The 115,077-nt window shown below is 36.4% G+C and overlaps 2 protein-coding genes and 2 long non-coding RNA genes across 4 annotated transcripts; 2 read left to right on the top strand and 2 right to left on the bottom strand.

The window, feature by feature from the left end:
* Window positions 1–24,525: 24,525 nt before the first annotated feature.
* Window positions 24,526–68,177, bottom strand: LOC309510179 (NACHT, LRR and PYD domains-containing protein 3-like). Its single transcript, XM_082191234.1, has 10 exons — window positions 68,099–68,177; window positions 67,804–67,917; window positions 64,900–65,013; window positions 62,387–62,494; window positions 60,508–62,298; window positions 58,516–58,689; window positions 41,705–41,875; window positions 32,449–32,619; window positions 27,607–27,777; window positions 24,526–24,600 (listed from the first exon to the last, which is right to left on the bottom strand). Coding segments are annotated over exons 1-10 (2,865 nt in total). The 5' UTR covers window positions 68,149–68,177; the 3' UTR covers window positions 24,526–24,599.
* A 1,350-nt stretch (window positions 68,178–69,527) lies between these two features.
* On the bottom strand, window positions 69,528–91,595 carry LOC309510196. Its single transcript, XR_014210254.1, has 2 exons — window positions 91,500–91,595; window positions 69,528–69,956 (listed from the first exon to the last, which is right to left on the bottom strand). It is a non-coding gene; the product is annotated as an uncharacterized lncRNA (long non-coding RNA).
* Window positions 85,970–87,373, top strand: LOC309510199. The gene is made up of 3 exons (XR_014210257.1): window positions 85,970–86,379; window positions 86,582–86,675; window positions 87,291–87,373. It is a non-coding gene; the product is annotated as an uncharacterized lncRNA (long non-coding RNA).
* A 9,470-nt stretch (window positions 91,596–101,065) lies between the features above and the next one.
* On the top strand, window positions 101,066–114,545 carry LOC309510204 (serine/threonine-protein kinase pim-2-like; the record flags this gene model as incomplete). The annotated part of the gene is made up of 7 exons (XM_082191241.1): window positions 101,066–101,111; window positions 112,490–112,678; window positions 113,011–113,105; window positions 113,260–113,310; window positions 113,553–113,931; window positions 114,035–114,214; window positions 114,409–114,545. 7 exons carry the CDS (start codon window positions 101,066–101,068, stop codon window positions 114,510–114,512), a joined length of 1,044 nt encoding a protein of 347 aa, XP_082047367.1. The 3' UTR covers window positions 114,513–114,545.
* Window positions 114,546–115,077: the final 532 nt, after the last annotated feature.

The following is a 115,077-nucleotide window of genomic DNA, read 5'->3' as shown; positions in this document are numbered from 1 at the left end:
AACCACAAAAATCTTTTGCTTTATAATTTTGAATTATTTCAAACATACAAAGAATGTATGTCCCTTTTCTGTTGCCCCCTGAGGTCTACGGTATCGCCGGCGATACCAGCTCGCTTTTTTTTTTGTCAATGTAAAAGAAACTCATAAATACTCTGTTGACTTTGATTTTCCATAGGAGTTTCATACATCAATCGATTCTGTTAAATGTGTATTATTTTTGTGTATACTCACAATAAAAACAAAGTGTTGTGCTTTTTGCCAAATAAAGAAAAATAAACACGAAGCGAGTTCTGCCTTCTCTCTGCCAGTGAAGTCCATTCTGAAACGCGTCCGAAAATGAACCATAACTGAGCGAATACTCAGTCAAACAGGCATACAGACACACAGGCATGAATTTTCTTCTTTTAAATGAAGTAATTTATATAAAAAACAAATATTCTAATCTTGTGAAATCTGTATTAAAAGAGAGCGATTCCAGTCGAGCTCATCTCATCTCATTACGTTATAATCGGCCCCGCCCACGGAGAGCGCGCGCTATTCAAACGCAAATGACTGAGACGATCCCATACAAACTGTGAACGCCCACATATCAGCTCGAGAAAACACATCAAGTTTATTCAGATAAGTGTAGTTGTCTACACTGTCTCGCAGCGCTGTGAGGAATAATAAGTAAGGAATAATTGACGACAGGCCGTTGAATTATTAGAAAAATAATGCACACCCGAGGTGGTAATGCGGTCACGACGCGAAGCGGAGTGGCCGTTACACCTCGGGTGTGCATTATTTTTCTAATAATTCAACGGCCTGAAGTCAATTATTCCGCTTATACTACAGTTACCACACCTCGAAACATTGTTCAGATTATGTATTTCAAGACGTTTGTAAAGTTTTTGTCATTAAAACGCTCTTATATGTAGGACTAATTTCTTACGCATCTAATCCCATGCCTCCGTTGCTAATTCCAAAACGTCATTTCAGAGTTAGTAACGGAGGTTTGAGCCGCTGATAGCAGACTAATGCTGGGTTAGGGTTAGGTAGAGTTAGTAACGGAGGTTTGAGCCGCTGATAGCAGACTAATGCTGGGGACACACGACTCGCTGACACATTCTCTGACTGTTTTCATCGACTGCAGCAGATTTTAAACACCGACTTTGAACACAGACTGAACGCGCTGAACACGCGTTTGGGCATGATCAGTCATAAGTATCAAATTACATTCATAACCGGCCTTAAAGTGTGTTCCCGGCTTTATGCAGTTATTAATGCAGTTATTAGAGAGAGATGTTGCAATAATGAGACAGAAAAGCATGTGCGTCAATATTAAGTCAAGTCAAGTCAAGTTTATTTGTATAGCGCTTTTCACAATACAGATTGCATCAAAGCAGCTTCACAGTATTAAATTAAAATAATACAACAAAGTTTGTTTCAAGAGGAATTTATTGATTGATAAAATTAAATTAAATATCCCCAAAATATCCCCAACTGAGCAAGCCAAAGGCAACAGTGGCAAGGAACCGAAAAACTCCATCAAGTGACCTAATGGTGTCCTAAAACTCCATCAGGTGCCTTAATGGAGAAAAAAAAAACCTTGGGAGAACCCAGGCTCAGTCGGGGGCCAGTTCTCCTCTGGCATTGGATAGAGGCCGGATTGTAGTTTGAACTGTAGGATTATATGAATGCCTGGCTGAAGAGATGCGACTTTAATCTAGTTTTAAACTGGGAGAGCGAGTCTGAGCAACGAACAGTATCAGGAAGACTATTCCAGAGTTTTGGAGCCAAATGTGAAAATGCTCTCCCTCCTTTGGTGGTTCTGGATATCCTAGGTATGACCAAAAGCCTTGAATTTAGTGATCTCAAAGAGCGCGATGGATTATAGGGCGATAGAAGATCCGTTAAATAGACTGGAGCTAAGCCGTTTAGGGCTTTATAAGTCAGTAGCAATACCTTGTAATTAATACGGAACTTTATAGGTAACCAATGCAGTGATGATAAAATCGGTGTTATATGATCATATTTTCTTGATCTCGTAAGAACTCTAGCGGCGGCATTTTGGACTAACTGTAGCTTGTTTATTGAGGATGCAGGACAACCAGCTAATAAAGCATTACAGTAATCCAGTCTCGAGGTCATGAATGCATGAACTAACTTTTCTGCATCAGAAACTGATAGCATATTACGTAGCTTAGCAATGTTTCTAAGGTGGAAAAAGGCTGTTTTTGTAACATAAGAAATATGATTTTCAAAAGACAGGTTGCAATCGAGTATAACACCCAGGTCTTTTACTGTAGAGGATAAAGTAACAGGACATCCTATGATGTTAAAGTTGTATTGTGCGAGGTTTTGTGGGCGGTTTTTTGAACCGATAAGTATTACCTCTGTCTTGTCTGGATTTAATAAAAGAAAATTACGCGTCATCCAATCTTTTATATCTTTAACACACTCTGTCAATTTGGAAAATGTAGCGTTTTCATCCGGCCGTGATGAAATATATATTTGAGTGTCATCAGCATAACAATGGAAACTAATTCCATGTTTCCTTATAATATTTCCAAGTGGCATCATATATATTGAAAATAACAGGGGGCCTAATACAGATCCCTGCGGCACTCCATAGTTTACTGGAGTTATGATCGATTTTTCTCCATTTAAATAGACAAAATGGTAGCGGTCAGATAGGTATGATTTGAACCAGCTTAGTGCTTGTCCTTGAACACCAGTATAATTTTGTAGTCGATCTAAGAGTATTGTGTGATCTATAGTATCGAACGCAGCACTAAGATCAAGTAAAACTAGTATTGAGATACAGCCTTGGTCAGAAGCTAAAAGTAAATCATTTGTGATTTTAACGAGCGCAGTTTCAGTGCTATGATGCGGTCTGAATCCAGACTGAAACTTTTCATAGATATCATTTTGTTGCAAGAAAGAGCCCAGTTGAGCGGACACCACTTTTTCTAATATTTTAGACATAAATGGAAGATTTGAAATGGGTCTATAATTTGCTAGATTATTATGATCTAATTGTGGTTTCTTAATGAGAGGTTTTATAACTGCCAGTTTAAATGTTCTTGGAACATGACCTAAAGATAAAGACGAGTTAATAATATTGAGGAGAGGCTCTTCCACTACAGATAACACTTCTTTCAGTAGTTTAGTTGGTATAGGATCTAATAAACATGTTGTTGTTTTAGATGAAGTGATAAGTTTATTTAACTCTTTTTGTTCTATAGTTGTAAAGCACTGTAATTGTTCTTTCGGGGTGATAATTGAAGCTGAATTGTAAGGCGCGATTGAAGATTGAACGTTTATAATTGTGGTTCTGATGCTTTCTATTTTCTCAGTGAAGTAGTTCATGAAATCATTACTACTGAACTGTAACGGGATATTTTGTTCGGGTGACGTCTGTTTATTTGTTAGTCTAGCCACGGTGTTAAATAGAAACCTTGGATTGTTTTGGTTGTTTTCTATTAGTTTGCGGAGGTGCTCAGCCCTGGCAGCTTTTAGGGCCTTTTTATTATTATTTATTCATTAATTCAATTCGTTTTAATTAATTCGTTAATTCTTTTTTTTTTCTATTATTGACAGATGACAGTAGACTAGCAAAATAAATGAAACCCAAAGCCCTTTTAACAAGTAGGCCTATCAATAATTATTTATTTGTTAAATTATCTGCAATAAAAATCCATGCTGCAGGACTATCCATTTATTTAGCCTATATTCGGGTTAATTTTCTATTGATTATAGATAGGACTTTATAGTTTATTTATTCAAATTAAACTGCATGTTTCTATTGATTGTGAAGCTAGACATTGAAAATTGCAGATCAAGCGCACGGGGCGAAATGCTTTTTCTTGTTATGAATTGTATCCTATTTTCCGTTATTACAGTTGACTACGCGAAGTGATATGGAACTGTAATGCGGTCGAGACCTGCCTGGAACTACTTTAGCCGTGCGTTTCCCTGAAAATAATGCACACCTTAGAACGTTCGTCAACCAATCAGATTCAAGCATTCAACGGCCCTGTAGTATAATAATGGAAAACTTACCTCAGAAGTGCTGGTATTTCGAGGAGCAACGGATGGAATAATGTAGTAAGTTTTTTTTTCATTCTCAAGTAAATCGCGTTTCTGTGTGAATGAATGAACGAAAGAGATGCGCTGTTTACCACAACTCGCAAAAAGACGGTTTAAATTTGAATTGCGTTTCTGTGTGTGAATAAATGATCTGCTTTTAGCAAACTATTTAGCTATACTGAGTAAAATCGATTGAAATATGTTGAAATAAAATGTATTTGTATAAGCAACGTATTAAACTGCAAATTAACATTTATATTCCTTATAATAAAAACGAAAGACCTATGTTACAGACATATGAAAGACAACATTTCGTTGATTAGTTTTGGATAGATTACACATTTTTACTGTAAAATATCTGCCACCTCAAATAAGCTTTTGTTTGCCAATTTTTGCTAATATGTTAAATATAGTATGTTTTGTCAATGTAGGCTATATTCGAAGTTTGAAATATGTATGATAAAATGTATACTTTAGTTTTTACAAAGAAAGATTACACTTCAATTGTTGTTGTAATTGTAACCTTTTTAATAAAAAAAAATATATTTACAAGGTAGATGTAAACAAATTTTAAAAGGTAAATATAAGCATTTTCTTTAAATAATTTTTATTGTGTTTTATTATTGACAAATTTGGGGAGAGGATACATATTCCAAAACTGAAAATACAGTATGAGAATTAACTGCACAATTAATAGACATGTTTTCCTTGGATATTATACAATTTGCAAGCAAAATTTGTGAAAAAAAAAAAATTGACATGCTTCCAACTGTGAACCAATTTGGTAGAATATATATAATATATATATATATATATATATATATATATATATATATATATATATATATATACTGTATATATATTGCTCTTGCATTCTTTCTTGTGGCTATAGGTGACACACCTGAATGAATGGCTCATTAAGTATGCGGGCCCCATTGTCTCCTGAGGTGTGAACCACTACATATGCATGATGCTGTTGAATGGTTGACGCCCCTTGCGCATATTGCCTTTACAAACAAAAAGTGTTTTACAAGATTTAAATCAATGTATTGTGTTATGTGAATGATAAGGGCAGGATGATTTTCACATCATTTTGAAGAAAAAATTCTAGGCATAGACATCAATTAGTCAAAAGTCTTATTGACACGTATTTAGTATGTGTTTTGTGGCCTTATTTCAGAAACTTTAGTTTTTAGTTTTTTCAATAACCATGCATAAACATTATTCTCTCAAAAATACAAACATGTACATGCATGTTGCTCACATATTATGGTAGCCCTGTTTGTGCTAAATAGAGTGTAATTATACCTTTGCCATTAATATGTTTATAAGCAACTGAAAAAAGCACAAATGTCAGGGCATGTCAGAACATCTCAAGGACCCCAAAAACCCCTCAGACCTCAGAGGGTTAATTGTGCATGTATTACATTTATTGCATTTTTTGCGTTTTATTTCCCAATTGCTTGACAAACATAAAACACAGCCCACCCTAACCTAATCATAGGCTGAAACACCCTTGATGATTTGTCATGCTTTCTTAATGAGATGACTGAGATAACAAATGATTTTATGTGGGGAGGGAAAGGAGTTAAAATAGCAAGGAAACATTAATTGCAAGTTATAAAGAAGGAGGATTAGGATTGATTGACTTAGAAGTTAAAAAGAAGGCCATAAGGGTAAAAACGATGAAAAAGTATTTATGTGATAAAGTGGAGTATGGATGGAAAGGTTATATGAAGGATGTGCTGGACAAATGTAGTGGATGTGGGGAAGAAGGGCTTTTTATGGGATTGAAAAAGCCGATGTATGACAAAATGCCGCTGTTTTATCAGGAAGTGCTAAGTGTGTGGGCAGAGGTCATATACAGAAATATACAGTATGAGTGTGAAAATATAAATCAAGTTTTAAAACAACCGATATTTTTATATCCAAATTTTAGAATGAAAGAGAGAGTGTTTTATGACAAATTGTATATGAAAGCAGGAGTGAGACAAGTTAAGGATATAGCATATGATGTAAGAGGGTTCTTACCTAATAGAGCCTTATATGATTTTGTTTCGGAGTGGGATGATGAAATCGAAATGTCAAAAGTGGACTCGATGTGTGAAAATATTAAGACAAGTCTGCCCAGAGCCTGGGGTAGAGAGTATTGAAAATGAAACTGTTAAACCTGGGGAATGGGGATTGCCAGATTTGTATTTTAGAGTTTGTGGTTGTGCAATAAAGACTCTGGATATATGCGGTACAAAGAAATCTCCTCTCACAATAGGCCAATGTCTGGGTATCTGAGAGAAAAACCTGGGCTGCGTTCCCCAAAGCATTGTGAGATAAGTTGATCGTAGAGGACATTGGTGGCAAATGGTCTTCACGATCAACTTCACAAAGCTTCTGGGAAACGCAGCCCTGGACTGGAGCTCAGAGCCACTGCAGAGAGAATTACACAGAGCTGGCCAGTGAAATGAGACAACAGATACTCACTGTCACACATGCCTGGTATTATTATGGTTACAGTTATAATGCATGGATTGATTTGCACAGAAACAGAGTTTGATCAGATCAGAGAAGCTCTTCCTGCACATATTCAAGGTAATGTTCCACAATGGTTTCAGTGTCCCAGGACAGCAGTGAGCTCAACACTGCACAGCTGTGTCTTTAAAACACTTTGGCCAGTGGACAAATGAGAGGCTACTTTTGACAGTTTGCATTTCCTCTATTACAGTGGTGAGATATTATACCTTCTATAATAAGAATAAATGAATAAACATCATGTTACACACAAAAACAAGCAAACTGTAAATTCAATAATCTTTTATGCTCTGTCTTCTGTTTGCTTTCTTGTGAACATGATGATCATCAGATTGACCCATCATTTCAGATGAATATGATCATTTTGTGCAGGCTAAATAGGTCTTCATCCAAAATGAACGTTATCTTATTACATTCAAATTATTATGTAAATACACTGTACAAAAAACAGTTTTTTTTTTTTTTACTGATCGGTGATGGGACCGAGAGTGAAACTTACAGTCCTAGTAAGAATCATGAGCAGTTAAACTCGCTGTTCTCCAGAAAAATCCTCCAGGTTTTGCACATTTTTAGGTTTTCCAGAATCTTCTGCATATTTGACACCTTTCCAACAATGACTGTATGATTTTGAGATCCATATTTTTACATTAAGGACAATTGAGTGACTCATACACAACTATTACAAAAGGTAAAAACATTTACTGATGCTCAAGGAGGAAACGATGCATTAAGAGCAGGGGGTGTAAACTTTAAACAGGATTATGATGATGTGTACATTTTGTTTAAAGATCATCTTTTTTTTTTCATTCAGTACTGCCCTTCAGAAGCGAATACTTCCCGGTTTCACAGAAGACAAAATAATTACAATTTATCCTGTTCATGCAATTTAAAAAGTTTACACACCCCAGCTTTTAATGCATTGTGTTGCATCAGTAAAAAAAAAAAATATATATATATATATAACAAATATTTTACTAAAATATTAAACTAAATGTTTACTAAAAACTAAAAAAACATTTTTTTCTTCAAGAAATACTGTGTAAAACTGATGTTATTAAAATAATATGCAGGGGAAAACCAAGTCCTATGTTTGGTGGACCCTTTGTGTTACAAACCTTATTAATATTCCAAAGTATTCTAAATTATTTAGATTAGGTTACAAAGCTTGTGTAATCTAACGAAATATGTTACAAATTACTGTATTTTGTAATCTTTAGTAAATAATCTACTTACAATATAGTGTCTCCAGTTTATAATGTGGATCATTCTTCAGATCAGAGAGAAGCTTCACGGCTGATTCTCCTAGTTTATTCTCAGACAGATTCAGATCTCTCAGGTGTGAGGGGTTTGATCTCAGAGCTGAAGCCAGAGCAGAACAACCTTCATCTGTGACTCCACAATCCCTCAACCTGTAGAGAACAATGACACACTCTTCACTCTCTCAGTTCAGATCAGTTTAGCAGTGAATCCATTATTAAAGAGAAAATACAAACTTAAAGCACAAATAAAATGTTTTGATGGATCATTGGACTGAGATCTAAAATGTCAAAGAGCTCAAAACGTGATTATTAAACATCTAGTCTTTAGATCTGTACTAATACAGTACGTATGGAGTAATGATTTGTTTTAATCGTGTAAAGAATATTTAAAAAAACAGTCCCTGCAGAAAGATGAACGTGATGAACTGCAAGAATAAATCCAGCATGTTCTTCATTTCTCAGTTCTGAATGTGTTGAGATCGAGTCGGTTTAAAATCAAGAGACTGAAGTGTTGATTGTGATGTGACAGTGTGTATTTCAGTGACTCAGTCCTGCAGAATCATGTTCCTGAAGAGCAGCTCATGTGTTCAATCTGTAAGAATTGATCAATTAGGAAATGCGGGACAGTCTGTTTGGGGAGCACCCAGACCCTGAGAGGACAAAGGACCTCTCTGGAAATTACCATTTGAACTCAGCATTTGTGAGGCAAAGTCACACCTCAGAACACATCTCTCCTCCTCTTCCTCACTCCCCCTCTCACATGCTGAGACCACATGTAAATCACCCAAGAAAATGTATAGTTTAATGTGAATGATTATCACAGAGTATTTTTCATGTTTGGTATCATTTAAAATGTCACAGTGCGACTGGTACAAATGTCTCGTTTCCAAATAAGTAAAACAAAAGGTAATAAGGTTTTTGAGAGTTTTTGGATAACTAGCACACTAGGAGGGGTTGGCCTCTAGACAAATGGTCTCCCTACACCCAAAGGTGTAACCTCTGAATGCAAATTTCCATTGTTAAAAGATATTTCCAAGTGAAAGAGGTCCTGGCTATTTAATGAAATGCAGCAGGGTATTCGAGGCCTTTTTCTGTACCTCAGATTCGCCCGTGAGGCTGAGAGAGAGAGAGAGATCTTCAGCCTCATGTATTTCTTATTGTTGGCAGGCATGAAAACAGGTCAGGGGTAAAAAAGGTGAGAAGGATGCGGCAGCAAAAAATCCAATCCAATCAACTTATATATATATATATATAGAGAGAGAGAGAGAGAGAGAGAGAGAGAGAGAGTGCTTTTTAATGTTAAATTCATCAATCTGGTGAAAATTATTTTAGTTACAGTGTCTGTCTACATTACTACTACATAATAATAGTTATAATATTAATCCCATGATAGTAATAGCCATATATTGTAAAACAAATGCACTGAAATATAAAGGAAACTTTCATAATTAGTTTTGTACTAATTTCTATACTTGAAAGAGTATATTTCTATACTTCACATTAAAGGTGTGATTGGGCTAGCCCAGTGTCAATCAAGAAAAGAACCAAATGGGCCGCTGATCTACGTGTTTCATGGGGTGTCAGAAAAAAAAAACTAACGCTGACTTTTTATTGACCAATGCATTACACACTAACCAAGCGCCGCCAATTAAAGCAGCACTCAGTTACTGTGTCCAAATTCAGGGTCTACATCCTTCGGAGTACTCATTTGAAGGATGTTACGTCACTGCGCCGCGACGAAGGCTGTCCAAATTCGTAGGATCCTTCAAATGCGGCCGACAAATACGTCCTCATTTTCCCCGAATTGGAAGGATGGGTGTGGTGGATCCTTTCCCGTCCTACCTATCCCATAATTCTTTTCGGCAGAGCGTAATGGCGGACGAAGCGAGCGGTAGCGGAGTGGGAGAGGGAGAGGAGTATGCTTTTCGATGTAAGTTTTTTAAAAACTGGGTTTAAAAAAAAATAAAATAATTTTCAGTGGTTGTCTAGTTAGGCATTTTGTTTTAGCGTTAAGCATTTTTTTTACATTTGTACGTTTATATGTAAAAAAAACAACATTACTTTCATAAACTAGCTTCTTCCTTACTGCCTGTGTGAATATCCCCTTACACACAGCTAATTTGTTAGTGATTGAAGCTGTTTTTAACGCTTCTAGGGACGAAAGAGCAGACAGAAGTGTTTATGTCACGGTTGCTAGGCGACAGGATATGAGCAACGGGTAAGGGAGGGAACTGAAAGAAGGGTAGGCTGTCCAAATTCACAAACACCGACTTCCGGGTTTTGCGGTCGTCGGAGGACCCCTCCTCCTTCAACCGGGTAGGAAGGATCCTAAGGAGGATGCAGACCCTGAATTTGGACACAGCCAGTAGCTTCGGGACTTCTTCGCTGTATTCTCGCTTTTTGCTCGCAGGTTTCTCGCTAGAGCTCCCCCCACAGCTTCGGAATAGATATTTGACAACACTGTTGTAAAAACTCGTTGGTGATTCTCAGACACCAGAGGCTATAGATTAACGACATCAAAGCAGATAGGACATTCTTTAAAACGTCTTCTTCATTCGGGTTCGGACAGCGTGAGGGAGCGCAATAATGACAGCATTTTAGCAGATTTCTTTTGGCCGTAAAGCAATTGTTTACATCGCGAGACCTGATATCACGCGAGACTTCCCCGCCGGCTCAAAGTTGCAAGTGCGGATTTTCCGCTCACGGGCACCAGGGGGGTGCGAAACGACCACCATTCAACCCGAAATAAGTAATATAACCATTCCAATGACTCCGAAGCTGTTCAGTTAAGGTAAAAAAAGTTACTTAGTTCACCTTTAATCAAAAAATACTTCGAGAAAAGGACAGTAACACGTTAAGACCTTCCGCGCTGGTCGGATGCCGGACTTTGGGCCGATTTAGCGTGAGCTTACAAATCACTTACAGTTCAATAAGCTCAATAACACAGCAGCAGAAAAAGGCTGAACATTTCAAATATAGGAGACTTTACATTGTGTTTCATGTGTGAGTCATATATGATCTTACCCCAGTGTCTCCAGTTTACAGTGAGGATCCTCCAGTACAGCAGAGAGCAGATGAACTGAATCTCCTAGTTTATTCACAGACAGATCCAGATCTCTCAGGTGTGAGGGGTTTGATCTCAGAGCTGAAGCCAGAGCAGAACAACCTTCATCTGTGACTCCACAATCCCACAACCTGTAGAGAACAATGACACACTCTTCACTCTCTCAGTTCAGATCAGATCCGCAAGGGTCCGCAGCCGTACTGCAGGGGGTCCGTCAATTAATGCTTGATCACAAATCATTTTTTGTTAAAAAATTGAAACATGGGTAAAAAACATCACAAAGTCAAATTTAAATATAAGCACTCTCAAACGAATGCAAGATCTTCCTCAAACAACCTTCATCTGTGACTCCACAATATTTCAACCTGTAGAGAACAATGACGCTGTGTAAACAGTGTGTAAAATGACCATTTTATTAAAGATTGCAGTGTGTGATGTGATTTGAATGTATTGACAAGCAATGCCACTATATCCTACACTGCTTTATAAAGGATGCCGGTTCTCCATGAACTTCAGGAGAAACTGAGGGACAAATACCATGCAGTGCTGTAACTATGGAGTGATAAAGAGATAACATTAATAACACCTGAAGTGTAACTTTATCAATTAAATGTACTATATTTTAGTTCAATAATATTAATTTAATATTTTGAAGATATTTTTGTTTCTAAATATTTGTCCAATAATGATCCATTAATGGCCATTTAAAATAATATTTTTTTCTAATATGTTTATTACTTATATTACAATTAGATTTCATGCTTAGCATTTAGCATGCTAATATATGCTATTGCTAATTAATAGTTTCGTAGCAATCTAATACAATCTTATAACTCAGTCATGTGACACAAATATAAGAAATTGAATGAATTAATCCAGTTAGGGAACCATATTAAAATCACTTTAAAACTTCTTCATCGGGTTACTTGGAAATGACTTGATTCCACGATGTTGACATTATGTGAACAAATTATCTTTGTTGAACTTAATTGGTTCATGTGGAGCTGATGTGCATGATTCAATCATTTAAATCCAACACACTTTTTCAGTGCATTGTTTTCTGTATTTTAAAACAAATTTTGGATTTACTGTAAATCCCTCTGGTCCTCTTCGTTTAGGGGTCACACTTGGCTCCTTCACAGTCAAAAGTGACCGAAGCCTTAAAAAGTAATTTTTTTTTTTTGCTTTTTTTTTTTTTCAGGAAAACCAATGTAATATATTTTTGTTCAATAATATTTTTTTATTATTATTTAGAATTTAGAAAGGTTTCTATGGTACTATGCAATAATTATAAATAAAAAAATGTATGAGCATTTTGTTCCATTAGAATTCATATTTTTATTTGTATTATTATTATTTTTCAATAAATGCAACATGTCACATTAGTGCAGGCCTTTAAAATCCATTTTTTGAAGTGAGAAAAGCGTCATCCAGTGGCGTTAAAAAGTAAAAACTTGTGTAATGTCGTGTAACCGCCTGTAGGCTGTACTGTTGCTCCCTATATAAATACATAGAGAGGCTTTTTGATTCCCATTGTTTTTTTTAGACATGATTTCTCCATTTTATTCGTTTTTTTTAAATTTATTTGGATATATATTTAGACATTCTAAAAGACTATTTTTGTCAAGTTTTAGATAATTTTGTTACATAAGTATCAGGTTTTGCATTATGATTACAATCAAACAATAATGTTTGGTTAGAAAAGGAACACAATGCAAGCATTTTTGTTAATCAGTATTTGATCATTAAAAAAATCTGACAAAATAAGGGATGGATAGTGATAATTCAAAACACTTTATACAGACATTTTGCAATTAATTGGTATTTTATTCAGTTTAATTCTATAAATGGTAATAAAACTTCAGAAGGGAACAGCAATTATGATCCAACAGCAAAAACAATAAAATAACAACAGCAAACAATCATTATCAAACTGTAGGTTAAAAAACAGGAATAAAAATGTAATTATAATAATAAATATTATTTTAACTATGTACATACAAACTGTAATTATTTTATGTATTGTTGCATATGCAGCAGATATCAGGAACACCTATTAGGCTAAAATAAGACCAAACAATTATTATTTGTTTGTTTGTTTGTTTGTTTGTTTGTTTGTTTGTTTGTGTGTGTGTGTGTGTGTGTGTGTGTGTGTGTGTGTGTGTGTGTGTGTGTGTGTGTGTGTGTGTGTGTGTGTGTGTGTGTGTGAGAGAGAGAGAGAGAGAGAGAGAGAGAGAGAGAGAGAGAGAGAGATCTTTTGTATTTTTTAATTTATTGATTTTATTTCGCATATTCTCAAAGTTTGCTGTTGCAGTCTTACCAGATCATTTCTCTCTCTGTGTGTGTGTGTGAGTGTGTGTGTGAGTGTGTGTGTGTGTGTGTGTGTGAGAGTGAGAGAGAGAGAGAGAGATCTTTTGTATTTTTTAATTTATTGATTTTATTTTGCATATTCTCAAAATTTGCTGTTGCAGTCTTACCAGATCATTTCTCTCTCTGTGTGTGTGTGTGAGTGTGTGTGTGTGTGAGTGTGTGTGCGTGTGTGTGAGCGAGAGAGAGTCTCTTTTGTATTTTCTTCATTTATTGATTTTATTACGCATATTCTCAAAATTTACTGTTGCAGTCTAACTAGTTCATTTCTCTCTGTATCTGTGTGTGTGTCTGTGTCTGTGTGTGTGTGTGTCTGTGTTTGTTAATTTACAGTATGCATATTCCATAACAACCCGGCCCTCTACAAGAGTTTTAAACATTCCAAGCAAATCAGCATCTTCTCCTTCATTCTTACATGTATGGGATTTTAAAATAGACAGCTTTGCCTGTCCCACAAGAAAATTACCAAGTGTACATTGTACCTTCCATTCTTTCTTATACTTCACACCAAAAATGAACATATTTTTTGTAAACATAAAACCAAGCTTAGTAAACATTTTATCCAACAATTCAAACAAAGGAATTAATCTTGAACAATCACAAAAAAAATGAAAAACAGTATCGAGAATATTGCAAAAAGGCATGCAGATAAAACCATCTCATTAAATTTTGATACAAAACTGTTAGTTGCCGCACAATGGAGTACTCTCCACTGGAGGTCCCCAGACCTCTTAGGAATGGGGGGCTTATACAAACACCTCCATGATGGAGTTATTTCCGAAGAAATTGATAGATGTTCTCTCCATTTAGTATCAACACATCTTTTCAATTGAGTATAAAACAAGGATTTCACACACATACAATATAATATCTTTTTGCCAACATTATGAAACAATACATCTTCAAATCTTTTCAATAAAGTATCATTTAAATCTTCATCCAAATCAAGACTTATATTAACTCGAAGATCTGGAAAAATCATAGGCCTTTCATCATTCTCAATAAAATTGTTTACATAGGTCAAGAAAGACTGAGGAAAAGATTTTTTAAGATCTCCAATTATCCCTTCAACACATCTTTCTGCAGGCACGTGCACACATAGACATCAAAGGGGGCTTGAGCACCTGCCCTTTTTATTCCTGGAGAGAAAGTGCCCTTTTTTCTGGGGTGCTTTTTTTTTATTATTTTTATTTTTTTATTTTTTATAATATATATTTCTGTTTGCGCACAGCTTCCCTGTCAAACAAATATATTTATTGAGGAATAGTATATCTAAATATCAGGTAAGGAGTTCTGAAGCGCTCCCTCTCCCCCGATTGTTAAACCCGATTGTATTGCTTCCGCTAAAGAAAATAGTACGCTCCGTCTCTACGGTTAGAATCTCTTATACTGTCTATGGTTAGAATCCTGTGAGTCCATAGCAACGCTCTGTTTTTCATGGCAACGGTCTGTTATACTCCGCACAGCGGTCTCTTATCAAGAAATAACACACCGCATTCTACATTGGAATTCAACCAAGACATGTAATAAAATAAGTTAATAAAATAAGCATATATCACCACCAGGTGATATGCTTTAGTTATTTTGTTTATCCTAAAATACCTGCATTGCCCTGTCAATTAGATGCAAATGTGCGCATTTTAACTAGTTGACGCCTAATTTGCATACAGAACGTCCTCAGTTAATGACTTACATCAAGAGTCTTTCCCCCTGAAATTTAGAAATCTAAATTGGTGAATTTAGAAGAAATCTACAGATGCAAACAGATGGAGGATAAACTCTAAAAAATTGCATCTGGTAGCCTACATTAATAAATAAAACTGAGTAGAAATAAGTTAACATTAAACATTACAATAACAATATTTATAAATTAACTTTTTATTTATGAGTAATTTTACTTTTTTTATTTCCTCTAAACCTTTATAAAATAGTATTCCATACAACCACAAATACATGACATTGGCTTTTATTGAATTTTTACTCAATTATTTTTGTAAGTTTAATTTTAAAGTGTTATGTATTCTGATAACCCCAAAATAATTAAAACGATGTAGTGCCTTGTGCAAAAATAAACAAATTATTAGTAAAACACGCCCCTCTGCTTGATGCAGTTATTTAGGTTATTCTAAATATGAAGAGTTCAGATGAAAAAGCCTCTAAGTGCCATCTGAAATTTCCTTCTATAATGATCATTTTTATCAAGCTTGTATGTTTATGTTCACTTATTTCACATAACTGGCAATGAAAATTACTTCTTAATTGTCATTTAAGTTAAATTACTGAACTTAAATATACGAGCTTGAAAAAAAATTCTCATTTTAGAAGAAAATTTCAGATGGCACTTAGAGGCTTTTGCATCTGAACTCTTCATATATACTTGAAACTAGTAGCATAGAAAATGTTTTCAAAACATGCACATTGTGGAATGGTTTCCTTTGCTGCTCTATAAACCTAGTGAATACTAAGGAGACCATGGTTTCTGTGTGAACTGATTATTTTGTAGACATCTTTTGAAAATGAAACAATTGCGTGAGTTTGAGGAAGATAAAATTAATTAACTTTTTTAATTAATTTTTTAAAAAGGAAGTCAGAGTTGTGTTAATATATAGGCCTATACTTTTTTGTTTATAAAAAGAAAAAAAATACGTATGAGAAGTGCCCTTTATTTCACTTGAGCCCCTGCCCCTCAAAATGTCTGTGCACGTCCCTGTCTTTCTGATCTAAGCCCAACTCTATTAGCTATAGATTTAGCCGTATACCATTGACCCTTTGAAAAATCAATTAAATATTTTACAGTAGCTATTCCTGTGTTTAAAAACTTGTCAATTACTGAACTCAGAATGGAAGAATTCCTTTTAAAGAGAGGATTAAAAAACAATGGTTCTAAAACACCATAATGTTTATCATCATCTCTCAATTTTTTAAACATTTGCCAGGCCTTTAATACAGTTACATAAAAGTTAGAAGAAGAAACACTTACTCTTGGATTTGGATTTTGGACAGATTTTTCAATTAGGAATAACTGCTTAGCTAATCCAACTCCCCCAATACTTTGTAAAACAGACAAACCTAATGCAATCCAGGGTATCTTATCTGAACAATATAATAGCCTTTGTAATGTTTGAAACCTCATTGTCTTAACTCTCGCCTCCAGATTTATAAGTCCTTGACCACCTTCTACAACTGGGAGATACAAAACTCCAGGAGGAAGCCAATGATAACCATCCCAAAAGAATTTAACAAAGACTTTTTGAATACCAGTCAATAACTCTTCAGGGGGATTCAACACTGTAAATCTGTGCCACAACATTGAGGCTGCCAGATTATTAACGATTAAACATCTCCCTCTGAAAGATAACCTCGGGAGAATCCATCTCCACTTCTGTAGTTTCCCCACAATTTTATCAACTAATCCTTCCCAATCATTTTTCATATAAGTATCAGATCCTAAATATACCCCAAGAACTTTAAAACCATCTTTGATCCATTCACATTGTTGTGGGATTTGAGGAGGATCTATATCCCTCCACTCGCCTAACAGAAGGGATGTACATTTATCCCAATTGATTCTAGCAGATGTAGCTTTTTGAAAAGTTTTCAAACTAGAAGTCAAAGCAGCCATATCATCAATGTTCCTTATGAAAACAGTTATATCATCAGCATAAGCTGTGAGTTTTACAGGTGGGATCTCTGGAAAACCAGGAATACAGAATCCATATAGTCGTTTCCTCAAATGTGACAACAAAGGCTCAATAGAAATTGAATATAGAAGTCCTGAAAGAGGGCATCCTTGTCGTATACCTCTTGTTACTGCAAAAGGTCTAGTTAGACAACCATTAATCTTAAGCATACTAGATGTTTCACTGTAAAGCAGTTTAATACAAGAGACAAATTGTGGTCCAAAGCCAAAGGCCTTCAGAGTCTTTAGTAAATAAAAGTGATCCACTCTGTCAAAAGCTTTTTCTTGATCTAAAGATAAGAGTCCAATATCAATTTGATGTTTTTTAGCAACTGCAATAATGTCTCTTAGCAAAAACAAGTTGTCGAAAATTGTCCGCTCAGGGATACAGTATGACTGATCTTCATGAATTATAGTTGCCATACATTTCTTCAACTTATTAGTTATAGCTTTTGACAGGATCTTAAAATCAGTACACAGCAACGACACAGGGCGCCAATTCTACAAAAGTCCAAGATCTCCTTTCTTAGGGATTAATGTCAACACTGCCCTCCGACAGCTTAGGGGTAAAACACCTTGATTAAAGGACTCCAAAAAAACATCATACAAATCATGTCCAATCACATTCCAAAAGCTTTTAAAAAACTCAGCAGAGAGATCATCCACACCAGAAGATTTGCCACTGTTCAGCCCTTGCACAGCACTTGAAAGCTCATCAAAAGTCAAGAATTCTTCCAATTCCATCTTTTCTTCTTTAGACAACTGTGGAAGATCTAGAAGAAGTTCTTCAACTGCTACTTCATCACAAAATTCGGACTGATAAAGTTTTTCATAAAAAGAAATAGCAGAAACTATCATTTCTCATTGATTGGTTATTTCTTTGCCATTAGGAAGTTTCAGTTTGTGAAAAAATTTCTGCTCTTTAGATTTTTTTCTCCAGTCCGAAAAAAAAAAGCAGTTGGAGCATCCATTTCATTGCACTTCACATATCTTGTTCTGACAAGTGTCTCCTTCTCCTGCTCTTCCAATAAATCCTTCAAAAGGCCTTTGTTCTCTTTAATGATATCACCTCCTCCCTGATTGCGGAGGCTTTGTTGAAGAATTTCTTGCTCTATCATCTTCATCTTCACTTTCAAGTTCTCAGTATTATTTGCTGTGTATTGTTGACAAAAAACCTTTATCTGGACTTTTCCCAGATCCCACCATTGACTAAGAGATGAATAACTACCTCTCTCTTCTCTCCAAGACTTCCACAAAAGACCAAAAGAGTGCACAAAGATGTGATCTTGAAGTAATGTATTATTAAAGTGCCACTGTGACTTATAGGATTTAGGTGACAAGACAGACATAGACATAGAGATATAATGATGATCTGATATAGATGTAGGGGATATACGATTACTAAAAAATCTTCCTTTATTGCATTCCTCAATATAAAAACGATCCAATCTGGCAGCAGAAACCTTATTTGAATAAATTTTCAGCCAAGTATATTGTTTAACTTGAGGATAAACATCCCTCCACAAATCTACAAGACTATGTCTATTAATTAAAGATTTAAGAACATCAGGTTTTTCCTGGCTGAAAATGAGGCGGAGGTAGCAAAATCCGATAGCTCGGTACCTCTAGGGGGTCCGGGGGCATGCCCCCCCGTAAGAAAATTTTGTACATTTCAAAGATAAATGCATTAATCTGGTGCATCTTTTTATGTATAATGACCACTAGAAGGTGAAAAAAAAAAAACTTTTTACAAGCATGTATTTATTTATTTTTAGGCATTTTAATAATCAGATAATTTGATTTTATTTACAGTTCATAGGGGGCCATGAAATTACAAAACAGTACTAGTAAATTACGTGACTGCTACTTGTGATAGCTTATTTTATAAAAACGGCAGAAGAATTTCGGCTATTGCCTAAGTCAGGCTGGCTCTATGGATATATTTTAAGTAACCTAACTAGTTTGAGAGCCGAAGCTTAAGAAAAACAGTATCGGTACCTGGCTGTGACAAGTGAAGGCACTTCGATGCTGCAGAGAAGGTGCTTCTTGACTTTCGTGCGTCTGTGGAGGTTGTGATAACTGACAGGTGATGTTGAAAAGGGGGAGGGGCAGGGGCTTGTGCGCTTTCGCAGAAATTGACCTTGCTCCGTTTGAGACAAGCACGTTTAGGTGCTTAAAGCCCTGCATTTCAGCCCGAGCCCGACGTGCCAATATTATTCGGGCCAATTCTCACGTCATAATTCACATGCGGCCGGGCCTCTGGCTTTTTTGGGGTTATCCTTCTTTTTATATTTTTAGACATTAATTTAAAAAATATGAGAAGCTGACGACGACGATAGAAAAACAAACATAGAAAGACATTTCATAACCTCATAACTTTCATAATCTTATAATTACACAGTGACATATGACTGACATGACAGTCTCATGCACGCACGCACGCACACACACACACACACACACACACACACACACATACGCACTAGTGCTGGGGTAAACGATTATTAATTAAACGATTAGTCGGGCGATTATTTTATCGATTAGTCGACTAATCTAACGACTAATTGGAATTATTTATCCTGTCTGTTATTCGCATATCTCTGTCGAGCCGTTACTCCGATGGATTTCAAACTCGACAGCTGTCTGGGCACGAGTAAGTGCAGTGCCAAGTTTGACGTTGTTTGGATGAGAAATGCAAAAGATATGTTAAATATATTGGTAAAAGAAGCACTTAGAAGGTTGTGGTTTAAAAATAAACATTCTGACATAAACACACTGTCAGCTACAATGTTTACTTCTGAATAATATAGTATAAATGTGATAAATCCTTTTTTTTTTCATGCAATTAATCCATTGAATCAATATAAAAGTTAATTTTCACATTGAAACTGTTGAAAATACACAACAAAGTAAGTTGATCCACATATGACAGCCTCTGAACTCGGTCAATACTAATCTGGACTAAACATAGGCTACATTCAATCAGCCATCGCTAGAAATACCTTCTGAACGACGGCGACCTTCTTTTTTGACGGCGATCAGCTGTAAAATGGCTTAGGTCCTGCTCGGTTTTCGTTGACTTTGAGTACAAGAATTGAAAGTTTTTTAAAAGATCCCCTGGGGTTAACGTGTCAGCATTCGACAGAAGTTTGACGCTGTCGTGTGAGAACAAGCATCAGTCGGCATTTCTCTTCCTCCCGCGTGCCTCATCTTCTTAATCTCCTCACGTAAATGATTAGATTTCTATGGCTTACGTTTCTTCCCTACGGCAGAATCCACCACAGGTTCATCAATGTATTATTTTTTTTGTTTGTTTGTTGATCAAAAAGTGCAAAGTAGATAAGGAAAACTAGGATGCCGGGTGTCAGAGCGCCACCGTTACTGTTTACAATGCGTGGAATGGTGCGCTGTGATTGGTTGAGCGGATTTGTGGCATTCTGCAGAGAAAGGAGACGTGTGTGTGTGGCGAGCTGTACCTCCGGGAATGGTGCAAAAAAATAAATAGATAATAAATAAAGAAGCGTCGACGCAAAAAATATGACGTCGACGTAATTTTGGTGTCGACGCGTCGACGTCATCGACGCACCGCTACAGCTCTAATACGCACGCACGCACACACACACACACGCACGCACGCACACACACGCACACACATACGCACGCACGCACAGAAGGTTTCCCATCAGCGCGACCCACGATTCACCTCATGTGCAAATAATGGAGAATATTAAGAGAAAAAATCACAGATGGCCAACTTAAAACGCAGCGGGAAGAGTGATAGAAGAGAGGAGGACTGGGTTAAAACCTTAGGCTACACTGTGGATGCTATTCTTTTTCTCCACGATGCTCTGTAAAAGACTGCTCTAACTTTTCGTTTCATTGGACTTTATTTTCGTTTAACTGTTGGAAACTACTGGAAAAAAGAATGGCCATGTTCTGTCGTGCATTTTTGAGGTAAGATAACCACCAAGTTTATTTAATTTAATTGGTTTAGATAGGCTATTCATAATTCTCTATGCATGAAAAACCCTGTTCATGATTCCTATCCAATTTATGATCTACCGTACAATTAAAATCACCCCCTATAACAACAATCTTATCATCTGAACACTTCAACAATTCTTCAGAAAGTTTCAGAAAAAAATCACAGCGCTCGCTTCCTATATTAGGAGCATAGATATTATAAAAAGAAAAACTATTATTGCCTATTATTAAATCAGCTCTAAGAAGGCGTCCTGGTATTATTTCTAAGAAAACTGGATTATCTTTAACACGCTTTGAGAATAAAAACGCAACACCAGCACTCACGTTCGTACCATGACTAAGACTAATACTGCCCTCCCATTCATTTATCCAATCTGTCTCATTACAGGCATCAGTATGAGTCTCTTGCAACAAAATTACATCTGCTTTTTTAAGTTGTAAATACTTAAATAAAGTCACTCTCTTTCGCACATCCCTACATCCATTTATATTTAAGGATCCGATATTAAAGGATACCATCAGGATGAAAAAAGATAAAATGAATAAATGCCAATATAGATGTAATTTCCAATACATAATAGGCTACCTCTTTAAGGACTTTTCTTTACTCTTTTTCTGACAGCACTTACAAACTTTTTTTAAACGATAACGCTTAGGCTGATCTAATTCCTCAAGTGTTGCTTTCTTCATAGCCATAGCAGAGGAATCAATAAAAAGCTTCAAATCAGGAAAATACGTTTCAATCTTTGGTTTTCTCTGTTTTTTTGTAGCATTCAAGAATTCATCCAGCTGTTCCAAACTATAATACCAGATCCTCTTTAATCGCCCAACAGTACTTTCCTGAGAATTGAATTCATCCAATTCATCAGTGATTAAGTCTGAACACTCACTATCCGGATCACTGTCAACATCCTGTGATATTGGTTCAGCATCATTTTGGGACATATCCCTATTTGATGCCTGCACCTCATCCAAGACATCCCTCACTTTAGACCCATCTTGTTCTCCAGATTGTTCTACCTCCTCCACAATCTCTACAGGGTCATTCATTCCACTCTGTCTAGCATCAGGAATGATCGCATCCGTTTCTGTAATCTCAATATTGCCACCCTGAAGCAACTGTTCTCTCATTTCAGTAGACGCGTCAATTTCCGCATTCAAATCAACTGCAGCGCTTTCTATAGTCGGTTTAACCAACTCGTTATTCTCCAAAACAATTGAATCTTGCACTGAACCATTCTTTGCGCTTTGAGCCTCTTTCACAACAGGACAACCTGTTTTAATATGGCCGTATTTTCCGCAAACAAAGCATTTCATAGTCTCAGTAGTGATAAATATTGTATAGTCCTTACCAAACACTGTCAATTTAACAGACACATCAAGCATTTCAAATTCAGCGCTTAATATCATCAGAGCCTGACGTCTGAAAGACATGACATGTTTCAACTCTGGATTTTTCAGTCCTAGAGGAATTATTCTAATCTGCCCAACCAATTTTCCATAACGAGCTAAGATAGACTCGAGCGCTTTATCAGAAATAAACGGAGGTACGTTTGACAACATCACTCTTTTAGAAAGACTAGACAAAGGTAAAATTGGAACAAATACATCCTGAACAGTTAAACCACACTCCACCAATTGACTAACCATTTCGATTTCCTTCAGAAAAACGACAATTGCTTTATTCATTCTTGAAGCGGACATTATGTTTTGTGCACCTATTTCTCGACCAATAGCGACCAAAACACTCTCAATAGACACAGACTCATCTGACGGCATGCACTTGCACGCGTGCCGAGCAGACAAACAGGAAAATCCATCGGAATTGGAGCCCATCTTTATCAGATAAACTGACAAAAATAGCCACTATAACACCTTCTCCTCTAACTTACAGCAATATTCAAAATAAATAAATAAACTCAGAAAGGAAAAGTTCAACTCACTCAGCAACTCCACACACTCCTTGCTCACGCGCTCCCCACAAACACGCCGCACATGCGCACAGAGAGAGAGAGAGAGAGAGAGAGAGAGAGAGAGAGAGAGAGAGAGAAAGAGAGAGAGAGAGAGAGAGAGAGAGAGAGGGGGGGGGGGGGGGGGGTCTTATTTGCGTCACTCCTTCATTACTGTGCACTTTTTTTCTGCACAGCGGCTGATTTGTAGTTTGTACCACCAAAAGTTTCTCTGAGTTTTCGTATTTCCCATTCATTTCCTGTCGGTCATTTTTGAAGGAACCAAGTGTGACACTTTTTTTTTTTTTTTTTTACGACCCTTTACCATATCCGAATCATGTCTATGATTATTTTGTGTGTGTTCACAAAGCTAATACAACAAACAAGTGTCATCCCATTCAGATGAAGCAAAACAATTAAATTAAAAACGTGTTCGGTCATTTTTAAACCGAAGAGGATCAGAGAATGTCAACATTGAAAAGTGGAAGATTAATCAATTTATTAAAGAAATGTTAATTATTAGAAACCTTTTTGTCCCTGATATTATTATTTTTTCTATTTCTTTTTCCTTTTTTATATTGTGCTCTGTTCTTTAGGACATTTATTATAGTTTTGTTTTGCCTTATTGTAATGATATTTACTGCAATACAAAACTTTACTTCCGCATTCCTCGATTCCTATGGAAGTCTGTGGGTGTTGTAACTCTGTCAGTTCAAAAACACTGTTGTTTTAATATAACATTTATACTTTGTGTATTTGTGTAATGTTTTGTCTTGTTTGTGATGTGGAGTAATTATATATATATATATACTATATAGTACTGTGCAAAAGTCTTAGGCATGTTAATCATTTTTCTGTTTCTTCATGTAATCACAGACGGACTCGATGATGGTGAGATCAGATCATACCGGCTGTTGTCAGATTCCTTGTGCATACACAAATCTCACTGGATTATTACAATTAATGGCAAAAAGAATGTTTGGAAATCTAAACTGATATTTCCTACTGACACATTACAGCAAAATATATAAATAACTGACTTAAAACCATCTTTTTGGAGGGGGGGGTATTAACATGCCTAAGACTTTTGCACAGTACAGTATATACTGGGGAGAACATTTATGTTTTAGGATTAGCATGTTTAATCAAGCATTGGCTCACCTGTGATGTTCACTGATTTAACTGAATATTTATTTATTGTGCATTTGGACTGAAGTAAGTATCACTTGTAATTTATTGTTTAACTGAGTGTCTATGAATCACACATAAAATACTGGTTTTGGTTTTCCTGGTCAAACTATAATTGTACAGAAAATGAGCTCTCAATAAAATGTATTCATTTGTCTCTCATTTGTGTTGTGTGGATGTGTAATTGTTTGGTTGGACTCCTTCTTCAGACCCGAAAACAAGCTAGAGTTTAACAAGCAAAGTTGGTGATCATTGAGTAAAAAAGTTAAAAACTATTAAATAACTAATACATAATATATTTACCAAGGACAAAATATGTGTTTATCAGAGAGTTCATCTTACCCCAGTTTCTCCAGTTTACAGTGAGGATCCTCCAGTACAGCAGAGAGCAGATGAACTGAATCTCCTAGTTTATTCTCAGACAGATCCAGATCTCTCAGGTGTGAGGGGTTTGATCTCAGAGCTGAAGCCAGAGCAGAACAACCTTCATCTGTGACTCCACAATCCCTCAATCTGTAGAGAACAATGACACACTCTTCACTCTCTCAGTTCAGATCAGATCAGTTTAACACAAGGGTCCGCAGCCGTACTGCAGGGGGTTCGTCAATTAATGCTTGATCACAAATAATTTTTTGTTAAAAAATTCAAACATGGGTAAAAAACATCACAAAGTCAAATTTAAATATAAGCACTCTCAAACGAATGCAAGATCTTCCTCAAACAACCTTCATCTGTGACTCCACAATATTTCAACCTGTAGAGAACAATGACGCTGTGTAAACAGTGTGTAAAATGACCATTTTATTAAAGATTGCAATGTGTGATGTGATTTGAATGTAGTGACAAGCAATGCCTCTATATTCTACACTGCTTTATAAAGGATGCCGGTTCTCCATGAACTTGAGGAGAAACTGAGGGACAAATACCATGCAGTGCTGTAACTATGGAGTGATAAAGAGATAACATTAATAACACCTGAAGTGTAACTTTATCAATTAAATGTACTATATTTTGGTTCAATAATATTAATTTAATATTTTGAAGATATTTTTTGTTTCTAAATATTTGTCCAATAACGATCCATTAATGGCCATTTAAAAATAAATAAATAATTATAATATGTTTATTACTTATATTACAATTGGATTTCATGCTTAGCATTTAGCATGCTAATATATGCTATTGCTAATTAATAGTTTCGTAGCAATCTAATACAATCTTATAATTCAGTCATATTTTTGTTCAATAATATTTTTTTATTATTATTTCGAATTTAGAAAGGTTTCTATGGTACTATATGCAATAATTATATAAAAAAAAATGTATGAGCATTTTGTTCCATTAGAATTCATATTTTTATTTGTATTATTATTATTTTTCAATAAATGCAACATGTCACATTAGTGCAGGCCTTTAAAATCCATTTTTTGAAGTGAGAAAAGCGTCATCCAGTGGCGTTAAAAAGTAAAAACTTGTGTAATGTCGTGTAACCGCCTGTAGGCTGTACTGTTGCTCCCTATATAAATACATAGAGAGGCTTTTTGACTCCCATTGTTTTTTTTAGACATGATTTCTCCATTTTATTAGTTTTTTTTTATTATTTATTTAGATATATATTTAGACATTCTAAAATACTATTTTTGTCAAGGTTTAGATATTTTTGTTACATAAGTTTCCGGTTTTGCATTATGATTACAATCAAACAATAACGTTTGGTTAGAAAAGGAACACAATGCAAGCATTTTTGTTAATCAGTATTTGATCATTAAAAAAATCTAACAAAATAAGGGATGGATAGTGATAATTCAAAACACTTTATACAGACATTTTGCAATTAATTGGTATTTTATTCAGTTTAATTCTATAAATGGTAATAAAACTTCAGAAGGGAACAGCAATTATGATCTAACAGCAAAAACAATAAAATAACAACAGCAAACAATCATTATCAAACTGTAGGTTAAAAAACAGGAATAAAAATTGAATTATAGAGAGATTTTGTTGCATATGCAACAGATATCAGGAACACCTATTAGGCTAAAATAAGACCAAACAATTATTGTGTGTGTGTGTGTCTGTGTGTGAGTGTGTTCGAGAGAGAGAGAGAGAGAGAGAGAGAGAGAGAGAGAGAGAGAGAGAGAGAGAGAGTGTGTGTGTGTGTGCGTGTGAGTGTGAGAGAGAGAGAGAGAGAGAGAGAGAGAGTGTGTGTGTGCGTGTGAGTGTGAGAGAGAGAGAGAGAGAGAGAGAGCGTGTGCATTTGAGCAAGAGAGTCTCTTTTGTATTTTTTTATTTATTGATTTTATTTAGCATATTCTCAAAGTTTGCTGTTGCAGTCTTACCAGTTAATTTCTTTGTGTGTGTGTGTGTGTGTGTGTGTGTGTGTGTGTGTGTGTGTGTGTGTGTGTGTGTGTGTGTGTGTGTGTGTGTGTGTGTGTGTGTGTGTGTGTGTGTGTGTGTGTGTGTGTGTGTGTGTGCGTGTGCATTTGAGCGAGAGAGTCTCTTTTGTATTTTTCTTCATTTATTGATTTTATTTTGCATATTATCAAAATTTGCTGTTGCAGTCTTACCAGTTCATTTCTCTCTGCGTCTGTGTGTGTGTGTGTGTGTGTGTGTGTGTGTGTGTGTGTGTGTGTGTGTGTGTTTGTACCACCAAAAGTTTCTCTGAGTTTCTCGGATTTCCCATTCATTTCCTGTCGGTCATTTTTGAAGGAACCAAGTGTGACACTTTTTTTTTACGACCCTTTACCATATCCGAATCATGTCTATGATTATTTTGTGTGTGTTCACGAAGCTAATACAACAAACGTCACCAAGTGTCATCCCATTCAGATGAAGCAAAAAAAAATAATTAAAAACGTGTTCGGTCATTTTTAAACCGAAGAGGATCAGAGAATGTCAACATTGAAAAGTGGAAGATTAATCAATTTATTAAAGAAATGTTAATTATTAGAAACCTTTTTGTCCCTGATATTATTATTTTTTTCTATTTCTTTTTCCTTTTTTATATTGTGCTCTGTTCTTTAGGAACCCTGGGGGTGGGGGGGGGGGGGGGGGGGGGTATTAACATGCCTAAGACTTTTGCACAGTACTGTATATACTGGGGAGAACATTTATGTTTTAGGATTAGCATGTTTAATCAAGCATTGGCTCACCTGTGATGTTCACTGATTTAACAGAATATTTATTTAATGTGCATTTGGACTGAAGTAAGTATCACTTGTAATTTATTGTTTAACTGAGTGTCTATGAATCACACATAAAATACTGGTTTTGGTTTTCCTGGTCAAACTATAATTGTACAGAAAATGAGCTCTCAATACAATTTATTCAAATGTCTCTCATTTGTGTTGTGTGGATGTGTAATTGTTTGGTTGGACTCCTTCTTCAGACCCGAAAACAAGCTAGAGTTTAACCAGCAAAGTTGGTGATCATTGAGTAAAAAAGTTAAAAACTATTAAATTACTAATAAAGAATATATTTACCAAGGACAAAATATGTGTTTATCAGAGTTTATCTTACCACAGTTTCTCCAGTTTACAGTGAGGATCCTCCAGTACAGCAGAGAGCAGATAAACTGAATCTCCTAGTTTATTCACAGACAGATCCAGATGTCTCAGGTGTGAGGGGTTTGATCTCAGAGCTGAAGCCAGAGCAGAACAACCTTCATCTGTGACTCCACAATCACTCAACCTGTAGAGAACAATGACACACTCTTCACTCTCTCAGTTCAGATCAGATCAGTTTAACACAAGGGTCCGCAGCCGTACTGCAGGGGGTCCGTCAATTAAAGTCCCTGTAAAGGCAATAAAAAAAAAAAAATTCTAAACACATTATAAAAGTTAGAAATGTATTGCTAAAACATATTACGAAGACTGTGAACTGTGAAGTACTGAATTGTGGAGTTAGACCGTTAAACAGTTTTTCACCATTGCTGTGTTCCGGATTTTTTGGGCGGGGCTAAAACGGGGGCTCGATGACGCACCGGAGCCCCTGAGCTCCTGGACACGCCCCTACTTGATGACGCACTGGAGCCCCTGACGCTGGCCCCTCCCCTAACAATATAAATAGAGCACAATCACAGCAGTTTGCCGATCGCGAGTTACTGTCAGTACTATTAGTTACTACAGCCTACAGTTTGCTAGCTAGCTATGCCTTCGTCACGGAAATGCATACTACCTGGATGCGATCACGTACAAAACAGATCGGTGTCCTTATTAAAATTTCCGAAAAACGATCACATCAAGAAGATGTGGATTAATTTTGTGAATAAATGAGTGAATAGGTGAGCCACCTTGATGGAGAGCTGAGGATCACCGCCAAAACCCGCCTCTGTAGTGATCATTTTACACGGGATAGTTTTATAAACTTTCGTCGGAGACAACTGGGATTCACTGATAATCCGCTGTTACTGGTGAATGGGGCCGAGCCGACTATCTCCCGCCTCGGTGTTCATACTCCCGTCGCGCCGACAACTCAGTGCCGGCCCGAGCCTTTTGGGGGCCCTAAGCAGAATTTGATTTAGGGGGCCCCCTCCCACCACGCGGAGTCACCTGTGCTTGACGACACAATGTCACGCTATAATGTTGCATTATAAATGAATAAATATAAATGAATACAATGAGGTTATGTATTAATAAAAAATAAATAAAAAATAGATACTTAAAAAAGTTGTAACTTTTTCTTTACTCTTTTACTAACTCTTGGAAACTTCTGAAAACAAACTGTCACAAAACATATAAAAAAAATTATTTGCAAAATATCCTCCAACGTTTGCAACACTTTGCAGTTTGAATGATGTCTTGTATGAACATGACGGAGTATGTTTTTATGTTTCCACTGTTCGATCGCGCCCGCGACTCACACACACACACACACACACAACATATTCCAGCTTTGTAATCTTCCACTGTGATGTTTCCAAGCACATTTTTGCGCGTGTGAAGAGGATGATTTTTTTCCGCCGATATTGGAACGTGAGTGAAGTACAAAGCCTATGATAAAGAATAGTAAACTATTCCCAATCCATCGCGAATGTTGAAACATTTTGATTCTAATGAGAGAGATACGTGAGCCCAACGCCGCTTACTTTCACTTTCGCTTTAAATTATTTCGTTTTGGCTTGTTTATAGTTATTTTTTTAATTCTTGTTCTGTTCTGAATATCATTACATTTAAAGGATAAATCATTGATCAAATACAATTTTTGTGACATGGCTTAACATTACCGTGACTTTGCGCACGAATTGTCTATGCACGCGAGGTTATGCGCATGACTCAAACACTGGCAGACACAGCAGCAGTTGTAGGCAGGTATATTGATCATGAAATCAGAATTTTCTTGTCTTGAATTATTAATCCTTTCATTCATTTATGTCACTTGTTTAAGTTAATTAATATGTAAAAAAAATTAATAAAAAATTAATAAAAAATAAATAAATAAAAACTCGATTGGGGGCCCCCTGGTGGCGAGGGGACCCCAAGCAGCGCTTAGTTCGCTTATGCCTCGGGCCGGCCCTGCGACAACTGGTGCCATCATCAGCAGTGCGTGCCCACCAATGAGTGTAAGTTGCCTTGTGTGCTTATGTTATAATTATAGTAGGTAGTCCAGGCTCGAACATGTATGGCTTTGTAAAACCAATTAAGCTGCTAGGAGCATCCATTCCGGCTGTAGCGGTGACAGCTGAGTGTGGCGACGGCAGCTTTCCTGCGAGTGGGCGTGGTTTCAGCGCAGCCAGCGGACACGCCCCCAGCGTTTGAGAGCAGAGACTCCTGCTCATTTTTTCAAGATTTTGATAGCTTATTTTATGTACTTGCCGGCTTTTTTATCATTGAAATTTGTCTGGGTGGCTAATAACACATTTTTCTGTGGTGTGACAAACTCAGAACACATACTTAATTTTGACTTTACAGGGACTTAAATGCTTGATCACAAATAATTTTTTGTAAAAAAATGTAAACATGGGTAAAAAACATCACAAAGTCAAATTTAAATATAAGCACTCTCAAACGAATGCAAGATCTTCCTCAAACAATCTTCATCTGTGACTCCACAATATTTCAACCTGTAGAGAACAATGACGCTGTGTAAACAGTGTGTAAAATGACCATTTTATTAAAGATTGCAATGTGTGATGTGATTTGAATGTATTGACAAGCAATGCCACTATATTCTACACTGCTTTATAAAGGATGCCGGTTCTCCATGAACTTGAGGAGAAACTGAGGGACAAATGCCATGCAGTGCTGTAACTATGGAGTGATAAAGAGATAACATTAATAACACCTGAAGTGTAACTTTATCAATTAAATGTACTATATTTTAGTTCAATAATATTAATTTAATATTTGAAGATATTTTTGTTTCTAAATATTTGTCCAATAATTATGATCCATTAATGGCCATTTAAAATAATATTTTTTTTCTAATATTTGTATTACTTACTGTATATTACAATTAGATTTCATGCTTAGCATTTAGCATGCTAATATATGCTATTGCTAATTAATAGTTTTGTAGCAATCTAATACAATCTTATAACTCAGTCATGTGACACAAATATAAGAAATTGAATGAATTAATCCAGTTAGGGAACCATATTAAAATCACTTTAAAACTTCTTCATTGGGTTACTTGGAAATGACTTGATTCCACGATGTTGACATTATGTGAACAAATTATCTTTGTTGAACTTAATTGGTTCATGTGGAACTGATGTGCATGATTCAATCATTTAAATCCAACACACTTTTTCAGTGCATTGTTTTCTGTATTTTAAAAATAATTTTGGATTTACTGTAAATCCTTAAGAATGTCAACATTGAAAAGTGGAAGAATAATCAATTTATTAAAGAAGTTTCAATTATGAGAAGAACCTGAAGTCTTTTTGTCCCTGATATTTTTCCCATTTCCTTTTTATATTGTGCTCTGTTTTTTAGGACATTTATTATAGTTTTGTTTTGCCTTATTGTAATGATATTTACTGCAATACAAAACTTTACTTCCGCATTCCTCGATTCCTATGGAAGTCTGTGGGTGTTGTAACTCTGTCAGTTCAAAAACACTGTTGTTTTAATATAACATTTATACTTTGTGTATTTGTGTAATGTTTTGTCTTGTTTGTGATGTGGAGTAATTATATATATATACTTTATACCATGGTCTGGGTGAATACTCGATTCTGATTGGCTGCAGGGTGTCCATTAAAAAGTGATAGAGGACACCTAGTAAAGGAGTTCTGGTGAAACTTACTGTTTACCGTTCGAAATTAATAAATAAATGCGCTGGCTACATCAGCTGTGAGTAACCATAGCAACAGGCAGTAAACTGAAGGGTTCTACGAGCTGAGCGGACTATAAATATCTCCGGTTGCTAAATAAACCGTCAGGCGTAACCAGGGAAACCAAGTTATTGTTTGTAAAAACTTTAGATTTCGATTGTAAAACTAATTAAAATATAAACTAATGTTTTAAAAATGTGTTATTTGGCAAGTGACCATGGTATAAGCGGGTTAATGCCCTTCGAGGTGTCCATTGTAAGGTATTAATGGACTTCGCTGCGCGTCGGACGGTTCACGCCTCGCCGTCGTCCATTAATACCTGACAATGGACACCTCGTCGGGTATTAACCCTTACATATAGTAATGTGCAAAAGTCTTAGGCATGTTAATCATTTTTCTGTTTCTTCATGTAATCACAGACGGACTCGATGATGGTGAGATCAGATCATTCCGGCTGTTGTCAGACTCCTTGTGCATACACAAATCTCACTGGATTATTACAATTAATGGCAAAAAGAATGTTTGGAAATCTAAACTGATATTTCCTACTGACACATTACAGCAAAATATATAAATAACTGACTTAAAATTATTTTTTTTGGGGGGGGGGGGGGGGGGGGGGTATTAACATGCCTAAGACTTTTGCACAGTACTGTATATACTGGGGAGAACATTTATGTTTTAGGATTAGCATGTTTAATCAAGCATTGGCTCACCTGTGATGTTCACTGATTTAACTGAATATTTATTTATTGTGCATTTGGACTGAAGTAAGTATCACTTGTAATTTATTGTTTAACCGAGTGTCTATGAATCACACATAAAATACTGGTTTTGGTTTTCCTGGTCAAACTATAATTGTACAGAAAATGAGCTCTCAATAAAATGTATTCAATTGTCTCTCATCTGTGTTGTGTGGATGTGTAATTGTTTGGTTGGACTCCTTCTTCAGACCCGAAAACAAGCTAGAGTTTAACAAGCAAAGTTGGTGATCACTGAGTAAAAAAGTTAAAAACTATTAAATTACTAATAAAGAATATATTTACCAAGGACAAAATATGTGTTTATCAGAGAGTTCATCTTACCACAGTTTCTCCAGTTTACAGTGAGGATCCTCCAGTACAGCAGAGAGTAGATGAACTGAATCTCCTAGTTTATTCACAGACAGATCCAGATCTCTCAGGTGTGAGGGGTTTGATCTCAGAGCTGAAGCCAGAGCAGAACAACCTTCATCTGTGACTCCACAATCACTCAACCTGTAGAGAACAATGACACACTCTTCACTCTCTCAGTTCAGATCAGATCAGTTTAACACAAGGGTCCGCAGCCGTACTGCAGGGGGTCCGTCAATTAATGCTTGATCACAAATAATTTGTTAAATTAAAAAAATAGTAAAAAACATCACAAAGTCAAATTTAAATATAAGCACTCTCAAGCAAATGCAAGATCATCCTCAGTTGATCCTGTAATAATATCATACTGGCAAACTCTCAAGTGTGTTTTTGTGTTTGAGCTCTGGAGAACGTCAAATGTTTTTACAGCGGTGAGAAATGTAGCCAATCACAGTCATGTTTGTTGGTCTATTGAACGCAGTGGCCAATCAGAGGTGTTTCATTTTGTCAGAATCCACTCACCGAGATATAAAGGCCCTGTCCTAAATGGCACACTTCATATGCACTTTCAGTCTTGTAGACTTACAATGGCTTCTGCGTGCCCTTTAAGTCCATGAGACCCTACAGGGATGACATCAAACCTGGAAGACTAATTCGCCACTGGTTGCCTCTAATTTATGGAAGCTTGTTTCCGCCACAAAATAAAACAATTTAAAAGATAATTGTGACTTTTTATCTCACAATTCTGACTGTTTTTCCCCTCAGAATTGCAAGGTACAAACTCGCAATTCTGACTTTTTATGTCACGCAATTGTGAGTTTGGCCCTGTCACAAACGGCACCCTAAACACTCGCGGTCTTCCTCTGAGTCCGCACTTTCCTGACGTAACACCGCTTTGACTGTCGGGAACAAGTCTGATGCGGAGCTCGCTTCAGTGCGCATTTAGGGCACATATCGACCGCAGAGGGGCGCTCGTGAGTACCCTTCTGAAACCTAATATTACTAAATAGGACACCCTACCTCTATTCACAGTCAGCTTTCCTTTCACATGAAACCCCCCAAATGCCAGCAAACCAATGAGAATGCTATGGAAGCTTATGGGTAGCAATATTCAATTTGAAATGTAATATGCAAAATGACAATGCAATATGTAAAATGGTAATGCATTTCTGTATTTAAACTTACATTTTCCATTACATTTGTGCAACTTTTGGTGCAAAATGAAAATGAAAATTCAATTATATAATTTACATTTGCCATTTCATACACTAGTTTTAATATGTAAATTGAACATTTTAATGCTTTATAAGTTGCAAAAGTAAAATTAAAATGTATTACAGAAATGATTAGATATGTTTAACATGTTCAAACAAATAATGTAGCAAAATGATCATTCAAATGTTATTTTTCTTAATTGCATTTACACCCACAGTTAAGACACTTGCAATTGCATTTTCATTAAATGTCCCGCAATGAATGAAGCAAAATTCATTGTGCAAATTGAAAATGCATTCCACCCTGTCAATCACTGCGTGAAGTTGGCCCCGCCCCCTTCCTGTCAATCACTGTGTGAATATGGAATATGACTGTGGAGCGGTGCTTACTGTGAATGTACGAATTATACTGCAGACAATTTAAACAGAGCAGCAGGGGTGTGTCTAGAGGGGGGGCACGGGGTGGCACCGCCCCCCCCTGGAATATGATTGCCCCCCCCTGGTGCCCCCCCTCCAATCTCATTGGGCTAGATTTACTGTCAACCTGAAAATGCCCACCGCACCATTGGACCAGAGTGCTGTCAATCACTGTTTGATTAGCGAGCACAGTTGCGCGTTTTTAAAACAGGAGGAAAGAGACACCACAACACGTCAGTGTTTACGTATGTACACACTAAATTATATATGACCTCGGAGTGCTCAGTGTAGAGTCACGGAGAGCCAAGTCGCTGGACATGGATGAGTTTATCAAACTATTTGGTAGCCAGCAAAAAAAATAAAAATAAAAAAATATGCAGAATACAGAGCAGAGCATAATACATGTGATGGTGCAGTTAACCCACAGGAACAGACACATTTCATGCTGAGAATGTTTACACACACACACACACACACACACACACACACACACACACACACACACACACACTTAATTTTTGTGTTGAAAATAAAGTAATGTAAAAAGTAAAGTAAATAAAATTATGTTAAATGACTAAATAATGTCTGTGATTTTTATTTTGTATTTATTGGAACAGAACTGTGTTGTCTAATCCATGCAAAATACAAAAAAAATAATACCATCTATATTAGAGCACGTGGCATTGCACAAGATTTTGGAAATCGTGCTTAATATTTTCTAAACCAGTATTTATTTTCAGTTGAATTTTCTGATTGGCCCCCCCTGACTGGTTCTTGGTCCCCCCTGTGCCCCCCCTGTGCCCCCCCTGTGCCCCCCCTGTGCCCCCCCATTTATAAAATCCTGGAATCGCCCCTGCAGAGCAGTGCAATTTTTTATATGTTAGGTTGACTATTTTATAATTATTTTTTATTACGGCTATAATGAACAGGCTGCAAGATTACAATGCTGGAATATGTTGTATGTGTGTGTGTGTGTGTGAGGTGTGTGTGTGTGTGTGTGTGTGTGTGTGTGTGTGTGTGTGTGTGTGTGTGTGTGTGTGTGTGTGTGTGTGTGTGTGTGTGTGTGTGTGTGAGAGAGGCGCGGGCGCGATCGAAAAGTGGAAACATAAAAACATACTCCGTCATGTTCATACAAGACATCATTCAAACTGCAAAGTGTTGCAAAACGTTGGAGGATATTTTATAAATAATTTATTTAATATGTTTTGTGACAGTCTTAATAGCTTTTCCATTAGTACTAGAATGAATAGTAGAAAAGTAATTTTCAAATTCTTTAAGGAATACTGAGAAAAGGGGCTTTTTGTTAGAAAACTTACACTTATGGATGTGAAATTTGACTAATAAAATTAACAGATTAATTACAAAAGCCTCCTTAATCACACTGTTATCATACTTTGAATATCCAAAAATTACATTTTCAAAATGCAAAACTAAATTAGAGAGTACCTTTTCCTTAATAAACAGACACTTCATACCATAACTTTTTCACACGACTACAATGCCAGAAAATGTGGGGAACTGTTTCCAAGTGCAAAGAGCAAAACGAGCAACTTACATCAATGTCTTAAACTTACTAAGGAAATGTTTGACAGTGTAGAATTTGTGCAATATCTTGAAAGATTTCTTTCACCTTGTTTGTAACAAAAAACTTAGGAGGTAATAACCAGACACTTTCCCAATCAAGATCATTAACACATTTAGTCCAATAAGCAATAGAGCAAGATTTGGTGACAACCTCCTTTAAAAATAGAGAACGAATAGATTGGTTATTGTTTTTGTACTGTAAAAAACAAATATTGCCACATACTGTGTCAGCTGGGTTAATTATGGCCATATCAACTGATGACAACACACTTCTACATAAGGAAATTATACCAGAATTGATTGTAGAAAATACAAGAGCAAATTCCTTGGGAGTCAGGAAAATTAAAGTGCAGAAGAAACTCGTCATACGTCATAAGGTATCCTTGAGAGTTAAACAAATGACAAACTAAAACAATACCCTTTTCAAACCAGCTTTTAAAAAAACACTTTTGTGTTTATACAAAATACAACGATTATTCCAAATAAGAAAACGGTGCAGAGAGAAGTTGTGCTTGTAGATCAGTTTCCAAGCCAATAAAGATTGAGCATGAAAGGCAGAAAGTTTCACTGGCAATTTGTCAATTTTATAATCACACATTAGTAAAAAAGAAAGATCCCCAAGTCGGTCAAAAATTAAATTAGGAATAAAATTCCACAAAGAAGGTTTTTTCAAACAAAATTTTAACCAATTAATTTTGAGGGTATTAGTATGCTCAATATTGTATTGAGATGATGTTCTAACCTGTGTAGTAGTAGTACTGATAAATAGTAATAAGTAATTATTGATGTCAATGAATGAGTCAAGTAATTGTCTCTGTAATTTTAATCCTAAAGCTATAATACAATTATGGTCTGTAAACAACTTAACATACCAGTACACATTCAAGAGAAAATGCTAAAATAATAACAGCATCAAGAAAAGAAATCTTGTCAGATGTCAAAAAAAAAAAAAAAAGTGCATAAAGATATTTTGTCTGGTAAGAGTTCCTTCTTTAATGGCTCATTTTTCCACAGTGATCTGTACATAAGGTTCCTCTTAATTTGCTGTTCAGTGTCTGCAGGACATGTACGCACATACATTTTTTTTTTTTTAAAACCCACTGAATTTAAGTTTAAAATACAAACTGATCACATCACTGATGAACTCTCTTCTAGTGCGCATGCATATATGGCGTCACCTAAACACACACCACCGCGCATGCGCGTAACAGCGTCCAGTACGTGTTGGATCTGATCCAGCTACGTCATCGTGCTACAGGCTGCAGAGAGGACTTCTTGAGAGTAGTCGAGTGCAGGCGGGGAGGACCTGCAAATGGACACGTGAAGTCGGACACTTTCTGGTTCCCGTAGTGACCGCTCACGTGGTGTTTGCATACTTTACCACAGCTGAAGTGAAATAAATTCAATATTTGCCAAATAATACACAGATGTTTCAGAGACATTTTCACTCAATACTTTATGTACTGCTTCATACAGCGTCTGTTTGAACAAGAATAAAGTTCAACATAAACTTCTATCAATGAAGTGGAGTCTACATTTTTTAATCAGTTTTAATTTGATAAACATGACACAATATAACATCGCAACTACATGAAAAGAGTATTTGCTGTTATAAAAAACTGATTTGTGAGCTTTAGAGGAACTAAAGGTTTTCGAATAAACACGAAACACACGTGATCGTTGTCATGCGGTGAATCCGGCCAATCGTGGAACAGCTGTGTCGTCATCAGAGCTCGTGCAGCCGCTCTTGAGAAGCTGCGCTGGCTGAGTTCTCCGGCTACTCTCGAATCGCTCTCGCGGTACTTTGATGGCATATGTCACAGTCACATGGCGTCGGCACTGTATCAAGTCGGACAAAATTTCTAACCGGCATGCACTGCTTCAAGTCAGCCGCCGATCGGTCTGCGCAGAGCTGTGTGAAGTCGAACAAGCCTTGTGTGAAGTTGGCCCCGTCCCCTCCCACCCTGTCAATCACTGCGTGAAGTTGGCCCCGTCCCCACCCACCCTGTCAATCACTGTGTGAAGTTGGCCCCCGCCCCCTCCCTCCCTGTCAATCACTGTGTGAAGTTGGCCCCGCCCCCTCCCTCCCTCCCTGTCAATCACTGTGTGAAGTTGGCCCCGCCCCCTCCCACCCTCCCTGTCAATCACTGCGTGAAGTTGGCCCCGCCCCCTCCCACCCACCCTGTCAATCACTGCGTGTTGTGAAGTTATTTATTTTGTTTGTAAAAGATGGCTTATATTGTTTTTGGCATAGATGTACATAGGGTGACCAGACGTCCCGAAAAATTCGGGACAGTCCCGAAATCTAAACTGTTGTCCCGAATCCCGAATCTGGCCCTAATTGTCCCGAAAATTATACTAAAGCAAAATCTTGAGTAGTTATTGTCTTATAAACATTAAAAACTGTCTGCGGAGGTTGAGGCCGGCGACACACTGGCTGCGTGGCGTGTCCGTTTTTATTTCGGCTCCCATGTTAACAGGTTAGAGCTTGCACACTGCCTGCGTGACACGCGCGTCTTGCTATAAATAGAACCGACGCCTATTTTTCACGCGACACGCAAGCCTGTTGGAAGCGTTTCCAGGCAAAATAGAATAGGAAAAGATGTTTGTATGTCATTTTGACATGAAAACATATTAATAAATGACATTTTGATGTTTGAAAGTTTAAGTTTTTACATAAATGCAGATATAAATGTAATAAAAAAAAAAATATGATCGATTTTCAAATATTGCACCTATCAATACCGAAATATTCTGTAGCCTATTTTGCCTATTATTAGAGCGCAAGTTGCTGCAGCCGCGTGGACAGTCACTTGATTGTTCGCGGCACTGCAAAACGTCGTTTAAGCTTATTAGCGTTAGGCTATACTGAAAGGTCTGATTTATGCAGTCATTGTTTTTTTTTTCTTTTCACAATGACATTTGATTTGAGTTCATGATTTTAATGTTGTTGTTTTTTGTGGCAGACTAAAGAATAATGACAGACTGTTGATCTTGAATAATAGTATGTTTGGTTCAGGTTTGAAATTCATTATCTTTTATTATAGGCTACGCAGTCTGATGCCATAGAAGCCCCCCATCCCGTCACCCCAGACCCATAGACGATTTTTATACTTAAACGATTAAGTTGTATTCGCCTTTTATATTTTTGTTTATTATAAAAAGAAAAGTAACCAATTCAAAGAAATTTAATTGATTACAAAATTTGCCTACTGAGACTTATGATGCTGGAAGACTATTAATGAGAACATACCACAGAGGAGTCTTCTGACCAAATTGTAAGTACCTTTTGAACGCTTACGGTTTAGGTCAGATTTGACTTTCTTTACCTTACCTGAGAATAATAAATAAATAGGTAAAAGGTGTTAAGAGTAAAGTACACACCGTAAAACAATGTATTCAATTTACATATTAAAACTAGTGTATGAAATGGCAAATGTAAATAATATAATATCATTTTAATTTTGCACCAAACGTTGCACATATGTAATGGAAAACGTAAATTGAAATACAGAAATGCATTGCCATTTTGCATATTACATTTCAAACTGAATATTGCTACCCATATGCTTCCATAGAACGCGAAACAATGATGATGATGCATAATAACACCAGCGTTGTGGATACACTAACCCAAAACCCTCCATAACTTTTCAATTAATTTCACATTTATTTGTATAGTGCTTTTCACAATACATATTGTTTCAAAGCAGCTTTACAGAAAATGCACATCTACATTACAATTTAGAGTGATCTGTTATCAGAGGTGACTGTGTCCAAGTTATGCATTTCTGAAATGTACATACACAAATCACACAGTTAGCTAATAATGTATTAATTTTATTTTATTTATAACTGGCACTTATTTGGAAAAAAAAGTCGAATGGCAAATAAATAAATGACGGACAGTAACATATGTACTGTATTACCATAATTTTATTATGTAAGCTTTATTTTACACCTCAAACGACAAGGGAATTTATAGTCATATTTATAGTGTTAATATTAATTTGCGAGTCCACAAACTCATTCTCTTAAATGGCTTGGGTCTGCAGAGCATTCACAGCGTACAGTATACGTATACTTGTAACTCACTTTTCTCCTCACTTAACAAATCTGTTCTTTATCGACTGCAATCTATTCCAAATTCTGCTGCTAGGTTACTCACTAGATCAAATAGGCGCACCCATATCACCCCGATACTTTGCTCCCTTCACTGGCTTCCTGTAATTTACAGGATCCAATTCAAAATTGTAACCATAACCTATAGGGCTTTACATGGTCAGGCCCCTGCTTATCTTGCTGACATAATTCATCTTCATACCCCTCTCCGGTCTCTCAGGTCTAATAATCTGCTATCTACGCTACGCACTCGTTTAAAGACAGGTGGGGATAGAGCCTTCGCCGCTATGGCACCCAGACTATGGAATGCTTTGCCAACCAGTTTTAGGTTTGCTGAGAATGTGGACAGTTTTAGGGGACAAGTGAAGACTCATTTGTTCAGGTTAGCTTTTGGGTAATCTCTGTCCTTTTATATACTGAAAATTGTATCTGTTTTATTTTATTTTGTTCTTTATTATGTTTTATTGTCTATTGTAAAGCGCTTTGTGACCTAGTCTGTGAAAGGCGCTGTATAAATACATTTTACTTACTTACTTATTATATATTTTATAATGAAAAAGACTAATAAAATTGTCTCTTCATATTAAATGGATAACAATATTTGTCTGGACACTTGAAAAATGTGTAATAATGGGGTCTATAAAACTTAAACATTTAATGATTTATAAGCATTTCACATATTTCTACACTAATTATACAAAACTATTCTGCCAGTGCACCATACTGTACAAATGAACTAGATCAATGTTCATTCTTGTCTGAAACTTTGGAGGAGACAAATATGAGACCACCAGGGTCTTTAGTTTAGGGAAAAACTCTGAGCACAGTGTGTGATGTTGTTGAGATCACTTCTAAACTTTAGAGGAGACAACTATGAGATCTCCAGTATGAAGGGCCGTTAGGCAACAGTTATTGAAAAGCCTCAACACTAGTGAAACGAAAAACATTGATCAACCTTGGTGAAATTCATTCATACGCATTACTGAAATAAGAAGAGATTTCGGTAGTTGATGATGGCTAATTTCCCTTGAAAAGGAAGTTGTGTGTCCGCACTTCTGTTTCATTTGGCGCGTCTCACAAACTCTTTTAAGCAATGTCTGTTAATTGTAACGAGTTGTATGGGAAGCCAAACACACCAACAGTGGGACGAAACGGAGCGGTGTTACAGAGCTCGTGCCGTGCTGACATCATCGGTGCGGCTCAATGGACCGAGCTGTGTGACCGACTCGACATCGCAGGGAGGACGTGTTTGCTAGCGAAACCGAATGGACAGCGCAAACTAATCTCACCAGCGCGACGCTGACCATGTTACTTTATTCATTACTGCTCCGAAGAAGTTCAGGTGTTTTCCCTGCATATACGATAATGAAGATCAGCATGTTATTACATTTCTTTTGCTTATTATCTTTCATATTAGTACATTAGTAGTGTATGAAAAGCTACTTTGAATAATTGTATTTTTGTAGCCACGGAAAGAGCCGTTCAAAACAGAAACTTCAACGATTAAGGACTGTGCAGTGCCGGGGGAACTATAGGATCAGGGTTGGGAAACACTATTATTACACAGAAACATCATTAGGGAAAACACTGTTGAGTAAACGTGGGGGAAAAGAGTTGTCATTGTAGTCAGAGTGAAACAGACTAAAATTATTGAACATAATGAATATAATGAAATACTGAAAAAATTTAAAGGATATATTTTAAAAAGAATGTAAAAATGAACACTAATACCAGATCATGAGATTAGACATTTGTGTACACCTGTGATTTCTGTGCTGAGATTTAGTGTTTACAGAACAAGCTAATTTTAGTCCTAAAATTTACATCAAATGATTCGTCTTACTGAGGACAAAGACAATCAGAGACAAAGACAATCAGAGAGACAATCTTACCACAGTTTCTCCAGTTTACAGTGAGGATCCTCCAGTACAGCAGAGAGCAGATGAAATGAATCTCCTAGTTTATTCTCAGACAGATCCAGATCTCTCAGGTGTGAGGGGTTTGATCTCAGAGCTGAAGCCAGAGCAGAACAACCTTCATCTGTGACTCCACAATCCCACAACCTGTAGAGAACAATGACACACTCTTCACTCTCTCAGTTCAGATCAACACGTACAAGCCACAATTCTACACAGACTATACATATGTCTAAATTTCAATTGGAGATTTATCGGTCATAAAAAAATAATAAAGAAAAACAAAAAGCTTTCAACACATGTTCTTCATAAATCCAACCGTTCTAAATGAGCTCAAACACAACTACACCTCTTCTCTGTGACAGACTCATCGTGAAGATGAAAGCACACAAGAGTATGGTAGGTTAACTACTGACTATAAGTAACTTTGTAACTACATGCCAACTTATTCTAACCCTAACCCTACCAGTCTACTAATAAATCTATTAACACTCCAATGGGAGTTAGTAGACATGTGCAACTGTACTGATAGTCAACAGAATGTGTTCAAGGGACCATTAAAATAAAGTGAAAACCAATATGGTCAAACCTAAACTGATAATTATGACAACACTGTTGCTGACAGTGAACATAACATGAGGTTTTACTGGATATGCAGTGATTGTTTCTGTCTTCCTAATGCTACCTTCCTCCTCTCTGTTTTGCTCTTGCACACAATCTACTTCATGCCTTCTGTCCTCTGATTGATAGTTTATAAAAAAAATAAAATAAAGTATTTTTTGCTGAGAAATGATTTATTAATAATTCATGATTATTATAAATTAATGTAAGAAACATTTACTGGACTGAAGCAACTGGGTTTATTGATATTCATTCACCATTTGTTAATGTTAAAAATGTAATTCTTCTGACATTTTTTCATGCTAATATAAACGTCAAATATGACGCAACAGGCTTTTGGGGAACATTTTCCATCTCTTAATTATCATTGATTTGCACTGAATTGCATATGAGCCATAAAAGCGATGTATAAATATGATACTCAAAAAAAAAAAAAAAAAAAAAAACACACATACATGCATATACAAGTTTGTATCGGTTTTTTGTTGAGTATCATATTACACACACACACACACACACACACACACACACACACACACACAGCTTTTATGGATCATATATGCAATTTTTAACATAAAAAATTTAATGTATTAATAATCAAACCCCAGTTGCTTCAGTCTAGTAAATGTTTCTTACATTTACTTTATAAAAATAATTAAAGATTTTCTGAGCAAAGGGACCTTACTTAAAAAAAAAATATATATATATATATATATAAACAATTAATCAGAGGACAGAAGGTATGAAGAAGATTGTGTACACGATGTTTCTCAGCAAAGTGATGGTCATATTGATAATTTATAGGCCCTAGAAATTTGCATTTTAAATTTGATACAGTAGGCTAATATATTCATAAATAGGCATTTACTTATTGTTCAACCGAATTTTACAAAGAATGTTTAGTTAAAGTTATGAGAGAATAAATGTTTTAAAATTCGTATTAAAATGTTGTAACACGCATTGCCAAACAAGCATTCTTTTTTTCCAATTAATTTAAATTCCCAAAGGGGAAACGTATCCTGGGAGATACAAACATTTACAGGCAGATTATGGAAAATGGAAAAATTAAATCCATAAAATTTCAACATAAACATAATAAGCTAACACTTAACAACAACTCTTCAAACATGCAAGTCTCCTCAAATATTGTAAATATGTGAAATGTATCACTGAAGGCGAGTAGATTTCCCACTACAGGTCATGTTGTTTTTAAATGCTGCCAATGAGCTAAACAGAGAATGTATGAATGAAGTCACCAGATCTAAATATTCACAACAAACACCCTTTCAACATGAAAACTGAGAAATTAAACCAACACTTTCCCTGCTTATCTCAGGATACATCGCCCCTTTTAGAGTTCATTTTAAATTAAGAGAATTATATGAATATACTATATGAATTATAAATAATTACAATTCATTTAATATAAACATAAAATTCTTTCACTCTAAACTGCTTTAATTTGGAGTGAGAGATACAGGGGGAGTGGCTTTATTGCATCAGATACATGTCACTTTACTCACAGCTGATTGGTCCAGTTTTGGTTTGTGATCTCGAACACAGAATACATTCATTTTATTCAAGGTCATCCTGCAGCGCAAGTTACCATGGTGATCGAACCCGCTAAAAACCAATCCACCTTCTCGAGCCCGAAAAAACAGAGTTTGCTCAAAATAATCTCAAATTTACAAGGGGAGCAACTGAAACTGGCTTCATGCAACAGGACACAGAAACAGTGGGAAACACTGCTGTAACAAACACCACTCACTGTCATTCTGAAGTGCTCCTGAAGAGCTTAATGAGCTGGTTCAGTGTGTTGGATCTGAACTCTGCTGATAGGTAGATCTCCAGGAACAGTTTTGGGCGCTCCAGATTTAGATTAACGAGATAGACACATGATTTACGTTTCCTGCTTCTGTGCATCAAAATCATACATAATACTGAACTATTCATTCGGGCACGTACATTCTTTCATTCTTTCTCCACAAGAACACAAGTCTGTTCTTAGATCTGAGAAACCACCCAGGAGAACCCCATCACTGCACATTTTGGATGTCTCTCTTGTCTGACAAACACACCTGAGATCTTCTTTACTAACGAGCTGATGAGTTGAGTCAGCTGTGTTTGATTAGAGAGACATCTAAAACTGTGCAGTGCTGGTGAAACTCCAGGATCAGGGCTGAGAACCACTGAATTATTATACAGGAACATCATTGGGGAAAACACTGTTGAATAACATGGGGGAACAGGAATGTCATTGTAGTCAGAGTGAAACAGACTAAAATTATTGAATATAATGAAATATTGATCAAATGTAAAGGATTTTTTTTTAAATGTAAAAGTGAACACTGGTACCAGATCATGAGATTAGACATTTGTGTACACCTGTGATTTCTGTGCTGAGATTCAGTGTTTACAGAAAATTTTACAAGCTAATTTTAGTCCTAAAATTTACATCAAATGATTCGTCTTACTGAGGACAAAGACATGTGTGACAATCAGCGTTTCATAACTGCAGGATGTTTTACTTACAGCAGCCTTAGCATATTGACATCATGAGCCAAGTAATATTGTTTAACACCAATTACCAGTGTGCACATTAACATTCTCATGTATCTCAAAAAAGATGAATTTAATTATTTATGTCCAGAGTTCAGATAGCTTTACTGCTTGAAAGTCTTTGTAAAGTTAAAATTTACATGAAACTCGAACTGCAACATTTGGGAAAGCAAGCGCAGACCATAGAAAGAAGAGCGAAGAGAAAAACAGCACAAGCGTACAAAAGAGTAAAATATGAGCAGAAAATGCAAGAAAGCACAAAGTACACAGTAATAAAACCAAGGAAAACATACTTTTTAAGAAAGCATGACCATAAGTTTAAGTTTTCTGCAAAATAACTTTTAATGTGTTTAAAGTTTTTATTCATGCTTGTTATTTCTTGATTCACGCTTATTATATTTTGATCCATGACCACGTTGTTTGCTATTCTGATCATTTTGCATTCTTTTTTTTCAGTTTGTGCAATATATTTTTACATGTGTTTTAAAATTTTTGATTCACACTTATTATTTTTTTATACGTGACCGCTATATATTTGGCGGGAATTTGATCCCATAAACTGGACTCGCGTCCTCGGGAGTCATTCTCCTGAGTCGGACTTGGCAATTAACTTGGCAATCCGAACTTTGTGTACTTGCTATCGAGAAACGCCTAATGTCGGCGCTTGGCTTCTTGTGACAAACACGCCGGGAAGCAAGAACAAGATCTGCTGTATGTCATCCATTGTTGTTTATTTTGCTTTCTTCACGCGGAAATGACATCGTTCCAGTCTCACACAAAGCCCGCCCTTTTACCCATATATGGATTGGCCAGAAGGTGGGCGGGGTTAGGATTTCCCGAGATTTTCCAAGATGGCGCCGCCCATACCCCCCATAAACGGCTCCAAACCCGTTCTTCAGAAAGTCTATGGGTGACGTCACAGACGCTTTGTCCATATTTTTTACAGTCTATGGTTTGTTCGAGCAAAAAAGTGTTAATTTGAGCAATTCCGTCAAAGAAGCAACACAAAGCCTGTAAAGCATTGAAATAAATATCAGTAAATATTGGAAACTTAAATAATATAAAGTTAAATCTATAAAAAAAAATAAAAAAAAACGTCCTACTTCCACACAAAGACGCGTGATTCCACATGAAGCCTACAGTTCTGCGCTTTGAGAGGGATGTGGGACACGAGGAGGAAAGAGTCAGAGACCATCAATCTATTTTCTGATATCTTCATGTTTTCTAGGCTACTTGTTGTATAAGGTATGAAAAGCGAATTTAATCTTCCACAACCCAGCGGGCACCTTGACGTCAATTTAACATCAATATGACATCAACATTGATGTCAAAATGACGTCACGAAATAGGTAAAAAATGAAAGTCATATTGATGTCAAAGTGTCGATGTCAATTTGATGTCAAGATTTTGACCTCTGCTGATGTCATTTTGCCAAACAAAAAGGTGAAATGCATGGCCGTACACTTATTACACGCTTCACTTAAAACTAACCAGATTTACTTTATTTAATTTCCGGTTTAATGAAATCATATTTTGCATTTTAAAGTCACCATGATGGTGGTTAGCGTTTGCTTTAGTTGGGCTCTTGACGCTTGACTTTTTAAAGGTCCCCTATTATGCCCCTTTTGACAAGATGTAAAATAAGTCTCTGATGTCCCCAGAGTGTGTATGTGAAGTTTTAGCTCAAAATACCCAACAGATCATTTTTTTACAGCATGTTTAAATTGTCATTTTTGGGGGCTCAGAAAAACACGCTGTTTTAGTGTGTGCCCTTTAAATGCAAATAAGCTGCTGCTGCACGACACAGGGGGCGGAGCTTCATGAGCTCGCGCTCAGTCTCAGGACAATTTCATCTCACGGAATGATGATAATAATATCAGAAACTCTCAGTAACGGTGTTCATTTCGACCCGGAGTCGGACAATAATGCCTACAGAGTCAGAGTGCTGTATAGAGATGGAACAGGTATTACGGTTATAACGTATTTGTCATCTGCTTGTATGTATCCACTATTAATAGCCTACAAGTCTGCTGTTTCGGACCAGGGGCTCGTTCTTCGTACGTTGCTTATTACATCCGAGATCAAATGACACATCCAAGATAATATCATCGTGCTAATCATGATCTGGCTAACTCGGTTCTTCGAACACACTTGCCGGATAGGATTAGTATCGCTGGATTGAGTTATCTGAGATAATTGCGCGTTCATGCGCTGGGTTAAAAGGGGACATGTATCGATAGTAGAAACATTGATCAGCAACGCTGCTATTGGCTGTTCAGCATGGCCAAAGAGCGCGCACAGTTTTTCTCCGCAGCAGAGCAAGAACTAATAGTCGAAGTTTATTCGGAATTTTAATGTTTTAATGCAAAACGCCAGGGAACACCTCAAAGTCTGCAAAAGCCAGGAGAGAGGGCTGGCAAAAAGTAGCAGACAATTTAAATCCGTTAGAAGTGGCCATGTTAGATGTTTTTTTATCACTTATTAGCCTATATTTTTGTATTTGAATAATTGCATAATTACTTTGTTCATTGTAATGTCAGAGTCACCACACTAGAACATGGGAACAAACAAAAGTGAAGTACAAAAATATTCTACATAATGGTAATTTTTTTGTTATATTATAGTCTCTTTTATAAAAGACACTGTTAAATAAATGGTTGGCTGTTTATAAAAGCAACCAAGAAAAAGGCTGAGCAAAAAAAAAAAAAAGAAGAAAAGATCTTAGTAGCCTACACTGTAAAATAATTTTTGCTGCATTAAATTAAGGCTGTATAGTCATTTCAACTGTTAAATCTTGAGTAATGATGAATTGCTTTGACTTGTGAAAGTGAAAACTAATAAACTTATATTAATGTAAAAATATTTTTCCAGAGTGTAGTTCATATAATGACATTGTGTTTTCCTCTTTTGTGCACTTTTACATAATACACCAACACTTGTATCTGTTCCCAAGAAAGTGGTGGCTGAAATATGTGCAGTAAGTGGACATTTTTTTTCTAACTTTCCAAAGGAAAGAAAGTATAAGACTTTGTAATGTCCATTTGTTTCCATTTCACTGGACAGTGAATAAACCCTCTCAGATAACTGTCATATGGAGGAACTAGCCTACCTGCAAGTGCATAAATAACTTTACTTAATTTATACTTGTATGCTTTATGGCAGCAATATAAGTTGCAGGATTCCACATCTACAGAAAGGCCTACAGAAGAGTCTGCACAGACAGAGGAGACATAGGCCTACAGGTGGGCAGTGGATAGCCAACTTTTCCTTTTTATTTGTTGCATGAGGCATGTGTCTATCTGATGTTGCAGGCACTTGACCACTGGCTTTTCTTTACAAAGAACCATTGAAATAAAACTCAAGGAACTAAGTATATTGGTCTTTTATTAAACTTTTCATTATATTATAATGAAAAGGTTTTTTTTTTTTTTTTTTTGGGGCAATGTTGTGTAATATGGCACATGCAGCAATGTCACAGGCCCTGTCAGGTGTGCAAACCTCAGACTTATCAGACACTGAAATCTTCCCTTTAGTTAGCCAAAGTTCATTTCATTGTGTGCCCTTGTCCTGGCTACTGCATTGTAACTGGTTTGGGTCAGGGAATGGGGTCATAAAACACCTGTCTGCAGGCAGGAACATGTCATAATCACCTATGAAGAAATGCAGTTCTGTTAGGATCAGCATAAGTGTATGTAATATACAGTGAGCTTGATATTTAATTGTGGAACTTTCCTTACCACTTTCAAATAATGTGCATAAATGTGAATCTCTGAAAATTCTTAAGTCATGCACAGATCCTGGCCATTTTGCTTTCACATTTGTGATATGGAAGATTTTAGTCAACTGACTTTTTTTATTTGATATAATATTATTAATCTGGAATATTAAGACTCCCAATAGTAACTGGGCTGCACATTTACATTGTGAACCCCCTTTCTGTTCACATAATCCCCTTCAGTGAGGCCTTGATGGCAGTCTATGGAAGCCTATAGTCTATGGTACCAATGACGTTAGTGAAGCCTGAGTGACATACTGTAATCGGCATGGTCATGATTGCATGATCTTCATAAAAAATGATAGCCAAAAAAAAAAAAAAAAAAAAAAAAAAAAACTGCTTTACAACATTGGGTCTTAAAAACCTAAAACTATTTTTTAAACCTAAAAGCGCCAGGTAAACTCCGAATGACACGACAGACGGCACTTTCCATCAAGTTCTCTGCTCCAATAGTGTAAAGGAAAGAGCCACTCGCAAATAATCATAGGGCAATGCAAACAGTTTGTGCTGTAGTTAAAGCCCGACTCCGACAAGTCGAAAATAATGTGCGTTTCCAACAAATTAATAATGTAAACGACAATCTCACGAGTCACGAGAAAAAAATTTCAATCTCAGAAAGTGCACTATCGCGCTGCGCTGGACTTCCCGTATCAGCTCCGCTTATGAAGCCGGGATCTAATCCTGTTTACATGAAATAAGCCTGCTCCCGAGCAGGTTCAAGTTTGCGCACCTGTTGCTATGACAGCAAGTCCAGGATGAGCGTCGAAGAACCAAACAATCCAAGATCATGCCAAATCGGCAGAGGTGGAAAGAGTACTGAAAATTTGTACTCAAGTACAAGTACCGTTACATTGCTGAAATAATACTCAATTACAAGTAAAAGTACTGGTGTCAAAAAAGTAATTAAGTAAAAGTACAAATTACTCTTCTCAAAAACTACTCGGAGTACTAGTTACTAATTACTTTTTAGCTGGCGATAGTTAATGCATTACCAATAAAAATATACAACCAAATCATAGATTTATGTAGAAAATAGCTACTTTTAACACATTTTTACCTTATTGTCGAAGGACATTAATTAGTGGATACTGGAATTTCTAACTTCAATATGACACCTTGAAATATGTCAATATTCAGTAGGCCTAGCCTATAATTTTTAATACCATCGGGAAAACTACTACATACTAAATATTTTAATATCTACATTTTTGTCCATCCATTTTGTCAAGGCAATCATTATTTTCAAGCATTGAAAAGCACAACACTCATTGTAACAGTAATCTATTTGAATGGAAAAGTTTAATTCAAGTCTTCTGAAGAGACACGTCCACTTTATAAGGAGAGATTTTAATTCAGGCTTTTGTTTACATATTTAAACATTGATCAATAACCATTACAATAATCTAATATTTACTCAGTGTATTTGTCTTTACAATAGGGTAACGTGAACTGTTGCAATAGCTCACACACAGCACGAGGAAGCTTGATTTCAATTCAAACTGAATTTAATTTGCAAAAAGACTAGATTTTTCATAACTTTTGACAGCGTTTAATTCAAGAGCATGGAGAGATTGGAGCTGGACGTCATTTGAGTCTGCAGTGAGAACCACTTGGAGAGATTCGCGATTACACATGATATGACACACAGTCCGAGAGCGCACACTCAATATCCGAGTCCAGTTCATTCGTAGCCTACATTTGAGAGGTCGCGTCCAGTTTTCTGCGATTACATGAATGTGCCCTCGCGTTATAATATTGTTCGTGACATTTGCCATTAAAATATGCCATAGAAACTTGCAGGTATTAATAAAATTATGCGTAATAGGCCTACCTGCAATCCCGCGCTGAGGGGAGGCGGGTGTGTCAAACTCGCTGTCGTTGAGATGAGAGAATGAGAACACGCAGCTGGTATCGTATTGGTGTATAGGCCAAAATGAGTATTGACAGATATTTCAGTATTGATATGTATCAAAATATAGATATTTTGACAGTACTACTATGTAGTTTGTTGTTCCAAACTTTCAGTCCAGCCATTAATCACTCTGAGCTCCTCGCCTCCTTCATGATCAGCTCTTCAAAACCTGCTGCGACTGCGGCGGCTTTCATTCAGTCCAAATATCAGGGGTTTTATTGGTCCGTTTACGATCGAATATTTTTATTGGCTACCGAAATGCCATTCAAAGATTTGAATATCAATTCAAATTGTACTCAGTAACGAAATGTGATTTTACAAGTAGCGAAGTAGATTACTTAGCTTAATATGTACTTGAGTACAAGTAAAATTACAGATTTAAAAATATACTCAAAAAAGTACAAGTACCCAAAAAAACGACTTAATTACAGTAACGTGAGTAGTTGTAATTCGTTACTTCCACCTCTGCAAATCGCCAACAATCAAATCCAGCTAACTGAGTTAGCGACGTACGAAGAACGAGCCCCAGGTCCGAATGATGATCAAACATATACTGATGAGTTTAATAAAGTTTCACGAGTTCACATCTACATATAATTAGTACAATAAGTTTATGCGTATTTGGCGTGCTGTCCGGGGGGAGGGCTCCGAGCTCGGAGTTAGGCCCGAACCCAGAGTACTCCCCCCAGTCGGTAAGTGTAGATGGAACTGGAAGTGAGGAGATGGGGTGGAGGAGGGATGCTGACAAACTTTCAATGAACAGAGATAGGTCTGCTGTGAATTTATACTCTGTCATTGAGTTGATTACTGATTAATCTCCAGCTGTGCATAATTTGGTTAATTATCTGAACTGTAAACACAGTAAGTTATAAGAAGTGCGCAAGTACATAAACAAATTTCAGTAGAGTTGAGGGAGCATTTTCTTTAAAAAACTAAATAATTCCACCTCGTCTTCAGCGGCTGCCTCAGATTTCGGGAGTAAATAGAGAGAGAGCTATGTGGATTAATACATCCAGCCACACAACACTTACAACGCTTGGGAGACATTCTCGTCAGTGCAGCAGCTGTGAACTCCATCAGGGCGGGTCTATGTTCAAACGGCAGTGTCTGTCAACACTCGTGGGCGGGGCCTGTGCTGTAGTGACGTCACTAAAACAGCATTCTGAAAACAGGTCGTTGGGAGACACTGCTGATGATTTATGGGGATTAATAAAAAAGGAGTGAGTGGATTTTTATCACTATTGGGTGGTTCTGTACACACACTGCCAACACACATTTATGTCCAAACAGCATGCAAAAGTGAATGTTGCATAATATGGGACCTTTAATATAAAAATTTCTCTGGCTGCTATAATTGTGTGTTTATAAAGCACAATTGTTGTAGCAAAAAAAGCCATGAGAAAATGAGATCAGGTGATGTTGGCTATTTATTGATGATGATGACGATATCATCATGTAATTGCCTGAATCCCTGATCTTATTCAATGTCTAATGCTATGATTATATAGGACTTGTGATTTTAAAACTGTTTTATTCATAATCATTAATGGCAAAAGAAGTCATGTCTAGCAGTGTTGTTTATCAAATAATATACTTGGTTTTTAAAAACTAGTATTTAGTGCACAAAAACCTTTCATCTATGGCATTACTTAGACGCACACAGACATCAAGAAACAGCATATGAATCTCAACAATGGTGACATTCAAACAAAATATCCAGATAATCAGATCAACTCTGAGCATAAAACAAGCTATAAAAAATCCAGCTGCATAATTTGTTAAAGCCGCAATGCATGCTGGGAGATAAGGGTGAGTTTTGATTGGTGGTACCCAGCATGCACTGCAGCATGAAGCATTTCATTGACTGTCACCATTGTTGAGAGTCATACACTGATGGCTAAGTAATAATGTAGAGGAAAAAGTTTAATGCTTTAAATGCTTTTAAAATCCTTTACATTATTTGATAAACAACATTACTCTCATGCTGTAAAATTAAATGGCTTCTATTATAAAACAATATTAAAACCACAAGTCCAATATGATCAAAACATTAGACCCAGAAAAAGATCAGGGATTCAGGCAATTACATGATGATATCGTCATCATCATCAATAAACAGCCAACATCACCTGATCTCATTTTCTCATGGCTTTTTTTGCTACAACAATTGTGCTTTATAAACACACAATTATAGCAGCCAGAGACATTATTATATTAAAAAGTCAAGCGTCAAGAGCCCAACTAAAGCAAACGCTAACCACCAAATCTGGAGTAAATCTGGTTCGTTTTAAGTGAAGCTGGTAATAAGTGTACGGCCATGCATTTCACCTTTTTGTTTGGCAAAATGACATCAGCAGAGGTCAAAATCTTGACATCAAATTGACATCAACGTCAATATGACTTTCATTTTTGACCTATTTGTGACCTAAATTGCGTTGCCAGAGAGAGCGAGACTAAAAATCACCCGCGCGTGTGAAACGCGCTTTACAAATAAACTTGACGCGCCTTGCATGTCTAATAACAAGCAAAAACTGTGTTAAAATGAATCTGACGTGCAAGTAAAAATGTAGGCTATCTGTCCAACAACGTTTTTCTACTTTACCACAGTAAAGAATCTGAATATAATAGGCCTAATTAAAAGCGAACCAAGGAAGAAACGTTTATAATCCCCTTAGAAAATTGAGACGTGACTGAAGATTTGAGGGGAAAAAACAAGAGATTACATGCAGGGATGAGTCACGATTTTTGAATATTCGATTAGTTTATTTAATTAATGAATTATAGAATATCGAATAGGTTGTGTAATTATTCTCTAAAATAAAATATCCATGTTTTTGGTGCTAATGCGGTGGTGACGCGTTCATATAATTACGTTCTGTAATAAGGTCCTGTGTCCTGAATGTTCAAGGACAAAGTTTTTGCACTTCCCTCCTAAGTTGCACTTCAGTAAATGTGTAGAAGATGTTCACAGATTTAATGTGACATTTGAAGTGAGTTGAGCAGTCTTATTATCCAAATTTTTTGTAATGCCTTTGAATAATATGGGGGACATGAATCGCAATATATCGCAGAATCGAAACGCAATACTTGCTGTATCGCAATATGTTAAGAATCACAATAATATCGAATCGTGGCCCAAATATCACAATACTATCGGATTGTCAAATTTTTGCCAATTCCCACCTCTAGAACCAATGAAATGTGATTTTCAAACTCATACTGATTTAAACAAAATGATTTTACCCACACTGACTGACACATCCGAAGCGTGCCTCAAAGACGCCTCAGACAGCGCGTGATCCCGATATACACTTATACCTACACAGAATTACAGTGTTTCAAAATATCTGTCTTGGCGATTATTCAAGCAAACATAATCTGCTATGTGTTAACCCTCTGGGGACCAAGCTGTTTTTGGGGCCCTTGAGATGTTCTGACATGCTCTGACATTTGTGCTTTTTTCAGTTATTTATAAACATGTTAATGGCAAAGGTGTAAATTCACTCTATATAGCACAAACAGGCCTACCATAATATGCAAGCAACATGTATGTAGATGTTTGTATTTTTAAGAGAATAATGTTTATGCGTGGTTATTTAACCCCCTGAGGTCTACGGTATCGCCGGCGATACCAGCTCGCTTTTTTTTTATTAGTGTAAAAGAAACTCATAAATACTCTGTTGACTTTGATTTTCCATAGGAGTTTCATACATCAATCGATTCTGTTAAATGTGTATTATTTTTGTGTATACTCACAATAAAAACAAAGTGTTGTGCTTTTTGCCAAATAAAGAAAAATAAACACGAAGCGAGTTCTGCCTTCTCTCTGCCAGTGAAGTCCATTCTGAAACGCGTCCGAAAATTAACAATAACTCCGCGAATACTCAGTCAAACAGACATACAGACAGACAGGCATGAAGCTTGAATTCTCTTCTTTTAAATGAAGTCATTTATATAAAAAAACAATTATTCTCATCTTGTGAAATCTGTATTAAAAGAGAGCGATTCCAGTCGAGCTCATCTCATCTCATTACGTTATAATCGGCCCCGCCCACGGAGAGCGCGCGCTATTCAAACGCAAATGGCTGGGGCAATCCTGTGAACGCCCCCATCAGCTCGAGAAAACACACACGTTTATTTAGATCATTGTTTACACCGTCTTGCAGCGCTGTGAGGAATAATACTAATCGAAAATGTCCCTCAGAAGTGCGGGTATATCGAGGAGCGAGCTGAGGAATACAAGTAAGTTTTTTCCTTCTCACGTGAATTTCTTCACGTGGGTTTCTGTTTATGAATGAATAAACGGCATGAATGCGCGCTGTTTACCACAGCTGGCAAAGACAGTTTAAATTTAAATCGCGTGTGTGAATGAATGATGATGTTTTAGCAAACTGTATTGCTATACTGAGATAAGTAAACATCGACTGAATGTTGAAATAAAATGTAGGCTATTTGTATAAGCAACGTATTAAACTGCAAATTAACAATATGCCCTAATATTTCATGAAAACAACGTTACAGTCAGACGAAATATGAAAGACAACATTTTGTTTAGTAGATTTGGGTACAGTTTTTACTGTAGAATATACTGCCACATCAAATAAGCTTTTGTTTAGCCATTTCTATATATAAAATACGATTTTTGTCAAAAATAAAGTCATCAACTAAGATGTTAGCTGTTCCAATGTTGGTTATATTCAAACTAATGAATACATAGATAAAATGTAGGGCCTATAATCATTTTTTTTTACAAAGAAAGAGTACACTTGAAATATTGTTGAAATTGTAATTATTGTTGTAATTGTAACCATTTTAATAAAATAGCAAAACATATTTACAAGATAGATGTAAGCAAAATCTTAAATGGTCAATATAAGTCTTCTTCTAAATATATCTTTTGTCCTTTCATTGTGGCTCAGTCAGTGTCACACCTGAGTGAATGGCTCATCATTATGCAGAGTGGGTGTATTCTAAGGTGTAAACCACTCCTCGTTCACGCCCCCTCGCATATTGGCTTTCCAAGCAAAACCTGTTTTACATCAATTTAAATCAATGTATGGTTTTATGTGAACGATAAAGCAAGACTATTTTCACATAATTTTGAAGAAAAAACTATAGGCGACGACATCCATAAGTCAAAAGTCTTATTGCCACATATTTAGTATGTGTTTTGTGGTCTTATTTCAAAAATTTTAATTTTTAGTTTTTTCGATAACCACGCATAAACATTATTCTCTCAAAAATGAAAACATGTACATACATGTGGCTCACATATTATTGTAGTCCTGTTTGTGCTATATAGAGTGAATTTACACCTTTGCCATTAATATGTTCATAAGCAACTGAAAAAAGCACAAATGTCAGGGCATGTCAGAACACCCCCAGGGCCCAAAAAAACGCTCAGACTCCAGAGGGTTAAAAAAATAAAAATGAAAGTTGCTGAAATAAGACCACAAAACTCATACAAAATATGTGCCCACAAGACTTTTGACTAATGGATGTTGTCCCTTTCAGTTCTAGCTTCAAAATTATGTGAAAATAGTCTTGCTTTATCGTTCACAAAAAAAAATACATTGATTTAAATGGTGTAAAACAGGTTTTGCTTGGAAAGCCAATATGCGAGGGGGAGGAGTAGTTTACACCTTAGTCCCACCCACTCTGCATAATGACTCTGCATAATTAGCCATTCATTCAGGTGTGACACTGACTGAGCCACAATGCAAGGACAAAATATATATTTTGAAGAAGACTTATATTGACCATTTAAGATTTTGCTTACATCTATCTTGTAAATATGTTTTGCTATTTTATTAAAAAGGTTACAATTACAACAATAATTACAATTTCAGCAATATTTCTGCAAAAAAGTACTCTTTCTTTGTAAAAAAAAAAAAAAAAAGATTATAGGCCTACATTTTATCATATGTATTCATTAGTTTGAATATAGCCAACATTGGAACATCTTAGTCTATGACTTTATTTTTGACAAAATAGTATTTTATATATATGAGCAGAAAAGCTTATTTGATGTGACAGTATATTCTACAGTAAAAACTGTACCCAAATCTAGTCAACAAAATGTTGTCTTTCATACTTCGCCTGACTGTAACGCAGTAACTGTAACTGTAAAAGCAGTTTATTCTTTCACACACACAGTTTATTCTTTCACTCATTCATCTCACAGAAACGCGATTCATATTTAGGCTAAACACTCTTTACAAATATGTACCCTTCATTCATCTCACAGAAACGCGATTCATATTTAGGCTAAACACTCTTTACAAATATGTACCCTTCATTCATCTCACAGAAACGCGATTCATATTTAGGCTAAACAGTCTTTACAAATATGTACCCTTCATTCATCTCACAGAAACGCGATTCATATTATAGAAACGCGATTCATCTTTTTGTTTACATAAGCCTACAACGTTATTCCATAACGTTATTCCACATTAACACTTGAGAAAGGATAACTTAGCCTACCTCACTCCTCAGCGGGATCTGCTCCTCATATCAGCACGGAAAATTTTCTCCATAAGGTAGGCTATATTATGCCTCTTTGTTTACAGCTGATGTGGGGGCGTTTCACAGACTGAAATGGTTCTCAGAATTTGCGTTTGAATAGCACGCGCTCTCCGGGGCGTGGTCAAATTACTTTTGAATGGCTCATAATGAGCTCGACTGGAGTCGCTCTCTTTTTATACAGATTACAGAAGCTGATAATATTTGTTTTTTATATAAATTACTTCATTTAAAAGCTGCGATCTCAAGCTTTATGCCCGTGGGTCTGTTTGCCTGTTTGACTGAATTTTCGCAGAGTTATAGATCATTTTCGAACGCGTTTCAAACGGGAGTTCACTGACAGAGAGAAGGCAGAAATCGCATCATGTTAAAGTTTCTTTATTTGTCAAAAAGCAAAACACTTTATTTTTATTGTGAATATACAGAAAAAAAATAGAAACTGAACAGGATCGATTGATGTATTACACGAAAATGAAAGATCAAAATTAACAGAGCATTTAGTGTTTATTTTCATTGCTAAAAAAAAAAAACCAGCAAAACGCGCGGGCGCGTTTTTGGTCCCCAGAGGGTTAAGTGAACATTTGGTTAACTGTTGGGGAAAAACATCTGATGTGTAACATTATATTAGACCCATGCAGTACAGTAGGTCTGAATATATAGGCTGTCTTTTTCATTAATGTTAATCAAACAATTGTGGTACCATGGGGGAAAATAAAAAAATTGGTGTTATTACCAGAGATCTTAAGGTATGGTTGGTAGATGATTTTGTTTTGGAACCTTCAGAAAACGTTTAACTCGATTTTTCTCAAAATTGACTTTGACAATTAAAGTCAAACAGGTGTAGCTCAGTCATGAACATTTGCTCATTGCGACTCATTTTGCCAGAACGGGTCACGTATGTCAGCAGACGCATATGTAAAATCAAAACTGCCTAATGTTACTTGATGAAATGTCGACGCAGGACGAGGTATAGGACTGTGAAGCTTTGGGGGTGTTGTTGGACTTGAACTTCTGAATCCGATCCAGACGTAGTCTGAATATCTAATATCTAAAAATTCTTAAATCAAGATACATAAGCAATTTTTCAGTATACAAGACTTAACATTTTAAGTTATTGTGCTAAATTTATCTTAAATTAAGAATACAAAAAAGAAAAGAAGACAAAAATACGGAGAAAGAAATTTATTTTCTGCGGGGTAGTCCTAAAATTTACATCAAAGAATTTAGTCCAGGGTTCCTCAAATCCGGTTTTGAAGTGCCGCTGTCCTGCAGAGTTTAGTAAGGTAAGTAACTCAGTAAGGCAGTGGCCCTCCAGTGCCAGATTTGTGGAACCCTGATTTAGTCTTACAGAAGACATTAACATGTCTGACTATGATATACTGTAGATGATCTTACCAGAGTTTCTCCAGTTTACAGTCAGGATCCTTCAGTACAACAGAGAGAAGCTTCACACCCGGATCTCGTAGGTTTCTATTATTCAGATCCAGTTCTCTCAGTTGTGAGGGGTTTGATATCAGAACTGAAGTCAGAGCAGCAGAATCTTTCTCTGTGACTCCACAATCACTCAAACTGTAGAGAGATGAAAATCATACTTGGTAAACACTATGAACTGAAAACAAAAAGCAATAGAAAATTGAGAAAAAATAGACAATTTGTAGATTGAGTAAAGAACACACTGCACTTGGTCACCAATGGATGGCATTGTCTCAAAATTACTCAGGAACCTTGAGGTAATGGTGTCACAGATTACAATTGGAGAGAGTTAAGTGTGAATAAAAGACAAATGGGACATGGTGTGGACTCAGGATAACAAACTCTCAGTGTGCAAAAGAACAAGATTCTGAACAGACACGACATATACAACATAAAATTAAACCAACTAACTCCACGCTTTGCTCTAAATGTAAGACTGCATTCTTGGGCTAGAATTCTTGGCCTCCCTTGCAGGTGAATAACCAATAAACATGCTATATGAATATTACATTTTTTGTCCGTTGTTGCCAGGAAAACTACTTTATAAAACTGGATCAGTGATAAATCACTCTCTTTGTCTAGCATATAATTAAGAAAAATTATTCCCATGACAAGAATTTTACAACCATCAACTGATATCTCAACCATGATAGCCTTTTTTTAAAAATAACATTTGTGCTTTATTATGTCATATTATACATGCTTTATTATATATATTATGATGTCATATTTATAGATTTTGACCTTTGCCTTTTTAGTCCAGTCTTTGGCTCTATCCAGTTGATGTTGTTTACCTCTATTATAAGAGTTGGGCTTTGTTTGTCTGTTTAAAATGTAATACTTAAAATGTTAAAGGATTAGTTCACCCAAAAAGGAAAATGATGTCATTAATGACTCACCCTCATGTCGTTCCAAGCCCGTAAGACCTCCGTTCATCTTCGGAACACAGTTTAAGATATTTTAGATTTAGTCCGAGAGCTTTCTGTCCCTCCATTGAAAATGTATGTACGGTATACTGTCCATGTCCAGAAAGGTAATAAAAACATCATCAAAGTAGTCCATGGGGCATCAGTGGGTTAGTTAGAAGTTTTTGAAGCATCGAAAATACTTTTTGTGCAAAAAAAAAGAAAAAAAAAAGACTTTATTCCACTTTTAATTTCCTTCTCTCTGGGCCTCGAGTTAGTTCACGTAGTGTAACAGCGTAGCGCTTCTGTGTTATACGTCACACGTAAGCTCACTATTGGCCGACGCTGGTCATGTGTGTGGTCAAACTTCTAACTAACCCACTGATGTCAAATGGACTACTTTGATGATGTTTTTATTACCTTTCTGGACATGGACAGTATACCGTACATACATTTTCAATGGAGAGACAGAAAGCTCTCGGACTAAATCTAAAATATCTTAAACTGTTCCGAAGATGAACGGAGGTCTTACGGGCTTGGAATGACATGCGGGTGAGTCATTAATTACATAATTTTCATTTTTGGATGAACTAACCCTTTAATGAAAACCTCAACTAAGTAGTCAAGTTTCATTGTCAAATTTGCAACAATAAAGAATTAACTTTTAACATGGATCAAATCCATATAAATGGTTTAAGTACTAATTCATTTGTAACATTAAACTTGTTTATTTTAAATGAATCCTCATGTTGAAGACATTGGCTGTCAGGTGCTTTAACACAAGTTTGAGTCAGCTTGTATTGTTTCCCAATCACATCTCCCCGTCATTATTCCCGTCAATAAAATAGATAAATTCAAATTTTTAAAACTCAGAAAAACAATAAAAACAAGTATGCTGCCATATTGCTCCTATTACTGATACAATAAATGTTTGTATGTTTCTTAGATTTATGATCTTTTGATTTTCTTTTGTTTTAACAGTAAAGTGATCGTTTTCACTGATACTTACTGAACTTTAATCACGGGCAGCAGCTTCTGAAGAACCTTCAGTTTTTCAGCTTTATTGTTTTCTCCAACAAATGTATTAATATCAAACTTCTCCAGACTCTTCTCTGATGTCAACAACACAAAAACTACAGCTGACCACTGAGATGAAGAGAGTCTGGCTTCACTTATTGTTCCAGATTTCAGATACTGTTGTATTTCCTCCACTAGTGACTGGTCACCCAGTTCATTCAGACAGTGGAACAGATTGATGGATTTCTCTGGAGAGTCAATGGTCCTGATCTTCTCCTTGATGTACTCAACTGTTTTCTCATTGCTGTCAGAACTCCTTCTCAGTGTCATTAGTCCCTGGAGGAGAATCTGATGAGACTCCACTGACAAACCCAGAAGGAAGCGCAGGAAAAGGTCCAGATGTCCATTTTTACTCTGTAGAGCCTCATTCACGGCTCTCTCATGGAGCTCAGAAAATGAAACATGTTTAAACATAAGTTGAAACCAGTCCTTTAATACAAACAACAAACCTGGTTCAGAGACTGGGTCAAATACATTTCTGTTGTTGTTTGTGAAGCAGAGATGCACATATAAAGCTGCTAGATGTTCCTGAACACTCAGGTGAACAAAGCAGAAGACTTTCGCCTGATACAGGCCTGACTCCTCTCTGAAGATCTGAGTGCACAATCCTGAGTACACTGATGCTTCTGTCACATCAATGCCACACTCTCTCAGGTCTTTCTCATAGAAGATCACATTGCCTTTCACAAGCTGCTGAAAAGCCACTTTCCCCAGTTTGAGGATCATGTCTTCATCTGTCAGGTTCTTCTTATAGTCCTTCTCATGTTTTATGTTGGACTGAAGGATCAGGAAGTGTGTGTACATTTGAGTGAGAGTCTTGGGAATCTCTCCACTCTCTGCTTCACTCAACATCTTCTCTAGAACAGTGGCTGAGATCCAGCAGAACACTGGGATGTGGCACATGATGTAGAGGCTCCTTGATGACTTCAGGTGTGAGATGATTGTATTGGCCAGACTCTGATCACTGTTTCTCTTCCTGAAGTATTCCTCCTTCTGTGGCTCATTGAAGCCTCGTACCTCTGTCACTCGATGGACACACTCAGAGGGGACGAGATCGGCTGCTGCTGGTCTAGAGGTGATCCAGATCAGAGCAGAGGGAAGCAGATTCCCCGCAATGAGGTTCGTCAGCAGTACGTCCACTGATTTCTTTTTGTTTACATCTCGTAGAGTCTCATTCCTTTGAAAATGTAAGGGAAGACGACACTCATCCAGACCATCAAAGATGAACAACACTTTATATTTGTCACTGGATATTTCCATTTCTTTTGTTTCAGGGAAAAACACATGAAGAAGATCTGAAAGACTGAATGTTTCGCCCTTCATCAGATTGATCTCTCTGAAAGGTAGTGGAAATATGAGCTGGACGTCCTGATTCACTTTGCCTTCAGCCCAGTCTAGGATGAACTTCTGCACAGAGACTGTTTTTCCAATGCCAGCGACTCCCTTTGTCAGCACAGTTGTGATGGGTTTGTATTGTCCAGGTAAAGGTTTAAAGATGTCATTGCATTTAATGGGTTTGTCCTCTGTTGCTGCTCTCCTGGATTGTGTCTCAATCGGTCTCACCTCATGTTCATTACAGATCTCTCCACTGTCACCCTCTGTGATGTAGAGCTCTGTGTAGATCTCATTCAGGAGTGTTGGGTTTCCCTGTTTTGCTGTTCCCTCATTCAGACGCTTAAACTTCTCCATCAGTTTTGATCTAAATGTGTTCAGGACTTCATGGCTGTAAAATTAAAATAACATGGTATTACATAAGTTAAATATAAATGATAAATGTAATAAATGTAAAATGTTGTGTTTGTTTACTTTACCTGACACTAGCATACCTGTTTTCATTAAAGTCCTGTAGTTGATTCATAGGCTGGTCATTCTTCTTACAGACGGGTTTTGTTACTGCTGATCTTTGTGATGGGATTGACCTTAAACATCATGAAGAGAATCAAGAATCAGACACTCTGATATTGGTGGATTTGTTTTATATTACCTTAATAATTCACTGTCACCCTCTGAAAACAGATAATAAGTAAATGCACTTATTATTAAATCAACTGCTCAAGGCCACAACTGTAATACTAAAAACAAAAACTATTAAAAAAAAAGTTTGTCAAGATAAACTTTGTGTTAGCTTGAGAAAGCTTTTTATATATGGTAAATATTATATTAAAATAATATATTATTGATTGCTTGCTTATAATTTAACATCATCAGAGCTATTTTAATGGTGAGAATAAAAGTAGCAAAATATAAAGAGAAATAAACTAAAAACTAAATTTACAAAAGTTTTTAAACTAATTCGGCCTCACTTCATTAAATAAAATCACGAATCAACAGAATAAAATCAGAGTCCTAGAGGAGTTAAAACCACCGCATTCCGTTAAAATCTGCTTTAAAGATAGTGGACCAACAACAGGATTAATTTCATAAAGTTTAAAGATCAAATAATGTGATTTCTTGTTTTCCTTTTTCTTTAGTGTGTTATGCTGTTAGTGCAAGTATAAGATCTGCAGTTACAAAGCTCAAAGTGTAAAACCTTAAAATATATTCTTTATAAAAGTTAAGGCTCAGCCACGACTTCCTAAAACTCTTTGTTCAAACACGCCCCAACAAATCTACGTCAGTGTGTGGGGGCAGAGTTTCATAAATAAATGTATACGCAAAGAAAGAAGGCGTAACTTTTGTTCTCGCTGTATTATTGTTGCCGCCAGCGCCGCCATGTCGTGGAGACACTGTGTTTTTCGCTGCGAAAGCCAAACTAAATGAGTTTGGCCTTCCAAAAGAGGAAACAATTAGAAAACAGTGCTTGAGCTTTATTTACAACTGTTCCAGAACAGTACAACTAAAATATTCGACTGTGTGATGCGCAATTTTCGGAGGACTGTTTCCAGACCCTGCGAGAGTACAAGGCAGGCCGTGCACAAAGCTGATTCTAAAAAGTGGGGCAATTCCATATTTGCTTGTACATTCTGGCGCTTCTGACTCACACACTCTGTGTGAGTAAGTATGTTTTCATATTTTAAGAATTTGCAACTGACTATTCAAAAATCTCTTTCATTAAAATATTTAAATGTCTTTAAAGGAGTCATAACCTAGTATTACCTTGGATCCCCACGCTCTATTATAGTCTTTCAGGCCCTTCTAAAAAAGAAAAGTTGAAAAAAAAAATAAACACAGAGCTCCTCTGACCCTTATTTCTGAAGGCATTATTGTCTCGCGAGATCTGATGCGATATTTTGGCTGTCGTGGACGGTCATTTTAATAATGCAAATGAGTGGCGCGTTGATTGGTGGCAGGAAGGAGGGGGGTTGACACCGCAGGTAACTTCAGCATATCATTCCAAAATGATATCATGGTGCAAGTTGTGAATGAACCCGACCTGGCCGCGACCTACGGAATTCAACCGTATATGTATGAGCCAGACTCTGAACCTGAGCTGGAAAGGGAAGATGTAGAGTCGATGGAAGGACGTCTACATCAAGATGTCTCTGAATGGTAAAGACAATCATTTTGACTGAGACATACATTATAGGCTACCTTTTATTTAATGTAGATTACATTAACGGAGATGTAGTCTACTTTTTTTTATCAGCTTACAGTGGTTATTGAGATCACCGTTTGCTATCATGTGGTGTTTTTGCCTTGTTTCACGTTGTGGTTTTTTAGACATTCAATATTTTTCTTCTACAGACATGTAACGTGATCTTTTTCTTTATGTTTATTATTACTTGACTGTTTGTTTTATTTATCTATCCTTATCTATTCTATAAAAAAAATCAATACAATTATATGTTGTCATAGTTATATAATATACATGTATAATATATGAACGATTCCGGCGTAAAATGATTAACACAGACACCTAACGTTAAGCCAGTGGGAAGTTGTAGGAACCGCGTCATTAAAAATGAATTTAATCCACTGGTCCCTGACAGCTTGGTCCGTTCTTGGGAGAGAAAACACATTTACATGTTGATTCTGGCAGTCAACAACAGAGGAACTCACGTGTGCACTACGTTTCTGCATCTTTCGCGACTGAATATGAGGGGGAGAGGGGCAGGGCGGGCTTCCTGCAGCATAGGTCTGCGGTGTCCATATATGGTATATCCTGCCCCGTCTTGACGTCAAGTCGGGGCAGAAATTAAAATCTCGTATTTGAGTGCGCGTGCACGTGGGCTGGTTTACGAACCCAGGGGTAAACAAACGCTTCACTTTTAAATATCGGCTTCCCGGCCAGTGTATAATCGTTAGGCAATCATAACATACATTGATTCTCCTGGAAAAGTGAAAATTACAGGTCATGACTCCTTTAAGAAATGTTATAGCCTACCTGAGATCAGTCTGTGTATCGTCATTCTTAAAATCTCTAAGATGACCCATAGACCTGTCACTCCTCAAAGACACACAGCTGGGCGCTGGTTCTGATCTCTCATGCTGAACTGAACTATAACAGAACAGATTTAATTAGTTTTTGATGATAATCATCATATGTAAGATCTTCATACTGTTTAGATGAAAAGCACCTGAGGAGGGTTTAGACAATGTTTTCAAGAAATTCATTTAAAACAGACATCTCTTTTATTATGGGCCTATAAAAGGTTATTTCATTTGGCAATATGTGCAGATGATTTGGTCCCATGAATTGAGTAGAAACAATGTTTTCTACCAACAACAGGATTAATTTCATAAAGTTTAAAGGGGTCATATGATGCCATTTCTTGTTTTCCTTTTTCTTTAGTGTGTTATGCTCTTAGTGCAAGTATAAGATCTGCAGAGTTACAAAGCTCAAAGTGTAAAACCTTAACCCTTTCACGCATAGTGGTCACTACAGTGGACAGTTATTAAAAAAGCATTTTCTTGAATTTGCACGGGTTTTTATGGCAAAGTTGCACATCAGCCTCTTCATTGGACCCTGGTGCATCATCCTATAAATTGCAACCAAGTGGCAAGCCTTTGTGTTTCGATTTTTTCCTCCTCCAAGGCAAGATGGCCAAGGGTCAGTCAGACATGCCAAGTTGCTCCGGAATATCCACCCATTCAGAATGTAATTTTCATTGACATCGAAAAAAGTGTATGTATGACATAATGTATGACACTTGTAATGCATTACTTTACTTGTTAGATCAAAAAGTAATCTGATTTCGTAATGCATGTTATTGTAATGCGTTTTTTTACTCATAACAAAAAGTAATCTGATTACGTAATGCATGTTACTTGTAATGCGTTTCTTTACCCATAACATCAAAAAGTAATCTGATTACGCAATGTTACTTGTAATGCGTTTCCTTACTCATAACATCAAAAAGTAATCTGATTAGGTAATGCATGTTACTTGTAACACATTACTTTACTTGTAACATCAAAAAAGTCATCTGAATGCGTTATGCATGTTACTTGTAATGCGTTACCCCCAACACTGATCATTTCAGATGAGATTGAAAAAAACGTATCGCTAGGTTTTCTCAGAGGAGGGCTATGATAGAAATGTGCATGTCCATCTTGAACATAATCAGAATGATCAGCTAATAAGGGTAAATCTCCATACTCTGGTGCACTGGAGGGAGCATCTGAGTGGTTTCCACAGTTGTACCTTGACAGGCTGTAGAAAATTCTGATGGAATCACGTCCTCATATTCTGATATCAAAGATACGCAAAGTGCAACTTGTATGAAGTTGTATGAAGCCTTTGCAATATTTTGCATTTATATTTTTTGTATATATTTTATAGTTTTCACATGATTTGATATAATTGTATTGACTAGTTTGTTAAATTCACATACTTTATCTGTTTGATTATTGTATTATATTTAATATAGTATATCTTATATGCATGCGGTTATGGTTTAAACTTAAGATATACTATATTAAATATAATACAATAATCAAACAGATAAAGTATGTGAATTTAACAAACTAGTCAATACAATTATATCAAATCATGTGAAAACTATAAAATATATACAAAAAATATAAATCTGAATCCTGCTAAACACTGTCTTTATTCCACTCCTCTCGTGTTAATATTGAAATATTCGCCAAGGAACACTCAGATAAGATGACATATCATTAGAACAGCCTTCTATCTGTACCGTTTTGACTTTGCTCGCTATTTTGCTATTATTCTCGTGCACTGACTCGGTCACTAAGCTGAACAGCCAATCAGAGTTCCCTCTTTCACCGACGGCCCGACGCCGATTCAACATGTCGAATCGGCCGTTACAAAGCCGACGAGGACCAATTTCAGCCGACGGTGCGGAACACACTGAGAAGATTTAGTCGGCCGACGCACGGAAACTGCCCGACGGCCGACCGTCGGCTTGGTGTGTTCCAGGCTTAAAACTCTTTGTTCAAATACCCCCCCCCCCCACAAATCTACGTCAGTGTGTGGGGTCAGAGTTTCATAACACCACCCAAATTTATACGCAAAGAAAGAAGTTGCGTTTTTGCTCACCCTCAAAAAGTGACAATTTTAACATGCTATATAAAAATATCTGTGGGGTATTTTGAGCTAAAACGTCACATACACACTCTGGGGACATCAAAGATTTATTTTACATCTTGTGAAAAGTGCATTATACCACCCCTTTAAGGTTCTTTGGCCAATCACAATGTACTGGATCGCTGGCCAATCAGAGCACACACAGCGCTTTTCAGAACGATGAGCTTTGTAAAAATCAACGCGTTTCAGAAAGGCGGGGCATAGAGAAGCAACAATAATGTACAGTATGTGTAGAATAATGAGTTTGTTTGTTTTTTTAACCTAAAACCGCATAAACATTGCATTACACCAAATACACCAAATAATGTTATTTTTAGAACCGTCATATGACCCCTTTAATTGTATTACATTGATACCATCTGTTGGTCATTTTTGGAGGAGTCATTTTGGAGGACGTTATAATGGGTTTGAGGTCAGAATATAGAATAGGGCATTATTTGAGCTCTGAATATACATGTAAGGCCACAGCAGCACTGCTGCACATTACCTGCAATTCCACAACGCCCAGGTACCAACAAAAAATGTCCACAAAAGCTGGGTGTTTAAAATAATATAAGCATCTCTTTCAATAAAATGCTATTTATCTGATTCCAAGCCATGAAATTGGAACACTCATAGATATGTCTCTCTTGCATCAGGTGAAGACAATGTCTATTATGAATATCATGAATACAAAATACAAAACACCATAATATTAAAATGTTAATCATGTCTTTAAGAAATGTTGTAGCCTACCTGAGATCAGTCTGTGTATTGTCATTCTTAAAATGTATTGGATAATCCATAGACCTGTCACTCCTCGAAGACACACAGCTGGGCGCTGGTTCTGATCTCTCCTGCTGAACTGAACTATAACAGAACAGATTTAATTAGTTTTTGATGATAATCATCATATGCAAGATCTTCATACTGTTTGGATGAAAAGCACTTGAGGAGGGTTTAGACATTGTTTTCAAGAAATTCATTTAAAACAGACATCTCTTTTATTATGGGTCTATAAAGGGTTATTTAATGTATTAATTTAAAGTACCTGCAAACTGGAGAAAAATCTTCAACTCTGGATGTTTGTGTGTCATCCATGATGAAGCTGAACAGTTGAAACAGTCTGATCTCCACTGACACTGGATGTAAATGACGAACAAACACTAAACTAAAGTAATTAAACTTAATTAAACATCTTTATCAATGATCTGATCATGAGAGTTGGAGGTAAATAGATAATGACATCGATGCGTTCACTCAAAAAAGTAATTTGAAAAATCATCACATAGCCTAACTTACAGCACGATACACAAAAGAAACCCTGTTCCTTTACTACAGGATGAAAAATGTCAAACACGCCCTTTCAGAAAAAAAGTATTAATGTGGACGTCACCTGTAAAGGGCCTCAAGACATAAAAAGTCCCCTTGATCCATATTTAGTCTAGATATCCAACCGATTCACAAACTCCTCCATCTTTTCCATCAAGTAGCTAGTACACACATTCCTGTCTACGGTTTTATAAAAGTTTCTGTGAAATACTTACTACTATTTTGTATCGGAACTTAGGAATCGACTGTCTGATTACATGGCGAAACATCAGCTTCCCTTTCAAGGGAACTCCAGCTGCGTCGAGACGCGGTGGGAACGCCCTGCGTGATTGCGTCGTGAAGCACGTGTATAACCAGTCCAATGGAAAGACGAGACGTAATAGGCAGGTGAGATGGTGCTCGATGCAGAGCCAAATGGGAGGAGCTAGAGCTCGAGCTCCCCCTTTTCTGGAGCTCCAGCTCCACCTTGCTAAATTTAGTGAGCGGGGATTCGCTGCAGCGTCAAATGGGAGGAGCTAGAGTTCTAGCTCACCCTTGCTGGATCTAGTGCGAGTTCAACCGTGATGGAGGAAGGACAAGTTTGTTTTGATGCGCAAGATGCTGGCATACATCATATTGTATTTTTCTCTAATATTTGTCGTGATTGATTAAATATTTATCGTTTCTGTGACAAACGCATAAAAACACCTAATAAGAACATTGCTCACACTGTGTGTGTGTGTGTTTCTAAAAACGGTTGAAACGTATCTAAGTAGCCTATTATTTTATCTTTATAACGGTTTCGTTGTTTTCCTCACTTTTAAAGCTGCTTTGGACAAAAGCGTCTGCTATGATTATGTAAATTACTAGACTTAAAAGGCAATGTGAAAGCTTAGATAGTGCACCCCTATTTATTTTTTGTCCACCGCATTTACGTGTGTGTTATTTGTGAATTAATCTAAATCATCTGATTAATTTATGAAATAAAAAATAATAAGACTAGGTACCTAATCTGCCCTTTTTGTAGAAGTAAAAGCATACTCCAACAGGCCAGTTGTAATTATTATTATTTTTAATTATATGTAGTTATTTTTAAATTAATTAAACTAAAGAAATAAGAAATAAAAATTTCTCAAATAAAAATTTATATTTACTGTACCAAACACCACTTTCAATACACAATAGTCACCATACTTTATTAAACAACACTTTATTGGAGGACAAAGCATAAAGTTGATAAAGTAGCATAAATAAAAATGAGATTCAAGATAAATAAAAATGTGTCTTCAAAAATACGTTACCATCATATGAATCCATTCACAGCTGCTGAAGCCACAACACGAGTGCCAGAGAATCATATTCAGTCACCTACAGAAAACAGATTTGATATTGTGTTGGAAAATAATGATTCATTATCACAGCTAAACTGGTTTCTTGCTCTTCCCTGTACGTCTCTATCATGTTTGTGTTCTTCTACCTCGTCTAAACAGTTTGTTCAGTTGAAGAACAGAAGATGTGATCACTGATGTGGTGGAGCTTTTTCTCAACCAGAGGAAGAAGTCTCAACATCCCATTGTCAGGCGTTCTCCAGTGCTGGTCTGAAAGTAAAACAAAAAACACAAACCATTCAAATGAAGTTGTTTAATGGACAGTCGGGTCAGCTTATGTTCTGCGTTATTTAAAGCAGTGATGGTTTACTCTGGCCCTCAGCGTCCACTGTCCTGCAGATTTAGCTCCAACCTCAAACCCTCCTGCCTATTGTCTATAAGTAAACCTGAAGACTTTGGTTCAAATTTTCAGATGTGCTCGATTAGGGTTGGAGGTTAACTCTTAATTAACCTCAAAAAGTAGAATGCAAAGGGCCAGAGTTGCCTGTTCCTTACATAAATTTACAAAGCAGCAGTCAGTACATTATATAATATACACATTGAAGTGTTATATATACACATTTAGCTCCTAAACTCTGGAATGGCCTTCCTGATATTGTTCGAGGCTCAGATTCGCTGTCCCAGTTTAAAACTAGATTAAAGACACATCTCTTTAGCCAAGCATTCACATAATACTTACCTTTTATACTACAGTTGAATCAGATTGAATGCATTAATATTAGGAACAGCAGCTACGCTAATTATTTCCCATCTGCTTTTCTGTTGTTATCTCGGGACGCTAGTCCCGAGGTAAATAGAGTACGTCAGCTCCAGTTTGTATCCAGCCTCTCATGGAAACTTCAGATGCCCCAACACCCATGCAGAGACGACTCGAAGCCCGTGAGGAGACGACTCCACGCCCGTGAGGAGACGACTCGACGCAGGCGATATGTTATGCCCTAAATTAATGCATGATTAACTAACTGTATTTTTCTATGTACCTTTTTTTGAAATGCACTTTCTGTAAAGCTGCTTTGAGACAATATGTATTGTGAAAAGCGCTATACAAATAAATTTGAATTGAATTGAATTGAATATAGTATTGCAGCACATAATATAAGCGAAGTACTGAACAAAAACAGTTATATTAACAGCAACCTATTTTAAAAGATTTTTAAGAAAGGCATGGTCTCTTTTGAGCCTTTGCCAGTGATGCTAGATTTCTTTCCAGACAACATACTCTTCTGTGAATTGTTTCAAGAGCTTCACTTGGTCAAAAACCAAGTGATAACCTGTACAATGTAAAATTGTCAACATCACAGTAAATTGACCGGTGTTGATTTTCCAGTGTTACAATAAAGTATTAAAATAAAGTGTTGAATCAACACTAAACAGATTGGGTTTAACACCAGAAGTGTCCATTTTAAATAAGAGTTGGTGTCATTTTGCGTTGTTGCAAACATAACTCTCTTTTAGAGTTAACCAAGCCACACCTCCGTTTACGTGCAACCGTCGTTTTGACTGAACCAGAGTCCAGACCACATGCGAACGCCATTTTACTTGTGGAAGAGTCAAGCGTGGGGTAAGTCTAATACTTTAACTTGATAGTAATACAGATAAATCAGACTGTAAATTGATTTCAATGTATAGAGTTTATTAGTTTAATCTATTATTCGATCACAAATCACTGTAATAATGAATAATTAACATTAGACAGCCAACGAGCTCTGACGTCTGATTTTTGTATTTTGATTTTTGCCAATGTCATGCCACTTTATAAATTATGTAAAGGTAGTAAAGCCTCGATTAAGCTTAGTTTTGTCTATCATCACGTCTCGCGCACTGTAATTGTTTTTATGCACGTTCACAGGCATTTTCTTTCTGAGCACACTCGACAAAGCCTAAAGTTTTGCGCGCGCGAAGCACAGGCCATTTTACAAGGTTAAAGCTGCCGTCGGCAAGTCTGGCAGATTGGGTCGATTAGCCAAAATTTTGAATGTTTACAACTCTCATGCCCCTCCCCACTACCAGCGAGCACCCTCCCATCGAGGTCGTGCTCATCAGTGTGTCACTGTGCGTGTGTACCTGATTTTCTGTGAACGCGTCCGTCTCTTCAGCATCTATCAACACCATGGACTCGGAGGTAGGCTGCCCTGGCTAATCTATCCATAGATAGCAATAACCGAGGAATTGGAAGCTTGTTAGTAGATTTTCTCTCCGCCATCACGCTTCATGCAATCTCCAGGCGAACTTCAGGCGTGGCGTGTGCATGTGATATTAACGTGCGCGAGTGAGGGGGGATCTGTGGCGTGTGCACGACCTGTGATTGACAGTCAGATCTCACACCCCCCTGCGCTGATTGGACCTGATGAAGCGGGAGCGCTGGATTTTTGCAAAACAAATAACACGCTCCAGGTGGAGTTAGAAGCTCGGGTTTTTTTCTAAAACCACCTTATTTATGTTGTTCTGTCGGATTATAGTGTCGATTACACTGAATATGATCAAAAAAATGTTGCCGACGGCAGCTTTAACTGTTGAATTTCTAGAGTGTTCTACCAGTAACGTTAAATTGGCCTATCAGGAAGATCACTGGACTAAAACTAATTGTTATGATTTTAATTTGAATATTCTTTCGTTGACCGTGGTTCTGTGATAGTCGTGGTTCTGAACTGTGGTAACGTTAAGTTTATCATGTTGTGAAATGATTGATCTGCGTGGTATTATTTTCTGCCAAATATGGGTGTCAAACGCAATTAATTAAAAATTTTGTAGTGAATTAAAGCTCTCAGTTGCCTTTTAAGGAACGAAATCCAGTAATATTTGTTAGTGTTCGCTCTAACACTGTGTGGAACACTCGTCGTGAAATTTAGGTAACGTTAGAAATAAGGCACAGCTCTTCACTCATCTCCCTAGGGCTGAAAAATGTAGTCGACATTATCGATAAACGTCAAAACAGATATTGTCGACAGATATTTTCAACTAATAACGCCTGCAATAACGCGGTTTAACCATTGGGACGCTGTAGTGCAAGGCTGTATTGCAGCTGATGCAATAGAAGATGGCGGTTGAAGCTTTTAATGGTGCTGCTTTATTTAATATAGATTTGTGAGGCCAAGATGGCGGCGGTGTAGGTGGTAGTGTTTCTTTGCTCTTCAGGGAAATAAAGGTGAAGTGGTGATATAACCTATTAATCGGACTGGTGATAACGTGAAAAAAATACGTGAAAACGTTATATGATTCTGATTTGACATCTTTATGCATGGGAAAAAGAGGCAAGAAGAAAGTTAAACAAGTTTGGCTTGACACCATGTCTTCCGACGCATCTGGCTCAACTGATCAATTTGAGAATTCAGCATCAGCCTCGAGTAGTGCTGGATTTAAACTTAAGAAAGATACCGAATCACAGTGGTTTGACACATGTCCAAATTTCGACAATGAGGTTGTCACATCCCTCTCGGATACTCCTCAGAGGCCAGCTGCTAAAAAAACTAAACGCGCAGAATCTAACGTTAGTGGAAACGGGAATGAGAATGTCTTGGCGGCTATTCGTGAGCTTGATTCTAAATTAGACAAAACGTTCCAGAAGATTTCGGCGATTGAAACTACCACCGAGGCGACTTCCAAACAAGTCAAAAGTCTAACAGCGACGGTACAACAGCTTATTTTGGATGTTGGCGTGCATAAAGAGGCTCTCGATCATATGGAATCTGAGGTCCACGCTCTGAGAAAGGAAAACAAATCACTGAAAGCAAGTGTACAGGAGTGTAGACGTTACAGTTGGCGATGGTTTCTAAAGTTGCACGGCGTTGCGGAAAAAGACAATGAGGATGTCCGAAGTGTGGTCCTCAACATCTTAGGGAAGATTGCTCCTGGAGTCGGAGACGGGATACAGGACAGTGTCGATGTCGTTCATCGTCTGGGTCCGAAGCGGACGGATGGAAAGACCAGATCGATCATAATTCTCTTCTCACAGCGCCGCATTCGTGACATCATTTGGAGTGCTGCTAAAGGTTGCAAGTTTCTAACTGACAATAAACTGCGTCTCTCGGAGCCGCTGTCTCCTGAAGATAGAGCAGCGCGGGATAAGCTGTGGCCTCTTGTGAAGAAGGCAAGGGAGGAGGGCAAGAAGGCAACCTTTCGCAACTCATTTGCTTTGATTGATGGGAAACAAATCTTCTATGCTGATGTCGAGTAAGCCAAGCTGCTGCTTGCACTGGTTACTTTTCTCATGCAAAAATCGAAAAGATGAAACTTGACGACTAACAATATAAACTGTGCAAAAACTTTTAAGTTGTGCACAAATAGGAACTATTTTTGTTCTTCTTTAATTATGGTTACCTTTACTATTAATCTCCTTATTTGTTTATCACCTCGATAACATGTGCTTTGGTTATTATCCACCTCTCCCTTTACATTCTGGTAGCTAGTCTAAAGAAAGTAACTTTTTTGTTGTTTTTTCTCATTTTGTTTAGGGGTTCTTGTTATGGAGTATTCGTTTAACTCCTTGTCGGTTGTAACTTTAAATGTTAGAGGTTTGCGGGACAATCTGAAAAGAAAAGCAATTTTTTTGTTTTGTAAAAGAAGTGCAGCTGATCTTATCTTTCTTCAAGAAATTCATTATGGGGAAACAGATGTTAAATTTTGGAGAACGCAATGGGGAAGCTCAATTTTCTTTAGCCATGGCAGCAGCCACTCGGCTGGGACTGCTATAATGTTACATAGATTTAAAGGGACTGTATTAGAAACAGTATGTTCTGATGAAGGCAGATGGGTTTGTGCTGCAATTAAACAAGATAACGCCACCTTTATAGCTTGTTGTGTATATGGACACAACTCTCGTGCATCCAATAGAGTAATGTTCTCTCTAGTGGACAAGCTTAAAAAGTTACACAAAAAATATAATAATGTTTATTTTATTTTGGGGGGAGATTTTAATGAATGTATGGACGATCACCTGGATAGATACCCCCCCTAGACTTGATAGCAGGATGAATAATGATCTAATTTTTTCCCTGTGCTCCGATCTCTCTCTTACTGATGCATGGCGGTTCTTTAATCCTTCTACAAAAGATTTTACCTGGTCCAATAGAAGTTTATCTCTTAGATCTAGGATTGACTTTTTTCTAATTTCATCTTCTATCCTTAAATATGTAAAAGATGTTTCTCATGTCACTGCCCCCTTATCAGATCATAAATTAGTTGCAATAAAATTGAGTGACATCAATGATAACCCGAGAATGAGGGGCTATTGGAAACTTAATAATACCTTGTTACAAGACAAACAATTTAATAATAGTATCATCAATCTTACCAAAGAATTATTTACCGGATCAACCAGAGATTATAAAAAAAAACTGGGAGTTCTTTAAATATAAAGCTAGATATATTGCAGTTAAAAGAAGTAAGGAACTTAAAAATATTAAACATAAAACCGATTCAGAGTTGTTTAATAGACTTAATGTTTTACTAGCTAAAGATAAGATTACAGAAGAAGAAGATATGGAAATAAAAAAAATGAAATCTGGAATTCGACAGAGCTTATTTAGAGATGGCCAAAGGTGCATATATTAGATCTCGAGTGAAATGGCTTGAGGAGGGGGAGAAGAATTCTAAAAAAAAATTTGCCCTGGAAAAAAGAAACGGTCAGAGGAAAGCTCTTTCAGCGCTTAACATCGATGGAGTAACCTCTAAAGACCCTAAAGAAATATCAGAATTTGTTAGCAAATTTTACAGCAATCTTTATACATCTGAATTTAACTATGACAGCTGTGAGAAATTTATTAATACAATTAAACACCGTATACCAATTATTGATCGTGAGTTTAGTCGAATTTGTGACGCTGATTTGTCAATAGAGGAAATTAATCAAGCTCTGCACTCAATGAAAATAGGTAAATCCCCTGGTATTGACGGGCTTTCAGTAGAATTCTATCTTCACTTTTGGGAGTTTATTAAATTGCCTTTATTTCATATGTATAAGGAATGCATCAGTCAGGGAGAGATGACCTCTACAATGAAACAGGGAGTTATGTGTGCACGCATGCGCGGAGTTGAGTAGACGGTGAGGACACTGAGCTCTGACAATTAGTCTAAATATCGTGCAGTGTGGTGCTTAACTTACGGCAAGAGTGACCAAAATATAAGTTTGCCACCAATAAAGACTCTATGCTGTGTTATGTCTCCTAAGAAGTCTAAAGTACAGCCGAAACAAGGTGAAGAAGCGTCTCAGCAAGTGGGAGCAAGTAACATGGCGGGTGAGGAGTGTAACGTGCTGGAGCTTCCAGCCCTCATACGTAATATAATGCGAGAGGAGTTGAACGTGGTGGTGGATAAACTAAATAACCTTGCGAAAGACATATCTTTCTGCACACAAAGGCTTGGTGAAGTTGATGTGACAATGTCGAACTTTGATTCACGTGTGACAAAGCTGGAGACTGTGTGATGGACTTAAGGCCAACGAGGAGTTGAAAGGTAAAGCCGAGCGACTTGGAAATGTACAGTCGCAAATACAATGTGCGTGTATTTGGCCTGACGAATGAGATCGAAAAAGGGAATCCGACCAGCTACATGTCTGCTTTGTTTGAGGATTTATTTCAAGATAAACTACGGGGGGAGCCACAGGTGGAGATGGCCCGCAGGGTTGGACCGGTTGGGAAAGGTGCAGCTCGAGTGATGATTGTACGTCTTCACAAACTCACAACGAGAGAAGAGATCATAAAAATCGCCAAGAAAGAGGGAGTGCTACAAGTACGAGGGATGAAGTTAAGGATTTTTCCAGATCTCACTACAGAAATGGCAAAAAAACGTGCAGGATTTCATGAAATAAGGAGTAAATTGAAGGACGCAGGGGTGAGACATGGCATAATTCATCCAGCGACGCTGATAATAACATTTAAAGGAGAGACTAAGAAGTTCACAGAACGCAGTGCAGCAGAAGTGTATGTAAAGACCATAATCGATACTGGATTGAATGTTAGGGATTAGATCGGATAAACTATAAGGTCATATGATAACAGATAAAATGGACTATAAGTTAAACACTGAATTTAAGAGTGATTTTTCTGTTAAGCTAATTATGATGTGGGCAAGGTAAATAGAAAATGAATTTCAAATTTTGGTTAAGCTTGATTTTAAAAGTTTTTGTTCTTGAATTTAAGACACATTGCTAAGATTTAGTTTAGGAAAATGAATAATTTGTCATGAGCAAGCGTTGCTCTACTGATGTATTTTGTTTATTTCATTACAATGCAGAAGATATTTGTGTGTGTGTGTGTATGTGTGTGATGTGTGAGTGGTTGGATGTTATATTTGCATTAATGAGAGCTCAATGTAATACTACAGGCATGAGTATTGATGGACAAACATGTGTTAGATGGTTGAAAAATATTTTTTGGTACAAAAAGGGATGTTTGAAATAGCTCATTTGAATATCTGTAGTTTAAGGAATAAAATAAATGATATCTCAGAAATATTACAGAATTATAATTTCGACATATTAGCCATTTCAGAAACACATTTAGACTCAACTATTAATAGTACTGTATTGAATATAGATGGCTATAATTTATATAGGCAGGACAGAAATTTGTATGGAGGAGGAGTAGCTTGTTATGTTAAAAATAATATTCCAGTCAAAGTTAGAGGAGATCTTAATATACCAGGAGTTGAAGTAATATGGGTACAGCTACAATTACCTTATGTAAAGCCTATTCTTATCGGATGCTGTTATAGACCACCAAATGCTACTGTAATGTATTTAGATCAAATATGTGAATTGTTGGATAAAGCATGTGAAATGGGAGATGAAATCTATTTCTTAGGAGATTTTAATATAGATTGGAAGTCTATGAATTGTACATCAAAGGGTAAATGACTTTCTTTAGCTAATACTTGTAATCTGTCTCAAATAGTTAAGGATTATACACGAGTAAATTTGAAAGCCGATGGCACATATTCAGCAACTCTTATTGATTTAATTTTTTCAAATGTAAAAGATTTATGTTCGGAGGCAGTCTCTATTCCGGTCGGTTGTAGTGACCATAATTTAATAGCTGTGAAAAGAATTACAAAAGTATCTAAATCCGGTCAAAATTTTATTCATAAAAGGACATATAAAAAGTTTAAAGAGAATGATTTCGTAGAAGAAATGAGGAGTGTAGATTGGTTGGAGGTTACACAGCAGCAGAATCCTACTAGAGCTGTGGCCATTTTTGATAACTTGATAACCAGAGTAATAGACAAACACGCTCCTTTAAGGAAACAAACTGTAAGAAATGTTTCAACTCCATGGCTGGATCAAGAGCTCAAAGAATATATGAGGCACAGGAATCAAGCTAAAGCAGAAGCTATTAAACAGAATGACGTGGTTCAGTGGAATTAGTATCGTAAATTTAGAAATCAGGTGACTAAAATGAACAAACGTAAAAAACAAATATATTATCAAAATAAATTAAGAGATGCTGGAATGGACAGTGCAAAGGTATGGAAAACACTTAATGAATTACTGGGAAGGAAAACAAAATGTAATACAACATCATTAGAGGCTGATGGGATTTGTCTTACTAGACCAAAAGAGATTGCTAATTATTTGAGCCATTTTTTTAAGCATAAAATACCAAAAATTAGACAAGCCATGGATTTGGGACAAGATGAAAATATCTCATATGATCTAATATCAAATAGGATAATGAAAAAAAAAGATTGCACATTTAAATTTAACACTGTAACAGAGGACAATGTGAAGAAAATATTACAAGCAAGTAAAGATAAACCCTGTGGAATAGATCACTTAGATGTTAAATTGTTGAAGATGGTGGTAGATGTCATTGCTTTGCCCATTTCTCATATTATTAATCTGAGTTTAACAGCAGGTGTTTTTCCCTCACAATGGAAAAAAGCTAAAATTTTACCTTTAATAAAAAATAATAAAGAACAGTTTTCAGGTCAGAATAGCAGACCAATAAGTTTATTACCGGCAGTAAGCAAAGTGATGGAAAAAGTTGTGTATGATCAAATACAAGAGTATTTGGAAGTAAATGGGTTAAACACAATGTATCAGCATGCTTATAAAATGGGTCATTCCACAACAACAGCACTCACTCAGTTAACTGACTATTGGCTACAGGAAATTGATAAAGAATTTAGTGGGCACAGTATTTTTAGATCTAAGCGCAGCCTTTGATGTTCTAGACCATAATATTTTATTAAAAAAGTTAGTTTGTTATGGATTTGAACCAACTGCTGTTAGATGGATTGAAAGCGATCTTAGAAAACGTGAGTACACAGTTTACTTTAATGGTAGCTACTCTGAGGTGGAAGAAATGAGTTGTGGGGTGCCCCAAGGCAGTTGTTTAGGACCCCTTTTATTTTCTGTTTTCACAAATGATTTTCCACTTGTAATTAAACATGCAACCATGGCAATGTATGCAGATGACACAACATTGTGTCAATCAGCAAGAGATATAGATCAACTGAATATTATGTTAAATATGGAGTTAGACTTGGTTATACAATGGATTACTGACAATAAATTACTTATTAATGCAGGTAAAACAAAATGTATGATACTTGGGTCAAAATATTTTCTTAAGCCATCATTAACATTGCACTTAGATATAGGAGGAAATGTGATTCAGCAAGTAGAAGAAATTCATCTATTGGGTGTAATTGTGGATAGCTCACTGTCTTGGAATAGCCAAATAAATAAAATATTGCAAAGAATGGGTCGTAGTATGGGAATGATTAGATACTGTAAGAAATTTATTCCCAAATGGCTGACTAAACGATTAGCCCAATCTTTAGTATTAGCTCATTTAGACTACGCGTCAGTTGTTTGGTCAAATACCAATGAAAATAATTTATACAAATTGCAAGTCGCACAGAATAAAGTGGCACGTATCGTTTTGGGTTGTCCATATACAACTAATATAATCACAATGCATAATAATTTGGCATGGTTAACTGTAAAATATAGATTAAAATATTTTCTTTTATCATTTATTTATAATATCATTGAAACAAAAATTCCTGAAATAATTTACAGAAAATTGACATTTTTTGCTGATCAACATAATTACTGCACAAGACAAACCACTGGAATGCAATTTGTTTTGCCTCAAGTAAGAACTAATCAGTTTCAGAAAGCAGTTTTTTATCGGGCCATGGAGGCATGGAATGGATTACCAGGATTTTTGTTGTTGGAAAATAATAGAAATTGTTTTAAAAAGAAATTAAAATTGTTTCTGTTCACACAAGAGTCATGATGTTGGAAGAGTATGGTAATATGGAAAGATGTTTTATAGTTTGTATTGGAGAGCTATTTATGGATTATATGTTCAAATGTATAGCAATTTTTTTGTTTTTTGTTTGTTTATTTATTTAATTGCATTGGGCTATTGTAGATGATGTCCAGTTTGTGGATGGGTGTGAGAGTGAGTGAGTGAGTGAGTGAGTGAGTGAGAGTGTGTGTGTGTGTGAGAGTGTGTGTGTGTGTGTGTGTGTGAGAGTGTGTGTGTGAGAGTGTGTGTGTGTGTGAGAGTGTGAGTGTGTGTGTGTGTGAGTGTGTGTGTGTGTGAGAGAGTGTGTGTGTGAGAGAGTGTGTGTGTGAGAGAGTGTGTGTGTGAGAGAGTGTGTGTGTGAGAGAGTGTGTGTGTGAGAGAGTGTGTGTGTGAGAGAGTGGAGAGTGTGTGTGTGAGAGAGTGTGTGTGTGAGAGAGTGTGTGTGTGAGAGAGTGTGTGTGTGAGAGAGTGTGTGTGTGAGAGAGTGTGTGTGTGAGAGAGTGTGTGTGTGAGAGAGTGTGTGTGTGAATAATGTACAAAATGATGAATTATGTAAATGTGTGATGTAATGAAGAGGAGACCCCAGGAAGAATAGCAACTGATATTTCAGGCGCTAATGGGGATCTTAATAAATGAAATGAAATGAAATCCCTTATACCCAAGTCAAGCAAGGACCCTTTATTAATTGACAATTGGCGGCCTATTACTCTTTTAACATTAGATTATAAAATGTTAGCCTCCGTTTATGCTAAAAGATTACGTACTGGTCTAAATAACATTATTTCAGAATCTCAGTCGGGCTTCATGAAAGGCCGTCACATATCTAATAATATAAGGTTAGTATTAGATGTGCTAGATTACTCTAATTTAATTCACTCAGACGGTCTCATACTTTTTCTTGATTTTCAAAAAGCTTTTGATTCCTTAGAACACAAATTTCTTTTTCGCACTCTAGAGTTATTTGGATTCGGTAAATCATTTATTGATACTGTAACCATGTTTTATAGAGATATTAACAGCTCAGTGATCGTTAACTTTGATACATCCAAAAGGTTTGACATCCATCGTGGAGTCAGACAGGGCTGTCCAATCTCCCCGTTTTTATTTCTTTTAGCCACTGAACTACTTTGTCTAAGGATTAACCAAAATGAAAGTTTGACAGGAATCTCTATATTTGATCGAGAGTTTAAAATTGCACAGTTAGCGGACGACACCACACTATTCTTGGAGGATAAAAAACAGTTACCTAATGCTCTGGAATTGGTGGAACAATTTTCTTGTGCTTCGGGTCTAAAACTTAATATTTCGAAATGTGAAATGATCTCAATTCATGATATAGATGAGACATCATTGGAGGGGATCCCTGTTAAAAACTGTGTAAAATATCTAGGTATCCATATCACTAAAAATCCAGTTACCAGACATCTTTTAAACTTTTCTGATAAAATGACAAAAACTAAAAACGTCTTTAACATCTGGCTTCAGAGAGATCTTTCATTATACGGTAGAGTCCTTTTATCTAAGGTGGAAGGGCTCTCTCGCTTTGTATACCCTGCTCTTTCTTTGTTTATCAATGATAAAGCTATAAGGGAAATTAACAAAATATTTTTGGATTTTATTTGGAAAAATAGGCCTCACAAATTGAAAAAAGTAGTACTCTCTAATTCCAGAGGTGAAGGTGGCCTTGACTTTTAAGATTTTGCTGATACTATAAACACCTTTAAAGTAAACTGGCTGAAAAGATGCCTTGTGAATCCAGTGTCGTTATGGTTTTTCATTCCTAATAATATCTTCAACAAACTCGGTGGCCTGTCTTTCCTATTAAAGTGTAACTTTTTACCTAGCAAGCTACCCATCTCCTTATCTAACTTTCATCAGCAATGCCTTCTCTCGTGGAAATTGTGTTTTGTCCATTGCTTTTCCCCCCACAAAGTTCTCCTTTGGAATAACGCGGATATAACCGTTAGAAATAAATCTCTCTTTTTCCCTAGATGGTTTAACAATTTTAATTGCATTCTATCTGTCTTTGATGATTCTGGTCATATTCTAACTTACAAGCAATTTTTGAATCACCATAACTTTCCAGTTCCACCAAAGGAATATAATACCTTGATAAAAGCTATCCCAGCAGGCTTAATTCAGCTAATTAAAAATCACCTTAACTTCAGTAAAGGTAATAGTGTTTATCCGGCTTTACGCTTGGGCGAGATAGATTTTTTTAGATCAAAAATGCAACAACAGACATATTCGCTCAATTTTTCAAATGAAGAGAAAAGTTACTCCAAGGGGTAAATTCTATTGGGGATCCCTTGTAACAAATGTAATTTGGAGAAAGGCCTGGCTTTTGCCTAGTCAATTTTGTGTATCCAACAAAGTTAAGGAAATTCATTATAAAATCCTTCATAAAATCTATCCTGTTAACTCTTCCATTTCTAAATATTCTGATATTGATGAGACTTGCTCTTTTTGTGGTTTTGTTGAGGAAACTGTCCCCCATTTATTTTGTGAGTGTAATGTAACCAATCGATTTTGGGCTAATTTAAGTGCTTTTGTTTTTGGCCCTACAAATGTGACCCACACCTTCATTCTTAAAGAGATTATCTTTTATTATGAAAACCCAAAGCGGATGTCCCTTGAACATGTTGTTAATTTCCTTATCTTATATGCAAAATTCTTCATCCACAAGCAAAAATGGCTTAAGTCTCCTTTGAGCTTCCCTCTTTTTCTTGCTGACCTTAATTATTTTATTTCTTCCCTTAGACTTATAAATAACAAAAAAGTGCAAAATTTTTGATGCATTATGATGATTTATTCAAAGATATGACTTAACCTTGTTGTTATGCTTTTCTTTTCTTTTTCTTTTTTTGTATGTATAATTACAAATCCAGGATATTTATGTATTTTTATTATTATTATTATTTTTTTTTTTTATCCTCGTTTCATTGTTTGTTCATTGTAAGAGATACAACCTTGCTTCACTTCCCTGAGCTTGTAATTATGTGTAAGTTCTGCAATAAAAAAAAAAAGAGAGTCGACGGACAGAAAAATAAAATAAAAATAAAAAAAATATATAGATTTGTTCACATGCAGCTGATTTATTGTTTTTTATTTGTACATTTTACTCATATTTAATGGAGCAAAGTCAGACGTGGACAGTAATCAATCAATATATTGATCTCGTAATGTTGCGTAAGACGTCGGTTTCACAAATTTGCGTTTACATGGAGAAAATGAAAATGGCATCTTTGATGTTTTGACATTTTGAAATGTAATTTATTTTATCACTTAAAAAAAGAAAAATGGTTTCATATTGAATCAAATTTTATTTATAGCAAGTTAGCAACCCAGTAAGATGTTTATTCCTCTCCCACAGGAGTTCAGAGGTAAAATCACTATGATAGTCAAAGCACAATTTAGACATCAGAAGAAGTTCATAAAAATCCCAGAGGCTTGCTTTGATATATTTATAGCAGAATGTAAGTAATGAAGTCGTTATTAATAATTATGTGTATATATTCATTACCGGTCAAAAGTTTTAGATCGGTACGATTTTTTATGTTTTTAAAAGAAGTCTCTTCTGCTCACCAAGGCTGCATTTATTTGATAAAAAAATAAATAAAAAACATTAATATTGTGAAATTATATGACAATGTAAAATTATTGTTTTCTATGTAATATACAGTAAAGTGTAATTCATTCCTGTGATCAAAGCTGAATTTTCAGCATCATTACTCCAGTCTTCAGTGTCTGATCCTTCAGAAATCATTCTAATATGATGATTTGATGCTCAAACATTCATTACCTATTATTTTCAATGTTGAAAACAGTTGTGTACAATTTTTTTCTCAGAATTATTTGATGAATAGAAAGTTCAAAAGAACAGTATTTATTTAAAATAGAATATTTTCTAATATTATAAATGTCTTTACTGTAACGTTTGATCAATTTAACTCACCCTTGATGAATAAAATTATTGATTTATGTTATTTATTTTCCCCCAAAAAATAAAATTTAAATTATTACTGACCCCAAACTTTTGAACGGTAGTGTTTAATGTTACAAAAGCTTTCCATTTCAGATAAATGCTGTTCTTTTGAACTTTCTTTTAAAAAAAATCCTGAAATAAAAATGTAAAAAAAAATCCTGAAATAAAAATGTAAAAAACTGTTTTCAACACTGATAATAACCAGAAATGTTTGGTGTGCATCAAATCATCATATTAGAATGTTTTCTGAAGGATCATGTGACACTGAAGACTGAAGTAATGATGCTGAAAATTCAGCGATCACAGGAATAAATTACACTATTACTGTATATTACACAGAAAATAACTGTTTTAAATTGTAATAATATTTCACAATATTATTATTATTCTTTTTAAATTTTTTAATCAAATAAATGCAGCCTTGATTAGCAAAAGAGACTTAAAAAAAAAAAACATTAAAACTCTTACCAACCTAAAACTAATATATATATATATATATATATATAGCTATCCTTATGTGTCAAATTGTGAATAAAGCATTGCCTAAATTTGATAAAACTTTTGTTGTGCAGTGAAAGAGAAGTTCTCAATTCCGGAAGATCTTGCAGTTACAGATGACACTGGCACAGAGGTGGATAAAGATGTGTTTCCTGATCTAATGACCACCAGTGGGTTAGTTTTTGTCATAAATTAATTTAACCCTCTGATGGTCTTCGTTTAGCAGTCACACTGGGGGCCTTCCCGGTCATAAATGACCGGACACCTAAAAATGAAACTTCCTCCATCCCAGTAAAAACCAATGCAATTTATTTTTGTTCTATAATATTAATTCTTTTTAATTTAGAATTTTGAGACAATTTGATTATTAATGCAATATTTATAGTCCATTTTTTGCCATTGAAAATAATGTTTTTTGTTTTTTTTTTATTTAAAAAAAAATACAATTCTATGCAGTATTTATGGGTAAAATAGAGACTAGGCTTTCAGAAAAAAAATTAAATAAAAAAAATTAATCAATTTATTAAACATAAAATTAAATAAAACATGTTATTGCATGGGTTCACCACTAGATGCCTGTATAGCTCTAAATGGAGATGTTTGTGAATTCTAGTTGTTTTTGGACCAAATTACTTACTTTTAAGATGTGGATTGAATGTATTTTTTTAGAAATTCTCAAATAATACTTTTTGCCAAGGTTTATAACATTTTATTAATTATTATTTTAATAATTTTAATAATTATTATATTAATTATATATACATATATTAATTATAATTATTATAATTATATGTTCTTCACTCTTGATGTTTTAGAGCTTCACCCCTTCATTGCTGAGCCCTTTTTTTCTGCATCGTGGCTGATTTGTAGAGAATTTTTGTGTTTTTGTCAATTTCCCATTCATTTCCTATGGGGGTAATTTTGACCGAAGACCAAAATCATGACAAATTTTTTTACGACCACTTAGCATGCTCGGATCATGAACTCAATTTTTTTGTGTGTTCACATACCTAATGCCAGAAAAGTCACCAAGTTTCGTAACATTCTGATGAAGCTGTGATTTTTAAAAATTCTAAACAGATTTTTGTAATCTGAATTTATTGGCGTGTATGTGTATAAACGTGTGTTTGTATGTGTGTGTGTGTGGGTGGGTGTGAATTTTTTTGCACTCTTGATGTTGTAGAGTGTCACCCCTTTACTGCGGTGTACTTTTTTTTAGAATCGTGTCCGATTTGTAGATTGTACAGACAAAAATTCAGAGAATTTTTGTGTTTTTGTAAATTTCCCATTCATTTCCTATGGGTCGGTCATTTTTGACCGAAGACCACGAGTGTGACTCTTTTTGTTTACGACCACTTAGCATGCTCGGATCATGACCTCAAATTTTTTTTGTATTCACATACCTAATGCCAGAAAAGTCACCAAGTTTCATAACCTTCCGATGAAGCTGTGATTTTTAAAATGTCAAAACAGAAAATTGATTGGTCAATTGACCCTATTTACTTCGTTAGCGCACATTACTAGTCTTTTGGTGAACAGTTAATCTGAGCAAATATATATATATATATTTTTTTTTTTTGTCATGGTAATTGAGAGATGGAGGGCAGGTGAGCTAAAGTAAAACCCCTTCATATTTTAAATTTTCAAGAACCCACCGCTTCATGTCCTGATCAGCCTGTCGGAGTTTATTCTGCTATAACAACTGGCTGGATGTATTTCATCCCTTACATAATTGGTTAATGTTCCTCTTTTTATAGTTGATAAAAGAAATTCTACACACAAGACCAGGTGGAGCAAATGTGCTGAAGGAGTATGAAGATACAGGGACAATTAGCGATGACATGAGAAAACTGATGGTGAACATCTTGGTTGCACACATGATTGAGACAGAAGGGTAATTATCAAAATGTAATAGTCTTGGGTTATTTAATTTGTTACTGATTATGATAGTATATAAATTGTGAACTATATTAGTTGGGTGCTACAAATTTTAAGTAATAAGCTGTTGATTGTTCTGAAAATAAGAGTAGTTTAGTTATATATTTTTAAACAATTCTCATCATTGTGAAGTAACATTGAGTGTTTCCATTTTTCAGGAGAGTCCCACATCGACTTACCAAACAGAACTATGGTTTGGGAATTATCACCTTGTTTCCCTCACTCAGAGATCCCCAAGGGAGGACTGGATATGTAAGTCACTATGTGAGATTAGAACATTCAGTATTTTTGTGATCATTTAGAAATGTCTTTCTAAGAAGTTGTCATTTTCGATGGAGGGTTACAATTTTGAGTTTTAATTTGTGTCATTTCATTAGGAAAATTTTTATGATGGCCAAAAAAACACTGGGTTCTTGTCATGGCGCCTCAAAACAGTACAACGGGGGACAAAACCTTCTGCAAATAAGGATGATCCAAAAACAGAGGAAAAGGGAGGCCCTTTGCTTGACAGACAGCTGTGTCACCGTAAAGATCAGCTAGATAATGACCAAAGTTTAGAGGCTATCTCCTTGATGAATCATACAAGTGACCGTGATGTCATCATGCAGAAGATGAGGACCACGTTTGAATACAGACAGCACCTTATCCATGATCCAGAGAAATCCACCACCATTCTCTCAGTTTTTCCTCAATTCCTGGATACTAAAGGATTGGTATGGATTTTGTCTTTCCTTTTTTTTGACCAAATTGAAATGCTAGTTTCAGAGAATTGTCAAATAGTCTGCTTTGTTGAAAACACATTTAGCTTGTTAAGAAATGTAATATTTTATGGTAATTTCTTTACATGTTTTCTGCAAACTGCTTCAGATTCTTCAGGACTTCACGCTCCTCTTTGGGTCAGAATCTGCTTCCAGACTTTTTGAAAGGTGGCCAACTGTCTTCAAAGCAAAGTTTATCAGGCTAGCAGAAACCTTGACTTCCACTCCACTGCTGAAAAGATTACGGTCATCTGCCAAAGAGAAAAGGGAGGAACAGGATTCCCCAGGTAGAGTTGTACAGAACTAACTTGCAATGGTTTAAAATCTGCTTAACTTAGTTATTGTAGTGTAGACATTTAACATATGTTTTGTGTTTTTCAGAATGGGACAGTGACCTATCATCCTTCCTTCTACTTCTGCATCTCTTGTCACCCCAGGCTTCAGGAAGAAAAAAACCCCACAAGATCAGTATTTCTCAGGCTGTTGACCACGTGGTGGTATTTCAAAAAGTAGGTTATTGGTGACAAAATACAAGGGCTATAAGCGTTATACTTAGATTTGCTCCGTTAATTTCTCCATCTTATAATTCACTATTAGATGAACTGTAAATGGGGGTAAATATAGTAATTTATCTAAATGTAAATGATCTAAACCAGAGATGTTCACAAGTCTTTAAGCTGAAGTCCGAGTCGAGTCTCAAGTCATTTCATGGCTTACAAAAAATAAATAAAAAATGTCATGCTTAAAAATCACCTTTAACAGCTAGTTGGTGCATATACTGTTTTCTTCTGGAGTGTCTCTTGTTCTGTACAATGTTCAATCAAGCTAAAAAGACTAAAATTGATGCTAACTGATAAACCTGCACTTGTTTGTCATTACTATTAATCAAATTTGTGTTTTTGTTTGTTTGTTTTCTTCATTCAGGCATGCCGGAGTATACAGGAACATCTTGAGGCGGAAGAGAATCGTCAACCATACATTCTTGCCACAGGGAGCAGCAAGGAAGCTATCAGTCAGTTCTTCATTGTGGTTGATAAAAAGCTCATCCCCTGTCAAGAATCCTCTTCACTTGCAGCAATTGATGAACTCTTCAAGGTCCATTTTGTTTTCAGCATCAGTTATGATCTTCCACTCAAAAATATGTACACTTTTCTCCAGACTACAATCTACGGAATTGATGTTGGCACCACAAGTGAGAGCCCAAGGGTAAAGGAGCTCAGAGCGAAGTTATTGATGTTTAGATGCTACATCTGTAAAATGCTGCTTGCTACAACAGTAAAATTAATTCGGCACCTTAAACTTGTACATGGTTTGTATCCTGGCAAGAAATTTGAGCTGGTTTGTGCTCAGGATGGTTGTTGCTTGCAATTTAAAAGTTATGCAGGTTTTAAAAAACATTTAACTAGATTTCATTTTAGTGGTGTAGCATCAAACAGTGAGAATGTATCACTACAAAATCAACAAGCTCCAAATCCCGGTGAAGCAGCATCACTTGTTGTGTCTAACACAGAGCAAAGTTCAGATAATGATGCAAGTTTGCATGAATGTTCTTCTGTTTCAAGGGATTGTTCCAAAGAAATGTGTGCATCCATAATAGCTAAATTGCAGGGTAACGGTGTTGCAAACAGTGTTATTATGTCAGTTGTTGAAAGCATGGAGGATTTTGTCACTGATTTCCATACAAGTTTAAGGGAAAACATTTTAAATGTTGTGCCTGTTGACAGCACAAGTAGAAGTTCAGTTGAAGATGTTTTTAATAGTTTTCATAATCCATTCTCCGATTTTAATACCGATACAAAATGGAGAAAATATTTCAGTGAGAAATGGGGGGTTGTTGAACCTGCTGAAATACACTTAGGTGTCAGATACGATACAAGAATGAATAAGATCTCTGGAATGTATGAACAGATTCCAGTTAATGACACTTTCATATATATCCCTCTTCTGAAGACTCTTGAATTCATTTTTAGGAATAATGAGGTGTGTAATCTTATTCAAGAGAAACGGCAAAGTGACACGTATCGAGATTTGTGTGACGGACAGTATTACAAAAACCATCCTTTGTACTCCATCCATAGCAATGCCCTTCAGATCCAAATTTACTACGATGATTTCGAAACGGCAAACCCATTAGGATCTCAACATGGGATTCATAAACTTGGCTTTTTATATTTTGTGCTTCGTAACCTGCCAGCACACATAAATTCTTCCTTAATGAACATGCATCTAATTTCTTTGTTCCATTCTGAGGATGGAAAAAAGTATGGCATGGACAAAATACTTGGCCCATTGGTTGATGATGTGAAAATACTTGAGCAGGAGGGAATGAAGGTGTCATTTTCTGAGGAGCCCATCTTTGGTACTATTGCGCAATTTACCGGCGATAACCTTGGTCTAAATGGTATTCTTGGTTACGTTGAATCTTTTTCTGCGAAACATTACTGCAGACTCTGCCTCACTGACAAGGTGTTAGCACAGGAAGTATTTAGTTAGGATGATCAGCGGGTGATATTGCGTAGCAGAAACCTAAATGAGGAACATTATAAGTATCTAGCTGACAACCCTAATGAAAACTCCTGTTATGGTATTAAAAGAAATTCTGTACTCAATACCTTGACTTACTTTAATGTATCAGAGAACTTTGTGCTGGATATTATGCATGATATCCTGGAGGGAGTTGCACAGTATGAAGTGAAACTGCTTTTTGAATACATGAGTTGCAATCTAATTTCTTGCGATTGCATTCCTCAAAGATTGTATGCCTTCAACTATGGCTATTTGGACAAAAATAATCGCCCAACCAAGGTTAACCTTCAACAAGCTGGAAACAGCATTGGACTCAACGCAAGTCAGACATTGTGTCTCATTAGGAACATCCCTCTCATATTTGGAGATGTAGTCCCAGAAGGGGATAAGCACTGGCATTTGATGTTGCTCCTCTTACATATTGTTAACATTATATTTTCTCCTTGCATCTCTGAAGGAATGACAATATTTTTGAAGCATCTGATAGTGGAGCATCATCGATTGTTCAAGGAGTTGTACCCTTCTAGGAATCTGATTCCAAAGCACCACCTTATGATTCACTACCCTGAATGCATCAGGCAAATTGGCCCATTAATTCATGTATGGACTATGAGGCATGAAGCAAAACACAGGTTTTTTAAGAAAAATCTGAAAAATTTCAAAAACCTGACCAAATCACTTGCCAAAAAACACCAGCTAGCCATTGCCTATCACTGGGAGCACTGTACTATCAAAGGTATTGAGTCTGGCCCTGTTTCAAAAGAATTGTTGTCCGACCTTGAAAACGGTGATTTTATTTCTGAGCAGCTCCACATTGATCTCTCAAGTGAATTAACGGTCACACCGTGGGTTAAGTGTCATGGTACGGAGTATCGTAGTGGTCTTGTTGTGTGCTTAGACTTGGTTGATGATGCACCTGTCTTTGGAAATTTTTTTAACATTTTTATTATGGATGGAATTTTTTTTTTGCCATCATGTATGGAATCAGAGTTTGTTGAACATCTTCATGCTTTCAGTGTTTTTGCACAAGAGAACAGTCTTGTGCTCAAAAAACCTGACGAATTGTTTTACCACAAGCCGTTTAATTTACAAATGTCCTATGGAAATGACAGTCTATTTTACATCGTTTTGGACTGTTATTTGTAAAAAAAATAAAAAATAAAAAAATGTATTCATGTAATTTAAAGTACTGGCTAGATGTATTGGTGCTCTGTGCTGGAATAAAGTTTTGAAAGAGTAATACAGAGTGATGTGTTTATTTCAAAGTGAATTTATTCTTTTCAGATTAAATAATTGTTAGTTTATTTTACAGTTCTTTAAAGTAGGTAATGCAAAACCCTAATAAGAAAAACTGGTAACTCCTTTAGTGTTGTTTTTTATTTGTAAATAGGTGTTCCATCAACACCAGGATGGTGTAAAATTTGACTCCTATAAGGAGTTGAGAAGATTGTCATTTCCATTTTTTTAAAGTGTTAGGTCAACACCAGAACAGTGTAGAAGTTTAACTCTGCCAGTGTTTGCTACAAAGCTGCACCCAGCTCTGTAACAGTGTTGTTGTTCTCTGCATTGGTGTTAAAATTTTACTCTCTTAGTGTTCATATTGTTACACTGTGTCGGTGTTGCGAGAGGCAACACTTTTGAAAGTGTTGAACTAACACTTTGTGGGTGGTTCCCATATATACACTTTCAAAGTGTTGAAATTAACTCTATTGGTGTTGATTTCCGGATTTCAAATTTACTGTGATCAAATTATGTACTACATATTACAGCATTGTTTCAATACAAGACATACCAATGGACTCGCGCACCTTTCTGTCTTCTTTGGGCACCAGATGTTCCTTCCTCACCCGAAACAAAGGACTTATTCGATTAGCTTGCGTTGATATAGGACTGGTCTTATAACTGGACTGTAAAATAAGAAAGTCTCGACTTACTCTATGTGCAATAACTATTGTTCTTGAAACATAAATTAAGACAGTTATAAATAAGTTAATTTACCATACGATTCAGGAGAGAACATTTGATGAGTAAATGCTTATTTATTTTTTAGAATATTGCAATCAGTAAACTTAAGAACAATTCAAATTCCCTAACATAGGGGTTTATATAAACTGATATTCTAATATAAGTAAGAAGAATTTAATAGCAGGGACTGTATCAATTTTCTTTAAGGATTTACAAAATAAAGAAAAGTCATTTTTTAATGCATTCACATTTGGAAGAGATTTTGTGAAACGACATTTGTGGATATAGAATTTAACAAACAGTATAATATTATTTATCAAATATTCAACTTTTTTATTTTTCATTAAAAGTCCATATTTGATCCCATTCCAGGAAAAAAAATCAGATCGTGACGTAACTCTTTGATAGCGAGAAAGTTAACCTGCGCATGCGCGGCCCCGCCCACTAAATCCAGCGGGGTGAAGCTGGAGCTCCAGCGAGGGGAGGAGCTGGAGCTCTAGCTCCTCCCATTTGGCACTGCAGAGTACATATATATATATATATATACAGTACCAGTCAAAAGTTTGGATATGTTACTATTTAATGTTTTTGAAAGAAGTCTCTTATGCTCATCAAGCCTGCAGTAAAAAAAAAAAAACTGTAATATGAAATATTATTACAATTTAAAATAATGGTTCTCTTTTTTAATATACTTTAAAATGTAATTTATTTTTGTGATGCAAAGCTGAATTTTCATCAGCAAGTACTCCAGTCTTTGGTGTCTTATGATCCTTCAGAAATCATTCTAATATGCTGATTTATGATCAATGTTGGAAACAGTTGTGCTGCTTAATATTTTTTTTTATAACCTGAGATACTTTCAGGATAATTTGATGAATAAAAAGTTAAAAAGAACTATTTATTTAGAATAGAAATCTTTTGTAACAATATACACTACCGTTCAAAAGTTTGGTAACAATAAAAGAAATTAGTACTTTAATTCAACAAGGATGCGTTAAATTGATAAAAGGTGATGGTAACGATTTATATTGTTAGAAATGTTTTTATTTTGAATAAATGCTGTTTTAATGAATAAATGCTGTTAACGTTTTACTCAATGAATCCTGAAAAAAGTATTCCAAAAAAATATATTAAACAGCACAACTGTTTCCATCATTGATAATAACTGAGTATCAAATCATCATATTAGAATGATTTCTGAAGGATCATAAGACACCAAAGACTGGAGTACTTGCTGATGAAAATTCAGCTTTGCATCACAAAAATAAATTACATTTTAAAATATATTAAAAAAGAGAACCATTATTTTAAATTGTAATAATATTTCATAATATTACTGTTTTTTGTTTAGTTTTTTAACTGCAGGCTTGATGAGCATAAGAGACTTCTTTCAAAAACATTAAAAATAGTAATGTTTCCAAACTTTTGACTGGTACTGTGTATATATATATATATATATATATATATATATATATATATATATATATATATATATATATATATATATATATATATATATATATATATATATATATATATATATATATATATATATATATATATATTATGGCAAAAGAGAGCAAGCAAGCCTTGTGTTGTTCCCTGCCCACGTTATATCACGGGTGGGGAGGACACACACTTCAGCTTTGTGTTGCTTGTTTGGGAGTGGAGCATGCCAACAGTCAGTTCTCGAGGGGGCTGACTGTGAGCATTGCGAGGAGCTGTCCGTGAGGACGCTCCGCTCCCGCCGGCCATTCTTCGAGGAGGACGGTTCGGTGCGCGCTCCCCGAGGCGCGGGTCCCGCTGCTGCCGAGGCACGGCGTCGACGCGCATCTTGGGGATCGCAAATGGATCGAACAGCGGGGTTTGAGACGGGCCCCGCCCTATCTCTGCCTTTAAACGCTCTGCGGTTTCTCCTCCCCGGGATGAGGCACTCATGCTGCGATTTCCAGTTCCGAGGAATTGGTATCGTTAGTGTTTTTGTTAAGAGAACAAAACAATTACAAATATAAAGAATAAAGCAGATGTTTATGAATAAATAAATAAACAAGTCAGCTCATAACTCTGTTGAATAAAGAGGAGCTTTTAAAAGGAGGTTTTATCTAGTGCTGTTGCTAAGTTAAATATTACTGGCCAGCCGGTTATTATGAGAGTGAAAATATAAGTAAAACTCTATATCTCAGCCTCCTCGTCGGGCAATGCCGTTTTTTCCCTATCTCCACACTGAGGTGTCGAGATCGTGGAATAAACCGGTTTCTATTTATGCGTTTAGTCCCCAAACTTCTACTATAGTAATGTTATGGGTTATGTTAAGCACTATGGTTTAGCTCCCCAGTACTTGAGCGAGCTCTTAACGCATTATAGTCCTTCACGTCTATTGCGATCTCAAAATACCGGCCAGTTAACCAAAATACAATAAAATATATCCAATAAAATATAGATTTTAAAGTTAAATAACCAAAATACTATGTTTGATAGTTATACTTCTAATTTTGTTTCTATTACATGCAGTTCTAACTTGAGCTGTACGTTCACACCGCCGCCGACTTGAGCTTCCAAAGTTACCGGAAGTCATTCATTCATTTTCAATGGAAGCTGGCTTCTCTCTTCTCTCAGCTGCAAGGAGCGGCAAATCCATTGGCGTCGCGTTTTGGGCGTCAATCAGAAAGTTGAAAGTAGCTCAACTTTATGGTAATGAGCTATGACGCGGTTCAGCGGCAAGCAGCGGCAAAACGGCAGAAACCAATCAGAATATAGACGTCCTTCGCGATGGCTGATTCCGGAGAAACATACGATGTAAACTTTCGTTCCTACCAAAACATTAGTTCCGAGAAAATGGAGGAGAAGTTGATCATTATCGGATTAATTGCACAGTTTAACCATAGAGTGAAAGTTTACCATTTGCATGTGTTTTTTTAGTCCTGTCAGTTTAACAGGGCGCGCTTGACAGGGCATATAAGAACGAGCAGAGAGAGAGAGAGAGAGAGAGCCCCGGCCGCGCGCGCACTCACTATTAATGATAATAATAATAGCTAATTATTATTTTTTCCCGACCAAATGTGACCAAAACGGTTATAAAAATGCTGTCGTTATAACAAGTGAATTTATTCTTTTCAGATTAAATAATTGTTAGTTTATTTTACAGTTCTTTAAAGTAGGTAATGCAAAACCCTAATAAGAAAAACTGGTAACTCCTTTAGTGTTGTTTTTTATTTGTAAATAGGTGTTCCATCAACACCAGGATGGTGTAAAATTTGACTCCTATAAGGAGTTGAGAAGATTGTCATTTCCATTTTTTTAAAGTGTTAGGTCAACACCAGAACAGTGTAGAAGTTTAACTCTGCCAGTGTTTGCTACAAAGCTGCACCCAGCTCTGTAACAGTGTTGTTGTTCTCTGCATTGGTGTTAAAATTTTACTCTCTTAGTGTTCATATTGTTATACTGTGTCGGTGTTGCGAGAGGCAACACTTTTGAAAGTGTTGAACTAACACTTTGTGGGTGGTTCCCATATATACACTTTCAAAGTGTTGAAATTAACTCTATTGGTGTTGATTTCCGGATTTCAAATTTACTGTGATCAAATTATGTACTACATATTACAGCATTGTTTCAATACAAGACATACCAATGGACTCGCGCACCTTTCTGTCTTCTTTGGGCACCAGATGTTCCTTCCTCACCCGAAACAAAGGACTTATTCGATTAGCTTGCGTTGATATAGGACTGGTCTTCCTTCTCTGCTGTAAAACAAGAAAGTCTCGACTTACTCTATGTGCAATAACTATTGTTCTTGAAACATAAATTAAGACAGTTATAAATAAGTTAATTTACCATACGATTCAGGAGAGAACATTTGATGAGTAAATACTGATTGCAATATTAAGAACTTTGCAAACTTAAGAACAATTCAAATTCCCTAACATAGGGGTTTATATAAACTGATATTCTAATATAAGTAAGAAGAATTTAATAGCAGGGACTGTATCAATTTTCTTTAAGGATTTACAAAATAAAGAAAAGTCAGTTTTGAATGCATTCACATTTGGAAGAGATTTTGTGAAACGACATTTGTGGATATAGAATTTAACAAACAGTATAATATTATTTATCAAATATTCAACTTTTTTATTTTTCATTAAAAGTCCATATTTGATCCCATTCCAGGAAAAAAAATCAGATCGTGACGTAACTCTTTGATAGCGAGAAAGTTAACCTGCGCATGCGCGGCCCCGCCCACTAAATCCAGCGGGGTGAAGCTGGAGCTCCAGCGAGGGGAGGAGCTGGAGCTCTAGCTCCTCCCATTTGGGGTGAGTATTCCGACACAGTATAACAATATGAACACTAAGAGAGTAAAATTTTAACACCAATGCAGAGAACAACAACACTGTTACAGAGCTGGGTGCAGCTTTGTAGCAAACACTGGCAGAGTTAAACTTCTACACTGTTCTGGTGTTGACCTAACACTTTAAAAAAATGGAAATGACAATCTTCTCAACCTATTGTTCTCCAAAACGGTTATAAAAATGCTGTCGTTATAACATTTCATGGTGTGACACAGACTTCAGAGCGGCCAAAGCGTCAACAAGCTTCCCCGTACTTTTTGACAAGCGTCCTTGACAGGGCGGCCAGAGCTTCTTTGCAGCTCAAGTCGGCGGCGGTGTGAACGTACAGTTAGCTCTCCAGTTAGAATATTGGCTTCTTACTGACCCTTTAAAGGGATACTCCACCGAAAAATGAAAATTCTGTCATCATATACTCACCCTCATGTTGTTTCAAACCTGTATGAATTTCTTTCTTTTGCTGAACAGAAAGGAAGATATCTAGAAGAATGTGAGTAACCAGACAGTTTTAGATACCATTGACTTCCATAGTATATATTTTTCCAACTATGGAAGTCAATGGTATCTAAAACTGTCTGGTTACTCACATTCTTCTAGATATCTTCCTTTCTGTTCAGCAAAAGAAAGAAATTCATACAGGTTTGAAACAACATGAGGGAGAGTATATGATGACAGAATTTTCATTTTTCGGTGGAGTATCCCTTTAAGAAACACAGAACTCACTCTTGCACTCACACTTACAATCTCTCTCTCTCACACACACACACACACACACACACACACACACACACACACACACACACACACACACTCTCAGATATGTGGTTTATGAGGACTCTCCATAGGCATATTGGCGTAATGGTTTTTCTAATGTACAAACTGTATAATCTATCCCCCTACACTAACCCTACCCCTAAACCTACCAATCACAGATTTAGTATGTTTTTTAAGCCGTTTGGTTTAGAAGGACACATATGTCCTCATAAACCATGTTTACGTTGTAATACCCATGTCATTATACACATTTGTGTCCTCATAAACCATATACAAGAACACACACGTCTCACACACACACACACACACACACACACACACACTAACAATATGCTCTGACAGGAGGAGGACAGAGTAAAGGTACACAGGACCTACAATTCCCACACTTTAGCCCCGGGTCTAGCCGGACAGCCTGTGTGTGTGTGTGTGTGTGTGTGTGTGTGTGTGTGTGTGTGTGTGTGTGTGTGTGTGTGTGTGTGTGTGTGTGTGTGTGTGTGTGTGGTGTGGTCATTGAAAATGTGTTCAGATATATATTCTTCACAGAAAATTAGCCAAGGCCAATGAGTCTGAGTTTGAAAAAATAATTAATCGTATAATTTTTCTCTTGATAAAAAATGAAACCGGGTCCTACAGACCCGAACACCATACAAGGGTTAAAACGACACTAACGAGACGCTTAACAACACAGCGTACAAAACAAACATTTTATATAGATATCATATTCTAATTAAATGAATACTTACAATCACAGAAATAATGTCCTTGGCGATGGTCAATTTGCTGCCGCCGCAACTGCTGCTCGTGTCCGAAAGCTGAATCATACGTGTAACAGCTGTTCTAAATAAGCTTCTTCTTCTTCTTCTTGTTACTATTTAACGGCGGTTGGCATCCAGCTTATTGGTGCATTTCCGCCACCTTCTGCTCCGGAGTGTGAACCAGAAGATAGGTTTACAGACTAAATCCCCTTCCCCACTCACACACACACACACTTCCCAGTCATTCTGCAAAACAATAATAATAATAATTATTATTATTATAATCATGACAACAACAATATTTATACTTTTAGCCCTCCTCAATACTACATTTCTTCATATCCTATTAAAAACCCCTATTTCTCTTAAGAAAGTCATAAGAATTCTAGTCTGAACCCTATCACTGCTCAATAGCCCTTTTAATGTAATGTTCTGAACTCCCATCTCCCTCAACTTATTCCTCATCATCTCTCTCTGAGCTCCATATCTACTACATCTCAAAACAATATGCTCTACTGACTCCTCTTCCTGGCATCCATCACATAGTCCAGTATTATGTTTCCCTATCAATTTAAGCGTTTTATTTAGTAAACAATGTCCCAATCTTAATCTAGATATCACCATTTCTTCTCTCCTATTTCCACTTCCAACCCTTGTATCTTTAACGTCCCTTTGAATTTGATATAAGTGTCTCCCTTTCCCCTCTCTATCCCAACTTTCTTGCCACTTTTGATTTATTTTCTCCCATATCACACTTTTAACCTCTGCTTTACTAATACTAACTTGCATTTCTATATTTCCCTTTGTTAATGCCCTTTTTGCTAATTTATCTGCCAATTCATTCCCCCTTATCCCAACATGTCCTGGTACCCATATAAACTTTACCTGTCTACCTTGATTTACTATTCTTGTTACTGACTGGAGTACTTCAAACAGAATATCTTGACGACTGTTGGATTTGAATGATCTTAAGCTTGTTAATACTGATGATGAATCTGAGCATACCAAAACTTTGTTCTGTCCCGTTCTTTCTACCCATCGTAATGCAATTAATATTGCCAGTATTTCCACTGTATATACCCCTAATTTATTAGATGTCCTCCTATTGATTCCTGTTCCTTTATCCGGTATCACTACCCCCAATCCTGTTGCTTCTGTCTCTGGATTCTTAGCTCCATCTGTATAGATCTGGATATATTCATTATATTTTTCCAATAACCGATTTTTGAACACTCTTTCTAAATTAATATCCTCCTGATCCTTCCTTTTTTCCTGTAACACAAACCAGTCTATCTCAGGCCAAACTATCTTCCATGGAGCAATCTCTGGATACACTATCGTGGGACTTATCCTCAAATTATACACTTCTAATTCTTTGGCTATATCATTTCCAATTCGTCCAAAATTTTCCTTTAAATTTTTTCCATACTCCCAACTTTCCTGTAATACTGCTTTAGTAAGATGAGTACTATTATGCCCTTGTAGACCAGCCCAATAATTTTTCTAAATAAGCTACATCTGATTGGTTAATAATAATCCTATTTCAGTATCTTGCCGCACTATTGGCTCGACTGATATAGTAGGCAACCGCGTTTGCCTGCATATTTACGGGTCGTGCAATATAATTTCGGGGGAACATGTGCAATAAATGGGAGTGGCAACACTTTTCATATCGTTGAGAATAAAACAACCGTCCCAACTTTACAAATCCAGGTTCTCCCTCCATGGGGATCATCCATTTCGAAAAGTAAAGCAGATACGGAACCTCGGCCCACGCGAGATGCAATGCGATTGGTTGCTGGACCAGCCAATGGAATTAATATGTGTAATATTAATATTTAAAATGGCCTAGTCATTAGATTTGTGAATTCTTTTTCTGAAAAACAAAATTATATCATTAATCTTTTAATTATTTTGGCGAAGTTTTATATCCATAAGACAAAAATAACTCAAAAGAAACCCTCCTATATTACCTTTTATAACACTGATCTCACAATATACTTAGAATATCTTTTAAACATGAGATCACAAAACAAAAAGCTTATAAAAACAATACAAATTTTAAAGCTTTTCAAATACATATAACTGCCCTGATATTATAAACTTTCATTTCTGTATTTATTTTATATTTTATTATTATTATGTACATTTATACTTTAGTTGTTGTTGTTATTCTTTGGTTTATACATTTTGAATTGTATTTACAGTGCCTTGTATTCATTTAGTTTTTTTGTTGCATTGTAGGCTACTTGAAATGTTTGTAATTTAACTAAATAAATAAAAAGCACAATATGTTATGTATACCATACGTAATAAGATATATTTCTAAAATCAATACTTTCAATATTATATATTATATGACGTTACTGTCACAAAAATAGCTTTAATGGTTCTGTTTTTTTGTTTTTTTTTAAGCGAGTCTGGAGGCTAATGAAATGAAACAGATGAGAATCATTTTCCCATCTAAATACAGTTGATTTTATTGTAATGTGATGAATCAGAAAAATAAACAAATATAACATTCGCTTAGGCTGTTTTTTAAATGGACCAAAACAAAGTGAAACCAACGTAACAATTTGAAGTGACCAGACCACTGACATTGATAATAAATATTATTAAAAAAATATATAAGATGGCACCACAAGACGAAGTTCACTTGCAGAGCAAATTTAGCACGTTTATAGTTAACTCAACTGGGTAGCAATTGTGAACAATTTTAATAGAGAATTCAAAAATAATTTGGATTTCTTCACCACTAATATTAACCGGTTGGATGGTGTATTAGTGATATTGAAAGCTGATTGGCCTTGATATATATGCGGAAAAGGGCCAATTTAATTATTAATTTATATGATGTCCGATTTATTCTCTCTTGTGCCTTTTTGCGCGCATTTTCCACGGGTTTTAATAATAAAACTGGTCTGAAAGAATGAAAATCATATTAAAGAAAACGTCAACATTAAGGTTGCAATTATTTAATAAATCAGAGTCGATGTGCGCGTGCATGCGTGGTTCGAATTTTAGTTGCTATGTAGGTTATGAATTCTGACTGCATATATATTTACACTCGAACCGGTCGCTGTCTGGGCGTGCATGCATGTTATGATTCGAATGTTAGTTGCTATGGCGACGCGTTTTATGAATTCTGCGATCTGCATGTATCTCTCTGCTCAACGATCGACCGCTGTCTGTTGGTTGAGAGACGAGGCGAATTAACAGACTGACTTTTGCGGAGAATTTTCTGGCCGAAACTTGCAAATTTGAAGCTTTTCTGGATTGCTGAGAGGAGACCTATATTCTTGAAGGACATCGGAGGATATATACTTTTTGAAAGCGTCATATAATTTCTTATAATACTTTTATTTGATAGTTCTTTTCTTATTTTAGAAGTAACGTTAACGTTAGTTTGTTTGATATTTTTTTCAGGGGAGTAACGTTAACGTTAACGCTATTTCTGAGGAGATTTGTATTGTATTGTCTTGTCTTGTGTTTTGTACGTTACTGATTTTCTTGCAGGTTGGCGAATGGCGATGGCTCGTAGCACTAATCGCATGATGGGTGGAAGAGGAAGTGAGTGCTTTAATTTTGTATTATTTTTTTATGGTGTGTTGTACAATGACTGACTGATCCCATTTGATCCCATTTATTTGATTCATTGCATGTGAAATAAACTTGAATTGAATTTGAGCAACTTAACTGAAGTAAAAATCTGTAATTGACCACAGACATTGATTATTGATTATGATTAAACTAACGTTATGTGATATGTGAAATATTCCATCCTTAGAGCACTCCAGATCCAGGAGAGCTGCTTTCTGTCAGACGGCTGGTCGGGAGGTTTGGAGGCCCGATTCTGATGACCGTGATCAGGATCCGCTGCCCAGAGATGGACAAAGTAAGTTACAGATAACGTTACTTCTGGTCAAATATTACTCAGTTACAAGTAAAAGTTGAAAAGACTGATTTTTACTTGAGTAAAAGTACAGAAGTACTTGTTTTTAAAAGTACTTAAGTATCAAAAGTAAAAAGTAAATGTCAATGCATTGTTTTATTATTGTTTGTAATACTTACAGTACCTTATGCCCCTGAATCTATGCCTGCCTACCTACCCACCCTCATATCAATATTTCTAGAACACAGTTCCTGTAGTGGGATTGAATGTGAGATTGAATAAGTGCTCTCAATAACGTCCACAATAGTTTCGGGCTGTTCCCTCAAATAGTGCCCTATTTAAAGATTTTTGGCTTTTAGGATGAATATGTCAGCCACTGTTATAAGCTAGTGTGCTCCAAAACAATGACAAAATGAGCATTTAAAAGACCAAACCCAACATTGAAAATGAAAGTCAGATTGATGTCAGAATCCAACTACTTTCTACTCAAGGACCTTGACAGAAATGTAACGTTAGTGGAGTAAAAAGTATGATACTTGTCTTTCAAGTGTAGTGAAGTTAAAGTAAAATGTTTCCAGAAAAAATAGTACTCAAGTAAAGTACAGATACTCAAAAAGTGTACTTAAGTACAGTACTCAAATAAATGTACTTTGTTACTGTCCACCTCTGCCGCTGCCAGACCCGACCCAGACACAGAGCCAGGATCGTCCTGGATATTTACCATCTCTGTCTTCTGAGTTTTCTGTTTCTGTGTCCACAGGTCAGGCTCACGGGACGAGGGCGAAGCAGAACCCAGATGTTGGACGTCCGTCCACTTCATCTAACCACTCTCGCAGAGGTCAGAATAGGCTTTTAATAAAGATGTAATGGCTTAGTTTCTATTTCTATTTTCAATGGCTGATTTGTCAACTAAACCAACTAAAGTAACAATAACACTTTATTTTGATGGTCCCTTTTGAACATTCTGTCGACTATACGTAACTTTGCAACTACATGTCGACTAACTCTCATTAGAGCATCAGTAGACTCTCTCCTTAATATGAACTATGATGATATTTTAATCATTGTTTTAACTATGTACGAGGCACTGCGAGTGCGAGCTGACATCGCGTTTGTCTCTCAGGCTTGCTTTCACTGCGTGATTAGATGTGCAGTGCAGTTATAGATGTCCCCAAATTAGTTTTTGTCTTATATTTATATCATATTATGTTGTTATATTAGAATATCACATGATCAAGAGTGCCGTTTTCTTTTGCACAATTGCAAATGTGCTATTTATTTTATACAACAGTTAAATTAACAATAAAGTTAACATTGTGAGTTACTTTTTGGACACAATATTGTCAATTTTCACTTTATATCGCCGACGAGAATTTCATAATGAAGCCGTAGTCCAACAGACAGATTTGTTTTTTACTGAAATCCGCGTTTTGAACGAATCATTTTAACGATTCAATGAACAATCACTTGTTTTCTGAATGAATCAGCCGTTTGAACCATAGACTTCATATAGATAGACGCCCTATCGACCGCTACTGCCTATTGGCGCGGGTGAGCCGTGGGGCCGCCATCTTAGACCGGTCACCCGCTCCACTCAGTGTAATCTGTATGGCAGGTGCAATGAGCTGTCAGCGCATTTAATTCATCATACCTCACTGAATACCGAACTCATTTCCACGCGGGTTTGTTTGCTGCAAAGGTCATTCATGTAGCTATTATACAGGACACATGGTTCGGCGTATTTTAATATTCATAGTAGGCTTAACAGTAATATAATATTCTGATATAAGATATAAAGTGACCAGACGTCCAAAATCAAAATATGTGATGTAGGATATAAGCTATTTTATAAATCACACACTATAAATATGATAAAGAAGCAGAAACAGATAGTTGCAGTAAAGTAAGATATTTTAATAAGCTGAAGAAACGTGTGTGTTTTACATTTACATTGCTTCCTGATATCACGTGCGCAAACACAAATAACCTATATTTATATATATATAAAACAGTTATGTCCGGTCGAACAATGTATGAATTAACTTAAGATTGGATTGCGGTAAAAGTAAGTTTCGTGCCTCTTACAAGTGCTTTCGAACTTCTTTCTGATCTGAATGGTATGTGGAAAACACTTGAGTTGAGGGAGGGAGAAAACACGCAACTGAATGCCTTTTCAAGCGTCTCAATACTTGAAAAACCACAGGAAACTACTTTTAAACACGAAATTACTTGATTTACAGAGGGTCTATTCGCACGTTTATAAACGTTAACGTTACCTGAGGTAATTTTCCTGTACCTTTTTACAGAAGGTAAAAGTCGCCGTAATCTTTACTGACATTGTCCGAAATGATTACTGAGATGGCACATTCGGACGGGACTAAAATAACCGAGAAGCTCTTGTAATTATTACTTTACCCCACCTCTCCATGTCAGGTGAACACCGGCTGGTGCAGTAAACATTGCCTAGCTAACGTTAGCTGGCTACGATATCAGTACAGTAATATCAAAGATCCTTGCTCCTTCTCAATTATCTGGTAATATTCTATTCACAAAATACAACCAATAGTACGGTAATGTTAAAAGTAATCCCCCGGGCCCTATTTGCGATGGTCCGCCGATTAGAACAGGAAAATACTCCACAGTGCTCTAGCATCTTAACTGCTGCCACGCAACGAAACTAGGAACACGACCGGTTTAAGATGGCGGCCGCATTTCTCAGTGCCCAGCGGCCAATAGGGCATCTAGTCTCTATATAATATCTATGGTTTGAACAAATCGGTTGAATAAATGACTCCAACAACTCGCTTATTAAGACAGTGACTTGCCGCCACCTACTGGTGGTTTTAGTTTCATATTTAAAGTATTCTTTAATTAAAACATTAAAAAACTGTACAGTAAATCATTAAATAATTTTAAAATATCATCTAATTATTATCGACAAAACGTTGAAAATATCGAGACATATTTTTGTCAATATTGCGCACCCCTAATGTACGGTATTCATTTTGATTTCTTCAGGTCTTAAAAAGGTCTTAAAAAGCCTTAAATTTGACTTTAAAAATTGTGCAGGTACCCTGTAATACTCTAATGAGAGTTAGTAGACATGTAGGTGCAATTTTACTTGTAGACAACTGAATGTCTGTTGGGAGGAGCATTTTACTATTAAGATTTGAATAGTAAAATGTAAGTTATATCATTATGTCATTGCTTAATTTGACGTCAGAGATGGGTCTAATAGTTGTTTTCATTAGTTTTTTCTTCATTTCAGAAAAAGCTCCAGAACGTCTTTGCCTCAGGATCTGGAAGGCTACGAAGGGACTTTTCAGCTGCTGTTCCGGTAGTGCTGTGACTGTTGTGGAGCCTTTTATTCCGGAACCATCGTCACCTTCTCCAGATCACTCCGGCGTCAAGCCAAATAATGGTAAATCATTATTTCTCCAACATTAACATCTAACCCTAACGGTCAACTAATACTCTACTAATACTCTAATGAGAGTTAGTAGACATGTGCAGTGTTACTTATAGACCAATTATAGGTTTGTAAACATCCGGGATGCGTGCGCATCGTGGTTGCAGAAAGACCCGTTTAACAGCTGATCCTTACACGGATACGGATAAGAATAATACTAATAGCTCGATTTAAAACATTTTATATTTAATTTTCGTAATGTTCTCCGCATATTTTTTTGACCACTTTTGGTCCCGACATGCGCAGTAGAACCTGCGTGACGCCGTGTGACGTAGGGTGATAATTCCCCTATAGACTTATAGAATGTCTTAAAGGGACCAAAATAAAGTGAAACCAATTTTTTCCAACATTCATCTGACATTTTCGGAACATTCCGAGAACATTCAAAAGTAACGTTCCAATAATGAAAAATTATAAAATAGAATGTTCCTTTAACCAAGATAAAACATTTTTGAAACGTTGAAAAAACTGGATGTTTTGAACGTTCAGGGAACATTTAGAAATAATGTTTTCTTAATTGAGTGGGAATGTTAGCAAAATGTTCTCAATAAGGCATGAGCTCGTTGGCTGTCTGACACACACCAGAAACACACGCACAGAAAGCCGCTTCACAGACAGCATACGATCCAGAAAAGAATTCAATTTCACCACTTATTTCTCTTGAATTGTCAAAAACATGCAAAATTGTCAAAATGGCTGTCGTGCCGAGTATTACAGAGTCAGTTATGTCATAAATAAGACATTGCTATGCATTTACAGGGTTTCCGCGGGGTTGTAAAAGGTAGTAAAAGGTAGTAAATTAAATTATGCCAAATTAAGGCCAGTAAAAAGTAGTAAACGTCATCTGACGAGGTAGTACATTTTCCGGTTAGATTTTCCGTTTGGCGAGTAAATCTCAAAAGGCTATCCGCCACACTGGCGGGTGAATGTTCATCATACCAAAATAGTAATAAAAAAATATTACAATTGCCGTTTGTAATGTTATGATGCCTGGAAATTAGTTAAAATCTCCTGCGAATCTAGAGCGAGCGAGCGAGCAAAAGCGCGCATGCAAACCGTGTAGCGAGCGCACGGCAGAGAGGGAGAGACCTTGCGTGTGTGTGTGTGTGTGTGTGTCTCTCTCTCTCTCTCTCTCTCTCTCTCTCTCTCTCTCTCTCTCTCTCTCTCTCTCTCTCTCTCTCTCTCTCTCTCTCTCTCATGCAGTGGTGACGCGTTCATATAAACGGCACCTAAACGCTGTAAAAAAATATATTATGACATTTTAATTGTTTATTAATAAACAAGTGTTTCTGTGTCAGCTGCAAAGATGAAGTTGACACTGACCCGCGATCTTCGCAGTAGTGAACGCGCCGGAGAAAAATGCATTTCTTACGGATTAGCTTATAGCCTACTTTTATTTAGTTTTGAATGGTTCTGTTTAAAAGTAGAAATTTCAAGCTTTCTGTAGATAATAGATATAGGATATTTCTAATTTGTTTAGGTCTGTGAGGCGAGTAGCCTAGGCTACCTATATGCTGAGTTTCGGTTCATGTCTGAACGTGTTGTGATTATACAAAATAATGAAACATGGATTAAAATTAAGATAAAATTAATACAAAACGAAATTCGTTTCAAAGAGAGGCTTTGTGTTTTCTGTTTGATGTCTTAAGTTTTAAGTTTTAAAAGCATCCTTAATGGAGAACGAACGGTTAGGCTACATAACATGTTTTTTTCCTCAAATGCAAACACGAAATAAAAGACAAAATACTTTTTAACAAGACAATTTTTGGGGAAAAAATATATTTATAGCTTTTGAAAAAAAATCTGGATGGATTAATAGCGTTTTGGAAAAAAATCTGGATGGATTTATAGCGTTTTGGAAAAAAATCTGGATGGATTTATAGCGTTTTGGAAAAAAATATGGATGTATTTATAGCGTTTTGAAAAAAATCTGGATGGATTAATAGCGTTTTGGAAAAAAATATGGATGTATTTATAGCGTTTTGAAAAAAATCTGGATGGATTAATAGCGTTTTGAAAAAAATCTGGATGGATTTATAGCGTTTTGAAAAAATAAATCTGGATGGATTAATAGCGTTTTGGAAAAAAATCTGGATGGATTTATAGCGTTTTGGAAAAAAATATGGATGGATTTATAGCGTTTTGGAAAAAAATCTGGATGGTTTCATAGCGTTTTGAAAAAAATCTGGATGGATTAATAGCATTTTGAAAAAAAATATGGATTGATTTATAGCGTTTTGGAAAAAAATATGGATGGATTTATAGCGTTTTGGGAAAAAATATGGATGGATTTATAGCGTTTTGGAAAAAAATATGGATGGATTTATAGCGTTTTATAGCCAGGTTGTAAAAATACAGTATTGTGTATTGTGTCAATATGTCACCTCTAGTGTGTGGCCCGGCCCTTTGTTTATTTTTCTGTATTTGGCCCTCACTAAAAAAAGTTGTGAGTTGGACAGTGCTCGGCTTGTGTCTAGTGTTGAAGTTATTTGTTTATTAATGAAATACTGTTATTATAGTGTACAATTGCACTTTATTATTACACATTGTGTAGCTGTTCATTCTAAAGGTCCAGTCTGTCTTCTAATTTTTATGTAATTGTTACTCTTTGACATATTGAGTAAATCCTATGGACCAAGGCCTGTTGTGATATCTTGATTAATCCAAGTCCTATGGTAGAGTTCCCTCTTACTTGAATGTAGCTCACTCACTTGCCCTAACACACATGCACACTCACATACACCTACAGAACCTCTCCTGACTTTCTCTTTCTCGCTCTCTCTGGTTCTCTATCTCTCCCTCCCAGTGTTGAAATTAAGTTATAATTGCCTCATTAAATTGTGATTAAATATGTTATTAATTCATTTTGGAAAGATATTTCATGTCTTTACTTGTCACTTTACTTAACACTTAACACTGCTACAATTGAAGTTTGAAGCCGTGTTGGTAGTAAAAATATTGTGATGGTAGTAAAAAGGTAGTAAATTCAATTTAAGAATCTCTGTATAAACCCTGATTTAATAAATGTGTTTAATAAAATATATCTATATTTAGATATGGCCCATATGATCTTTACCATTACAAGAACTGAGCCACATGTGCCAGAGTTGGCCAAATGAAGCCTGGAAATGTATGTTTTCTTTTTAATTAAAGATCAGATAAAATAAGAAAAATAACTTTAGCGTTGAATCGGAATCACCTCGTAATCGTGATAATAGTGAAATAAAATTACTATTAATATTGTGAAATAATATGTTGGGACATTTATGCAGGCATTAAGCAGAAGTCAGGTGGATAGCGTGAACAATTCCCATTACTTTAGATTTGTAACTTTACAGATAAGATTTGAATAGTAAAATGTAAGTTATATCATTATGTCATTGCTTAATTTGACGTCAGAGATGGGTTTAATAGTTGTTTTCATTAGTTTTTTCTTCATTTCAGAAAAAGCTCCAGAACGTATGAAGAAACCTGGTCGTTTCCAGAAGCGCTGGAAGGGTTTTTTCAGCAGCTCAAGAAATGTTGTGGAGCCTTTTATTCCTCCAGCAGATCCTGTTCCTGAACCATCATCGTCACCTGCTTCAGATCACTCCGGCGTCAAGCCAAATAATGGTAAATCATTATTTCTCCATCATTATTTTAAACAGTATTATCTTGTTTTCCACTCAAAATAAGGCTTGTTTTTACAGAATATTAAAATTATTTCCCCCATTATAAAATTATTTTCTCGACCAGCGCTGACATTTTTTAAATAAAACAATGGATCTAGCAACAGACACTTTACTGACTATAAGTAACTTTTCAACTACATGTCAACTTATTCTAACCCTACTAGGGCTGGGATAAACGATTATTTTTTAAACGATTAATCTAGCGATTATTTTTTCGATGCATCGATTAATCTAACGATTCATTTTTCCAGTCCGATTCGATTCGATTATCTCCCCAATCCCCATTAATTGACTAATAGCAATTTATACATGTTAATTTACATATCTGAATGAAAAAAACATGAATTCCTTAACATTGCAATATATGTTTATTGCTCTTAAAATTCCAAAATAAAAGACTATACAAGTGCATAGTAATGCATTCTTAGTCAGAGATAGCATTCAATAAAACCTTAAAGCCTTGAAAACACATAGCTTACTGAAACAAGCTTACTGAACACATAGGGCCTAGCTTACTGAAAAAAAAGTTCTTCTTTCAGATGAAAATAACAACAACTTGATGTCTAGTATTCAATAAAAAAATAAAAAGGTCACCCAAAATACTTGTTTAGAGCAATTGAAAGAATACAGTAACCAATGTAAACTTGAGGGCTTTAAGCTAATACAGAGAGTGCTTTTCCAACAAAAAATAAATATAAATGAACAGTGGGAGCCAGCAGCCTGTCATGGCGTCCTTCCTGAACCAACAGAATTGAACATTTATGTTGAAAACGCATAGTCCTAGCTTACTGAAAAAAGTGCATATTTTAATTCTTCATTCACATAAAAATAACAACAACGTATAGTAATACACTCTGCCACTCACCTTTTTCTTAAAAAATAAATAAAAATACTAATAAAAAAAAGTACTTAACTAGAATTTAATAAATGGAACATTATTGTAAAGTGTTACCGATTTGTTATACACCGATTCAGACGCCTCGTGAGTTCAGTGTTGGACAGATCAGTTGTTTTAACCATTCATTGAAGTGAATCGGTTCAAATGAGTCATTAGTTCGCGAATCGGACGTGTCATTAGTGGACGTGTAGCCTACGGCAAGCGTTGTGTGATTATCCCGGCAGTTTATTTTTTACCACAATTCACACTCCGCGGTAATTCAAGAGAAAAAAATCTCCGAATGCTCCACGTGAAACTTTGGTCTTCCGCCCTTTTTCTATCGTGTCTAATGATTTTGATTAATATGCACGAGGGAGAGAGAGAGAGCAAGACAGCGCTCGTGTTGTTTGAAGACGGTGAGTGCGCGCGCGGCCGGGGCTCTCTCTCGTACTTATATGAGCCCTGTCAAGCGCAGTCAGTCATTCTATTCTACATCACTCACCGATCAAATAAGGCTTTGGCGGCCGCCCCCCAAAAAATTCAATGCAGGAAAACCCCTGGATCAGGGGCGTTTCTAGGTTTTAAAAACATCAGGGGCTGAGCCCGAAACGTCAGGGGCTAGGGTGGGTAACAAGATAACATGATTCGATACAGAGAATAATGTATATTGTAGGCCTATATGCAGGGGGGGCAGACTGGTTAAAAAATTCAGTCCTGGCACTGTGGCCACACCAGGCCATACTACCACACAGACACACACATTCAAATGTGAGGTAGTTAGGGGGGTTGGGGGGCATGCTCCCCCGAGAAAATTTTTATTTCTCAGACTTACATATGTACATTTTAAGGTGTTTGATGGCCAACATTTTTTGATAACAATAGCTTTAAAAACATGTCAGTCGGCAGTAGCATAAATTATTTGTCAAGCAGATAACAGATTCTTAAACATGAGAATGAGGATAAATGTTGAAATGAATGATCCACACTAGAAAATGGAAATGCAGAATGTTTCTGCTTATTGTTGACAATACACAATCACATATTCCAAACAGGAATGGCCTTAAATGAGAAATCTTTCAAGGATTATTTTGCATAGATGTAAACTTTTTAGCATTAAAGATTGGTTTCAGCAACTTGTTTCTTTCTTGAGTTAATCAATGTTTTTGGCACTATTAAATCAGTTCAATTAAATTTCAATTGTTCACTCATAAAGACAGTCACTTGTCACCATTACTGGCCTAATGATGCAAGTTGTGCAAACACAGACAAGCGGAGTGATAGTGAAAAGGCTGATGCTGGTGAAATATTCGAACACATTCGAGGACCTTATAGGCTACATATCAGAGTTAGGAATACATTGTAATAATGTTAATCAAGCAGACTAAATCACACGACTGCGCAGCAATATTTAAGCACATTATACAAAGGAAATAATACAGATCTAGACAAATTGGGTGGCTTATAGTTAAAAGAATGTCATGAACGATCATTTAGGCTAGATGTAGGCCTATTTTTCACATTTTTGGTCACAAAATATTTAGTTAGTTTTGATGACTTTGCAATATTGATAAAATAATGAAAATTGAGTAGGGCTACGCCAAAATGTGTAACATTTAGCCTACAAAGGAATACAAAAGCCCCGACATAGAGTTTTGACGCAGCTTTAATCTCCCTTTTGGTTATTTCAATACTTAATTGACGACAGAACACGACGTTACATGCTAGTTTATTTTGCGTGATACAGGGCGCGCCGCATTTGCGCGTGATTGAGCCGCGAGCAAACGGCTGGCACGACGTAAGTAAGTTCGTTTTTCTGAGTTTTACTGACATATAGCCTGACAACATCTGGTGTGACTGAAGACTGTGCGGCGGTGCTGACTGCGTTATTTTTTTGAAACCGGTGCGGCGCGCGCGCCCCCGAAGTTCATCCGTGAGAAACTTGAAACCGGTGCTTGAACTTGAATTCAGGTGACTCATTAACACTCACGCTACTGGCCTCGCCCTGCTCTCACGGCTCGTGGACTCGTGCTGGTTGCCACTTTGCCTAATAATAATTATCAATAAATTAATTTTTTTGAGATCCGGGGCTATAAAAAAAACATGTCTAACAACGCGCCTGCCCTGGATGGATAGAATGATGGCCATCGCGTATCAGCGCACTTAAGGTACACACTGTGAAGTAATTTGCACACGTTTTTTAGAGAAATGAAAACAGGTCGACGAATCGACACGCATATTTTGCGTCTACGTATTTTTTGCATCGACGTCATCGATGACTTCGACGCGTTGTCCCAGCCCTAAACCCTACCAGTCTACTAATACTCTACTAATACTCTGAGAGTTAGTCGACATGTAGGTGCAATGTTACTTATAGACAACTGAATGTCTGTTGGAGGAGCATCACAATAAAGAGTTTGCAGATATTAAGCAGAGACTTTGTTACACTATTAAGATTTGAATAGTAAAATGTAAGTTATATCATTATGTCATTGCTTAATTTGACGTCAGAGATGGGTCTAATAGTTGTTTTCATTTGTTTTTTCTTCATTTCAGAAAAAGCTCCAGAATGTATCTTGGAGGATACGAAGGGTGTTTTCAGCAGCTCTTCCAGTGATGCTGTGACTGTTGTGGAGCCTTTTTTTCCTGAACCATCATCGTCACCTGGTTCAGATCACTCCGGCGTCAAGCCAAATAATGGTAAATCATTATTTCTCCATCATTATTTTAAACAGTATTATCTTGTTTTCCACTCAAAATAAGGCTTGTTTTTACAGAATATTAAAATGATTTCCCCCATTATAAAATTATTTTCTCGACCAGCGCTGACATTTTTTAAATAAAGTCTACTAATACTCTACTAATACTCTAATGAGAGTTAGTAGACATGTGCAGTGTTTCTGATAGACTTATAGAATGTCTTAAAGGGACCAAAATAAAGTGAAACCAAAGTAACAATTTGATGTGACCACTGACATTGATAATTAATATAATAAATAATAGTAAAAACAGTTTTTGATATCTGAAATGTTCCATCATCAGGCCGCTCCGGATCCCGGAGAACTGTTTCCACAGATTCCTCTCCGGGCATCACGCCATCCTCATCTTGGTCCCTCCCTGAGGCCCATGTCGAGAGAGGAAGTAGAGAGTCGTTGAATCTGTGCAGCCGAGGCTCAGACAGCGTCGAGGGGAGCTGGAGTAGCGATGGATGGGAGAGCCCAAGCGAAAAGGGTTTGTCCAGGTCCAACAGCCTCGAAGGGTTTCTGTGTCCTCCGCTGCCGGGTCAAGTTCCTGTCGAGCCAACAGAGACATCAACTGGCCGAACTGCTCAGGGTGCCGTGGAGGCTTCTCCTGTGAACGAGAGCTCAACAGGTGAGACTGAAATAAGGCTTGGCAGTGCAAAGTCTACAGATAGAGATTTAGCTATTTCATGCATAACTGAGTCAAGTTTTTAACACGTCCGATCACATTTACTGTTTGTCGACCAGCACTGATATTTTTCAAATAAAACAATGAATCTAGCAAGCTAATAATTGTCTCATATTTTTCTGTTTGTTTTTCAGAGTCCTTTGAGTCTCTCTATAACGTGGAACAGTTAATTGGATCCGGAGGATTTGGCAGAGTGTTCCTGGGAACACGCAAATTTGATGGCAAAAAGGTAAATCTTACTGAATTGCACAAACATTTTGCTCTTGCATGCATCAAAACACATTTAAAACAATTTACAGATGGTTTAATACTTAATACAAAGCCAGGTGCTTGAAAACTGTTACTGTTATTGAAACTGTTTTTTTTTGTGTTTTTTTGTGCAGGTTGCCATCAAGCGGATGCTCAAGAGTGCCAATTATCGTTATCTTTATATTGTAAGTTGGCCAAAACCTGAATGTGTATTGAGTTGTTTAAGTGCAGATTACTGTAGTTAATACACCCGTAGGAAGCATTAGGTATAAATGTGATCAACAAATAAGCCTAGAGGCACCAAATAACTTTGAGCTGAAAAGGCTCTTTTGAACGCATCTAAAAAGATCAAAGAATAGTACATTTCAAAATGATGTTTTCTTCAGATTTTTACCCAGCTAACCTTCTGTCTGCTTCTTCTCTCTAGCCTGGGAATCCCAAACCTCTCGTCACAGAAGTGGCGCTGCTGATGATGATGAGGCTAGAACCCATAAGCCCCTTCGTCATACAACTGTACGAGTGGTTTGAACATCCTAAAGAATTCACTCTGGTTATGGAGTATCCGGGGCACTGCGAGAGCTTGTTTGACATAATCTATCGTCAACCTTGGAGTGACTGGTTCTCACGGGTCGTCATGAGACAGGCTGTGCGGGCAGTGCTACACTGCATCCATCATGGTGTTTTCCATAGTGACATTCATCCACAGAATGTCCTGTTTGAGAAAGACACGCTAGATCTCAAGCTGATAGACTTTGGCTGCGGTCAGCTGTTTAGTAGTGAAGGCTACGAGAGAAACAGATACAGGGGTGAGCATTTTGGGAGTGTGGAAACCTGAAGGTAGTGACTTACAAATTTTTGGATGATGCTTTAAAAAAAAAGCTCAACAATGTGCAAATGTCTTCCTTACAGGAGTTCTGGATTACTGCCCACCTGAAGTCTTTACAGAACCTCGATTCCACGCCGTCCCTGCAAACGTCTGGTCTCTAGGAGTGGTGCTGTACGAGTTGTCAAACGCATGTCTTCCTTTTTGTAATAGAACGGAAATCACACAAGCCGAAGTTACATTTCAGAACCCCAACTTATCCAAACGTGAGTGAATAATGATGATAACATGGATAAACACACATAAAGCAAACGAGTTGTACAGAAAGTTAAAGGTTGTAGTGTGTCAGAATTTTTATATATACTGTAGCTCAACGTACACCGAGAGCATCGCTGTTTTCAAAAATGCCAGGTCACATGGTCATGACTAACCAGCTCTCTCCTTATTAAAATGTGTACAGACTGCAGGGATCTGATTGGACAGTGTCTAGCTCGCGATCCAGCTGAACGCCCCAGCTTAGAGCAGATGTTACAACATCCATGGTTTGTTCGTACACAACGCTAGATTGGAGAAGCTGAGGAGATTCACTCGATCAGTTTCAGGTGTGTGGAAGTGTAACAAGCAGAGTAGGATTATTATCTTTTGTCTTAAATTCTGCATTATTTGTAGTGAGATTTTCAAATTTGTGTTCATTGTAATGTTCTTGTTATAATCAAATCACCTTCATTTATATAGCGCTTGATACTATATAATAATGGTAAATCATTATTTCTCCAACATTATTTTAAAAAGTATTATCTTGTTTTCCACTAAAAAATAAGGCTTGTTTTTACAGAATATTAAAATTATTTCCCCCATTATAATATAATTTTCTCGACCAGCGCTGACATTTTTTTAAATAAAACAATGGATCTAGCAACAGACACTCTACTGACTTTAAGTAACTTTTCAACTACATGTCAACTTATTCTAACCCTCTACTAATACTCTACTAATACTCTAATGAGAGTTAGTCGACATGTAGGTGCAATGTTTCTTATAGACTTATAGAATGTCTTAAAGGGACCAAAATAAAGTGAAACCAAAGTAACAATTTGATGTGACCACTGACATTGATCATTAATATTAT

This window comes from Leuciscus leuciscus (genome assembly GCF_965113295.1).
Source record: "Leuciscus leuciscus genome assembly, contig: SUPER_11_unloc_4, whole genome shotgun sequence".
Classification (NCBI taxonomy): domain Eukaryota; kingdom Metazoa; phylum Chordata; class Actinopteri; order Cypriniformes; family Leuciscidae; genus Leuciscus; species Leuciscus leuciscus.
The sequence above is the reverse complement of the archived record's forward strand: the minus strand, read 5'-3'. Positions and strand labels throughout refer to the sequence as shown.

What these genes read in the sequence shown, in the direction of transcription:
- LOC309510179 (XM_082191234.1), bottom strand. Translation starts at nt 68,148, where the DNA reads ATGGATGACACACAAACATCCAGAGTTGAAGATTTTTCTCCAGTTTGC. An exon ending in TGTAAACTGGAGAAACTCTG is followed by an intron (nt 41,876 to 58,515) that starts GTAAGATCATCT and finishes TGTTCTCTACAG; the next exon opens with GTTGTGGGATTGTGGAGTCA. An exon ending in TGTAAACTGGAGAAACTGTG is followed by an intron (nt 32,620 to 41,704) that starts GTAAGATTGTCT and finishes TGTTCTCTACAG; the next exon opens with GTTGAGTGATTGTGGAGTCA.